Consider the following 121,896-nt stretch of genomic DNA (forward strand, 5'->3'; position numbering starts at 1 on the left):
GGATCATTAGTTGTCATCATAGTTGATTACAGTAACTAGCTATGCACTTAAATGTATGTGACTGGAAGCATGATCAGTAAATTTAACTTACTGATTCCCTAATGGGTTTATTTATGTCTTCAGCTTGGTGAAATCAGTAGTAACAGGCAGGATTCAGTTTAAAGCCCATGCAAGTCAGCTCAGAATTGTTTCCTTGGTCTCCAGGAAATCTGAGTTGTATCCACCCAGCAGGTCCATATACAGATGTAAAAACGTTTTAGTAAAAAATGAAAACTCATTTCTCAGAGATGTCTTAGTGGATACATATGTGTACACATGCCATGGTGTATATACAAGAATCATATTTTGTATGTATCAGCCATTAATTTTACTTTCTTAAAGAGGTATGAACATAAAAAATAGTTTCAATGGCTGAGTTCATGTGTATGCATAAAACAAATTGCTGGCAGTGTAATAGAAATTATGATAAGGTGTGTTTCCAAATGTAATGGGATATAGTATAAATTTTATGATTATGGTCTCTGGCACATAAATAACACAAATTCTCCAAAGGGCCCTTGTGGATATCAGCTGGTACTTCCCTGTTTTGTACCTTGCAGACTGCTATTGGTTTTGTGCTACTGTTGTAAAACCAGAAAACACTACATGAGCTGCTTTACCCTTTTTGCTATTTTGTCTTTTGTACTAAACAGATATTAGTAACACAGAATGTGCACAGAAACATTCTGTGTCCTACTCTAGAGAATGAACAAAATGCATCATATTTTGTCACCTTTTTTTCAGCAGTGAGGTTCTTAGAACTGCTCTCTGTCCACAAATATAACATTAAAAAATGTAGCAGTTCTTTAAATAAAAAGTTTTCTGCAGATTATCACTACTGAAGATATGTAATCCTGCTTGATATTCAGTATATATTTTCTCTTGACAGTTTTATGGTACAATTAAATTTCATACTTTCTTTTCTACCACTCTGAATATGCATTAGAAAACCAAGCATCATAATTCTAAGCCAATTGGCTTGATTTGCTTGTTTAAAATCAGATATTTATTCTTTCTGTGCATTTCAAAGAAAGGCCATGGGCTGTAAGAGTGTATTTAGAATCAACACAGCACATGGTCACCAAAGGTCTAGCTTGCATCAAAATTGTGTGTCTAAACTCAAGTTATGCACTTTACATGAAAAATGAAATAATGTAATTCTAAAATGGTTTATTGAAGTAACAAACTGTAGAGAAACAATAGAGCTAATGGAGGGTTAGGGAGAGAAGCAGATTATGGAAGTCATTGTGTATTAGTTGAAAATTATACCGATATTTAGATGGACTTAATAACTTAATAAGACTCATTTGAATGCAACAGAATGAACATTGAGTTGATATTAAGTTTTAATGCTTGTCATTTTATGTTAATTTATATTTTTAAATTATAGTAGATTTTTTTGTAATCAGACTGGCTAATTATACCTCAAAAATGTAAATTTGACATGATGCCAACACCAAATTAAAAAAAAAAAATTCAACAAAGTACTTGGTTATAAAGACCTATAATTCACTGAAACTGGATTCTGGCTGAGTTCCTCCAACCACACAAAGCATTATGCTTTGCACTAGCAAAATAATTCAATTTCTCTGAGATTATTTCTTTAGTTTGTTTTACCAAGGAGACAGTGCTAAAGCACTTCATTTGTGTAGCCTTTTTCTGATCATTGATTTGGACATTCCTGGAGAAATCCTTCATCTGGCCTTTATATCTGCAGATGCAGTTTTCAAAGATTCCCTCATGCTTAAAGCATCATTAATAAAAAACTGTTTTTCTAGCACTGAAATGATCTTGAATTGGGATCATGAGCTCTGTTCCTAAACAGTACGTAGTAAGTTATTCTTGTAAATCCTAAAAGCCTACTAACCTTCTAAAATAAAAATGTAAAACTAGTGCCTTACATTTTATACATCTGGTTCCCTTCAGGGCAATTATTTCCCAACATATATTAAAAAAGTTAATGTGTGTAAGCATGCCAAATATATGCTACTAGAAGATGAGTGCTTTCTTTTCTTAATTTACACTTTGGAGTTAGACTTTATTTCATTTCTTTTATCCTGTTTCCAGAATTGAAATAATAAATTCCTTCTGTCAACTCTGTACAGATAGTTTTTTAAGTGCTCATAATTCAGATGTCTTTAAAAAACAAAGTCTTTTAGCTTGAATGGCCTTGACCTTCACCAAATTGGGAGATACTGCGTGCAAAGCGTTATATACAGTAGAGATGTGTTGAGCTGATAACCTTGTTACACCAGCTCTCTACCCGTTTGAAGGGATTTGTTTGTTTAGAAAGCATTTGTGTAATGGAACCCAACTATTTCATGAAATATTTTTTCATTTGCATACGGGTGAGCAGATGACATGACATATATAAGAAATTGAAAATCCTCGTTCAGTAGGACATTCTTTCTCCTCCTCCCACCTTCCCTTAGGGTCAGCACTTTATTCACATTGTCTTTCAGGACACAGATTGTGAGGAAATCAGTAAGCTAAATTTTAGCGTGGCAAAACTTCACTCAAGCAAAACTCCAGTTGATTCAAGAGGGAAGTTTCTCCTAAATAGAAACTGAAAGTTGAACTGTGGCTTTTGGGGTCAAAAAATGTAGTTACTGCAAATAGCTATGTTAGGTGAAGTTTCTACCTCTGCTTTACTTCTGTGGAAATGTCGAAGCCAGGGTCTGCCCCTGGGTTTATGAAGTATTTTACACCACCATCATAATTTCTCCTCACTCAGCTGTACCTATAGCCATGCAAAGTCCCTAATGCACAAAACTGTAGGTAGTGTCTCCTGCAACACTGAGAAAGACGAGCAGAAATTCTCCATTCTGCCTTACTATCAGGGTTTTTGAGGACAGCTTTCCAGCAGCAGGATGTTATATTGCTGTCCTCACAGAGCTTAGGCAGACGTGCTACGAGGTTAGCAGTCCTATGAGTTCACTGACAGCAGCCACAGATCTCCAGGGGCAGCGGGTCAGGGGTGGGTTTCCACCAGTGCCCACCAGGACAGCAGCAAAGCCGTGGGCAGCCTATAAGTGATTCTCTTTCCCACCAGTAGAAAAATTGTCACTCTGTGGTAGGACCTCCGTCTGCCTTATTTTCTCTAACCTTTTTATGTGTGTAGGTCACCAAGTTCAAAATTACACCCACAGTTAATTAATAATTACTGAACATCTTTGTAGTTACCAGCTGAATGTTGTTCCCCACTCCTGTCTGTCCAAGCCCACATTATCAAACTACTTCTTATTTACATTGAGGCTTTCCACTTCCAGCATCATTCTTATTGTTAGTTTATATCCAATATTATCAGGTCAGTTTTCTATAATAGATTATCTGTTTTAATTCTAAAGTCACAACAATCTTTTTTTTTGGGGGGGGGGGGAAGGGGAAGGAGATTGGAGGGAGGTTGGTTTTACTGACTGGTAAGGATCTCATTCAACAGAAATTATTCAACTATCTGTATAAATGGCTGTGCTCTAGCATCTTTTATCTGCTCTCCAGTTGTACCCAGCAAATGCACACATTAACAGTTATAGAGCACCAAGAGGGTTTACTTGCCCCTGATGCGGAGCAATGAAAATAGAAGAATTCTGAAATTCACAGACCATCCTTATGATAACTAAGAACACGTCTTTTCAGTGGCTCAGAACTGATTTTCTTTTATTAAAGCATCTTCCATAATAGCTAGTGCATACTTACAGTGCTAGTTACTTTCTTGCAATTATGTTATTCAGAAATAATTGGATTTCTGGGTTTAATTGGGCTCTAAATTAGCCAGAGCTTTCATAAAAGCTATTACAGAGATTTCTAATAGCAGCTTTTCCTGCTATTTAAGCACAGAGTATTTCAATGAGAGTGATTCACCAGTGTAAAAAGTCTTGGCTGCTGTGAACTCTAGCACACGTTCAGATTAATTATGACAATTTCGGCACCATCCTTTTGTAATTAAACATTTGCTCAAAACATTACCCAGAGTGCACAACTCTGTCAGACAATTGGTTGCCCTTTATTTAGAAAGATATGATTTTGTTTTCCAGCTCTTTGGAAGATCAAGAAGCTTTATGGTAGGTGGGCTCCTGATGACCAAGTTCAGAAGCAGGGTCAACATCTGCTTGCTCCCACCAGTCATTTCACCAGCCCAAGGAGGAGGAGGCTGCATGAGGTGTCCTCCTGATGCTTCCTCCCACCAAAGGAATCCTATGCTACATTTGCTGACCACGGCTGCGCATGTGTGTTTGTGTGCAAACATCCCACTACAGGGAAAAACAGAGAAGTAAAAATGCAGTCAGGTATTTTGGAGAATATCCTGGGGCAGTTCCTTTGACTTTGCTGTAGATGATTGAGGGGTGATGATGAGATGATTCAGGATCAAGAGTAACAGACCTGGTCTTTGTGCTTTTCCCTGTTTTCTGTTGGTGGCATCACTACTCCAATGCAGCAGTATCTGTGATCCTCACAATCTTCACCACATTCTGTAGGCTAGGCTGTATTTTAGGTATCACTTTGATTAAGGAAAGGTGTGTTGCCTTATCCTACCAGACAACATAACTCCTGGACTATAATGATGCCTTCCCTACTTATCTCCTGGCCCTGTGGGGGATAAGGGATAAGAAGAGCAATTTAATCAGTTGACCACTAAATCCTGCCTGCTGACTGGCCCCTGCATGCCATGTTTGCTGCACTAACTGGTTGAGAGACGCTGAAGTTTTGCTCAGTCCTTCCTCACCTAGTTTCAGGTAAAAAAATGAAGATTCTCCCGGACACAAGACTCAAGACTGTGTTAATTGTATAATATAGGACTTGAAGATGGAGTGTCATCTAGCATGTGAAAACTCAGGAATGATTTGAGAAGGCAGATGTCTTGGGCTTTGCTTTTTAGAGAACAAGTTAGCAAGTCTCTACTTCGTATTTTTTGCTTTGGAAAATGGATAATCTAAGAAAATATAAAATGTATTGTGGTAGATTTGCCATATTCTCTGAATCATCCACCTTTCTGAAGAAGCCCACCTCCCTCCAAAGGCTAATGCCAAGGGAGACAAGCCCCAGTGATGAAAGTTGGTCTTGTTATTTCCTGCTTTGCTGGGAAAGTGGGAGATGCACAGATGTGGTTGCTTGAAATGACAATATTTTTCCAGGACTAAATTAAGGCAAAATCATGAGAGCTTCTGATCTCACCATTTGCACTGTCCTGTAATTGGAACTGTTATTGTTCTGCTCTGTTATTGGAAGCTCTTTCCATGGATATGGATACATGTCACACATGAAGGTTTTGCCTTCCACTCTAATTCATCACCTGAGCGAGCAGGTGGATCTGATTGTCAGTGCTTTTTGTGCGGTTTTTTCAATCCATTTATGCCCTCCACAGCATTCTTCTGGGGTATTTCTCTCTTCAGGAAAGGCATCCTATGCATAGCTTTTCAAAAAGACTTGTGCTAAAATTTCAAACATATTTTTTAAAAAGATAAAACAGAATACTCTTCTACTGATTCATACAACTCTGAAAAATGTTCGCTTCTGTAACAAAGGGTGGGATTCAGCCCCAGATTAAAATTTGAGAATTTGGATGCCTACATATACATATCGACACATGAACTAGGTGGTCAAGCTTCCATCATATCTCTGCAGTTTTAGTTAATACACTCACAGAATCACAGAATCACAGAATCGTCTAGGTTGGAAAAGACCCAGAAGATCATCCAGTCCAACCATTGACCTAACACTTACAGTTCCCAACTACAGCATATCTCTAAGCGCTAAGTCAACTTTACTCTTAAACACCTTCAGGGATGGGGACTCCACCACCTCCCTGGGCAGCCCATTCCAATGCCTAACCACCCATTCTGTAAAGAAATGCTTCCTAATATCTAGTCTAAACCTTCCCTGGTGCAATTTGAGGCCATTACCTCTTGTCCTATCACTTGTTACTTGGTTAAAGAGACTCATCCCCAGCTCTCTGCAACCTCCTTTCAGGTAGCTGTAGAGGGCGATAAGGTCTCCCCTCAGGCTCCTCTTCTCCAGACTAAACAACCCCAGTTCCCTCAGCCGCTCCTCCTACGACATGTGCTCCAGACCCTTCACTAGCTTCGTTACCCTTCTCTGGACATGCTCGAGTAATTCAATGTCCTTTTTGTAGTGAAGGGCCCAAAACTGAACACAGTAACCGAGGTGCAGCCTTACCAGTGCCGAGTACAGGGGCAAGATCACTTCCCTGTCCCTGCTGGCCACACTATTTCTGATGCAGGCCAGGATGCCATTGGCCTTCTTGGCCACCTGGGCACACTGCTGGCTCCTGTTCAGCTGGCTGTCAATCAACACCCCCAGGTCCCTCTCTGGCTGGCAGCTCTCCAGCCACTCCTCCCCAAGCCTGTAGCACTGCTGGGGGTTGTTGTGGCCCAAGTGCAGAACCCGGCATTTGGCCTTATTAAAACTCATCCAGTTGGCCTTAGCCCATCGCTCCAGCCTGTCCAGGTCTCTCTGCAGAGCCTCCCTACCCTCGAGCAGATCAACATTCCCACCCAACTTGGTGTCATCTGCAAACTTACTGACGGTGCATTCGATCCCCTCATCTAGATCATCAATAGATATTAAAGAGCAGTGACCCCAAAACCGACCCCTGGGGGACACCACTCGTGACCGGCCGCCAACCGGATTTAACTCCGTTCACCACAACTCTTTGGGCCCGGCCATCCAGCCAGTTTTTTACCCAGCAAAGCGTGTGTCTATCCAAGCCGCGAGTAGTCAGTTTTGCCAGGAGAATGCTGTGGGAAGTGGTGTCAAAGGCCTGACTAAAGTCAAGGTAGACAACATCCACAGCCTTTCCCTCATCCAATAAGCGGGTCGCCCTGTCGTAGAAGGAGATCAGGTTTGTCAGGCAGGACCTGCCTTTCATAAACCCATGCTGACTAGGCCTGATTCCCTGGTTGTCCATTATATGACTTGTAATGGCACCCAAGATGACCTGCTCCGTGACCTTCCCGGGCACCGAGGTCAGACTGACAGGTCTATAGTTGCCTGGATCCTCCTTCCTGCCTTTCTTGTAGATGGGTGTCACATTTGCCACCCTCCAGTCCAATGGGACTTCCCCAATTAGCCATGACTTCAGGTAAATCATGGAGAGTGGCTTGGCGAGCACATCTGCCAAATCCCTCAGCACCCTTGGGTGTAACCCATCCGGTCCCACAGACTTGTGTGCATCCAAGTGGTGTAGCAGGTCTCTGACCACCTCCTCTTCAACTGTGCTGACCTCAATCTGCTTCCCCTCCCCATCTCCCAGCTCATGAGGCTGGGTGTTCAGGGAACAGCCAGTTCCACTGCTAAAGACTGAGTAGGCATTGAGCACCTCAGCCTTTTCCTCACCCTTAGTTACCATGTTTCCCTCTGCATCCAGTAGGGGAGTGAGATTTTCTCGAATCCTCCTTTTGCTGTTGACGAATTTATAGAAACATTTTTTGTTATCCTTAACAGCCATAGACAAGTTGAGCTCTACCTGAGCTTTGGCTCTCCTAATGTTCTCCCTGCATAACTTCACTACGACTTTATAGTCTTCATGAGAGGCTTGGCCCCTCTTCCAAAAGTGATAGATTCTCCTTTTGTTCTTGAGATCCAGCCAAAGGTCCCTGTTTAGCCAGGCCGGTCTCCTTCCCCACCTGCTTGTTTTTCGGCACACGGGAACAGCCTGCTCCTGTGCCTTTATGACTTCGCTCTTGAAGTATGTCCAGCCTTCCTGGACTCCCATATCCTTCAAGGCAGCCTCCCAGGGGATTTGGTTAACCAGTCTCTTGAACAGGTCGAAGTTAGCCCTCCGGAAGTCTAAGGCGGCAGTTTTACTAACCCCTCTCTTTGTTTCTCCAAGGATCGAAAATTCAATCATCTCATGATCACTGCACCCTAGACGGCCTCCAACCTTCACTTCCCCCACAAGCTCTGTTCACAAGAAGCAGGTCCAGGAGGGCACCTTCCCTGGTCAGCTCACTCACCAGCTGTGTGAGGAAGTTATCCTCCATACATTCCAGGAACCTCCTGGTTTGTTCCTTCTCCGCTGTGTTGTGATCCCAGCAGATACCCGGGAGGTTAAAGTCCCCCACAAGAACAACGGCAAGTGACCGCGAGATTTCTCCCAACTGTTTGTAGAAAGCTTCATCCACCTCACTGCTTTGGTTGGGAGGTCTATAGCAGACTCCCACAGCAAGATCTGCTTTATTGGCCCTTAACCTGATCCACACACTCTCAACCCCGTTATCACTATACTTGATTTCCGAGCTATCATAGCATTCTCTTACATATAGGGCCACTCCACCACCTCTCCTTCCTTGCCTATCCCTCCTGAAGAGCTTGTAGCCATCAATTGCTGCACTCCAGTCGTGTGAGGCATCCCACCATGTTTCTGTTATAGCTACTATGTCATAGTTCTCAAATGAGCATAAGGAGGATTCAGCCCACTCTGTTGTAGACACTTTAGGACACTTTAGGACTCAGCCCTGTACTTGAATGTAGGTGCTCAGTGTGCTCTGAAAAGCCCTAGGGGATCCCATCTGACTTTTGGGTGTTAATCCTGGAGGGCGCATACCTCTCAGGGTTCAAGTATCACAACTTTAGCCTCATGTCCAAGTCTGAGGCACTTCAAGTAGCAAAAGAATCCTACATTTATGCAGCTGAATTGATATCAAGAAGTCAAAACACTGAAAAAACTTCAAACACTCAGGGGCTTTGTAAGACAGCATAAGATATCACCATCAGCGTAATTCATTATATTACTATGAGGTCCAAACAATATCTGATCTGAAAGACATGACACAAATTCAAAATCTGCCCAAATTAAATATGAAGGTTGAAACAATTCAGTTAAACTTATTACTATGGAAAAATTTGTTTTTTTCTACAAAATGCTACAGACTTAGATGAGACTGCATTTTCTGGTGGAAAAATCTCCTACTGACAGGCAGCCCCCTCCGCAGGTATACTTCAGACAAATGGTGAATGATAACATTTCAGTATCTTGCAGCAGATGTTTTTTGGCTTTGTTTTATCCATAATAGCTTGGAGGATTCTTTGAGACTTAGTTCAAGGCTGAGAAAGTTTTCTGGAAATTCATTTGCTAATGCAAACTTTTTCAGCTGCCTGAGAAAATTCATTCTTTTGTGTGAATAGTGGAAAATGGTAGCAAGGCATTGCATGGGTCAATTCTCAATCCTTTCCTAGTTAACAGGAGTTTTATGATTGCCTTCAACAGAAGCAAACTTAAACCTTCTAAATCAATATCGCAGTTTGCCATGGACTAACTACAAATAAAACCTTACTAAATTGTAAAAGGAATTTAGTGAATGTAGTCAATTTGCTAAGTTAAATGATGAAAAATGCAATCAGAAGAAATATCTTATTTAAAAGCATTATTTAAGTACAAGAACTTGTTTTGGGGCCTATTTCATATAAGCAAGGATTTATCAATATTCATCAATAATATATTCACCTACGATGACTGTGAATAATGTGATGCTTAATATTCCCTAAATTTTTCAGATAACCTTAGTGAAAAGTCATTAATTATAATATTTATCTGTTACTTGAAAAAGAACATGATATAAAATGACAACTCAATTTTCCTCTTTGACATTTCAAATACAACTAGGTCACACTAATCAATCAATAATGTGCTTATCATATACTGTGGTCAATTATACCCCAACTATCAGTGACAGTTTTCTGGCTTGCAATCTGGACACATATACTGTCATGACAACTACATTCTTTTTAGCCCTTTTGTATTTTACAACCAGTACTATTGCTTAAGGCACATCATAAATGTGTGAAAAGGGCATCAGATACTTCATAATCCCAATTCCATTTCCGTGCTATGAGTGTATTTCCAAAGAATAAACTTTCAGTGCACTGAAATCCAAGAAAAATAGGATAAACTCCCCTTCTCTGAAGAGCAAGTTGCACGTAAAATAAAACTGGTGGTACTAAAATAGAGCATTTGCATTTGCTGATTGCAAGGTTGCAATTATAGCTCACCATGTTAATGAAGTCATAAACTAGTCGAGCTTACTTCTTTGGTTTATTGCACCATGAGAACCTTTTTTTGGAGTTGTAGCCATATAAACTATAATTATTAATGATATCTCTGTGAAAGACATTATTAATACTGTTTTCCAGGACATTATTTATATTCTGGGCTATCTGTAAAGATGAGTCAGTATCTCCCAAATGAACTTTGACACAGTTTTAAATAGAACTTCTCACCTTCAGACAAATAATATAAATCTTAACCTTCCTGATTTTATTAAAATTATTCTGAATGAATGATACAGTCATAAATCTTATGATAAAATATTTCTCCATTGGAAAATGCTGGTTGGCCAGTGGTGAAATTGCTTATTTCAACAATACCTCACTCTAATTTCCCTTGAATATTTTCTGATAAGGAAAAGCAGAACATTTTACATTTTTTGAAGGGGAATATGTAATTTTTCTTTTTAAAAAAACTTCTTTCAAAATATCAAAAGTGAATTATTAAGACACCAGGAAGGAAAACTATGGGAGAAACAATTCCAAAATACATTATCCAGAATTTTCATTTTAATTTCATTTCACATTAATGAAATCTGAAAACACTTTTTGATATATTTGATCAGAATAGAAATTTTTTTTAAATTGCAGTTTCCCATGAAATAGAACAGGCAGTTTTTATGAGGCCACAGGCTCAGTCAGGCTAAGGACACAAGCACTGACTGATGAACCTTCTCCCTCCTGCAGTGGTGATGGCTTCTGCAGTACCGTCCTCCATGATTTCCCAAAAACACAAGAGAATATGACCCTCCCTATACGTTTTTTTCATCTTTCTTGGACAAAGTTCTGTTTGCTCCAAGTGGCTCATAGCTGGAGCACTGAGAAGGAAGGAGATGTGTGTGTTCTCAGCCATTCCACGTGCATGATGAGACACATTTCACATCTTCCTTCCTTAGTGCCAGCAGCACACTATGGAAACAAAGTGAGAGTAAATTTGAACATCAAAAGTCGTTCTCCAGTTTACCCACTCTTAAAACCTGTCACATCACATTCCCAGCAGTAATTAGCTACCCTGTTCCAATTCAGAAGCAATGGTATCTCAGAGGTGGTTGAATGACCCTATCAGTTGCAAACTATTTATTCAGGATAAAAATAAGGAAAAAGGAAGACTGAAATATTGGACACATCTAACAGTTCAGTAATTGCTGTTTGCATGGGTTTATTGCTTTACATCGTATTTTGATGCTGTTATACTCATTGGGACATTTAGAGGGTAATATAGTAATAATTTATGAAATAAGAGAGTCTGATATGCAACAGTATTCCTAGTGGTGCATTTCGTATCTTATTAGTGAAACAAAAGCCATAAAAAGCTGATGGTGGCAGTGGGTTCCCACTGAGACATACCCTATTACAGTGGTATCCATGTCAGCTTTTTGCTTTTTAATCGCAGCTTTGACAGTCAGTGACTACAGTGCTTTTCTTTTAAAAATCATATAGGTCTTCACTCAGGAGCCCAAATCATTTAGATGACATTCTTTCTTCTACATTAAAACCAATTAATGAAAGGAGTCTTCTTAGTGCAGCTAACTTCCATTGATGAAGACTGATATACCAGCATTATTTGTGTGTGCAGTCTGTAAAGAAAAAGTCCTTTCTTAACCCATAGTTTGAGCTTTTGTTGGTGCTGCAATGGAACACGAGAGAGATGGGCAAGCATTCCTATGGCAATTTGAAGGTACATTTCTTTCACTCTTACAAACATGTTATGCTACCAGTGCACAAACATTGCTAACAAACACTCGCCTTTCAATATTTACTTGATTTAGTATATCCAAGGGGAAGGTGAAGGAAGGTGTCTCCCCCACAGATTGGCTCTCCAAGGAGAAAAGGTAAAGAGTGTAATTATTAATGGTTTCCAAGAGATGGCTCCCAAAGTACAGATATGACACCAATGCTGAGTACAAATACCAGACTAGTTCCACGACTGATAATTTTATTATACCATAAACCAGTGTTACATAGTACAGCAAAGCGATAACCTTAATCCAACTAACAGGGATGATAAGCAGCAGCACAGGGAATATATACAACAAGTAAGGTGATACATAACACAACTCTAAGAATGAGCGCAACTCTGAGAGCCAATAAATCAACATTGAGACCAGCAACTATTAAAATAATATAATGAATGCTTATAACAGATTTGTTTAACATGCTCTGGTCAGATCTGTTGTTATCTCACCTGTTTGTGCCTCACGCTGGACACCAAAAAGAGCTCTTGTGGTTTAACACCAACTGGTAATTAAGCACCGTACAGCCACTCACTCACTGCCCTCCCTGGCAGTGGGGTGGGGGAGAGAATTAAAAAAACAAAGTAAAATTTGTGGGTTGATAAAGACAGTTTAACAGAACAGAAAAGGAACATACAATAATAATAATAATAGAATATACAAACCAAGTGATGCACAATACAATTGCTCACCACTCGCTGACCGATGCCCAGTCAATCTCTGAACTGCGGTGTCCCCAGGCCAACTCCCTCCAGTTTATATACTAGGCACGGTGTCATATGGTATGGAATATTCCTTTGGCTTGTTTGGGTCAGCTGTCCTTACTGTGTCCCCTCCCAGCTCCTCGTGCACTCCCAGCCTTCACTGGCAGGGCAGTATGAGAAGCTGAAAAGTCCTTGACTTAGTATAAACACTGCTTAGTAACAACTAAAACATCAGTGTGTTATGAACATTATTCTCATCCTAAAGCAAAAACACAGCACTACACCAGCTACTAGGAAGAAAATTAACTTTATTCCAGCTGAAACCAGGACACAAAGATAGGCAAGACCCAGAAATTTTGAGCTATTCTTACAAAGCTAACGTGAAAAATGTTGATGAGAGAGGTATGCTGATGTATTGGTCAGCTCAAATAATTGGACTTGGTGAAAAAAGGTGATCAAGTCCCTGGAAAAAAGTCTTAAGTTCAATATTTTTCTCATCAATTGTAAAACTCCTTCCAGTTAAGTCTCTGAGAACTTTGTTGTTGCCTGATGGTTGGTTGGACAACCAGCCACACTCTTGCTCTGGAGGGCAGAAAGCTTCCCATAAAAGCTCTATTTTGATTTTAGACATGTTTTGAAAGAGAGACATTGTATGCCCATAGGAGCAAAGCATAGGAGTGGGGTTTTGACAGATAAGCAATGCATAGTGTCATTGGCTCTGTCTTAGAATTGCCTTATTTTCCCCAACAGTGTCTTTAAAATTTAATCATCCTGGATCTATAAAATCATTGACTGTAATGTTGAATCTTCAGTTTCATTTTTTTACACCATTCCCAGATTTTTATTGTATTACCATCTCTCATCAGAGAGATCATCTTTGTTTGAGTAAACTGAAAATCACTGGTTATGACAAAAAAGAATTCCCATTAACAAGTCATCATCTAATCATATTAGGATCTTTGTATCCTATTATCAGCTTTCTTATGAAATACCATTTCTTAATGACAGGGATTTGACTAATACTGTGTGAACTCTGTTAACATAATTTGAAAGTTACTACCAAGTGTATATTTATAGAATAAGGTGTCATCTTTTTCATGCTTGCACATAATTCCAGCCTGTGATTTGATCGGATGTGATGTTGAAAGTTAATTTTCATCAAATCAACTGAGGAAGGAGGAATAGAGTTATCAGCACTTTGCACTGGATTAAAATGTATTGGCACGGAATTCAGTGGGGCCTCAAAGGAAGTCAGATTTCTCTTCTCTGTGTCCACAAAGTTTCTTTTGTGGTGACAGAGGCAATCCATCCATTTAACATTTTCTTTGAGGGCAATGGTACAGCCTGTATATGCAACATGTAACATTTACTGTATTTCAGCTGGTTTCACTGAAGGCCAACCAGCAGGGAGAGCCCAGGCCCGTTCAGTTCCAGTTTCAAGCCCTGTGCAGTTAACCCAATGCCCAATTCATTTCTGCCACCTCCCTCACTCTGAAATGCCACATTTCTTTCCCCATGTTCCCTCTTTTGCCAATCCAGATTGATTTTACCTTAACCTGAGTTGCCGAAATCAGCTGTCCAGGCTCCCCAGAGCATGGAAATTACACAATGGTGTAACACACCACCTCAGGATTATAAATCTACACGTGAAATGATGTGGAAATAGGGAAGAAATTTATCTCCCCCTTTTTTTTTGTTCCATATGGTTTTCTCCTTGTAGCTACATAGTTCACTTTCCATCAATCTGAAGAGAGATTTCTTAGGTAATAGCTTGAGAAAAATGATTTCCAAGACAGAAAAACAAATTTATTATTTTTTTCATAGTCTTGAAAAGACAAAAATAGATTTTGATCCCTTTTTCATTTATTATCTTCATATCACGCTTCTCCCACCTTAAAAAAAAAAAAAAAAAAAAAAGCAACCATTTATTTTTAGAAAAGAAAATTTTCTATGGGAAATAGTCACTTTGGATATATGTATTCTGTTAAAGAGTAGATATCAACTTGCAGAAATAGAATTTTGCTTTATCTTTTCAGAGGTAGACTCACTCCATGATTCTGAATAAAGAAAACCAATAATTAATTTAGTAGGGGTTTTTTCAGTTTGAATTACAAATGTGGAGATACCTATCTGAAATACTATACACAGTATTCAGAGAATACTATGTATACACTTCAGAGAAAAAAATTGGTATTGACAGACTGTTCATAAGACAGCCTCACACTGGCAAAATGCTGAGCACTAAGGTTAGGGACTGTCTTTTCAGTTAGTACAGCATCTGATATGGGCTCAGATCAATGGCTGATGTTCTTAGATCTACTATCACATAAATAGTGATACATTTTTATGAAGTACAATGCCACAGAGTGAAATAGGTAGTATCATAAATGACAGCAAATAGAGCAAAATTGTCAAAATAAGTAAACTACCTATTGTGCTTCAGCATCTGTACTCTATAACAGATATCTTTGTTATGGAAATCCATGTGAGGGGATAATGCCAGCACGGTAAAGTCAATGGAAGTCTTTACTTTGATTTCCATGAGCTTTGCATCATGCTTTTACTTCCTAATTTGCCACATCTGATAATCCACAATACAGCCCACAGAGTTATTAGTTTGAATTAGTGAAGTTCTCCTAGCTATTGGTTTTAAGCCAATTTATATAGGCTTGTCTGTTTAAGCTGTTAATACTGTTGAAGATTACTATGGTATTACTGCAGCCTGCAATATTTCAAAGCTTACAGCACTGTTTCTCACCAAATCCTTGAAACAGATTTGACTTTTTCAACAGCACTTCTAGTTGTCTAAGAGCTATCACTTGTGAAACAAGCCTCTGAAAGCCTGGGCTAACTGTGCTAACTGTCAGAAAAACAGCATTTAGTCTGCCGAAAGAGCTAAAGCAGGAATTAAGCTGTTCAGCATAAAAACAGAGAATACTTTTTTATTTTATCTAACTTCAGGTATCTGGATAAACATTTCAGTTAATTAAGCTGTGAAAGAGTTTCCTTGATTTAGAGGTTCTGATAGTTTCACTGAGTTCATTTCTTAAACTTAACCTGTATTTTCTTTCATGATTCATTCATTTTAGTAAAGAATTACCCATTTGAAACAAATACTGGTTCTGCCACATGAAAAGAATCCCTCGATAAATGTAAGTCAGTGTTCTGCTCTAACTGCACAGGGGAGATGGATTAGTGTTGTAAATTAACTCACAAACAGACTTCATGCTTTCTTGCTCCTTAAAACAAAATCAGTGCATGGCTAAGTAAACCATCTCTGAAAATATGTAGCTACAGTTGCTCAGCCAGTGCAGAAAAGATTATTAATAATCCCTAGTCTTGGTTTGAAAAGTTTAGCTAATGACAGTAGTCTGTGTGAGAAGAAAGGGAAGCAGAGCACCATCTGCTGTGCAGCCATGCAAATGTTTCAGAACAAAAACCAAAAAAAACAACCCTACCTTAAGCTTTCCAAATAGTTAAGACATATGGAAGGCTATCAACATCCAACATTGCATGATCATGAGCTTGAGATGGACACAGTCTAAAATTAGAGAGGGACATAAAGAGCCAGGGTTCAGAGTTAGCCATCAAAAGCTACAGGGAGGAAACAAAGTCAAGGAGTGTTGTTTCTTTGGAGAGATAAGCATGGCTGTGATTCTTAAGAGTACAGAATTTGACTGCCTATATATATATATATATATGCTACTGTACTGACATCCCATTTGGCAGACTTGCTAGCTCGGGCTAAAGCACTGCTGTGAAAAAATGTCCAGAAGTTCTGTAAGTATGCTTACATCTCAGGAAAAAGGAAAATTGTTATGCTCAGAGGTCACTGTCAGCATCTTTGTGCAATTCCTCATTATTTATAAGGGTCTGGTAGTCATCTGAAAATGAGCCTTTTAGGGAAAGTTTAAATTCTTTGCAGGGATCTCAAACAGTAGATCAGGCTTGGGCATGCGTGTCACACTCTGCAGAGGATGCCAGAGTTAGGAAAAGAGATGCCAGGGACTCCAGAAATGCCCAGCAAGCCTGAGGGTAACCTGCCATCCAAGACATCCAACATGAGCCATTGATGAGCACAAGAGTGATGGAAAGTGATTTCTGTCCTATGAAAAGAAAATTCACTTTTCAGACTACCAGCTGCCGAAATCAAAATCAAGGCCATCACTCTAGTAGATGCAGAAAAGCTACTTCTTCTAAGGATGATAGAGTTCAAAGCCACCAATCCAAAGAGCAAATAAGGAGTGGAGTGGCCCCTTCTCCGTCCTGAAGAGGACGAGGGACTGTCCATAAGCCTGACATCCCAAGACATGCACCATCTGCCTTCTTCTGTCACTCTGAAGAGCCACTGAGGCTCACCCACTAAATATTTGGCAATCCAAATGAGCACTAATGATGCCACCCACAACAGCTCTAAGACCAAGAACTCGTAGTGCAACTGAGTCAGAAGCTTAGCAGGTGTTGCAGCGCTCGCATTTGCAAGAAAAGGCCTTAATGGGAATGGGAGCATCCTGGGGATTAGCACATGACTGTGCACACTGCGGGAACAGGTGGAAGTGCTCACCAAGCCACTTTCCATCATTTATCAGCAGTCCTGACTAACCGGGGACGTCCCAGTTGACTCGAAGTTAGCAGATGTGATGTCCATCTACAAGAAGGGCTGGAAGGAGGATTGGGGGAACTACAGGCCTGTCAGTCTGACCTCAGTGATGGGGAAGGTCATGGAGCAGATCATCTTGAGTGCCATCATGCAGCACGTACAGGACAACCAGGCAATCGGGCACAGTCTGCATCAGTTTATGAAAGACAGGTCCTGCTTGACTAACCTCATCTCCTATGACAAGGTAACCCACTTAGTGGATGAGGGAAAGGCTGTGGATGTTGTCTATCTAGACTTCAGTAAGGCCTTTGACACCATTTCTCACAGCATTCTCCTGGAGAAGCTGGCTGCTCATGGCTTGGAGTACTCCTTGCTGGGTAAAAAGGTGGCTGGATGGTTGGGCCCAAAGGGTTGTGGTGAATGGCATTAAATCCAGTTGGTGGACAGTCACAAGTAGTGTTCCCCAGGGCTCAGTTTTGGGGCCAGTTGTGTTTAATAACTTTATCAATAATCTGGACAAAGGGATCAATTGCATCCTCAGTAAGTTTGCAGACGACACCAAGTCGGCTGGGAGTGTTGATCTGCTCGAGGATAGGAAGACTCTACAGAGGGATCTGGACAGGATGGAACGATGGGCTGAGGCCAACTGTGTGAGATTTAACAAGGCTGTGTGCTGGGTCCTGCACTTGGGACACAACAGCCCCATGCAATGCTACAGGCTTGGGGAAAAGTGGCTGGCAAGCTGCCTGGCGGAGAAGGACCTGGAGGTGTTGGTGGAGAGCCAGCTGAATATGAGCCAGCAGTGTGCCCAGGTGGCCAAGAAGGCCAACAGCATGCTGGCTGGTATCAAGAAATAGTGTGGCCAGCAGGACTAGGGAAGTGATTGTCCCCCTGTACGTGGCACTGGTGAGGTCATACCTCTCATACTGTGTTTAGTTTTGGGCCCCTCACTGCAAGAAAGACATTGAGGTGCTGGAGTGTGTCCAAAGAAGGGCAATGAAGCTGGTGAAGGGTCTAGAGCACAAGTCTTATGAGGAGCAGCTGAGGGAACTGGGGTTGTTTAGCCTGGAGAAAAGGAGGCTCAGGGGAGACCTTGTTGCTCTCTACAACTACCTGAAAGGAGGTTGTAGCGAGGTGAGTGTTGGCCTTTTCTCTCAAGTAACAAGTGATAGGAAAAGAGGAAATGGCCTCAGATTGTTCCAGGGGAGGTTTAGATTGGATATTAGGAAAAATTTCTTCACTGAAAGGGTTGTCAGGCATTGGAACACGCTGCCCAGGGAAGTGGTTGAGTCACCATCCCTGGAGGTATTTAAAAAGACTTGTAGGTGTGGTGCTTAGGGAGATGATTTAGTGGTGGACTTGGTAGTGTTAGGTTAACAGTTGGATTCAATTATCTTAAGAGTCTTTTCCAACCTAAATGATTCTATGATTCTATGAACAAAGGCTTGCTTAGGAAACAGGATTGGGATTATAAGGGGCTGTTGCAAAGACCTGCACAAAAAAACCCCAACCTGACAGTGTGATACAAATAAAGAGGGGCTAATTATTCATTATAGCATGACAAGAGGAGCAAGAATGAAGAAAAGAGGACAATCTGAGGAGCCTCTCAGATAGACGGATACCAATGAATTAAATAACTATCATAAGCAGAAGCTGGAAGCAGAGTGACCACATGTACTGATTTCCCCATGCACGCTCTCCCTTCTGCCTTGGACGCAAAAGGGGAAATGGGCTTTTTTCTCCACAGTTTTGTCAGGCAGCCCAGAAGAAAATGAGTGAATCTTGAGAAGGCACAGAAAAAACTCAGTAAGCGATCAGGAAGCTCCCTTGGTAAATAAATTGCAGAAGACCAGGATATTACACACAAGTACAAAATATCCTGATGTAAAGTAAAGACACGAAGCATAATAAGAGTCAGTTTGGTACAATTATGCCTTCCTCAATGACCTCAAACACAAATAAGTGTACAAACAGTGGAAACCAGGTCAAATTATTAGGGATAACAATATAAAAAGAAAACAACAGAAGTGCAACAACTAAATCAGAAAAGGTTAAAGTCACAAACCAAGAAGGATTATAAACAACAAGAAAGCTGTCTATGGAAATACCTCAGCCAGAAGGGAAGAAGAAAGGCTAATGAGTGGTGCTGAGAAAGATTAAATATCTAACACTTCTTTTTGTTTCAGTCTTCACTTAAAAGGTCACCCAGGGGGCACAACTAACACTAGTGTCAAAGAGCTTGCAGGTCTGGTTCAGCTGCCAAACTCACAGACAATTTATCCACACACAATTAAGGCTCAAAACTGTACCAGGGCAGCTGAACATGATCTTTCTGGTTTTAAACAAAAGAAAGAAAACCCTTTTCTCTCTCGCCATGTCAAGGGTTATTGGGAATGTGCTGGGGGTGTGATAATGGGTGTGTGCACAGCTCAGCCCGGGTTAGTGAACTGACTTTCCTGGTGCTCTAACAGATACAAGAGATCAGACTCTTTAGTTTTATCCTAGCATAAGCCAAGAACAACTCTACTTGTAAAGCAGAATGTAAAACTGCAAATAACCAGTACTAAGAACATGGTACAAAATGTTCTGTCTTCTCAATGACTCATCATTTTGCCATTTTGCCTTTGACTGAATCTTTGAGATCCTGGCCTTAACGGAAATCTTCATGCCAGCAAAACAGTAGTAACTCCGTCAGAGGTTGCAGCTATTCTAAAAAATAAAAGGGACCAGACCCTTCCTCTGTTCCTGGGAATAACTGAAATGGCACAGGCAAAGCCAGCTCCACTGTGTGCCACCCAGGGAAGCGCTGTGGGAACAGGCTCAAACCAAGCAGGAGGATGCTCTGTGGGTGTTCACAGGCTTGCTAATCAAATCCTCTTTAATTTTGTGTAAACATACAGTCAGTACAGCTGCAGCCAGATGGGCATGGACTTCAGTCCAAGACTTTTACAGCTTGAGATTGGATTTTAAATTCCAATTTCCTGGGAAATTAATACAGTGAATTCAGTTTCTCACGTGTGCTTGTCTAACTGCTCGCTAATTCAGCACTGGTCCACCAAAAAAAGCATACACAACAGTACCAGTGGTACTGGTTAGGGCTGACATTAATACAGATGCATGCAAAACTATCAGAGCACATTGTCAGAGCTCCTAAAACAGTGAGCTGAAATTCCCTTGGGTATCATGGGAGGGAGCTTATGAAGTGTTGGAAAGAGGAGAGTAGTCAACAGTGGTTCAGTTTTTCTGCCTGAAGCACGGGAAGGACTCCTTATTAGTGCACAGACAGGAACTTCTTAGCCTCACCAGGGAACTTCAGATGGCTCTTACTTGCTGGCAGCAGCTCAGGACCTTGAGGCTAGAAGAGCAACATCACAGTAGTGGTACTTACAGCTCATGGCTGGCCCAGGCAGGTCACGCTTTCAAAAAATGAGCCAGAAGAGTGTTACAATTTTAGAGAGATTAAGAAACAGTAAGACCAAAAGTTACAGGTCCTTTATTAGCAGATGAATCCAGAGATAAAACATAAATGCATAGTCTACTCAGACATGTATCTAGATATTAGCTTTGAGCAATCAGTACTCCATCAATTTCCATGAGGAAAGCTCCAGAATCAGAGCTGCAGACCTTGTCATGCAATGCCATTTGTCCAACCACCCTGCACAAGAAGCTGATGTACAGTACATCTGGACTGATGTCCAGCACCCCTGGCATCATCCAGCTCTACGCTCTCTTCATCGTTTGGCAGAGCAGAAAGTGTGACTCCAAGGGCAGTTGCAGAACCTCCCTGAAAAGACAGCCTAAACCAAGCCAGTTTGCTTAACTGTTACTGTTTTGCTGTTAGGAATAAAAAAATTAAATTGCCTGTGAGAAGCTGAAGACACCCATTGCAATCATGCTGCCTTGTACTTAATTTTGTGGCTGGGGGAATTTCACTTCAGCCCTGCAGCTCACTTAGCATGGTTTCAGTGATCCTATGAGAAAGGCTGATTGGTTTCCTTACTCTTAAGAGCAGTAGAAATGTTTTAATTGTTTTCACTGAGCACTAAATCACGTCCTTGACGGTAAGGGTAGTTTATTGCATTGACCACCCAGAAGAAACATAAGGCATTTCTGACTCCTACTTCCAGAGGAAAAAGCTGTACTTTGTCACTGTCTGTGTCATTCTATGGGCCTCTATAAATAAGAAATTAAGAGTTCCTCACATAACTTATTTTATATCAATCATTACCAAGTCAGGTAGCTCTAATAATAGCCAGAAGAGATCTACAGCCTACAGTTTGGTCCAGTTTACAAAGCATCTGCATAAAACCGCAGAATGAAAAGGTAGTCACAGTCTGGTCTGGAGGGAATCCTTCACAGGATGGAGCTGCGATCAGCATCCTAATTTGGATGGAGCTGGTTTTGTGTCATTACCGTTTCATTTAGACTTTGTGGGCTGCTGCTGTGTCAAGATACTATTTACATGATGGTTGGTTTTACCCAGAATTGGTGTCCAGCAGCTAAAATTCTATAAAGCAGTAAAAAGCTGTCTTTTGCCATGAAGAACAGGCAAGCTAGGTTGACAGCAGCACATGAGGAGAGGCTGAAACAAATGAGGAGCAGAGGGGATGGAGGCAGCCAGGCAGGCTTGCAGTCTCCATCACAGCCTCCCACCCTCTGAGCGAGCAGGTTGAGTCGCAGCAGAAATGTTCCCATCAGGGTGACCCAAGGGCTGGGACAGCGGGTCTGGGGGTCGTGCTGGAGCTGGGGAAGCCACAGGTGTACAGTGAAGGGGTCAGGCAGGTAGAGACCACGGAGGATGCTGGCAGGGCAGGGACCACCTCTGAAAGTCCCAAGAGAAGCAGTCCACTGTGGAAGCAGCTTGGTCAGCAGTACCCTAAGTTGGTCAGAGGGGACAAGAGAATATGCAGTTAAATGCAGAGAGGAGATTAAAAAGAACAGCAGCCTAAAACACACAGTCAAGAGAAGCCTAACAGATTGATTTTATTTTAACAATTAAGCTGTCAGTGGTTGTAGCGAAGATAACTAGAAAAAAAAGAAAACCACCAAGCAGGCAGATTTCACCCTTAAACTGAGACCCCCAACATGTGAAGGAAGCAGAACATTTCAGCACCCTTCTGTCTCTCCCTCTTCATAGGGCACCTTCATGGGGTTTATTAAGTCCAAGAGGGAATACAGGAAAAGCGAGTCTCCTTCCCCAGGAAAATGCAGCATTATGACCTTTCACACCAGTCTGGGATGAAAATATCTGGATGAAAACATTTCTTTCTTTTGTTCAGGTAACCAAATAAAAATATTATCATTCAGTTCACTCTGCAGCTATAAAGGGCTAGAAAATTCTTCTTTCCCATAACTGTTGAATTACCACTGGTTTAATTTTTTTAGTTTGTATCACTTCACTGGAGTGACCAGTTGAAACTGTACACCATTTTACCAAATGTTTTCAGAAAAAAATTGCTGTGAAAACCTTCTTCAGAAAACACTGCAATAGGTTGCCCAGAGAGGTTGTGGCTGCCCCCTCCCTGGCAGTGTTCAAGGCCAGTTTGGACGGGGCTTTGAGCAACCTGGTCTAGTGGAAGGTGTCCCTGCCCATGGTAGGAGGGTTGGAACTACATGATCTTTAAGGTCCCTTCCAACACAAATCATTCTATCATTCTATGATTCTTTAGCAAAATGAAGGCTTTAGGCATCAAAAACATGTGTACACTCCTTTTGTTTTACTCCAGACCACAGGAATTTGTTAATTTCATGAAATAACAGAAACAAATGTTATGTAAAATTAATGTGTTTTCTTAGAAAACTCAGTTTCAGACCAAATAACCTCTCTTAAAAAATATAGATGAAAAAGAAGTTCAAAGAACACATCTCATAGTAGTACTCTTAATATAACACATTTAGAAACCAAAACAAAAAGCCTGAGATAGACACACATCTGATGCTATTCAAGTTGTACTGTCGCACTCTCATTCCCCTGAGATTCTGCTGAGTCTAGATGACTGTAAGCAGTAATGGTCTCTTAAAATTAAGACCAAATGTGAAAGAAATGCAAAGCAGTTCATGAACTCTTCCTGTCCGTGGAACCAATTATATTATTGAAGACTGCCAAAACAGTCTGTATTTTAATTGCTCTTCAAGATTTCACTGTGTCCTGAAAAATAAAATTCTGTTGCCTTTACAATTCATGCCCAAGAGATATTTAAGAAGAAAACTGCATGAAAACATTAATAGTTACTCAAGGTTTTATTGAGAAGAGTGCCACTTCATTTCCTTAATTTTGTGCAATTCCCAAAAGGCCATAACATCCAATTTTTTGTCTATTCCATGTTCAGTACAATTTACAAACATACCCCATTGATTTTTAGTCTGCAGAGTGCAGGGTGAAGATAAACAATAACTTTATATAGAAAATATTGATTTAAAAACATTGATTCAAAGCTCTAGGGTATCAAAAGATTAGTTACTTTTAAGGAAAGTACTAAAGGTGACTTTCGGCTACTTCGTTACTGAAAAACGCAGAGCAAATAAACCCTGCTATTCAAAGCAGCAAGATACCAGTGCAGCTGTACAAAGCAAGTCAGTTTGACACAGAACAGACCAATAGAAAGAGAACCAAAGAGACATTGCCAGCAACTGTTTTAGTGATAAAATAGAAAATGCTGCATCTTCCAGAGGAAGGAAAAAAAAAAGTGTTTTGTTATAATCTTGAGCTGAATAAGGAACAGCACAGAATAAAACTTTGTGGTGATGTGAGATCCCACAAGGATGTTTTCAAGTGTATGATGGACCAAATAAATAGGGTGATGGGGCTGCAATCAGGTGGGCATCACTGCCTCCTCCTGAAGTTGCTAGGAGCCAGGGACCCTCAGTACCGACAGCTGTGGTTTGCTGGGGTTTCACACGAACCCCCTAAACCCAGGGCTGGTGCTGGTACCCTGCCTCACACCAGCATGGCCACGTGGCCCACACCAGGCACTGCCAACAGAGCTGGACTGGCTGGGTGATGCCATGGGATTGTCCCACATGTCATGGGGAGAGGAGCAGGTGCACAAGGTGTGTTGGGTGTGCAGAGCTGCGCAGGGACGCATGGCCACATGGCAGGGGACTGCCAGCAGGCACCAATTCTGCTGGGGCAGGCACTGGGTGCCGGCACACAGCTCCACGCTCACTGGAGCCAGCCCTGAGGAAAACAAAACAACAGTGCTGAAGGAAAGACAATGTTTAATCCACCCCTAAACTACTTCCACAATCTCCTTATAAAACACAGGACTGGAATCAGTGAGGGAGGGCTACCGTAACTAGACCTGTGTTATCCTTTAACATAGGAATCTGCCTGCTCAGTTTTAATGAGTCTTGCTTTTGTCAACATTTTCCTTCTTTAGGCACATTCTGATGTATAGTTCCCGATTTCAGCTGCAAAAGGAATCTGTGACAAGAAGAAAAATGACCAGAAGAAAAGCAGCCTGTGGTAGGGTGGTAATCTCTTGTCAAAAAGTGCCCTTCTTTCAAGTTCAGCAATCTCACAAGCATTTCTGTCTCTTTCTGTAGAGTCCTTTAAATGATGGAAAAGGAAGATAGTTTATCCCTAAATGGATGTTCTTCATTCACATTCACACTGTGCCAAGAGTACAGCCATACTTAAACTCAGAGGCCTTTAAACATCTCATTCTCCATGCACATGGCATAATTGTCTCCCACATGGTATAAACTGGTTGGAGAACCTGCCAACATTGGCGCAAACATAGACATAAACAACGCTGAAAACAAGATCAGAATGGGGAGTGGGCAGATGTTGAAGGTAATCATGCAAAGTGCACTATGCAGATTATACAGTTACTTTTAAGAAATCTTCCTCTCGCCCATGCAGGTTCATGTTAAGAACAGTGGTCCTGTTGTCATCAGAGCCCTCACCCATAAAACTGGCAAAGCAATATTGGCCCAACCTCCTGTCTAAAAAATTTCAGCTGAAAGACAGGGCCCAAACAGCACTCTCTCTAGCAGCGTTACAAATCTGGAAGTAATTTTATGTACAGAGCCTGTGCCAGGTTATAAACATGAACTACACAAGCAGGTTCCACCTTTACTGTATCATTGCAAGTCTTCATGGTGTGAATGATGCAGGATGGCCTTTGAGACAACCTGGTAAAATCAAAGCCCTTTCTGTGGCAGAAGCAATGACGACTCACTTTACAGGAGGGAGGAGTTCTAACCAAGGAACTTCTAATATTCAGTGCATGTAATGTCCTCTGCTGGGGAGGAATAGGGTTGGGGAAGAAACACAGAAGGACCATCTTTCAGGACAAATAGTACTCATACAACCATAGGCTGAAACCTTATCCCAGAAAAATCCAGCATATGAGAGATTACCCACAAGAGCCCCTTTAAGCTTTTTAACTCAAACCCTGAATTCGGATTTCACAAGTGGTACAGGATTTCTAGATGCAAGAGCAGACACCTTTAAGCAAATGTACTACAGAAACACAGAAGAAAACCAAAACTCTTTCTAGAAGCAGGCATAAAGACAAAAATTACTGCCAAAATACCTTTTACTAAGTTAGTGGAAAAGTTCTAATTTTTTAGATTTTCCATATATCCTAAACCGACATGGTGAAGATTTTCCTGGGGACAACAGATCCCTGCCCACACACTAAGCCCAAAATTTAGATTGTGTTTCATCTACAGGTGCCAGTGTCTGTCTTGCTATTGACACAGATATTTCTCACTCTGAGTGAACAAATGCACTCTAATTACCTGGACCATCCTGTTATCTTTCCACAATATGAAGATGCTTGAGTTTCAGGGACAAGACCTTAGAGATTGCTATGAAAAGGTGTAAATTGTAGTCATTGCATACAAGAAAGGAGGTGGTAGAAGAAAGAGAATGTCATGGGCACACAGGGTAACTAAGATACTTAATTCCTCACCTTCTGTAAGGCCCTCAGGCTGAGGGACTGAGTGGAGGCTTGTGTCAGATAGCCTCATCCTGGAATCAGGAAAGTGTCTAAGCGGTCTCAAAGACAAGCACAGGCAAAAAGACCTTAACCTCACAGCTTACAGAGAAACTGGTATGGGGCTATCCCCATGTGGAAAATCATCTTTAGAATATTGTGTCATTACCCACTGATGACCCGATGGTGTAAAACATAAGGTTGCCCAGAAGGTAATGACTGACAGGAGGGCTTGGATCCAGCCACGTGGCATCCAGAGATTCACCGTCTCAAAGAAAATACCTTAGTCACTGTTGAGTTGGATTTGCCATAAGGGAGAGCCTTCCACTCTGCTTGTATTTTGAGGACATTTATATGCAAACATTGATGTATGAGCAATCAATCATTCTGGGCTTTTAGGTGACTAAAGGGGGTAATTTTAAACAACTTGGTGGACCAGAAGAACACAACTAATAAGACAAACAGCACTGTTTTTCCTAATTTTTGGACAATCAAGAATTTTTCAGGATAAGGATGACTTCAAGTTATTAACTCCATTGTTGTCTTCTTGTTTTTCATTTAAAGTTCTTTCAAATACTTCCTCAATAAATCCCTTCTATGACCTTGACATCTCTTTCAACAAGCTGAAAAAGATGTTTATTTCCACAACTTCTGTGATACAAGCTTCTATTGAGCCCCGGATCACAAGACAGTAGGTGGGAAGTAGGGAATACTGTTTCCACAATGCTGAAAATGAATGCAGATCTTGGATATTTGGCAGAGTTGTTCAAGCTGCTGTCTGCCAGTACTTACAAGCACTCACGGAACACAAGTGAAAAGAAAGCAACTTTTGGAAACTTCCTAGTCGATTTTGTTGGGCTAGATGGATTCCTTCCCAGAAATGAAAGACAGAAGGGCCTTATACCAGTCTCTGAAGTTCAAACTTTTTTATTTTAATCATGCAATACCTACATAAAGGCATTCTTTTCTGATTAAAATTATATTGGCAAACAAACTGGCAGCCAGAATTAGAAATGCTGACTGAGGAACAGAAGTATTGGTAACCATAATTCACATATCAGCCAAAACTTTCAAATTGACAATACCCTACACATGCAATGTGCAGATGCTGTAACAGTCAGTTGGCTGAAGTTAATTTCCTTCAGAATCACAGAATATCTCAAGTGGGAAGGGACCCATAAGGATCACTGAGTCCAACTCCCTGCTCCTTGGACTATCTAAAACTAAATCATATGACTAAGAGCATCACCCAGATGCTCCTTGAACTCTGACAGGGTTGGTGCCATGACCACTTCCCTGGGGAGCCTGTTCCAGTGAGCAACCACCCTCTCAGTGAAGAACCTTTTCCTAATGTCCAACTGGAACTTCTCTGATCATTGTTAGATCACCTTAGAGGTTACTAACAAGAATAACACAGAGTGGATTTTTAAGATATATTAGCTAGGGGAAAAAAAAAAAATTAGAATTACATTTGTATTTGCATCAGAAACCCTATTACAGGATGTTTTCTTGCTCAGTCAGGAAACAGAACATGTATCACTTACTATCTAGTGATTTCTCTTAGACTAACTACAGACCAACACTTGGTGATTAAATTATTCAAGCAATAATTTCAAAGAAATATATTTCAGAAAAACCAACATTCTCTCCTGGACATATTTGCAAGTAGTGGGAATAGCAAGGAATAAATCTTAAATGGATCCAGCTTTGGCTGGGATTCACCTTAGCTCACATTAGGAGTCCGCATTGTAGCGCTTGTTTCTGAGCTAAACTTCCTAGTCTCTATCAGTAGGGAAAAAACAACTACTTTTAGAGTACAATTTATTTGATTTATGTTATATGTCTACCTCAGGATGAGACGAATCATGTTGGAGAATTCTGGAAATCCCTATTTTCTACCTTCATCGAAATGGTGGTCTACCATCATTAGTTCAGAGAAGTTTGATGCTACGAATCCAGCATATGTCTTCAGTAAAGGAACTATAACATTTTCTCATGCATGGACTCCTTCGTTATGTAGCACCAAAGAATATCTGAAAAGCAGTACCTGGCATATTGTAGAAATAACAGCCAAAAAAAACTTCCTTCCATTAAAAAGTTATGAGTGTCAATATTACTGAAGTAAGAAAAAAGAATTGAGTGGTAGCTAAATTTTACATGGAAAGAACAGAAATAACTACGGGCTACTTCAGAACAGGTTATCCAATATAATTATACATAAGACCATTACAAATAATTATGTATTTCTGTATCAATACAAAGTTGCAACTTAAAAGATTGCTGCATAAAAAGTGATCTTCTACAGGCCGGTTCAAGGACACTGCAGACAAAAGCTAGGGCACTCTGATGGAAATAACTCTGTACCATTATTAGGGTGGGTTTTGTTTTTCACTGCAGCAGAAACATTTGCATGGGAAGAACAACTCCATTTCTTCAAAGTTCATCATCTGTTTATTTCCTAGTAATTTGCTGAGGTATCATAATTAGACTGTTAACTTTAAGGAGAAAATAAACTGCAAAACAGAAACTGTTCTGAAGCAGGTACTAGCCTGGTCAGCAAGGTTGTTGCAGTCTGAAGGGAATGGGCATCATGTACGCTCTCTGAAGGGTTTGGTTTTCAACAATTTTAACAAGAGACAACAGGCAGAAACTGAAACACAGGAGGTTCACTCTGAACATCAGAAAACACTTTTTTTACTACGAGTGTGACCAGGCACTGGCACAGGTTGCCCAGGGAGGTTGTGGAGTCTCCACCCTTGGAGATATCCAAACCAACTGGACACAGTCCTGAGCAACCAGCTCTAAGTGGCCCTGCCTGAGCAAGGGCTTTGGACCAGATGACCTCCAGAGGTCCCTTCCAACCTCAACCCTTCTGTGATTCTGTGATTTTTTTTTTATAAGTTCTAGGAGCTACTTTACCTGCTGCTATTCCTAACCTGCATTTGGTCTCTGCTGCTTAGGCTCTAAGATATATTTCTTATTCAGTTTACCATCTATTTTACATCCATGAAAAGTGGGTACAGCATTTGCCGACATCAGTCATTGAAGTCTCAGAAGTTAGTTTTTCTCTGTCATGCCTATGTTCAATCAGGATATTAAAACATTAGAAGGTGGACAAGGGAGTGTTCTTCCTTGTGTCTTTGTAATGATCATCCTACACGTGTACAGGCAACTTTTTGCACAAAACGAAGATTATAGGGGTAGGGGGCATTCATTTTTTGTTTGATTTAATACCATATCACATGTAGCATGACCCCAAAGGGAATAAAGGACTGGGGTATCTCATCTTTTTGACAAGATGTCAGACTCCAACACATCTCCAAGACACTAGCTCTAAGATTATATTATGGCATTTATGCTTACCAATACAAGCTGACTTGAAAAGCAACAATTCTTCTTCCTCCCTCCCCAGTCCCTTTCACATCTCCCTTCCTCCTGTGCACTGACTATAACAGACTTGAAATCTGTTGATTCTCCTGTATTGAGCTGGGTAGCCCTGCTTCATACTCTGTGTGTGAACACATGAGGTCAAAGGCTGGAAGCAAAGGCATTATCTTCTGGAACAGTTCATGAAAGGTTCACCAAACCTGGAGGTGAAAAGACACAGAAAGTAACTGCAGATAAGTCAGCTTTGTCCAGTACTCCATCTGGCAGACAAGCATCTTACAGAGTGACATAAAGATGATGTTAAATGAAGTTTCAGCAAGATAAAAATAACAAAAGATAAAAATTAGAAATTACTAAATCTTGTAGGAATTACCATAATCTTCACATTGCAAAATTGAGAAGTATCACATCTGGGAAAAAAAAAAAAAAAATCTCTGCAGCTGACAGAATGAAGGACTAAGAATACAATGCTGTAATTTTGGGAATAAATTAAGAATGAAAGAAATAAAAATGGTTTCATTACTAATGGTAATATTGTTCATAATGCAAAAGTATTCAATTAAGTCTTCTGCATTCAGAAATAAAATGCAATTGTGTCACATGAGGATGTTGAAATACTTTCTTGTCCATTACCAAACCAGAAGAATGTTAAACATTGACCAGATATAAATATTTCAGAAATCAGCAAATCTAGACAATTTACAGTAGGAAACCATGAAATAATTTCCTGAAAATTAGCATTCCCAGAAAATTCCGAAAGATAATCTAAACAATTTTAGTTTTATTCAAAATATGAAGTTACTTGTAGTCAGACTAGTATGAGACTATTCTCACATAAAAATTATTATAGAAGTTGTAACACAATTAACTGGAAGAGAATTAAAAGAAAATACTACAATCAGAAGTAATCAATGTGGTTTCCAGGAAAATAAAGCTTGTCAAACAGATCTGGTATTTATTCCTGAATGGTTTTTTGTTCCATGAAGTTGAAATTATGCTATGCAGAGAAAAAACAGAAACATCAAAATCTTGCACGATTAACTGGCCACTCTCAACAAATAAGCTTTGATAGAAAAGTGTTATCAAAGAGCTGTTTCCAGTGATGTTATAAAGGACGTAACATCATTAAAAGCTTTCATCAGTAATCTGGAAGTAATATAAAATCGTGGCTGATGAAGTTTGCAGACAACAATACCTGGCAAGAAGATAAACAGTGATAATGACATCAGTTTTCCAGAGGAATCTGCATTACTGCAGTGAAATGGCACCAGGCTGAGCTCCTTTAAAAAAGACAAATGCCCCCACATCGAAGAATGAGGATCTTATCCCAGGAATGGAAAGTAAGCTAACACGAGCATTCAATGTATTAATTCAGGAATTACTATGAAAATTTTACCTATGTATTAAAATTACCAAGTCCTTAACTATACTGAAATCCTGTATACCATCCTGGTGCCCAGATTTTATGGAAGACTCTGGAAAATCGATGAAGGTAGAAAAATAGAGCCACAAAACTTAAATGACATATTTGTTCTAGTGAGAGAGAGTTCATGAGCTCAATTTGTTTGACTTATCCAAAAGGAAACTGAGAAGTGATTTGATTACAACATTTAAGTACCTCCGTGAGGAGAAACTGCAGGATATTAAGGAGCTCTGCCCTAGTGGAGAGAGGCATAAAAAGAAGCAGTGGCTGGAAACTAATGCCAGAAAAATTCAAATGAGACATGAGGCACACACTCATCACTGTGATAACGATGAGCCATTGCAACAAACTGGCAAAGGGAAGTATTTTCCCTCTTCATGCTTTCAAAGCAGGACTGGACAATTCTCTGAGGGGTATGATTAAGCTGGTCACAAGTTATGCTTTAGTCAAATTATTGGGTTCAGTACAGAGGTAACAGGGAGAAATATAATGGCTTGTGATATATGACAGATGAGACTAGATGAACTAACACACACCCCAAGGCTAAACTCTATTAATCAATTTATCAATGTTTTATGCTGCCATCCACTGCTACAGTATCTGAGCACTTTCATATTAAATCAATAGCAATAGCGAAATCCCTTATGGACTTCAAGGAGCTTCTGGAACTTTTGCTTTTAGGAGTAAAACTAATTAGGGGAGGATTTTGGAGGTTTTCTAGAGGCGGTCAGAAGATCTGTATTTATTCTTCTTGGTATAGACTGTATATTACTATATTTCCTTTGTGCTTATTTTGAAGCAGTGAGCTAGTGATTTCAGTCAGGCACAGTACTACTAAATGGTTCTGCTTAAGAAACAGTTACCTTTCTCTCCCCTAATGCTTGCAAACATGCCAGTGAGTATCACGACACAACTGTCTCAGAGCTCCGCTTTCCAATGTTATTTAGGGTAAAGGACACTTGCTTTGCTGATACCAAGAAAAAATGTTTGCATCCCCAGAGAGTCGTAATTTAGATAAAAATGAAGAGTGGCAGTAGGCCCAACGCACCATATAATCTCTTCCTTAAAAATTACATCTTTTCAGAGACAAGATACCACTCTAAGAGGATAACGTGTCTGTTCTACAACAATTCTCACTCCAAAGCAATTGAATTTTTATATCTAACAGTTATTATAGACTTACAGTATAGGATGCAGTGTCCTCAAAATACATGTATTTTGCAAAAAAGCATTAATTCAACCTTAGACTCTATAAATGATAAAAATACAAAAGTACTTTTTGTACAGAAGTTCCTCCCAATGTAATATTTGACAAATGTACATTAACAAAGCAACTTCCAATTAATTTAGAGATTGCTTGAGATCTAACACACCAAAAATAGAGCAAATTTTCTAGATGTTTCATTTTTCTTACAATAGCAAACTGTTAACACTTTATTCTTCAAGCTAAATCAATTTTCATTAATTACACTCTATCCTTCTGGCCAAAGAAAGATCAAGGTAGGCAAACAGGATTACTGCAAAAATAAGATATTGATCTAGTTTTTAAGCAATATTCTATCATTACATATTTTTGCTCAGGTTTTTATTCATTGTTTTCATGGATCAGTGAAGAAGGTACTTCTCAAAACCCTGTGTGTTTCAATGGGCTATTTGCAGCTGTTAATTTTTCAGCTAGAAAAATTTTACATACTGTGCACTCTCTATTGCATTCTGTAATCCCTCTAAAACTTTGGGCTTTTTGAAGTTGAAAATCTTCTCTTATCGTACATGCACAAAAACAGCCAACTGAAGACTGCTTTTTCCTCAGAGACTGTCCAGCACCTACAGAAGCAGGGCAGAGACCAAGCCCCTCACTGAACACCAGATGCCCTGGCACTTGTCATATACTCATGCTGTTCTCTGAAGCCCTGCTGAGCCTGTCTGCCTCAGGTAAGCAGAATGGCTCAGATCACCTCTGTTTAATTGTAACTGCTTCATCAGCCAAGCTTTTTTCCTGAAAGCACACCTCCAGCAAAAAGCCTTTATCTCTACAGAAAAAATAAAGATTAAAATTTTGTAATAGTCCACACAGAGCTGAAAGGAAAACTAAGTTTATTCCCTGAGCTACAGCCAAGAAACACATGGCACTGCTTAGGACTTACTTTGGGTCGAGAACATGCTTATGGGCCCAGACTTATGCTCATCCATTAGCACTGTGGAGAAAGCAGCATGCGCACTTGTGAGAGACTGAAATGCCAAATGATTGTCTTAAAGCTTGCTTGTGTGTGTGCTTGAGTCACAGGGTGGTGTAAGTAATGCCTCGAACATTCATCAAGGACCAGCTGTGGCCTTTGGATTAGTCTAAGGAATGTCACCCAAGGAAGCAGGAGTGTATTGAAGGATGCAGCCCCCACTCCCTCGCAGTTGTATTGATAAAGTCCTTAGATAAGCCTCAAAGAGGGGGAAACATGGACTGAGTGAAGCCAAATGTTTCCCCTCAAACACAAGTACCACTAATCACTGGCTCCATTGTCTAAGCCCAATACTTTGTGGCTCTACTGTGTACGCCAGATGCCATGCTTGCCTTGCTACTGACTTCACCATTGAAGAGGTGACAAGAACTGATAAGAATCTGCCCTAGAAGCAGGATGATTGCTCAAGAAGCATGAAGTCAGCAAAAACCTGTGGGAACAGAGGAATAACAAAGGTGGGCAGGGTGGGTATGACCACTGACTCAGCTGGACAAGGGGTGGTGCACCCCATTTTCCCCTCAATGCATGTGCAGAACCCATGATCCACCTTTTTCCTCGTCTCTCATGGAAATGAGTTTGTGGAACACCTGCCCCTCCTCATCTAGTATGCTAATCAGCTGATAAGATGAACTTAAAAGATGACAGAAAACTTTGCTGTGTGTGCACCTACTGCCGAAGACTGAGGACCAATGGGACGCTGATACAAGGAAATGATCACCTACTTTGCAACTTACTTATAGCAACTTATAATGATTTCTGAATATTGCTTAATAATCCTGCTTGCCCTGACTGTTCTGTGGAAGCTTACCAAGGACTACTGTGTTCATCAAAACCAAGCAGTTTTCTGTGGAAACTTAGCAAGAATTACTATGTTCAACAAAATTATGTTTCTTGTCCTTGGAAAGCAGATGTGCTCTAACTAGTTTAGTCTTTGTAGTGAATAGATAGCCATATATGGACAGTAGAAATTGATACACTGATACTTTTAGATAAGATAGAATGAATAAACCGGCTGAAACCACTCTTGTTGTTCAAGAAATTGGCTAAGAGAATCTGCACATGCTCCGAGGAAAAGTACAAGGTGAGGAAGACTGTGAGCCTTCCTCCAAAAGACCCCCCGAGGATGCCCACCAGGAGGCAATGCGCAGGTGCAAAGATAACATAAACTGCTGACAGCAGCCTTTTGAACCAACCCAGCCTTACTTATGCATATGTATGTTTGTATTATGTAATCTAATGAATATGTATATCCACACTCTATAAGTTTTTGGTAAAATGTGCTGGGGGAGTGCAAGCTTTGTGGAGAAATCCCCTTGCACCCTGGCACCAGAGTAGACATACCTGCTTTATAACTCTCTCCGAGTTGTAGAGTCTGTTTCCGCAAATCAACGCCACTGGATCCATGGTGGTGACTATTCTTGCAACTCTATTCTGGATGCTTGCTTGATTTCTGCCTTTTCCTTCCATTCTGTCCTATCGCTACCACTCTTCACTTTTAATAATAAAAACTGTTTTGGGTATACGGCATTTGACCTCTTTTGTGTCTTAATCTCGCTCTTGGGATCATACAGAAACCTCCCCCGACATTGGATCGAGAAGCCACTCCAGGGTACCCTTTTGGCTTGAAATGGTACAGTTAGCTTATCACAGCAAACAGCCCAGTTCTGAAAGCACGTACTCGGTGGCAGAAGCAATACTGGCTAATGGGTGTACCAGCCACCAAGATCCAGAAAGAGCATCATGAGAAGAACAGATAGAGTGATACCAACTCCTGGAAAAGACAGGCATCAAGGAGACTGGAGGGGTAGTAGGAAAAGGAGGCAAGCAAGGAACAGCAAGCAGGAAAGACGAGCGCCCATGACAGGTAGTAAAGCCCCAATACATCAAGTTTACTGACTAGACAAGTGAAAAATATCAACTCAAAAGACAAATATAGTATATAACACACCCTGGGTAGCAAAAGTGGATTTTATTTCTTGAGTTTAGAGCTACAATCCTGGTTCACTTTGGATAACACGATGGTATAAAAATGTAAAACAAAACAATAAAACATTGTAAAATATTTTTAAATGAAAAATAAAAAAGAGTACCAGTGACTAGTCAGAAACTGCATGATATCATACTTCTCAAATTTCACAATATTCAACAGGCAAGCGGAGTGTCTCCTAGGCACCAGCTGCTCAGTGAGACACAGTAGGTTAGCATTATAAGGCTAAAACATCAGCTTTAATTAGATTTAATTTCCTAGTCTTAAATCAGGACTTAAAACTGATTATATTGCTTTACTTTTCTAGGAAGCCTAAAAAAAACCCATGCCCCCATGCCCTAAATACTCATTAATTCAACCACAAAGATTTGCAGTTTAGGATAACTTCTAGAACTACTTTTGTATTTCAAAGTAATTCATATGAATATTACAGACTGATTTAATGTGAATTGTTCTAGTAAAATGTGTACACAAATGACTGGCAGCACATTAAGATTCATAAGACATAGACATAAAAGAAAAAATGAACCTGTTGTACCCAGATTATAACTCTGAGAATGAGAATATGATATTAAATGACCCAAAGGAAGAATAGGCAATTGACCTCCCAGAATATGAAGGTAGTAGAAAATAAATTAGGCTATTCTAATAAATTGTTGGTTTAATAATTTAATACAAACTAGATAAAATAGAAAGGCCTTTTAGGAATACACAAAAAAGCATTTTTAGAAATCAGTGTTCGATGCTAGAAGTGAGGAAATTAAAGACAGTGCAATCTAGCAGCAGTACTCCAAGCAGTGAGGAAGTCACAGGTAAGTTCCACATTTGCACTCCATGACCTTACAGAAGTCTGAAGCACAGAAACAATTCACTAGCAAACAAACTTCACACTCCCTTTCCTTCCCTAGCAAAATTCTGTTTGGTTTCAAGGGGACATTTATTAAAGCAAACTCCCAAATTTTTGCTTTGCTCTAAAACAACAAACAAATCAATAAACTATCTGTAGAAAACAGCACCGAGGGAAGAAGGGGAATATGAGAATATCAGTTCAACAGGTACCTTAAAAGCAGTCACAAGTCTTAAAAGTCTAGACTTAAGGTTGATTATATTTTTACAGGTTTCTAACAGACTTACTTTGGGAACATAATATACCTGTATCTTACAAGTTTGGCACTCGTAAAACAGCAATAAACTATATCAAACCTGATGAGTCCTGCTCTTGCAGATCTGTTTTGATAAACAGAGCAAGGAAACTGTCTTGATTTTTAATTTATGAGTAAGGCCCATGACCAGCGAAAGAGTGTTCCTAAATGAAGGCATTAATGTGGGAGGAGAAGCTATCAAGTTTATTCTCCTCTGACTTTGACCCACATGCAGAAAGTTGGGTGTTGGTTGGTTGTTTTTTAAGTGTCATGCAGAATTCTAAAGAAACAGGGCAGGAACTAACAAAGAGATATGAATAACTGTATCTTTTCCCCTCCCCTTACAGCATGACCATTAGAAAAACCACTAAAAACACTATCACTAAATAGCAGCAAGGGGACAGTTACTACTGGTTTCAAAGAGTTTAGATAGGGGAATACAGAGGACCTCAGCAATGACTTACAGCTAAAGAGCTGCTGTTCCTTTCCTTGGAGTTGAAAGGAAATAAGGAATCAGTCCTTTAAGAGATACCTGGCTGTCCCTCCACATAAGGGGCTGATATAAGAAAAGTCAAATGATTTGACTGAACCAAGGATGCTAATCCTTACATCTACCAAATCAGAAATTAGGCTCAAGGATAGAACACTATTTCAAAATTGTTAATGATTTTTCAGAGATCTGTAGTTCTCTAAGCTGTTTTTAAAAATTCTGCCTTCCTTGTTATCTCATAATTTTATCCCTACGGGTCCAGCTGGAAACTAAAACAGAAATGAAATCAAAGATGGACATCTAAAAATGGAAACAGACTAGATCCCTGGTTTGTGCAACTAAGCTGGCACCCAGATATGGGATGAGTGTTTAAAATCCAAATTTAAAAGAAGTGACATTCACTGCTTTGATTAAAGGAACATGCAATCATATAGATCAAGTAGGCAGACAGCAACCAAGCATCTATCATAAGAGAGGCCAGGGACAATATTAATTGCTTCAGGGAAGAAACTACCACTTGATCACTCAAGAAACACGACGACTTTACTGAATGCTCAAAAATTCCTCCTACCTGAACATCCTCAAATAGTAATCTGAAGAAAAAAAAAAAAATCCAACTACAGCAGGACTACTCTTTGCAGAGACCTGTAATAGTATCTCTTGTAATTTTTATAAGCATTCAAATGAAGGAAGAGCTTAGTGATTATCTTTTAAAAGCAGTGCAGGGAAAAGATGGAGGGGAGAAGAAAGAAGACTTGTAGAAACTTGCTAGCAAATACACAGGAAGATGCACATTCATAAGTTTAAATGAGGACTCCCTAAAAAACTGAATGCGGCTGTGCATAAAGCAACAGCAAAACTGAAGAGACACAACTGAACTTCTTCAGTGCAAGAATTTCTGATTACTTAATATTTCTTCAAGAAACTTAAAATTTTAATAGGCCCACAGAAGCTTAAAAATTTTTTTAAATTTTATGACAACTTTGGAGGACAAGCTGTTCTTATATAGATCCAGTAAGTGGTTACAAGAGAGAAATTTTGAGAAGTACTATAAAATGAGATTTTGTCCTCACTTCCTGAAGTGGAAAACTCACTATTACCTCTGCAAACATATTCTGTTTTTAAACCTCAGTAATAGTTTCTAGTAGTCTACTAGGACTACAATGCAACTGTAAGGCAACCTGCATTTCTATAGGAAATTATCCTGCAATATTTAAGATTTGGCAGTTAAATACAGAAAGCAAGTTGTAAGTGTTTCTCTGTAGAGCTAAACTTGGATCCAACAAGTTTTTTTGTAAGGGAACCTGAAGTGCATACACTTGCATTTCATTTTTTTAAACTTGGAGTCATGCTTTAACTGCTTGGGCAACTTGAGTAGGTAACAAAGTGCAAAACTTTGTAGGAATTTACATTATTCTTCTCAAATATACAGAGGAATTCAGCTGGACAGAACTGAAGTGCCAAAAAAGAAACAGAAAAATACTTAAGGTCCCTTTTCAACAATACAAGTTATGACATCACTGCTGAGTGTTTCTGTGCACAGAGGTGCTCAGACTGACAGTAACAGCCACCTAAGACACATCTAAGACTTGTTCCAAGATCCACGGTGATGAGAAGTACCTTCCCGTTACTTCATACTTCTACTGTCTATGCTACAAAAGAATTCACTTCCTGCTAATAAAGTAAAAGCCATACCCTCACATTATGGTTCTCTGCAACTTATTTTAATACACAAAATTATGGAGCTATTCCAAATGCCATCCATTCACAAAGCAGTGAAATGGGCAAGGAAGCTATGATAACTGGTAATCACATTAGATACCACAAGAGAGAATGTAAAAATAGCAACTATTCAAAATGGCAAATTTGTTAAAAAAATAATGAAGATGCAAATAGCCTACACACTCATTTAAATTATGCAGGAATATTCCACTTAACCAGGTCAAAATAAAAAATTATATAGTCAGCAAATGGGTATTGTTAAACCTGCTTGATAGTTGAAGATCTTTTAATTTGAAACAAACTAGACAATGAAAAAGAACTCAAAACTTCTAAGAAATGGAAATTCTAGATATGTCCATGTGTTTGGAGACAGCTTTATAAATCAGGTAGGAGAAACCAGAAGTCTAATGTTTTTCTACAGATAAGCTAAAAGGGTAGAAGACTGATTTTACCCCTCAGTTTCACCCCATTTAATCCACTACAAATACCATCACACCCATAAATGTGAGTAAATAAGCAGCGGTGCTTCGTTTCTGTTTTCACACAAGAGTGCCCAATAATGCAACATATAGACAATTCATGACACCTTCAGCTTTGCCTCTTACATGCTTTGCTTTTAAACACTCCAAGCAGACCCACACCCTTCACTCTTCCCACCACTATTTTGCAGTTATTTCCTTTTCCATGCTGTCTAGATGGGAAGTATAATTTGGGGGAAGGAAAAGAAAGACGACTGTCCTCTCAGTCATTCTGTTGTGGAAAGTGCAGACAGAAGGTGGAAAGCCTGTATGGTTGAAGTATGTCTAATAAGGACAGAAACCTAGTACAAAGTAACAAAAATGTTGACAGTTCAGTTTTCCAAACAACATTTTGCCAGACCAAATTTAGGTCAAAACCAGCAAAAGGCAACTTCATATTGCTTTAAAATCTGTTTAAGATCAGAATAAGGAAAACTATTTTTGTCTTCTAAACCTCTTAACCTTTCTAAGTTTAAATGAAAAGCTTACCAAAACCAATTCAACTGCCATTACAGGTCACCTTCAGTCTAAATTTTGGCAAAATTACAAATCACTGGAAAGACATTTTCATAAGTGTATCGGGTCTGGCTGAGCCAGAATTGGTTTTCCCCTGTAGCAGCCCTCAGGGTGCTGTGTTTTATGCTGGGAGCTGGCAGGGTGTTGATAGCACACTGGTGTTGTGGCTACTGCTGAGTAGTGCTTACACAGCACCAAGGCTCTTTCTGACATTTCCCCCGCCACAGTGGGACGGGGTGGGCAAGATCTTGGGAGGGGACACAACCAGGACAGCTGACCCGAACTGACCAAAGGGATATTCCATACCATATGACGTCTGCTCAGTATAAAGCTGGGAGAAAGGAGGAAGGGGGTGGGGTCACCCTTGGTCCTCCGAGGCAACCACTACGCGTATTGGAGCCCTGCTTCCTGAGAAGGCCCGACATCGCCTGTTAATGGGAAGTAGAGAATAAATCTGTTTTCTTTTTTTTGCTTCCGCGCGCGGACCTTTGCTTCGCTTTGCTTATATTAAAACTGCTGTTGTTTTACCCACAAGGGTTGTTTTGTTTTCCTATCTTATTTTCTTTCCCTTCTTTGCCCTATTGAGAAAAAAAGGGGAAAGGGGGGGAAAGTGATAGAGCGACTTGGTGGGTACGTGGCATTTAGCCAAGGTCAAACCACCACAATAAGGCTTATACAGCCTTATTAACAGGCAAAGGTACAAGTAACATAAATAAGGATGTTTCAGTCTCATTAAAGTTGGCCTTTCATTCTACCTACAAAGACAGATAGAATTTCATATCAACGAGACAACACATCTTCATCTCACCATGAGACTGATGCCTTTAAAAAGAGACAGAATAATAGTACCATGATATAGAGACAAACCAAGCATGAAGACAGATTTATCTTAATTTAACCTGAATGAACATTTCCCAATGTTTATATTTTTCTACAAAACTTTATACTTCCATTATCATTACATAATTTTAAATAAATAAATCAGTAAAAATAAATCAGTAATAATTTGTCAGGTCCTGCTTTGTTGGTTACTTACTATGTCTGCAGAAAAAGCAATGTTTCTAAAACTGGACAGCAATAAAGATTCACAGGTTAAATGTAGGTTTCTATATTTATGTGCCTATAACCTTACAAATCAGGTATTAAAATGTTTGGGAGTATACTGGGTTTCTATCCCACTACTTGATTTTCCAGACTTCTTACTTTCTACAGATGTTTTCTTTGCAAGTCAGATTTGGTTTTGAAGGTAGGTCATCTTTCTAAATCTAAGACATAGGGATTACAGAACTAAAAATTTATTTGAAACAGACAAATACTCTGGAGAGTTACTTAACAGAAGCTACTAAGCACTTGCTGTTTTTTAAGATCTCTAGAGTGTTTATGAGTGTTACTTGGAAATGGATAATTGAGGTGAGCAGTTTAAGTAAATATTAATAAAAATTAAACAAAAACTATGGCATAAGTCAATATATTCTGCTACTTGTAATATGCTAAGTAAAGAACTCTTGAAATAAGCACAAAGTAACAATTTTTATCCTACCATAAGCTTCAATATTAACCCCTTTTGTTCTAATTCCCCACAAAAAATGAAATTTAAGTGGAAAGGTTGATGCTAATGTTAACACTCCACTTTTTTTCTAAAATGTTTCACTGGGTTTTCACACTTCACGTGCATACAACACAAAATAAATTCAAAACTGAAAGTTTCTGCAAATACAAAACACAAGAAACAGGCCGAAAGAATACAAACACACAGTACAGGTAAAAAAAAAGCTGAAGACAAATTGATATAAAAATCAGTATTTATGTAAAAAAATAATGCATTGTATATTGTAAAATTAGTCAATAACAGTATTCACCTTCACACACAGATGTCTAGATTTTCAGACTTCAAAAGGTTACATAGCAAAGAAAGGAGACTGTAACTACATGTGAGGCAGACCGCTTCCTAGTTTCCATCCCAGAAATTTACACCCTGAGCCAGCAGGGAGATTAGAAGCAGAATATAAACTCTGATTACAGTGGAGTGTGTTTTTGTACTGCTAAAGCATTCATCCAGCTCACACAGATCTGGGAGTCAGAGCCAGCCTGCCTTTAACAAAGAAACAGCCACAAAAATTAAGCTTCTAAAACGGGGTTGGGATGAAGGTGCAAGTCAGTGAGTGGATCCTCCATGTTCAATACAGGAACTTTTATGGAATCCAAAAACTCACTTTATGAAGACTTCATCTCAGTTAGACATGTTATCCAAGATCAAATATACTTTACAAATACATTTCATACCATGCAAGTTTAAATAATATTTTACTGTAACACTAGAACTCAGTCTTTTTCTTCATGTTTTTCTCTGAAAAAAAGTTTGTATTATATAAACAGAACTTTTTTTCACTAAGGTAACTAAAGAAAGCCTAATCCTTACCTGTTATAAATCATTATCACCCTACAGACAGTAATGCATTCATGTAGTTGAGGGTCTGCCCCAAAACTATTTTAAAGCCATGTTATTAAAAAAATATGGTAACAGGATATATTCTCTAAGAAACCCATCTAATATACAGTCTGATGAAGAATCAGTACTCTTATTACAGGTCGTCACTTTTAGGTACTAAACACTCTATAATAATCATCAGGTAATAACTCTTATTAAGGAAATACAACAGCAACAGCTTTCCACCGTGTTTGGTTTTTTTTCCTCTACTTCCAAAATGCCATATAAAGCTGCAAAACCATGCAATTTTATAAAGTATCATAAGATGGACATCTTCAAGCTGAATTTTTGCTAAAAAAAACCCTCTGTGTTTTGGCCATGATGGCTCAATGATGTTGAAACAAATGCTGTATGTATATTAAAAAGTCTCCGTATCTACTGACAGAGAAAACTAGTATCACATACTAGTTATTCATTTCTCAGAAAATTGCATTTATAATGTGCAGTGCCAAATAAGATTGTCAAAACAGTACTTCAACATGTAAGAGATGAACATATAAAGGCACATACAGATTGTCAATAATTATATCACATTTCTTTGAAAACAGAATATTTTCTGCACGTGTAAACAACTTTGTTTACATAAAGGTTCACACCTTTAAAGTGAGGTTAGTGCTGCTGACTCAGTTATTGCTACATTCACAGTTTAAGAGAATTTTAGACAATATATGAGGTACACTCCCAAATAGAGCCATCTTCATTTCTTACTTGTTCATTTGATCATGAAATAACTATGAGATAATTATGCAGACTAAAACTACTGGCCATAGAAGCCAGTAACACCCAAATCATTGGATCCAAGATAAACATCATCAGTGATTAAACTTCAAAAGAGCAAAAAGTCACCTTTGCAGAAAAAAGTTCCTGTTCTTCATTACACGAATATTTTCTTCATTTCTATGTATGCTAGTAAACTTTGAGCACATTAAGAGCCGATCCAAGCCATATTAGAATTTTTGCACCTTTTGACCAGCATGTTAATTAAGTCTCTTGATTCAACAGCTTGGAGTAAAAATCACCTTCCCTTTGATCTTCTGGCATACAAGTGTCTTATACTTTTTGTTAGCTGCTTTATGAACATTTTGTATACTCTTCCACAGTACGTATGCATGGTTTTCTGTAATTCCAGTTCTAGGGGCTGCAACAGGGAATGAACCAGATCATCTCCAAATGAATACTGTCAAGAGGTTAAGAAAAGAAGACTTAAGGTCAATACGGAAGAGTGCCATTATTCAGAGTTATTAAAGAGTTATAAAAATGCCTTTGAACATCGTATTTGCTATCTAAAGATTTATTAAATGTTTTCAAGAAGTCCTGAATGCAGTATCTGAAAAACATCTCTAATATTTTCAATAAGCCTAACAAACAAGACTTTTTTTTTTTTTCTTAAAACGTAGGCAAATTAATATATCCAGACAGGCAAGGAGAAAATTTAAAGTTACCTTATTAAATTAAAAATTTAAGGATCTAAAATGATTTCTGGTTATTTGTTTGTTGAACACTAATTTTCCTGGATGACATATAACTTTTAAGGAATACAATTCTTATCAAATTATAATGAAACAACAGTATGAGAAGTGGTACTGTGAACTTTCATTAAACTGAATGATGGTCAAAACACATACTAGGTTTAACATGGACATGAAATAAAGAAGTCATTAATTCAACAGTGCAATATTTTTTATAAACAAATGATAAGCTAAAACAGCATTTCAAAGTAACATAATTTTGTTCATCTTATTACCACTGAATCATCAGTGTTTTACATAGTTTCTCTGACATATTCATAAACCAAATGGGTTCATAAATAAAAAGAAATAATTTTTTTCTTCTGTTTTTGACAATGCACAAAGGAAACAAAGAAATCGTATTTTTATGGAAACACATTCACTTTCCCTGCAATGTATTCTCAGACCCCCAAAAGTACTTTTCTTCATTTTTATATCCATATGACAACATGTAATAAAGCACCATTAAAATATACTATTGATTTTTGAAGGTTATACACACACAATAGCCTGCTACATTAAAATGTGCATCAGTGCTAAATTTTACAGCTCTTCAGCGAGTATACTGATGTAGTGATAAATAGTTTATTAGATGACTTATTTGCAGAATGAAAAGAAGTAATTTTGCTTAGTATTTAAAGAAACAGCAACATATTAATACGCTGAATCTCCAGAAAAGGTCAAAACACAGTATTAAAAAAAAATATTTTCTACAATCCAAATCTATCTACAATTAAATATTAAAATGTTGCAGTAAATACATACAAACTTTGGGAAGAAGTAGGGGTTTTTTTCCTGCATTTTAAAATCTCCAGAAAAACGAGGGTTCTGGTGATTCCAAATGCTCATACAGTTTACTAGATGTATTTATTAAAGGAACGGGAATAAAGCCTTTTAAACAGACATTTACAACTACAGGCGATGTTTTAGAATCCTAACCTAGACATAGTCTATACTATGTTTCGAAAGATGCTCATCACAAAATAAATACACTGGAATTCTATCCAAGCAGTGAAGGAAAAATTGGTGAAAAACTCAACATCACTTAAAAGAGTAAAAAGTTACTTTGTTGCAATCAAAGTAAGTATTAACAAAACCTGGAAACTACATGCAACACTGTAGATAACATTAAAAAAATGACTTTGTGCAAGTACAATGCTGAAAACACTTACATTTTTTATTGCTTCATAGACAGCCCTAAAAGTCGGTTGTTTATCATCATGGTAAACACCTCTGTTTCCATGAAGAATAAATATACCTTCTTCTTCAGCTTCCTTACAATTGCTTCCATAGATGCAGTGGTCAGGCCGATAATTCCATTGGCAAGGAAAGACATAAAGACTTTCTGTGCAGAAAAATTAAAACCCTGGATTAAGTACCAAAATCATTTCAGGAAATACACTAATCTTCTCTTTTTTTCTTAAGGCTGCGTCATAAGTTTCTGTACACTTGTTTTGAAATCTAACAGCTGATTACAGTCTAGCAAGCTCCAATGCTGTCTCTCAAAGTAAACACTTTCAGAAAACAGAATTAGTGAAAAGTCCCTTAAATACTTTCACTGAAGATGTCAGCTAAGAGTGTTTTCCTGGATTTTTCAACATCTTAGAGAAGATCAGCTTTGTCACATCAGACTCAGAATGAATGTGTATTTACCTGGATTGTGAAAAAACATAATGTTCAATAGATCCTGATCGCCCCATGTTATGTTCAGCTTGTACTTCTTCAACAATGGCATAAGAATTTCTCCCCACTGTAATCGGACTGGTGTCATATCATTCTATTAAACAAACCAAAGCAAAACACACATTCAGGACAATTATGCCTATAAAGAAGGAACTACCCTACACAATCAGAGTAATTTGCTTTTCAAAGTTACAATCTCAAATGTATAGATGATTTCCTCCTTTTAAACAAATGAGCACATCTAAGGAAAATAGTTATGGACATTTCCAATATGCTTTATTTCTCAATTATTGTAAAGAAAATTATATGCCTCTCCTAATTCTATTGAACTGCCACATTAAATTTTGGTCTTCAAGATTTCCCTCAAACATCTTAAACCAAAAGTTCTAAGAAACAGCAAGGTTTTTTAATACAGCAGTAGGATCCAACATAAAAACTGCATTTAAGAGATACATGCATGTAGATGGGCACTATTTAAATATCCACACTTCACGCAATTTCTCTGTTTTTACCACAGTGATAATATACACAGGTTTTAAAGTTAATGTCAAAAATTCAAAACAGATCAATATAAAATTATTAAATGGTTCCAAACACATACAGCTAAAAAATATTGGCGACAAAGCAGCGTACAAAAATATGGAAATCCTTCAAAGGTTTTCAAAAGAATTTTCATTGAGTTGAACTAAGTTTTTAGTTACTGAACTTGAACTTCCACAGCAAAGACACAACTTTTCACTAGCAAAAGGCAGGAAGACTCTAAACCAACAGCTGTTACTTAATTCCCAAATTCTTGATTTAGCAAAATCACTTCAAAGGAGGAGTTCCTCTAAGTTTCTGGCTGAGGAGGTGCTACTTGGAGTAAGCTGGTCTACTCTGAACTCCACATTACCAAAGGGGTCACCATCTGCAGTGTAACAGGTTACATATTCTAAAGCTTATTTCTTATATTTACACCACATTTAAGTTCAACTAGATCAGAAAAGGAACAAGGCTGCTCACTCTGTACCTCTCCACTTCAGTTGGAAAAGTAAGGATGGAATAACAAAGTCCCAGAGAGAAAATACCTGAACAAGTACAGGATTGTACCCTTGATTCTTTTTTGCCAAGTGGACCAAAAAAAAAAAATTAAATTAGAACTCCAGCACGGTTTGGGATCTGTATACAGAAACACCATGTTAAGAAACAGAAAGTATTACCAGGAGCAAAATATTCAGTTTTTAAATTATTGTGTGGAGCAGTTTGCTAACAACTGGCTACGTGAGAAAGGGCACAGCACCGAGGAACTGCTGACAACGGCGACGTGATGGGAGAATACCGAAAAGTATCAAAGAAGAACAAAGAACAGAAGCAGGACTATGTAGAAGGCCTTGCAGAAATCATAAGGGGAGAGATTGGTATTTAACCTTAGCAACCAATGTATCTAACCTTAGCAACCTATAAGGAGCTTGCTTTTTGCAATATGTATGAACTAATTATTGTGGATATAAAAGAAGTGTGAGTACTAATAAAGTTGAGCCTTTGTGCATTAAATGATGGCTGGGCTCCCTCTGCGTTCTTTCAACAAATGGTGACCGCGACGTGATACGTGCCAAAGGACGTATAAGGCACCACGAAGGATAAAGACCAGAGAAGGTTGTTCAGGTCCTTAAGCAGCGAGGACGGCGAAAGGCGACTAAAAAGGCCCGCGCCCAGGGTGTCATAAGAGGTGAGCCCTGCTGATACGTGCTGCCGAGACCTGGAAAGGCTGCAACGGAAAAATTCAGGTATGGACAGGCAAGCAGCATATGATTTATTTGCATCCTGGCTGGCACAACGCCGGGTTGAGGGAATAGATGTAAAAAAGGATCTTCAGGGGCTTTTAGCTTATGGGGTAGAGCAAGGTTGTTTTATTAATCCACATACAGTTCATGAGTTATCGGAATGGAGAAAATTTGGAGATAAGTTATGGGAATTAACATTGAATGATGATAAGACAGCAAAAAAGTTGGGAAAGTTATGGAGGGTGGTTCATAATGAATTGCTAAGGTATCAGGCTGAAAAAAGAGCTGCACAGGGCGCAATTGCGGCAAAAGAGAAAAACACCAGATATGGGGAGGAGGAAACTAAGTGGCCATTACCGCCTGCGTTTCGTGAGCTTGTTTTACCACCTTTACGTTCCGAAGAGACGGGACAGGAAAGCTCAGAACGAGTTCTCCCTACCGCTCCCCCCGCTTCTGCCCTGAGTAGCCCTGACGCGTCCAGCCAGACTGTGACGCCGGAAAGCGAGAATTCTACTCCTGGCTCAGAAGATGGGCTGGGGATAGAGATCGCTAAAGAAAGGTGTCGGGCTTGGAATGCATTGGCACGAGAGGGGCTAGAAAAAGGGGATGAGGAGATGACTCAGATGGCGACAGCAATGGCTTTTCCAGTTCAGTTTCAGCCGAACCCAGCTGGTGGACTAAATGCTACTGTTACGGCATTAGATTGGAAGCTTTTATCACAATTGCGCTCTACAGTGAGTTCTTATGGTGTTACTGGTGAACCGACTCGTCAAATGTTAGATTATCTCTGGAGCACTCAACTTCTTTTGCCTGCAGATTGTCGGGGTATAGCAAAGTTAATTTTCTCTCCTAGTCAGTGGTTGTTGTTTAATGCGCATTGGCAAGCGAAAGTGTTAGAATCGATAGCGGTACAGCGGCAAGCAGGAGATCCATTACAAGGGGTTACAATGGATGAATTAATGGGGTTAGGACCTTATGCTAGAGTAGAAGCTCAAGCATTGCTCGGTCCGGATAAAGTGAGAGAGGCAATGAGGTTAGTGAGAGAAGCTATAGAACAAGTGAAAGAGCCAGGCGGAGTTCCAATGTATATGGGGATTAAGCAAGGGAGAGAAGAGACTTTGGGCAGTTTTGTAGATAAGTTGGTAAATGCAATTGAAAGAGCAAGAGTACCTCTCTACATGCAGGGTGCTCTCTTAAAACAGTGTATTTCACAAAATGGCAATCCTGCTACAAAGAGTTTATTGAATACATTAAGGGCACATTGGACTATAGAGGAGGCACTTGAAAAAGCGTCCTCGATACCTACTGGACCTCAGGCTTTTCTTGTAGAGGCAATAAAGAAATTAGGGGAAGGAATGAAAGAACAGGCTCAGGCTACTCAAAGTCAGGTTATGGCAGCCCTTGCGCCTCTCCAGACTTCAGCAGCAACAGCAGTTAAAGTGCAAACACCTAAAAAGGGGCAGCTACGGTGTTACCGATGCGGAGCTCCAGGGCATGTACGAAAGAGTTGTACAACCAGAAATGTATGGTGTCAAACTTGCCGATCTAACTCCCATAATGAGGTGGCTTGCTGCAGACGGTCGGGAAACTCCACACGGAGCGCGTTCGCCGGCCGCCGCGCAACGACCAAAATTGCAGCCGCAGCGCAGTCCTTCAACCCGCCACCCGGGGAAGTCTCGGGTTGGACCTGGCAGCAGCAGTAGATGTTATTCTGTTAACAAATAATCCTCAAACAATATCTACGAATGTACGAGGACCTATCATTATTAATGGGAGAGCCATGGGAGCTTTATTATTAGGAAGATCATCGGCATCACAATGTGGACTATTTGTTTTACCGGGAGTCATTGATGCAGATTATGAAGGTGAAATTTATATTATGGCATATACACTGAATCCACCAGTAAAGATTGCACAGGGACAACGGATTGCACAGCTGGTGCCTCTGCCACAAGTGACTCAAACAATACGACCAGTAACTGAGGAGAGTCGCGGAAATAAAGGCTTCGGATCCACAGGAAGCCTGACCCTGCTAACACTGGATCTGAGTACGAGACCCAGGAAGACTGTTCACCTGTCATTTCAAGGCACCACATGGGTTCCAGCGAGATGGGCGAAACCTGCCGCACCTCCCAATGACACCAGAGGAGAGACAAGCTCATCGACAGCGGCTGAAGATCCAGCCTGTTTTGACCCAACTTGAGAGTCTACTCGGACATTCACTTTACTAGGCAACGCTGTCAGACGTTTGGGGAATTATTGAATGATTAAATGTTAGTGTGACAAGTGTTAGTCATGTTTGCTTAGGACAGAATTTACACAGGTGTTAGTTGCAACTATTTTGCCAGGAGGAGCGGCTAATAAAGCCATGAACTTAGCAAAACAGATAGGATGTTGGGCAAAAGATGAGCTTAATCGCACTTCTGAAATTTTAGATCGGCTTACAGCAGATGTAGAAAGTGTTAACCATGCAGTATTACAAGACAGAGCTGCAATTGATTTTTTGCTTTTAGCGCAAGGACATGGATGTGAGGAATTTGAAGGAATGTGTTGCATGAATTTGTCTGACCACTCAGAATCTATTTTCAAAAGCATACAGCAGCTAAAGGATGGTGTCAAACATTTAACAGAAGATGATGGATTAGATTGGTTAACAAGGATGTTTAAAGGATGGGGACTTTCAGGATGGTTAATATCTCTGATCAAGTCTGTGGGGGTCATGATCTTGGTAATTGTGGTTGTGCTTTTGATGTTGCCATGTATTGTCAATCTTCTGCAAAGGGCCCTGCAGAAGACTGCCTCTGCAATATTTTTAGCACAAGTGCAAAAAGAAAACGGGGGAGATGTGGAGCAGTTTGCTAACAACTGGCTACGTGAGAAAGGGCACAGCACCGAGGAACTGCTGACAACGGCGACGTGATGGGAGAATACCGAAAAGTATCAAAGAAGAACAAAGAACAGAAGCAGGACTATGTAGAAGGCCTTGCAGAAATCATAAGGGGAGAGATTGGTATTTAACCTTAGCAACCAATGTATCTAACCTTAGCAACCTATAAGGAGCTTGCTTTTTGCAATATGTATGAACTAATTATTGTGGATATAAAAGAAGTGTGAGTACTAATAAAGTTGAGCCTTTGTGCATTAAATGATGGCTGGGCTCCCTCTGCGTTCTTTCAACATTATTGTATCAAAGACTTTCTTCTCCAAGCTTTCAACTGACAAACTAAAAAGTACAAAAATGAGCAGTTCAGTTTTTAGTCTTTCCTCAAATCATTTCAGCCATCAAATATGAAGGGCTTTCAGAATTGAAGACTAAAAAAGAAATACTATCAGATTTCAGATAAGAATTAATACAAAAAAGATCTATAGCTTATATTATGTAAGAAGGCTAACGGAATATTACAGTCCCTTCTGTCCTAAAAAATTTATGACTATGATTGCTTGCAAGTATTTGATGAGAGCAGGCATAAGAAATGCACAAGAGAATTCTTCTCTAGCAAGAATTATCATTAGGCTCAGTGCAATGTGATTAAACAAAAGAAAACTCAGGCTTAACACCAAGCTCAAAACTTCCAAAAAGCAAATCAATCAGACTGAATTATGGTGGGTAAAGATTACTCCCTCACCTGTACTTTGCCATCCATAGAATATTGACCTATTGTTTAAATTTAGACTTAATGCTAAGAATTAAAAACAGAATTAAACTGGCTCACTGATACCAGGGATAATCATGGTAAGAGAATACACAGTAGTAAATAACGTTTTAGAGCAACCCATAGAAATATTACTTGAAATCGTTAAAGTCATTATTTCATATAATTTTCATAGTTTTAATAGCATTGAAATCTAAAGTATATCCCAAGGACCTGCAAAGCAGGTAACAGCATACATCACATTGCCAGATGACTAGAAGCAATGCTACTTGACAAATAGTGCTATCAGATTTAAGAATGGGAAGCTGTAATAGCTCAATAAATATTTCAATATTTGCATAAATAGAAAAGTTATAATAATATAAATACAATTTAGATATATTAATTTATTAACACTAATGTATAATTAAACCAGTGTAGGAATCACAGGGCAAGAGAAATTATTTGAATAGTTATACAACCTCCTTCTTCAAAATTCTACTGTAACTTGTAGTGAGGTCAAACAGCATGAGAAGTAGAATGCTCAAGTTCAGTCAAAATTGGCGACAGAATTGCTTTTCAAAAGTTACTCAAGTAAATATGAGAAAAATAACTATGATACCTTAAAGATTTCCAGAATGATAAACCTTGTGTCCAATATTCAGTAAGTTGCAAAGAAGGTTAAAGAGTTTTAAGAAAAAAAACCCCACTGGTAGTGGGCATTTCTGTCATGACATCAAGCTGATGTAGACAGGCTCTTACAAACTCTCAAAATTCTAGTTTGAGTGGAAGAAAATGTGTAAGAACAAAATATACATGAAGACATTAAGATATTCTCCTACATGTTTTTTCTTTTTTTAGATGCTGTGCTTTAATTAGTTGGTCATTACTGATTTTTGTCCTAGAAGACTTCTGCCTGGCCAAGCCTGAAGTCAGACTTACAAGAGCTGTCACATTCCGCCTGCAGCAACCTAGTATTACCTTTCTCTTAATTCTAATAAGAGAATATGAAGTTGAGGAAAAATACTGAAATCATAGAGCAATAACTAAACATACTGGAGCTCTGTCCCACAAACAGTTGACCAATTTAAATTTTATTCATGCCAAATGAGAGCAAGGCCTCTTCCTTCTGGTTACACAACTCTATCCTGTTCTTGCATTAACAGTGTAGTGCTAACACTTACTAGATGTTTGTGTGAGCTGATTTACTTCACTAACCCAGCAAAAGGATTTATTTTTTCTACTGTTACCAAATTTAATTGAATCATAGAAGGGACCAACAAGCACCAGAGGCTAGGACAACGTAAATAAGAAAAGCAGGGAAAAGCAGCTGGTAAGAGATGGGAGCCTTCCTTTTAGAAGCAATTAGCTTTTGCATAGGCTCACCATATTTTTTAGAACTACAGACTTAAGCAATACTGAAAGGTTAAAAAAAAAGTGTATAATGGCTTAGGTCATAGAAACTCTCTGAACTTTGATCTTTTTTTGTCTAAAGCATACCCATGAACCTCTCCTTTGCACACGCTATCCAGAGTTATTTTGTTTGGGGCTTGTTTGGTTTTCTAAGGGTTCATTTCCTTCTATGATTGCCTATGTCTCAGGCAACAACTAAGTTTTGATAAAAGTCATTGTTCTCTATTCACAAAGCTTCACTGATCTAGGACTTTTTGTCACAACACTGTATCTGTGGTATCTGCTACATCTTTTCCAGTTTAAAAGTATCTACATCTATATGTATACAAATATTAAAAAAAATCACCCACTATTACCTCTTCTACCTCCTAAATGCTCTTGCATGTTTTACATTCCCATTCATTGCTGTTTAGCAACGACAACAGGCAAGCACTAACCATCATAAGCTTCATTACCAATTCTAGTCTTATGTCCAGTTATGCACTGTTTAATGACCACACTACATTCAATAACACATACGTGCATGCATACGTATCTGTATATACGTATACACATGTGCATATATATGTATATATACAATGCATATATTTGGACTCTATATATATACACAGAGTCTCAAAACACACAAGACAAATATGATAGATAGGACCAGGAGCGACAACTTCCATTAGGCGCCATAGATAGCAAAGTAGCTAGGATGCTTGCCTGAAATGAAGAGACCTGAGAATCCTGAAAAGATTGAGGCTTGAATAACTAAGTGGATAAAAGACGACTTAATCCTGGAGCAATACATAGAACTACAGGTTTTCTGCTACACAGGTGAGCACTATAACCTATAAGTCCCCAGTTCTCCTTACTTATTCATCTTCTGGTTCCTCCTGACTCTCACAAATCAATGTGACAACAGAAGATAGATGCTTAAAGGCCTCAAGCAGCTCACCCTGTAATTTCAGACTGAAGAAACTACAATAGACAAAGAACCCACACTTTTAAATCCATCGTATTGGAGAAATATCCTGATCCAAAACTTCCACTGTTTAGACAAGTGCTCTAGTCACTAGACAGTCATACAAAAAGGTCTACAGGCAGCTTTTTAAAGATACAAAAATTATCAGAACCTATATACATACTCCTTGAGGAATTTGTTGAGCCTCCTGAATGTATATAAACAAATTTAGATACTCCTGTAAGACAATGAAGCATTTTTTAACTCTACTGTACTTGACTGGAATAGTTAGTGGGACACAACATGGGACAGTATCTGTAAGGTCCAAAATTATCTGCAGTGTTGGTGGCAAGGGTTATTAGGACTACTGCTGAATTTGATTTACCTCTCTTCTAAAGGCTTGAGACCAGTAGCTCCGTTGCTATCAGTCACAAGAGAAGCCATACGCTCTCAGGCCTAATGTGTATAGTCTCAACTACACTAAACCCTTTACAAAGTTTTGCTGTGAGGCTTGCAATTTTTCATATTGACCAATCCTTCTTTTAAGACATTAAAGGAACCTGAAGATGAAAACAAAGTCTCTGCAAGTCTCCACGAACAGCAGAGGTTTTGTAATAACGCTTGTGCATCTTAGGGCCCTGTGATACTCTGCAAGCTTGTGAGATCACACTTTAGGTACTAGGGGAGCATAAACTGAAATAGTCCCCCTGCTGAGTTCTCTCTAAACCAAGATCTCAATAATCAATACTGTGCAACAGAAACTCTTTTCCTGCTTAGTCATTACCCAGGCTACACTATCTAGCTATGATACGAGAAAAGAACGATCAAGCATTCCTAAATTTAAGGTAACCTAGTAGCTCTCTAGACATCCTCAAACAGTTCTTCCTGTAGCCTGATACTACAGGACACTTCCCCAGTGTGTCCAATAGGTGGAAGGACTGAATCAGCAGCATGGGTTAGAAATCATGAGGTAGTCTCCCATCAGAAACAATTCTGAGCCTTCCAATACCAAAAAGTCTCCACTGATAAGTAGGTTGATCACTGGCAGTAAGGTCTAACGCAGAGTCTTAGCAAGCCAGTCACACTGGAGAAAGTATCTATCTCTACAAATTCAAAGCCTGAACAAATAACAAACATTACACTTGCCAGAAACACCCAAAAACAGAGGCAAAACAGCTGGATGCTCACCTAGATGCTCAGCATTTGTTACACGAGGGAAAGGTTTTAAATCAAGAAGGGTATCTAAAGAGAGCATTTCAAAATGCTGCAGCTGAACCGGAAAATCCATATATGTCAAAACACTATGCATCCAAACATTCTATCTGTGTTTCCTGCTCAAGACAATTGAACTAAGACTCCAGGAAAGATGCACAGGATGACAAAAGCAGGGAAAAAAGGTATAGGAATGGAGAGAAAAAGATGAAATTCATGCAAGAAATAAGTTCTTAGCAACCTTGTTAAAAGCTGCACACACAGACTAAAAACCAAAGACCAAACAACCCCCCAAAACCCCAGGTATACAGAACACACCACCTTTTTTATTTCTTTTCTTACTTCTTATTATCAAGCAGAGTGAAAGAATATTTCTTTATGTACACCACTAGTCTCAAATGTTTGAGGAATGTTCACAGTGCACACACAAGCAATCCTGGACAAGTACGAAGTTCAGAAGACATGCGAAAGCAACGGCCAGACATATACATGCATCAGATACAGAAGGGGAAGCCTAAGCTTCAAGTGACAGTAAAGCTCTGGAAAGGATGCCAAAGAATGATGACTAATGGTTAAGGGCAGAAAATGCTGTATTTCTAACATTTAAAGCAACTGAAGCAGAGCAGGGGAATGGGTTAATTGCTTTTTTATGTTTGTCAACTAAAGCCATCAAAAAGGGCTTTGAATAATGTGCTTTGCTACAGGAAGCTTTGCTCTGTTTCTGCCTCTTTCTCAAGTGCCCTTTCATAATTCTGAATATTTAGTACACTTGCATAGCACTGGGTAGATCACTCCAATCGCAGTTCCTTTTCCTTTATTGTATAAATGCTAAGCCTGGAACTCATCAAGCAGACCTGCTTAGTACAGTACATACTGAGCAATTTGCAAAAGAGCATTAATATGAATGTTTTCAGGACAATTCAAGACTTTTTTTGGTTACGATTCCCCTAACCAGTGATGACACACAATCTTCCTCGCTACAGTAAGTTCACTGGCCCATTTAGCCAGAAACTGTACATCACATTAGGTACACTGCAGTTTGCCAGCAGGATCATGAGAAAATCATATGGATTTGTGCCTTCGCTTACAGCTGAGGTTTTACGTATCACAGATATTCATCCCCATAACAAAGAGCTATTTTTAAAAAAATCACTTCCTTCAAGGCTGGTTTTGGTTTAGCAATCTGACATGTTTCATTGCATAATAAATATACAACATGGCAGCAACAGGAATATGTAGCAGATATTTTCAGGACCTGAAAAATACTCCAGTCCCCTAGTACCAAGGGACAGCGAAATACTCCATGTTGAATTTCAAAATACTAATGACTGATTACACCTACTTAAATCTGTATACAGAGACTTACATTTTAAGAAACCACCAGTTTTAGGTGTTAGGGAGAAAGAACTTAATATTGTACTCTAGAAAAGTACAGTTAAAAGACACTTTTAGAACTCTACATAATCTGTATACTTTTGAAAATTTTAATTCCAATTTTAGTAAAAATGCATAAAGTTTCCAATAGATTGATAACCTAAGTTCTACTGAGATGCCCAACCACAATTCTGGCACAGTATGAATAAAATACCAACCTTACCTCAGAGTTTATCGTACTAAAAATAATTCACTACACAAGTGTACTGTCAGAGGTTAAGAAACATGCAGTTTTCAGTCCCATATTTTTCTTGTTATATTTTTCAATATTTTAATTTCTCCAGACATTATAATCGGGAACACAAAGTAGACAATGCAAGATTCCAATGATGATATATACAGAAAAGTTTTCTTCTTGGGGAAACTACAGCTATATACACTATAGTTACTATAACTTTCTACTTTAAATACAACCGAAAATCCATGCTCCATTTTTCTTAAATTCTCTGTATTTCCACAACCAAAATACATAGCAAGAATGTTAAGATGAAAGCTAAATCTTTTTTAAGTTGGAAATGGTTGAGAAGTAGTAATGTCTACTGCAAGTTCATATTGCCCCTCTTATAGGTGCATCTTCCAATATTTTTTGACTGCATGATTGTTTTTCCCTAATCAAGCTTCTCTTAAACAGAGTACTTTCCCCCCAGCATAATCACATGCCTACTTTAGTAAGTACTTCCATGATTAACTTCTCTACAAAAACTATGACTTCAAAGTCTATCAAAAGATACTTAAGGTGATAATCACCTGGTTACAATGTGAAAAGAGGAAAATTTGGAAACTGTACAGTTAGAAGAACTTACCAAATGTTTTAGCACCACCTCCTGGTCATATTACTACACACATTTTTAAAGTTAGCTTTACAGTATACATTAACTGTTTTCTGGGATCTCTACAGTGAAGAAAAAATAGCAGAATATCTACTGACAAATGTAATTTACAGCAGACTGTATGAAATCACAGGATCTCTCAGAACTAAGAAAAATTAAAACAATCAAGCACACCTGAAATGCAGGAATTCCAAGCCTTACAGTGAATGACATTTAAAATGATATCTAACTTGTGTTTTTTAAACACAGCATATTTTTAGAGCATTATTCCAAGAAAAATATTTTGAAAAATATGTCCCACATGAATTCGTAACAGGATTAGAATTAAAAGATGTAAAACCACAGAAAATGCAATAAAGGAAATGCACATACCTTGAAATACTTTCTTCTGATACGTGTCATATTCATTAACATGACTCCAGAATTTATTCCAGTTACACCATAATAGGGATGTCTAGCAAAGCGATTATACCACCCGATACGAGGCTCTTCATGTTCTGGTGCCATTGCAGCAATTTGTGTGGAGTTGAACTTTCCCAGAAAAGACCAAATATCATCAACGGGTCTCAAAAACAGGATGTCAGTATCAACATACAGTAGCGAATCCACATTTTTGAGGATTAACTGTGAGGGAAAGAAATTTAAAACCAAACACTTAAGTTTTATTGAGCTTCTCTTCATAAAACAGAAGTTGCTGCCATTACACAATAAAGTTTAATACATTTTTGTCATATGCAAATAAATTCACTTTAGACAGGAAGTTTGCCTCAATAAATTTGTCATCATTCCCCATTCTCTCATTTTAGAGAATTTCTGTAGAGTGAAACGGAGATTTTATATAGAATAGTAACGCAAAGGCACTCAGTCCACATTTTATATCCCGGAGCTCCTCAGAAGTAGCTTGCAGGTCAGGTGAAACATTACCATAATAGGAGCTCCTATCTTACTCCTGTTCCCTTGCTTTCCTGTGCATCTAATCAAACAAGGGAGAGCTGCAAGGGAGCCCCAGAAAAGACAGTATTGGGAGATAGCTGCCACTGCTGTAATTCACGTAGCCTCAAGTACGATTTCTGAAGCATGTTAGATAAGCAAAGAAAAGGCTGCACAAAACACTCTGGAAACAATAGCCCATTTCTTGTTTCATTTTCTCCAACACTTCTCAGACCCACGCATGCAGGAAAATTTCCAACTAAATGTGGAGTCGAGGTGTGATAAATCCTTCCTACCTCCAAGAGGATGACATGATTCATACTTCTCACTGAGGACATTGTGTCATAATGCAGCAAGTGAGAAAAGGACTTTTATTCCATAGTGTATTAGTGCCACAGAAGAAGGTTAAATTCAGAGGGCATTTTAGGATGTCATAAAAGTAACTTTTAGGAGTAGCAGTTGTTCTTAATTGAAAACTAAGCAGAAATTAGATTAACAAGGACAACTTGATATTTCATAAACAGACTTCTGTACTGTCCTATTACAAAATAACTTACTGGCAAGAATAGCCTTTGCGAAGCACATGGTTTAAACAATTTCTTCCATTCTGCTGCACTCTCTGTTGGAAATGTTATTGGATATAACGTGTAATTAACTCTTCCTTCATAGGGGAAGTCATCAAGCTATGTGAAAAGAAGAGATCACAAAAATTACTTTAGTTAATTTTATTACAAAAAACAAATCAATATCCCATTCAAACTGATAATTGAACACAATTGCAACACCTCTCTTCCATAACAGAAATGCTTCCTGAACTACAATAATCTGTCAGCTATTCAAAATATTTGAACAAAAAGTGGCACCTGCAGGCCACTAAGAAGAAAACACATCATATCAGATCATATACAAAAGTAAGAGCAAGTAAAATAAGTTAGCATTTACAAAAAGCAAATACATCAAATAAAACTTTTTCCCCTCCTAAGTAGTTTCCACAGGAGAAATACCAATGAAGTCTTTCTCAATTTAAAATAACCTTACCTGGTTTTTTCTACAGTTACTGTTCACGTGACATTAGTGTATATATATTAGTATGTATAACATAGTAATGTCATAGCTAGTATGACATTTTAAGCACAAAAATAGTAAAACCCTCCTCAGCTATACACTAGTCAGCTTCTAATACTGCTACTCCAGTCATAGAATCATAGAATAGAATAGTTCCGGTTGGAAGGGACCTTAAAGATCATCTAGTTCCAACCCCCCTGCCATGGGCAGGGACACCTTCCACTACATCAAGTTGCTCAAAGCCCTGTCCAACCTGGCCTTGAACACTGCCAGGGAGGGGGCATCCACGACTTCTCTGGGCAACCTGTTCCAGTGTCTCACCACCCTCACATGGAAGAATTTCTTCCTTACATCTAATATAAATCTACCCTCTTTCAGTTTAAAGCCATCACCCCTTACCCTATCACTACACTCCCTGATAAAGAGTCCCTCCCCATCTTTCATGTAGGCCCCCTTTAAGTACTGGAAGGCTACTATAAGGTCTCCCTGGAGCCTTCTCTTCTCCAGTCTGAACCACCCCAACTCTCTCAGCCTGTCCTCATAAGGGAGGTGCTCCAGCCCCCTGATCATCTTTGCAGCCCCCTTCTGGACTTGCGCCAACAGGTCCATGTCCTTCTTTTACCAGGGGGACCCAGATCTGAACACAATAATAGTGTTATATGACTGTAACACAGTCATAATGTTATATTCATTAACTGGAATTTACTAAAATTAGACATAACCATATCTACCATTTTCAAACACTGACATTTCACTTTGTTTAGGCAATGTCAGGCTGACTCATACTGTAAGCCTGGGGACAAAAAAGGACAGATCTCTTGTTTCTCTTGTAAAACCAACTTTAAATAAGCTCACACAAAATAAATGGTTTGCATTCAGACCATCAGGTTTGTGTTTAACAGATTCAAGGTGACAAATCAGGAAGTGTTGGTCTGTCTCTGAAAAGTTTTGATTCAACAACTGGCATTTTTCCACAAGAAAATTTCAAAAATCTCCATCCAACATTATGAAAGACTTACATATTACCTTATTTTTAGACATTGCTGCCACTATATCCAACAAGCAGAGAAATTGCTATACATTACTCAAATTGTACTACAAATTGATTAAATAAATTATTTGGGTACTTACTATGTCTTTGAAACTCTTATGCAATTGGTCCTCAGCAAAAATATGAAACTGGAGAGGTTTGATGCTGAAAATAATGGCTGATCTCAACATAGTAACAGTCTCCTCCAGTCTTTCACCACAGGCAACCACTGCTAGATGCATTTTCTCAGAAGGATGTGTTTTCATATAATTGTATCTGGTACAAAAATATTTTACTGTTTGACATTATTTCTTGCAGAGGCTTAAAGAAAAGCTCTACTATTTACTGCAATACGTAATTTAACAAAATATCCTTTATCATATTTAAAAACAGAAGATGCAAACTATAGCATTATATCTCATAGGTAGGCTTACATTTAACCCGAACTATTCTCATATTCATTCCCACCATCCCAGTCTGTGAGGGAAAAACAAGGTATGGAAGAGCTATACAGAAACTAGTAATCTTACTATCCATCATTAGCAAGAAATTCCATTAAAATAGCTATGTTAAAAGAAAGATCCCATGAAGTTACATCGAAATGTGGAAGTCTGACAGCACATTAAGTCTATGCATGAGTTCATTTTCTCCTCTTTCCCTGGCCTTAGTAGAGATAGGTAAACACAATAAGTATAGCAGAGTTAAATTCAACAACAAAAGTGAGATAACCCCTACTTTTAAGAAGTTCTGTTAAGAACATTTTTGAGTGATTCATGTGTTTTGTCAATTTTTTGCTCCAGTAAGCCCTTTTCTCAAACCCCTGCTTTACGGCTTCTCCTAAGCACTGGCACAATGCAAAAAGCTTTCTCCTCTCCTTCCATCCTGCAGGAGTACAACTTGGGTTGGAAGGGGGGGAAACTAACAGCTCAAATGGCCTTGTGGGATGTCCTGGTACTCCCAGTTGTTCTGGAAAATTCCTCAGGTACACTAACCACATGCCCTGTCCGTGTCCTTAGGGCTAAATGACTGCAAGGTGTGGGGATTGGGAAGTCCTTTCTTCCTGAAAACAGCTCTCCAGCAGTTATGGTGAGCAGTGCCTGGTAGGTATTATACAGGGTACATTTAAAAGTTATTTCATTAATTTAATAATTTTAGCGTATTGTATCATCGGGTAAAAACCAGTAGCTTGGTAGCAAATGCAGTGGGCATACTAAACCTAAAACCACATTCTCCTGGATTTCATATATTTAATCACTCAAAAAAGCTTTCAAAGGCTTTAAGCATATGACAACTCAAAGCCAATCTTCACAACAATATTTTGCACTTGAGCTATTCACACAGACCATGGGAGGAGGGCTGGCTAATAGAACTAACAGTATCTGAAGGTTTAAATTACAAGTTTAATTCCAAGTTATGCAGACAAAAAAAAAAAAAATCTGAAGTTAGAAAACTTTCCCAAACTAGTAACACTACAGAAACGCTTAGCAAACATACCACCCATTCTTAGAAACTTGCCAAAGAGAGACACTTCAAAACAGAAATTAACAGATGTGATTCTTAGCACATAATCTCCACTCAATTTATGTAACTAAAACATTTAGATGCATACAAGCTTTCCTTTAAATTGACAAAAGATACTGTGCAAATATGCATTTTTTTCTTTAAGGCATGGAAAAGCAACACATACAATTTTGAGTCCCATGGGGCAAAATATAAGCCAAGCTATCACTAAAACTGATGAAGTTTAATGCCATAAATAATGGCTGCATTTAAAAAAAAACATTCTGAGTTTTGGAAAAGTTTAATGCCCTGTAACTAAAAAACTCCAGCATCCCAGGGATTTAAGATTTTAAAAATTTCAATTGGAACATGCAGTCAGTCTTAAGTCAGGGTTTGAGGCATTATTAAAAATCACACAGATGAAAGACATCATATGTAGGATTCAGATCCAAAATAGGACACCTAAATGAAGATGCTGATATACGAGATCGTGTCCAAAGTCTCACTAAAGCCAGTGGAGATCTAGCTAGCAGGATATGGAGCATAGACAGCAATTAATGTTATTTCAATGTAAATACCTAGGGCTTGATTCAATTTTTTAACATAGGTATAGTGTTATTTAATAAACTCTAGAATATCCCACCTGACCTCCAGGTGCCAGTCCAAAAGGACTGGGTGCCTCAAAGATCAAGTTGTATCTACTAGTCCTAAGGAGACATCTAGGATACATAAGTGCTTCTCAATGAACACCAGTCATTTACTTCTCAGCAACTTAATGGCTTGTCACCTGGATCATTCCCCCCTACTCTTTCAATTTTAATGACCGCTTAAGACCTACTTGACATAGACACCTATATGCAGGCATCTATACTCAGATGATTTAATCCGCAGACTGAAACCTTTTAGAAATCTTGCAGCAAAACCTGAAAAAATAGTTCAGGTTAACAAGAAAAAAAATATAAAATTAATTTTTAATTGTAACTGAGGAATGCCGATTCAGACCTTTATACAGAAAGCTAATTTAAACATTACACCATGTAGTAAGTAGCTAGTGCAAAAAATACAAAGCAAGCTGAATGTGATGAGGGTAGCTGAAAGCCACAAATAAGTACACTGCTGCAGTCTGAAAAAGCTGCAAACAGCAGATTAGCCTCATCACTAATCCACTGAAAAGGGAATTACAATAATTAAGGCCTGAAGTCATGAAAGCCTACAGTGACATTGCAAGGTCATGTGATAAACAAGGACACAACCTACACAAACTGCATAGGTGAAAGCCAAGTTCCTGAACTACATGTAACACATGGCTTTCCATGAATAAGTTATGACAAAAATTATGCCAAAGCAACTCTAAAATGCATTAAGATTCAAAGACTGTATTTTATTATTTCTAGTGACATCGGTGAATAAAAGAACATTTCAAGCCATACAGCAAAACACAGACTGATCATATTAAAATGCTTTTACAGTCACTTTGTTCACACCATCCACTCTATGGGTTTCTGACTTCATGAGTTCAGTATTTTAAATCTGTGCTTAATAATTTTTTGAAAAGACAACAAAATATTTAGACAAAGCTACTAACAACTGAATTTCAGCTTGCACAATATGTGGAACAGCTGGACTAAGATCCATAAATCCACAACACAAAGCTTTATCCCTGAAGCAGATGGAGCAAGAAGTCATTGAAAAGAACAAGCCACTGTTCCCTCTGGGGACTACCCACTAAGAAGGGGATGAGACATATTAGGTCTCGGAGACATATTACGGCAGGAGAAGTTATGAGACTCCAGAATTGTGGTTCTTACTCCAGATTCCATGAAGAGACATCCTTTAGTGATTATAACCTGTATTTGACTTCCCTGCATACAGACCACTGGCAACCACAGCCTCCTTTTTAATAATCAGCCCTCAGTGCTGCTCCTCTCCCTACCTACACATTTCTCCTCACTGCCAGAGGGAAGTTGTTGCCCCATCTTCATCCAGGGACATTAACTACTTACCTCTTGTGCTAATCCTCTACTGTCAGCATCTTTCATTGCTTTTTCCTCCTCTTCCCACTAGAAGCAGCATAAAGTTTAAACCGTCCAGCAGAGTTTATCACCTTGAGCTCTGCAGTCTCATCTTCAATATTAACATACCCCACCCACAGATCCACTTATTTATGCCATAACTTGTCTCACTCCCTTCCTTCAGCATGTTTACATGACTTTGGTTCTTCCGCTAATTCCTTTCAAAATTATCTGCCCTCAACTGCTTCCTTCTCTACTTCCTGAATTTTCCAACCTCCGCAACCTTTTCTCCATCCTCCCTCCACTGCTCTTAACTGCAGTTAGTCATGCAACTACTCACCAGAAGACAGGGAAAGGAAAACCTTGTTCATTTAGACAGCCCTGGGTCTGGTATGACCTAATGACACAAGATTTTTCAGCAATACAGATATTTTTTTTAGCAGTTCAGTAGCTGAGTTGACCATGAGAAAAAATAAAACATATTTTACAAGAACCGTAATTTTTCTGAAACTGGGCAAGTTTGGTATCAGAGTATCACAGCTCTGGTATCAGAGCAATACCCTTACTGACACTTTCAAAAGCAAGGAGATACTTTCAGAAAAATTTTCAGAGGCAACATGGAAAACACAAAAATACAAATGCAGACTTGTGTATGCACATTTCTAATTCCTAGTAGCCTGATGCATTGGTGTGGGAGAACTTCATGGAGAAGCTGGAAAAAGCAACAATAGAGTAAAATACAAACTGTATTTTAGTAAGGCTGTTGGACAGACTACCAAGGAAAACTTGGCAGCCCTAATTTCTAAAGAAAAAAAAAAAAAAATCTCCAATAATGTGGGAGCCCTAGCTCCCACAAAGAAAAAAAAAAAATCTGGTAATTAAAATGAAAGAGCAAAGAATGCACCTGTAATCCAGTAGAAGACACTGAGCAGGAAGCCGTAACAGGATTGAGTGTTTAGGGACAAATAAGAGAACTTCATTTATCTGAGCACACTAATTACACAAGTGTAAGATGAGAGTAATAAAACACTTGAGAGTACCATACGTACTCCCTGTGAGTTTAGAAAACGCATTTTAAAAATGCACTTGAACACTGTGAGAGCAAAACCATTCACTTAAAACATGCTACTCAGCAGCAGCATAAGGCCAGTTATAAGCCTTGCCCTGAAGTATCAGTGTTGAAGCGTAGACCTTCATTCTATACTGATTAATTCTGCTGCGTGGTTAATAACCTCTGACAGAGGAACATAGCTGGATATGCTCAATGAATCTGCTACAACAAGATTTTCCAGAGCCTGACTGTCAAGACACTGCCTTATGTTTAAAGATGTATACCATGACACACTCTATTAAATTAGCATTTCTAGGTCAATTAAAATTATGAAGTAATGATTTGATAGTAAGCTACAGAGGTATGTTTTGAGAAGTTGCACTCTTCTAGAACTTTCACTGCATTCCAGCTAACTTCTTGGAAAAAACCCAACCCCCAAATGATAATTGTCGCTAAAATACTCATCAGCTCCACGAAAATCTTAGCTCTGCCAGCTAGACTTGGCTCAAGGTACAGCAGCAGGGGGGATTCAAGGTAGGGTTCTCCTATTCTTATTCTTACATAAGATGTCAAGAGGACAAGTGAATGGGTACCGAACCCTTGGGAACACCCAGACAGACATAAGGAATCCTGTATACAACTCCGTCTGATTTGTGATTATTAAACCTGTCCCAATCCTAGTCTGCTTTACTGAGGTCACAATATAGCAGCTGCTTCTGCTGCATGCACACACTGCTGCCTTCCAAGCTCCAAACCTTCCAGAGCAGCTGCAGTGTTACAGTATTTAGTGTGACCTGGGTACCATTCAAAGAATTGTCAGTGTGAGAGAGGGTAATTTTCTTTTTCTTTTTTTTAACCACATTCAATATAGTGGCACTGTTACTATGGAAAGCCATGAAGGAACCACAGTCAGCCTTAATTCTGTGTTACAAAATTTGTGCACTAGAGTTCCTTCTTCCCATCTGTTAATGTACTACACTAAGAGCATGCCTAGAGATCCACAGGAAGCTCCCTGCCCAATTTCACTGGCAATCAAGCTGTCCTCTCCTATTCCCTTAACAAGGCTGGGGAAGCCAAAGAAGGAAAGAGTAGCATCCAGGTACTGAGAGCACAGAGTGGTATGAATAACCTCAGTTGTCCTTTCAAATTTTACTCTGGCCCACTGAGGAGTTACCATTTTTAATATAATTGCATGACTTATGAACAATGTGAAAATAACTGTCATTTTCTGAGAAAACTGTTGCCATCCTAACTCACACCACCCGTTTTTGTGTACAACCACCACTGTATTACATAATGGTAATACAAGGATGTAAGAATTATTTTGTAGATTACAAAAAACATTTTTAAAATTATTCTACATCAAAACAAGTTTTCCTACACTGGTTCTGACAAAGCTACAGCCTTGTTTTTCCTTTGATCTTTCCTCCATACGGTCTGTAATGCATATGAGGCATGCAATATTCAGCTTCCTGAACAAGGTTGTTTAATAAAGTGTCTCAGTTCTTCCACATCATCAGTAAACTAACTTTCCTTGGTATTATAACTCACTGGACTAGGTTGCCAGGCTCAGCTGTGTTGAAGTTGTTTACACCTACAAAAAGAACAAACAGAAGCCTACTGCAAATGTGTTTTCTTCTTCAGTATAAGAAGCTAACTACGTTATCAGTGCGAATATTTCACCCATCCAAGTTTTCTGACAATTAGCACAGAAAATGCAAATTATATTTGTTAGAATATGCAAGGAAAATATTTTCATATAATCAACCTGTATTATTTCAAACCTGGCACCACAGTGTGGCTCAGAAAAACAAATGGTAGATATGTAAATACAATACAGCTGGCTTACTTATCACATCCTTTTTTCTTTTAATGCTTTATGTTTGATCTAAATCAGTCGATCATTAAGGAGGCTAAGCCAGTAGCCTTTAGTCACCAGAAGAAAAGCAAATAGGAGAGTGAGAAGGCAACAAAGCCTCCACTGATTAAAATGCAACTGTTAAATCATTCCCACACTTATTAGAAGTAGGATCAAGGTAACTAGAGAAATTATCTGAATATGAAAGTGATGAAAACGCTAGTTTTTACTCAACTTTCTACTACTGCACTGAATTAAAAATAGGTCATAATCAGAGCTTATTTTGAAAAGTATGCTAACGATACCAGTGGATATGATGTCCAAATGTTATCTATTCAACTATGAACTCAATTAGTAGATTAGGTTTGAAGTTACCATATATTAGCCATTTAAAGGTTGACTATGAAAGTCCTAAGCCCCATCCTCCAATGAGCTAGCTAGTTTAGAGGATAAGTCCTCTTTTTCAGGACTGTCACAATTCATCTCAATATATCCACAGCACCTGGACCTCAATATACTCAAAAAATAGTGAAACTTGTTTTTTTAAGAGGCAATATAAGTTAAAACGCACTTTGAAGCAACATCCAACAACTGAAATCAGGCAGGTCAGACAGCCATAGTAATGATAATGACCCTTAAGAACTTCTTAATCAGGAAATAAGCAGCCATACCAGCTAGATAACACCGAGCACCTTAAAAGGTGTACTAGAAAAGATACACATCATCTAGATCATGTGAAACCTGAGCCTCATGTTATCTTTATCAGCATTTTTTAAATCTTTGATAAAATCTATACCACTGTATGTAAAAGTGATCTCATGCTTCCTCTATCAATGCAAAAGCTAACAAATATTCTGTACCAAAAGCACAAGACATTCTGTCTTAATAATGTTGATAATCAGAATGGTGATAGAAAATGTGGAGGCAGAAGAAGCCCCAAAATCCTTCCCACATACAGCATAGGCAATAGATCTTACACTGATTAACTTGGAGACAAGATTCTTATCCTTTATTAGAATCAGCAACTGCTCAGAGCTCATCAATTTCAAATGACGTTGAATTAGCTATAGCATGAGTCATACTGAAGTCTATATATACATCTCTCCTAAAGAGCTTCCAGATTCCTCTACAGGTCGCCAACACTTCTACTGTACTAACTTGAGTCTTACAAATCCACAGAATATTAGTCATCATTTCACGCTTTATACACTTACAGGTACTCAGATGAAATTACGTAGCAAGCTGCATTTTAAAAATGTCTATGTCAAGTTCTTTCTCTCATGGATAAACAAATCCCTGTGGTTCTGATATCCAGTAGAAAAAAAAAACCAACTGGAATTTCAAGTTAGAAACAGAGAGAAAACAAGCAAAGTTTTTTCAAAGAAAAGACTTAAAAATCCAAAAGCTGAAGGAGTAGCTTCCAATGTTTGAAAAACTGCGCTGGTAAGGGAAAGGAGACATTCTAACACTGAGATAAATTTTATGAATCTACTACTGGCAAAGAAATTCTGGCTATATGATCTGCTCCTCTGAACAAACCCATTTGGTTAGTTTATTGAAACAGCAAGAACAGAACACCAGAATCTCCATTCACAAACTGATTTATGATCTGGATAAATAGTGTTGTTCTCTTTTTATGGATTAAACCAGGCCAAACAGAAGATTCAAGATAAGTGTTAGCACAGGTTCAATGACCAGACTCTGCCATTTCTGTTAAAAGTAAACTCATTGGAATTACTGTTATTTCGTTGGCACGTCTATAGGCAGTGGGAGTTAGCCATCCTAAGATTTTGATCAGATGTGTAATTCAGGTTTTTCTCATATCCCTCTCACTATCCCAGTCTGCTCAGAGTCCAGCTTTATTGTGCACCTCACTACAACAACTGCACTCAACAAGAACACAAAGGCTTAGTCAATCCAGGATCAAATGAATTGTAATAAGACGGTATGGTAGAACTCTCACTCCTTTCTATTTCAAAAGATACACAATTTAGAACTACAATGTTGTCTCTTTACAGAAAAAGCCTTCAAGAGGCTTTAACTTCACAAAGAATCTTGAAGTGGTGCTACACACACAATCTCAGAAAACAAGAATACTAGACTTCATTTGCTGTGGTTAATAAGCTTGCATGGAATTAAGTGCATTCCTTTTCCTACAAAAATCTGACTGCGAAATTGGGAACAACTACTATCACATTTGAAGCATAACATGATATCAAAGGTCTGAACCCTTCAGCTTCTCAGTGCACCTAGTACAATGCACGAATTTGTTTGGGACTTGAACAAAATTACAGAATCACAGAATCATCTAGGTTTGAAAGGACCTTGAAGATCATCTAGTCCAACCGTTACCCTAGCACTGACAGTTCCCAACTACACCCTATCCTTAAGCACTATGTCGACCCTAAAAACTCATACACATATACAACTCATATACAAAGCTGAAATGAACTGCAACTATCTTCTGTGTTACTCCAGCACATACAAGGAAACGAGGCTTAGGCAGCAGGTTCAGAAACTGAGCCATTGTAATTGCTTGCTGCTACCCAAAGAGGGAGCACTTTCCCTTCCTCTCTATCATCTTCCCCACCTCTTACACAAACTCACTGCACCTCTCTGAAACCAACTGCACTTACTAAACAGAGCAAGAAATAGTTTGAGGGAGGCAGGGGTGCCCCCCCTGAAGTCAGAACATCTCACCAAGGAAGTCAACAAGCACCAGAGTCAGCACAACATATGGAAATTAATTTAATAGTCACATATTGGTAAAATAATCAAACTCACTCTGAAATTACTAATCTGAACACCATATCCCCTTTACACATTTAAGCAGCTCTTTTGTTTCAGTTTCAAAACATATAGACATGAAATTTTGTAAATATTAGAGGTTCACCATGAAAGAAACTGCATTCACCCAGTAATAATGCATACTTCAACAGACTTGTCTTCACAACCACATATGGCATTCTTAATAGAATAATACAAGTTACATATAAAGGATGCATGGGGTTTCTCTGCTTCTGTCTGGTTCCAAGGTCCCACTTGCCTTAAGCCTAGCAGAATATCCAGAAAGGAAGTTTTCTGCTCTTTTAGTGCATTGTATTGTGAAGAGTAAATAGACATCATCACAGTCAATGGGGTCAGCAGACAGAGAGACCCTCTCCTCTCTCAGCACTACACAGCTGTTAGACTGGCTCAGACACCCATGGATGAATGAAGGTTAGTCACATTCTGTTCCTCCACTAAGTATAGGCTAAGCCCCTACACCCTCCACCACAACAGCACTGACATTTGGTTTTCCCCCTGTGTTAAACTTATAAAACTAAACTCCCAAAAGCTAACCTTTAAGGAAAGAAAAAGAAGTGAATTGAGTCCATTCAGATAGCTAAATCTGCCAAGGCGTAAGTCAGATGAATCCCCATGGATTGGCACACTGGCTACCAAGGGCAGCAAGAAACACTGAGCAGTCCCAAATTACAGGTTCGGTTCACTAACAGGCTAAAAATCAATTTAAGCCATCTCTTTAAGTAACTTCTTGGCAACTGATGAGCTTAAAAAGCACTGACAGCACACAAGCAGAGAGGAATAGGAGACAGATCTAAAGTCTTCCCCACAATCTTAATTTTCAAAAATACATTGTCTTGTGAAGCTCAGCCTTTTTTTCCTTTGCTTTCCTAGAAATACTGACGCTTCAGACTAAGAGGAAGAGATAACCATATCAAAGGATGATCAGTAAAATTTTATATAAAAGAAAAATTGACTTACAACTTTAGTTATATACTGAAGAGAACTGTGCAGATTAGAAAACATATCTGTCTAGTAGTTTAAGGCTTCTTCCATTTCTTTTCAAGCTATTTCCACAATGTGACAGCCTAAGCATCTGAACTACATCAAAACATTTAAACTTATTTTTAAAGATGCAACTTTAAGGACACAGTCTATGCTCTAACATACTGTATATTCAAGCACACTCTACAATGGTTGTTACAGTGATTTTGGATGAAGTACCCTCCATAAACTGTATAAAACATGTAACCTGAATAAAAAAAACCCTCCAAACATAACTAATAAGCATATCTGCCAGTTTTTATAGCAAGTTACATCATGGGTATTACTGTTCAGCAAGTCTTATTTATCAAAAATAATTAATTCATCAATAACTTTTCAGACTATATTCAGGTAAACTTTTTACCGATGTTAGCAATTCTCTGTTTAATGAAGAAACATAACTGAAAAAAAATATCTACTCTTCATAATAACACTTGAGTCTACAATTTTAAAAACATAATAGAACAGGAGAAAGCCCAGCTAAAGGCAACCATGATATAAGTAGATGAAATGCATGTGAAGCAATCAAAATATTTTGCTTTGTCACCTTGTTAAATAGCCAGAAACACTTATGAGCTACACCTGACTGCAATCAAACAATAAAGTACTATTTAATAATAGATCCTACCTAAAAGCAGCTTCCCAAAAGCAGTTCATTCCACAAACATCAGAGGGCAGCATCCAATAGGAATTCCAGAAAGATACAGACAAATTCTTATACCTAACAGAATAAGACAAAAATAACCTATATAAATGTTACTGATTTTATGGCAAAGTTAAATGGATTATTTTCTAGCTCAAACATAACTTGAATAGTTAATTACCTGGCAAAAGACTGGCTAGGTAATGGAACTTGGATAATACAATATTAGGTGCCAAACAACGGTCCCCATCCCTTAGCCTTTCCTCTCCATATATTTTCAGAGTGAGAAAAACAGAGGGGCTGGATTTTTCACGGTCATTCTATGTTCTTGCCTTAGTATAAGTCCATAGGTAACAGACTGAATGGCAACACATACTGCTGGAAAGAACTCCTTCACCTTTACAATACCTTTGTCTACCTCAAGCAGAGGAGCAAGTAGAACATTTCATTTTCAAAGTTACATTGTCCATTTAAATACAATCCCTATTCATCCCTGATTCTATTCAGTGCAAACCTGCAAAGCTGATTTTTAACAAAAACCTGGGCTTTGCAGCACCAATGAATTTCATTGTTTCATAACAAAAGGTTAATGCAATACAGAAATAATCACCACATCTGGCAAGTTTCCTTCTCCTTACTAATGGCAAGACTTGTTTTACTGACTTGTGCTACACTAACAACTAAAAAAGCAGGTTTTACTAGTTCACCACTAAACTTTATGCAACAGTAATACAGGATATAATTAAAAAGAGCAACAGAAGTGTATTTTCAAAGGTTCTGGTGAGGAAATCAATATTAAGATTTAAAATCTTAAAATGAGCAAGTTGAATATTGCAAAGCAAGGGGTATACTCGAGTGATCTCCTCTGCTCCCTCTTCCTGCCCTGGTGAAACAATGCCAATAGTGTTTATCCTCCTTTGAAAGCTGGTATCCGAATGAAAGACATATGCAAGAAGAAAACCCACACAAAAGCTTGATGATGAAAAGGTATTTAAAGACTACAGCTCAGAACTGTACTGAAAGTTGGCTTTGCAAGTTTGAAATCAATCAGCATCATCTTGATAGGGTTATCTGGTATCTGTAAAGGCCAATGTTTTGCAAATACCAGATTTAATAGATTAATGTAGCATCAAAAATGGCAAGCTGTAAAATTTCTTCTTTTTTCAACACTTGAGAAAAATGACCTGATAAACACACAGTGTTTCATAAAACCTCATGAAGTGCTGAGGGGTTGAGCAGTTCTTTGATAGAGATTGCAGGAAATCCTCATATCCTGTAGATACATGTGTTTGCAAGAATTAGACAAGTAATTCTATCTTATGATTTAAGAATGGTCTCCACAAATAAACAGCCAGGTACAAAAAAGGATAATGTAGATTGTGACTGGGATATCTGAGCTCCTCTGGGCAAAGTAGATGGTATAAAACCACAAGTTCTCTCTGCCAGATTTTTTCTTACATTAATCTTTGTGGGTTTGATGTTTCTTAAAAACTTCAAGGTACATTAAGACCTTGTGCTTATCTGAAAAACAATCTTTATGATCTCCACTGTGTACCTTTTTGAAGTAACTGTCTCTCATTACTTTTAGGATAAAGTAATAGACTATCTCCCAAAAACAGTTTTCTCATTTGAAAGATTATTATCATCTTATTATTACAGCGGACTCCTCTTCCAGCTGTCAAAACCTGTGTTTTCTTAGCTGTCTTGAACTACTATCCTATCCAGACTACCAAGGGAAGAGGTAAGCTTGAATTAATGCCTAAGTCATTTCTCTGACACATTAGGCCTTTCCAATATCCCATTTAGCACAATGACAAGGTTGTCAGCCTTGGATTTATTTAAAAGAAAAATGTTACTAGGATACATAGGTATGTAATTTACCTGATGTTAGACTAAGACTTTTTTCCTGCCAAGAGAAGTCTCTCTCAACTGACCATATGCTACCATACTCCATAAAGCTTTCACATACAAAGGATTCAGAGACTGGAACCACTGAACAGCATTTTCTTCTTATTATTGACAACAAGATCATTCAAAATGCCACTCATGAAGATTATTTCTTTTTACTTGAAATAAAACTTAAAGAAAGCTTAGACTATAAGTAAGTGCCACCAATGCTTTACACAGCTAGGGAGATGCATTGTATCTGTTCATCAAACAGGCACAGTCATTCTTACCTGAGCGAGGTTACTAGTCAGACAGGAATAGTCACCTTCAGCATCAGGGAGGGATATTTTGCTCACATTATTATAGGCTATGTGATTAAAGGCCAGTCTCCACCAATAGAAAGCAGAAAATAATGTCAAGTGAAGGAGACAGAGCCATCTAACCCAGGCACATGAAGCACTTTGACTCAGCCCCAGCCCCAATGCAGAAGAGCAGTCAGCCCATGGGCCAGACAGAAGATTCACCAGATGAGACGAGAGGAGAGAGTATCCAGACCACCTTACCAACTGCCTACAAGGGTTACTTCCTGCAAGGATCACTGTGGGATCAAGGTGGACCAGGGAGGAATGAGAATGCAAAAACAAAGAGAAAAGGGTCCAGTCACATGTAAACAGGTTGCCAGTCAGTACAATTGGCCATGTTGTTTGTCTGATCATGCAGCCTCCTTATTAAACTCAATTTCTGTTTTTCTGGGTGACAGGGGGTTCCATTTCATGTGCATGTGCGTGCACAGGGTCAAAGTGCCAGCAAATGAAAAGATGGCTGCAGATCATAGAGGCCCATGAGCCTGCAGTGCCAGAAACTGGAGAGACATGTGTGCACACAGCATGTGGGTGTGCAGGCTGGTGCACATAATCACTAGCAAGTATCAAGCCAGACTAGCCCACAAGTAGAGCAAGAGGCTTGGGAGTCTGATATCAGACAGGTCAATAAGGCTGGGCCAGACTCTGCAGAGATCAGAGTCTGAGGTACTGAAAGAACCTCTCTTAACCTAGCCACAAGAGACTAGGGTCTGAGGGGTGGCTACTGGAAGGACCAGAAGGTCTAAGCCAGCTATTAGAGAGGCCCTGGGGTGTGAGGGTTGGCTAATGTTAAGGCCATAGGTCTGGACTAGCTATCTGAAAGACCCATTTGCATGAGGCAATCCCACGGCCAGCTGCCGCAAGGCTAAGGCCAGTAACTGCAAGGATCCATAGTGTATTCATCTGTGTACATGTGTGCATGTCCAAGAGGGTCCAAGCACCAACAACTGAATTGGGGCTGCAAGCCTCATGGGTTTGCACACGCAGACCAGCAACTGAGGAGACCAGAGGATCAGAAGCCAGTTTCTGGATAGACTTGAGCGTCTAAGGCCAGTTACTGGAGGGATCCACACTGTATACATTAATGTACTTTTCACTAAAAGCCTTTCACCCTGATCAGACAGAGAAGGGAACAGGATCAGGCTGCTTGTGTTGTCTGTGATTGTGCAAGTGCAGTTTTCTCTGCACTGATCTCTGTGGCCAGCCATGTATGTGTGCACTGTGGGCATATGTGCCCATTGGGAAGAAATGCTCAGCTTTGCTACTGACTGGACCCAGGGACATGGAGCTGCAGCAGCCTCGCCTCCCATCACACTACTGGGTTGGACAACTCCTAACACCCACCACTGTCAAAAATATAAAAACAAAGAAATATAAAGTTTTTAAAATCACTGGTATCACTGACAAGCATTCTTCAAGATTTGTTTGCCAGTTCAAGGTATCTCTCCCTTAGGCAACCAGCCATTTCATAATTACCTTTTATCAGGTAATTTAGCTTCAACACCACTGGATAGTAAAAATTTTAGTCTTGCAGACATAGCAAAAGTGTCTACATTGTGACCTGAAAAGAAGAATACTTTTCAAAACTAAAGGGCAATTTAAAATTTGTGTGCAAAATACACAGCAACGCAGAAGTCACATTCATGAAGATGGAGGCCCTGTGCTCAGGCAAGTCAAGTTTTAACCATAAGGAATCCCCTAACAATCAGCAGTAAAAAAAAAAAAAAGTCCTTTTGTTAAGTGCACTGGTGGGCTTATTATTAACAGAGATCAGTTTTCAAGTATGCTCTTCAGTCCATGTGGCATCTTTTGTACTGCTGTAACTTCACAGCAAATTTAGCAATATGTCCAAATGGTGAGGGTTGCAGTCATGACTACTGCCTTCCTGTCGGTATTGCATTAGCAACCTAAGTCTAATCAACTGCAAAAATCAACAGAGACAGACTGGTGTCTCTCCTACAGCATAATCCACAGTGTGCAGCAAAACAGGAAGGACACATTTTTTAGTTCTTTCCTGCTCATAATCACAGGAGTAAAAATCTGGGGAGATGCTCAATTCAACTCCCAAATGCACTGAGAATTTCTGATTCTTCTGAATAGCTTTTCCTGAACATTTGCAGAAATACCACAAATTTGTTGCGATTTATTTTGTCAAAAAAGCAAAGAAGCTTTATTAGATAGGAGACAGCAGATGTGATGTTAAATGACAAAGGACAAACTTTTTAACTGGAAAAATCTTGATAACGTTTAATTAATTTACAACATATCTATGTAAAATAACATTTGCTAGTCAGCTGCCTGATAAATTCAGCAGATTTTTTTAAATGAAGTTTCAACGTCAAATTGTTCAATGTTTCACCCTTTTAAAAGTTTTACTCATATTTTTAAATACTTAGATGGTTTCTAGACCAATTTCTTAAGGCACAAGAGTAGCTGAGAAGCATACTGGTGAAACTGCTGGTTAAGTTCTGACACAGATGAAAACAGCTGTGTACAGTGCAAGGAAAGAACAAACTACCTATTACAACTACCCTCCTCTGATGTCTAAGCTTGTAAGAATACTTCCTACACTTTCCCACACACTATAATCCACTTCACTTTCCCTTTGCCAGGATAGTCAGAGAGCAAGAGTCAGATACAGTCAGATATCAGTGTCACACATAACAAAACAGTAAGTCTGGCTGCACAAAAATGCTAAACTACAGCATAATGGAAAAATGTTTCATTTTAATAGGGTCAAATTCATTGACCTCACTGAATTCACAGAACTGATGACAGACTGATTCCTGCTCTACTTCTCAAACTTGCCATTACGATTGTACTTCTTTTGGACCTGAATAGAAAGATGAACATTATCTGCCTAATTGAAGTGGCAATATTGATAAAATTAACTGAAGATTCACTTCTCATAAGCCGAGTCTGCTAATTAACTCATCTGAAAGCATGTGGAGAAAGACTAACTTGAAAGGATACTCCACAGACAGCAGATTATAGCACTACTAAATGACATACATGTAGCAAATATGCATTTATTCACTCTGTGTTTTTTTCATTTTTTCACAGCCACCTCCCTCATCCATAAATCATACTAGTAAAGGAAAAAAGACTGACTACATATACTGGCTTTTGACTGTGTATCTTCTGGAAGTAGACACTTCAATATTTTCTTTTTTTCAAGTTCAGATCTACTGTTCATTTGGCTATTATATATGATAGTATTGACTATTCGTTAGTACTTTTCTCACTGGAATGAACAATCATGAGGACAATTTACCTTCAGCATTAATCTTTCTTCACAGCTAAAACCTAACCTTAGGATTTAGCTAATAAATTCTTGAAATGTTTTTCAGCTATTTATACCAAGTTTCAAGATACAAGCCTTTAGTTTCTAGTCATGTTGTTCCTCAGGCTACTGTAGCCTTTGAAACAAACAACTCCTTACCGAACTGATTACCCAACAAGCTGCCCTGAATTATTATGTTTATTGGAGGATCTTGCCTCAACCTGTAATACTAGTTTCAGTATGGTACTTCCTTTTTAATTAAAGATTTCTACTTAAAAGCATCACCACTATTGCAAAATCCTTCCAGGTGTGGTATCCTTAAGCTTTACTCAAAGCTTGCAGTTTTCATGTTTGCATGCTTCTGAAAACTACTAGAAATCTTGACTTCCCTCCCTCTCATCACAGAGTATGACTGAGCTCTTTCTGCCCTTATGTCATAGACTAAACTAGATTATTCAGGCAAAGAAAACCCTTCTTGGGTAAAGAGAAGGGGAAATTACTGCTGAGTGCATAAATGCCTTCAGATGGCAGTTGCACTTGCTTTGCCAAACTGTATTTTAAAGCTATCAGTGAAAACAGCTGAAGCAACCCATTAGTGAAAGGTACTATTAATACATACGAAATGTTAAACTTCAAGAAGGTTAGGTTACCTGAACACAATTTACTCCATAAGGGGATGTAATATCCCTTTAGGGTATTAACATGATCACAAGATAGTCAGAAGTGGGCATAAAACAACCATGTGGCTGTCATGCTCAGTCTCCATTAAAGAAACAGCTGAAGTATAAAAACTGAAAAACACCAATACATTCACCAAGATATGTGCATCAGTTGTTACACAAGTGAATGTAACATGATTTAATACCTGAGAATATTGAAACATGCATCTAAAGGAACATTCAGTGGGGCATTTCTTAACTGCCACAGGACAGATTTTTTTTCCTTAGAACAGTCCCTAAAAGGCTTTTAAGGGACTGACTTTCACCTGAGTTTTGCACACACTGTTTGTACAAACAGCATTTAAAACTTCAATAATTTACAACAGGATGATATTCATCCTAAGCCTTCAGTTTGACAGCAGTCTATAGGTAAAGAATTCCTACACAAGTGTCAGACACTGATTTTGCAGGGACACATGCCCCCATGAAACTGTATGCACGAGGAATTATTTACAGCATTTAAGACCTTTGGAAAGTAACTTTCTTAGTTTGTAAAGCTTTTCCACATTGCAACACATGGCAGATTTATATCTCAATCCACCTCACTCCAGCACCCAAGAAGCTTCTTGCACCTTGTTGGGGTTCCCCCCCCCCCCAGTATCTTCAACTTAAAAACTACACTTTGGTACAAATACTAAAAAAATTTAAAAGCACAGCTTTTAAGATAAATGTGGTTCTTTTGCTAACTAGGAGCATGATATACCTGAAAGTAATTTCAATGTTTACTAATACAAATTATTCAATTATCATCTTCTACTCCACAGAAGTTTTCTTCATAGAAATTGCACATTTTCGTTAGTAAAATATCATACATGGGATTTTTTCCTCACATTTCTATTTGAAACTGATTTATTAAACCAATTAAATCTTACATAAAAGTGTTAAAGTTAACTCTCTTATTCCAGTTATGTTCTTTAGAACTAGATTTCAACTTCTCACAGTAAGTTTTTAATCATGAACTAGAAGTGAGGAACAAGCATCCCCACATTTTTCCAAGTCATAATCTGTATTGATCTGAACTAAAGCAAAAGCATAGAGGAAAAAAATTCTCTGAAATAGTCAAAACCGGGTCAAAAGTTGGGTTTCACATTTCAACTGACTCCACCCCTAGCAACTCAGAATGCTGTTTCATGATATTTTAAGATGATTAAGTCAGAGCTTCTGTCATCCTCTGTAACTTCTCTGCACTAGCACCAACACTTTCATAATTACACGATGAGCCAATTCAGAGCGCTGAGCTGACCAAAAACTAGGTACTTTTCATGCAGGTCAGCATGCGAGATCAAATCACTCGTGTGATCAGAGGAGCACAAGCAGCGTAAGGAGGGGGGTGCCAGACTGTGTGCAGCACTGGGAAGGAGGGACTGTGACGATACCATCAAACTTACATTGCTTTAAACTGCTGTGGAATCTAAGCAGAGTTAGAGGTAGGCTGGCCCAAAAAGGCCTGGTCCTAATTTCTTCTCCAGCTTTAATAACAGATTTGTCGTTTCTCTTTTCCTGGCATTAGCATTCTGGTAGCCACAGGTGAATAGGATCATGAAACAAATCTAAAGGAAAACTAGTATTTCTTTTTCATTCCGTAATCTGATTGCTTGACCACATAAAATCTCTGCTGACAGGAGTCAGGCAACAGAAATACGCAGCTATGCGGAGCTGCTCAGGTTTACAGCACTTCAACTGTGGAACCGAACTCACAGTTCCCTGTGAGATGACTGGCTTTAGTAAAGTATCCCACAGTAAGAATTTTTGCTTAAAGTTGTATTTGATGATCATAAAGTTATCAAGTTTCAGAAGTGAGGAACACCCTGAAAGTTCTTCAGCCTGGAAGAAGAAAACGCACCCTCCTCGCTCCATCGACCCTGCTGCGACCAGGGAGCAGTCGGACTTGAACACAGGCGGGCCGTGAGGCCGCAGCCAGCTCCCGAAGCAGCACCCCGCTTCCCTCCAGTTCCGATGCTGCCCGGCCTCGCAGCGTACCTGGGGGCAGCGCAGCCCCCGCGGCGGGGACGCGCACGGGCTGCCTGCGGCACCACTTTCTAAAGTTATCTGTCTTTGGACTTAAGGGTTTTTCACCGTCTGTTCGCCAGTAACCGGCCCGCGGGATGCCGGAGCTGCTCGGGAGAGAGTACGCAGGGAAGTACACGCCGCCCCCCCTCCCCGCCAAGCGCTTTGCCTCGCCTCCGCCCCGCCGCCGCCGGCCAGCACCGAGCAGCCGGGGGCGCCCGCGGCCCCCGCGGGGGGCGAGGGCGGGCGCCGAGCCCCGCTCCGCCCGCTGGAGGGCGGCCAGCGCGCTCCCGCGCCTCCCGGCCCTCCCCGCAGGAATGCGGGGGAACCACCGCCCGCCCGCGCCCCCCGCCTCCCCCGCACAGCCCCGGCCCCCGCGCCCCGTACCTGCCGGCCCCCGCCTCGCCTCGGCCCGTGCTCCCCGCCGCCGCCCAGCCGCCGCCTCCCTGCCGCCGGGCGCCGGGCGCGGCGGGGTCTCGGGCCTGCCGCTCCCGGCCGCCGCCGGGCTCCTGCTCCAGGGACAGGGCCAACTGGCCGAGGCCGTAGAGCAGCCAGCAGACGCCGCAGCCCAGGCACAGCAGCGCCGCCCGCGCGAACCGCCGCATCCTCCCGCGCCGGCCCCGGCAGCGGCGCCAGGCGGCGGCCGGGGCCCAACCGGCAGCGCGAGCCCCAACCGACGCGGCGGCGGCGCGAGCCCCGGCATGCGAGGGGCGGGGCGGCGCGGGGCGGAGCCGGGCGCGGGGCGGGGCCAGTCCGGAGGCTCCCGAGGGGAGCCAGGTGCCGCCGGCGGGGCGGAGGGTATCGTAGTGGCGGTTACAGATCAGCGTCTAATTGTCCCAAACGTGAAAAAAGCTGAAAATCCCCTTTCACCGCTGCAAATAGCCCGGGGCGCGCCGCTGCCCTGCTCCCCTCAGGGGTGCCGCCTGGGCCCGGTCCCCTGGCGAGCGCCCGGGAGAAGCTGCTCGCCCCCACCGGGGCCTCGCCGCCCGCTCAGACCGCCGGAAAGCGCGTCCCTGGGGAGAAGTCGAGAGGAGAATCGTCCCAGGCGGAGGCAGTGACCCGTGTTGACCAAGTAGAAGGCTGCAGGCTCAGCGCACAGGCTCGTGTCCTGCTTTGTCTTTGTGAAGAGCAAACGTGAGGCTAAACTCCTCTGAAAACGACACTTTTATTTCCCCACACTCAAGGTTTCTGTGTGGTACCTTCGACTTTCCAGTGTAAAAGCTTCACAACTGCCTTTTCATAAGGATATTCCCTCACGTCGGTTAGGCAGATGGGTTGGGTCCTTTCTCCTTGCAGAGACACCATTCCGGGGAGCCCAGCCCCTTCCCTCCTCCGGCCGCCGCACGGCGGCGGCTGCACCGCGGCCTGGCCCGGGGAGCGGGTCCCCGCCGGGCGTGGGGCCGGGCGGGTGCTGGGCTGGAGAAGGTTGGTGGACTGGGCCTGAAGGGTTCGTTTGTGGTCACCAGCAGAAAGGGCTGTCGTGGCTCACCAAGTCACGCTTCTGGAGAACAAGAAATAGGTCTGGGAAGCGGCACACTGGGGAAGGAGAGATAACAGGTGTGCGTCCTGCCAGACAGGGGGAGTGTTGGCGGGGTTTCAGCTGAACCCCATGCAGGATCACATGCCGGCTCTGGCCCAGTCTGCTGAGCAACAGCCTAACAGCCTAACCCGCTATTGCCAAGGTGTTTTAAAGTCATAAGTCAGTGCTTCCCTCTCAGTGCCTGACATTGGTTTTTATTTAAAAATTTGGAAAAAAAAAAAAGAGACCATTTGGAAATAATTCTGCTTTCTTTTTTTGTTCTTAAAATGCATTTGGCTCACATTTTCTCTATGGACTGGAAATACCCGTTTTTAAAATAAGCAAGGTTATCCCCACTTGATTGCATGAATTCAGGACCCTGCATTTTAAGAAAAATGCCAATATGATTTATAATAAAGCTCAAAAAAATAGTTCTGTTGTAGATTCTGGGATCAGAGGGTGTATGTAGTATGGGAATGGCCATAAGACCTGAGCCATAGGTTACTGCTGCTCTTGGCTGTGTTTAAAAGAAGGGGGAAAGCAGAATGCCAGCTGACAACTGTAGTAGCTGGAAGAGAAGTCATGCCAAAATTGTCCTGCCAAAATTGTTCATCACCTCTTCCTCAAAACAAAAGTAGAAATGAGGAAAAAAGGTGATCCTCAGAAAACACTGGTTACTCAGCTATGTTTGCAGTGCGGATACCAGGATGATTACTAGGAGACACAAGCAGGGAAATTGAGACTGAGAAAAAAAGTAGAATCCAAGAGAAGTAAGGAATTAGGGGGGATGAGGAGCAATGATGAAAATTCAGGGCCAAAGATGGCAAGGTGATGATGGAAGAGTCATAGATTAAAGGGGGGAGGATTTGTAGAAAGAAATTACTTAATGAGGTAAGGGAAATTTATGTTAGTGAGATCCACATACTGGCATGCACCACAGAAAGAACCAGCTCCGAAAGTGCCACTCAAAGCCTTAGCCAGGCTTCCTGCCCCTCTGTTTTCTGTTCCTCCCATGCTTTCTGCCACAATGGATGAACCCACCATTCAGCTTTCCTGAACTTGTGTTTGCACTCAAAACCTGGCTCACTGCTCTCATTGCACATCTGCCTGCAGACCTGTGTCATGAATTTGTTCACGGTCCCATTTCATAGCACATTACATATACTATCAAGTCCATATGGCAAGGAATAAGTAACAGCAGTATGAGTAGAGTGATACAATGGAGTATTTACTGACAGTGAGCATAAAAGCAAAGACCACCTAGTCCCTACTGAGGTGTGACACTTGCCTTTTGTACTGAAGAGTGTTCCAGTCATGGAAAATGAGGTCTGAAGGATGTTATACAGGGACCAAGAATGAATGTGGCAGCTGGGCAGTAATAACGCTTTCATGCTTCAGAAGAAGAAAGTATAATCTTAGATGAGGAAAGAAGAAATAAGGAGTGCTGAAGAGATATGACATAGGGAGAAAAAAAAAATTTTTGGATTATCAATCATACCATTTCCCAAACAGGAATTTACAGGATTCTCTTCATTCAGTGCTGTCCAGTAATACCTGAATAATTAATGAGTGAGAATGTGTCTGCAGTGCTCTAAAAATATAATTGAGGCAAGGTCAGAGAGAAAGTTAGTATGCTTTGTTAAGGTGTCTGATGCTATTGGGGAGAAAAAAAACAGAGAAACTTACACACACACAAGCCTTTTTTCACACTGCAAAATCTGTTCATATAACCTATCAGCTGATCTGATAAAAGATAAAATGCTTCTTACTACAAACTCTGCCTTATGAATAACAAAGATAAGCTAAAGTGACTGAAATGTCATACCTAGGTTGTATCACTGAGAAAAAACACTATCAGATGGTATCCAATTAGCTAATTCAGCTTTTAAAATTCTTTAAAGAAAAATAATTATGTATCTTTATTACTCACCATAAACAGCTAATGAACAATATGTAACATTTTACGCTATAACGTTTGCTAGTCTTTAATAAACTTAAAATATGAAGAGGTACAATCAGATGTAAGGTCCTCTCCATTTATTACCAGTTTTAAATTTTGAAATCCTTTCCTTGACTGGAATTTAGTTACTTAGCCATTGTAACCTTTGTATCTTCAGGATTCAGTTCTATTTACTATGTCCAGAAAATAGCTGAAATCCAGAAAACATTAATCTCAGTAACTAGATGTTAAATAAGTAGTTAGGACAACTTATTTTAGATGACTTTTTTAGAAGAATTAGCATCTTACCCTTCTGCAAGTGTGTTCAATGGTCACAAAAGCAAGGTTACTCTGTGCCAGAAAATGGAACCAAAGTTCTAACAACTCATTAGATCAAGACATAAATCAGATCAACTGGAAAAAAAAAAAAAAAGAAGAATTATTCACAATTATGGAAGGGGATTATCTGATGCAACAGAGAGAACAAAGAGATAAATCAACTTCCACTCCAACTTTTTGCTGATTAAAAAACCCAGTCCTAATCAGATGCATTTGTATCATTCCTTCTCATTTTGTTCTTTGAGGAAGTTAAACCATTAGTTACACTGGCAAAGCAATAAGATTTTGTGCTGACAGATTTGTGTCAATTCTGCCTTGTGTGTAGACCAGTTAAGGGTTTTTCAAAGGCAAAGACACTTTCTTTGATGTTCATGTGCCCTTTCATACAACCTGCAGTGTCAACACTTTGTTATGATGCATTTGCAAGGTTGGGTAAGCAAGGGCAAACTGCTTTACTACCATGTGTTATGCATATGGCATCATCAGACTTCTTGGTGCAATGTCCCTTTTCTGTTGCTGCCAGACATAATTTTTCTTTCCTTCTAATTAATTTCTAAGACAAGGATTTAGTTAGTTACAACTGCCTTCCACTCTCACTGTATCTACTCTTCAAATTTCCCTACATCTGCTCTGATGTATAAAAATGTTAATAAAAATTCTCAAAATCAATTTTTATTGATGGACAAAATATTATTGCCTTCCCCCATTCCTTCCCTTTTTAGTTCTCATTGTTTTGCATTGTTGTGTGTTTAACCTATTTAGACTATAAACAGGAGCTTACACTATTTTGCAATTACTCTTGGCATCAGCAATATACACACCTAAGGACAATAGTACACAAAATTAAGTAAGCTGCATTGTAAGCAGTTTGGGAAGTGGTGTGATACTTTGCAAAATTCCTAGTTTCTTCTAGTTTGAATCAATTATTTCTTCATCAATAGTACAATTTACTTCAAAATTTATTTAATGGTTCCTCTGGGAAAAATTATAAGTTATTAAACAGTAGAGAGCCCAAATATTTGTATTGTTCCTCTTAAGCAAGTTCAACTTCCATGTCCTAAGTAAATATGCATCTATATATGCAGACCTGCGCAATTTTTAGTACTCTGCTACATTTAAAAAGTAGAAAGAATAATTTCTAGGAGCATAGAGAGAATTTTCTTTTTATCTCTTTTTCTTTATTTGTATATCTTTTTTTTTTTCTGTAAGGATTTCTAAATATGGAGCTTCAAAACATCAGTCCAAAAGGGATTCTTAGTGTTGGGCTTTTGTTTCTTTGCCTCATCTAAAATTCTCCAAGGACCATACCTGGCACGGGTATTTGTGTTTAAAGTACTCCTGGAAGGAGTCAAAGCAAACTTATCTACTTATGCAAATATGTACCGTGTACAAAAACATAGAAATAAGGCAAGCAGGCCTGCCTTTTGTTTGTTTGTTTATATATAACTATACTCAAGTCTAAAAGTCCTTATCTTGTCCTGCTGTTGTTTGCTACAGCATCAAATGCTTTGAGTCCCCTGACAACCAGATCAGGGTCTTTAAATGTCTACAATACAACATTATTTTTTTCTTGTAATGGAATAAATATTTACTAACAGTAATCATCCACAAGAGCAATTTTGCATTATGGCTTGAAAGTTTGATTTTTAAGATGAAGGACATCAACTCAGCTGAAAGTAATACTGTAAAGTATTTTCTCCCTTTCCTACTTCACAGTAACAGTGCAGACTCTACACAGCAAATTTAATGCTACTTGTAGTAAGTATGCTCATCCTAGTCACTTTTTTGAAGACCTGTAGAAGGAATGCTCATGAGATCCTCAGACCACAGACTGAAAACCACTGCTTTTTTTTGTTTATTTTTTCATATTTGATGTAAAAACTTTATGCATTTTATGTATTCATTATTTCCAAGTGCAAAAAGTGTGCATGGCTAGGACAGTGACACTGCTTCTAGCAAACAGCTAAAAGGAAAAAAAGAAGTTAGATGACAGCTGCCCTTATGAGAGGAAACAGAGGTTTAGGAGAGTTGTCAGGGACTCTGAGAGCCATTCAGCTGTGTAAGCTAGATGATACGCTGGAGGCAGTGAGCCAGGTAGCCAGTTGCCCCTATTTTGAAGCAGCAGCATAGTCTGGAATGGAAAAGATGACAGTAAGGAGAGCTTTTGGAAAGCAGTCAGTCAAACCAGGTGAAGAGTTGATTTACTTTGTCAATTTCTAGCAAGACCGCTTGCTATTTTACCTTTTTGTTTTGTTTATCTGTACCCTGCTTTTGCTCCCTGGTCCTTTTCAAGTAGGGTTTAATGTTGTAAACTGATGTAGAAACATGTTAAGGATAGAGAAATAAAGTCCTAATGTCCGTCTCTCCACATCCTTTTCTCTAAGGGTTGCTTTATTTCCATAATTACTAATTCAGAAACCAGATTAGAGCAGTCAAATATGCTAGCTGTTTAAAGCATTTAGTGCGTTATTTATCAGGAAGAAGAGATAAGACATTCATATTTTCTTTTGTACTGACTGCTTCTTTTAAAACTGAATAGAACGGCCACATAACAGACAAACACCTGAGGTACATAACAGGCTTAGGTACCTATTATCCTTACACTTGGTCAACAGTCTTAGCCATGTCTGAAGTTCACGGAAGTAATTAGGTGAGCAGTCAGCTTACGTCGCACAGTCCCATGCCACTCCCTGGAGTGTGCAGACATTGTACTGATTTATCCAAGATGTCATTAGAATTGTGTTCTCAAACTATTCCACTGCATGAGTGGCAGCTGAGTTGCTCAGTAGTTGGGATATTGTGTTGCACCAAACTTCAAGCCTGAAACATCTAAGAGAACTTCAAACCCTGCTTGAAATTTTTTTTTTTTTTTACTCTTTTTTTTCATGTCAAGAAAGGGTAGAATAAAATTGGACCCTGCCCTTAAGCTATCTCCAGGCACCAGGTCCCTAGTGGAATGTTGTGATCCCCCATGGCTGCCAAAACATTTGTGTGGAATTTAAGACATTTGTTTTGATCTTCAGACCCATAGTTGTGTAGCAGACTTACTGAACAGTCACCAGAGGAAAGAAATTAATAGAAGGGTGATAGAAGGGCTTTTCAGCTTGCTCTCCTCTTTTCAATTCCTTCTGTTCTTCTAAAATAGACAAGTAAGTAGACTCCCTTAATTAGTGACAATAGCCCCGTTCTGGTATCTGATGCCAATTTAGTCTCGTACAAGTCAGTATTTCTGCTGTTACCAAACTTGGTAGTTACATCAGCAGTTCGCCACCACTTACTGCCTGCACTTCGGGATCTATGACCAACACTTACAGGGTGGCATTAAAAGCATTCTGCACCTAAGGATCTATCAGCCTCACACACTGCCTCCTCGGAATGAGAATGAGTTTACATACTCATGGCCAACACTTCAGTCACCTGCAACAGAAATGGGAAACTCTGACTGTCTTTACAAGGGAATCAGCTTCTTTCAAGAATGCCTTGTGGGATCTTAGCCTCACGCTGCAAAGCAACACAAATGACAAACAATTCAGAGACCTGGACACTGGACCGTGTGTATCTTGAAGATAACTTGAGAAAATCCACACAGACCATTTTTTAGAACCTGTTTTAGTAATAAAGACTAGTTGTATATACAGTGAGATGAAGCCTTAGACACAGCCGCCTTCTCCAGCTTCTTACCTCAGTTGTTACTTTAATTTGCAAGCATGGATGCTTTCAGTTTCTTGCCTCAGAAGCAGTATTCCCAGGAGTATCTCAACTTCCATCATAGCCAAAAAGGGTAATGAATCACCTGTGCCAATAAATTAGCAGAGGCTTCTTGGCATTTTGAGATCAAATTCCCTAAGTCTGCTGTTTACCCCCAAATCACCCACTTGCATTTCTTCCACTTTTTCCTAGGCAGTACAAATAACACATTCAGAGAAGGCTTCTGAACAACTGAATCATTTTATTTACTATTTCATTTATCATAACACACCCTAAGCATCCCCGCTGCCAGTCACGACTGAATATAGTGCACCCACAATAGTCTTCACCAAAAACGCTTTCTTGTCGGATTGTTCACAGGCAAGTAGTATTAATTTATTCCTGGGGAAGGCATTTCAATACGTGTCACTGTTCTGGGCTTCAAACACATCTATTTACTCTCATCTGAAACCAACTGTATGTCATCAAACAACATGAAATAACTACAGAGTTGTTCATTTTTAAACAATTCTATTACCATTGTGTAGCATTTATTCTAGAAAAAAAAAAATCTTTGCACTGTTCCTACTGTTTCTTTCCAGACACTTCCCCTCAGCTTTTCTGCCAAGGTTTCAGAATTCTAAATTGTTTGATAATGTCTTTGAATTGAGGTCAGTTTAAGGCAGTGTCCTAATGGGTTACCATACACTTGGCTAAATGCAACATATTGTCATCTTTATTTAAAGGAGTGCTTAACTGGAATTGAACATAGTTTATCAGACAGAAAATGTGCAGCATCTCATGATGCAAACTGTATTTTCTGACTACTACAGAGGACTTTTAAGTGTAGACCAATAGTGCCTTTAGAATTTTTGTATACACATTTGCATATATTAAAAAATTACAGCCACACACAATCTTTTGTTCACGGAGATGTTTATTTTTGTCTTCAATGTTTGTAGGGAATACGATTTCACTACAAAAGTGTCTCAGAGAAACTCCATTCAAAGTCTAGGCTTAAGAATGAAGGGAAAATATACTTTCAGCTGTACCAGTCCTGAGCAAAGTTTAAAAAAAAAATTTAAAAAAAATCCTCTAGATATAGGAAGCAGCACCAATAAAACCAGAGGGCCTCTTACTGATATCTGCTCATGCTTTCTTTTCTGCTTGAGAATTGGTAAAAACTTAGGTAGGAAGAATTACTTAAATTAGAATGTGGACCCAAGATTCACAGTCCCAATCTCTCACCAAAAACCACACATTCGTTTACAGTCAGAGTTCAGGGCCTCAGTTTTACTTTCCATTAAGTAGTCAGGACTGCTAACAGCAAGACTGTTGCCCCCATGGTGTAACATTTTCTCTTACTTAAATTGATAAATAAATATTTATTTAATATACTTATTTTAATAAATATTTATTTCCTATCAATATCAAGTTCCCGAAAAGTTACATTGTTCTTAGAAGCATACTACTCAGTGCAGTTATAAAACTTCTGATAACATCAGGTCTCAATTCAAGTGGCTTACATTCTGTCTTGTTCTTTCAATGAAAGGATTTCAAGCCATTGGTAACACTCAATACTTAATAACTATTGATATATTTATCCAGGACATTCAGATTCAATCTGACAAAGTAAATACTTCTAAGAGTCTGAACAGAAAAGGCACTTACTCATTTTGGGGAAGACACCTTGCAGGTAAGACTTTTATTTTCAAAGTAACAAGCCCTTTTTCTGACAATAAAATCCTCAAAAACTACTGTTGGATAAACATAAACTGTATGAATAAAACCAACTCATGTACCCCTTCCCAAGGAAGGTAATACTGTCCTTGATCAAGAAACCAAGAAGTGTGAAAGCATCCAGAAATACTCAGAAGCTTTATTCACTTCTGTGTTATTCCAGCAGGCTACCACAGCTGACTAGAAGAAAAAATCTCCTCCAAAGAATGTATGTTTTGCAAACTGAAAGCCTCAGAAATATCTAGACTATTTGTTATTAGATACTTGTATCAGCAGTAAAATATAAGATTCTAGTATGTTATAACCAGGAACATCACCTTGGTTACAACTGATAACCTGTGACTCCATCCAGAGGAGTAAATCTTTTATCAAACTTCCTTTCAATCAAACCATTGCCTCAGTGATGCTCTGTATAAGGCACTTAGTAAATTTTAAGAGCATCTGACAGTGCTGTTGGTAGTTCTGATTTGTTTGTGAGGATGCTCTACCAACGCTTCAAGATTAACGGGCTAAGGTGTGGAATAATCACTGAAAACAGCCATATGAACTACTGGCCACAAAACTCTTCAGAAGCCACATCCATTCTAGTCTGGGTTCTACAACTTTCAACATAAAGTTATCCTTTTTCTAGTAGTCCATAAAAAATTGGGTAGTGTCTAAAATGTACAAGAGGAATTAATTTTGTTCCTGACCAGCTCTTTAATCAAAACTTCTGCCCTTTCAATAAATGACCTGTATCCAAGAGTGGAAAAGTTCATGGTATTTACTATTAAATTCACAAAAACCTACATCTATCTTTAGGCCAAAAATCACTGAACCAACAGGTATCAAGAATTATAAAACAACACATGCCTGTAAGAAGTGTGGGATGCTGCCTACTTCCAATACAGTACACAGAGAAAGGAATACTTTTCTAGGTATTATTCTGAAATACATTTTCTTTGTTCTTCTCCCCACCTTAATTCTCTGTCTTTTTGCTGGACTGAGGGTTTTTGGAGGTGTTTGACATTTGAGAAACAGAAGCTGCCTACTCAGAATTTCTGTAGCAAAACTGAGAAAGAGCTCAGTAACTGTGCATGCTCCTCAGATCTCCTTCTTCAGCTGGCACCAAGAGTGTTTTCTTTCACCTTTCAAAAAAAAAAGCCTCCAGGTTCTGCAAATTACTTGGCAACATTATGCCCCAGCAGTTGGAAAGCATTTTGCTTATTTTTCCATGTTTGGAAGCCTCTCAGCAATAGAATCAGACCATTTGCAGAAATGCAGATATGAAGACCAGTAATTAGCATCCCAGAATGCCAGCTACCTCAGCCAGAATCCTTGAACGGTACAGGATCGGTGTAGGCTTCCTCAGCAAGAATTTGTTTCTATATAATTGACTTACTGAACAAGGACAACAGTGACAAAATTGATAATGACCTCTAACCTCCACATACCATTGTTGGTCTTACAGAAACCAAGATATAGCTGAAGAACTGGAAATAGCAGCCAAGTTCCCCACTTAAAAAAGCAGGCATAATAAATTATTTCAAACTCACTGCATCCACTTATACTATAGATATACTTTAAAAAAAAAAAGGGAGAAGGAATGTGTTTCTTTCAGAGGTCAGAGTAACGATACTCAATACATGTAACCTCAAGATATTTCCCTTGCAGAGATTAATTCACAGCTGAAGGCTGTTACAGTAAGAGATGATCAGTCAGACGGCAGATTTTCTTGCTCAGAGATCTGTGCCATCAGGAACTGGGCTTGGCATTGAAGCATTTTGATTTATTCTGTGCAAAGAAGGATCAGCTTGAAATAGATTATTCATGGATGGTGGTTATATATTAGATGCATATAAATAGCAAATTAGATCTCTGTATTCCCGATGTGGGTATTCAGAAAGTAGAATTGGCCTGACCCCTTGTCTTAACTAACAGATGCTAAGTGACTGAACAACTCCATCCTTTTCTAGCGACAAAGTACCTGCAACTGCCCTTGAACCAAACAGAATTTGTAGTTTGTAGAATCTAGTGAGCTTGGGAAGGGGGTAAAGAGCCAAACTTCATTAGACCTGGTTACATGTATTTCCTTCTTCTGTATACTTCTTCATACAGAAGAAGAAAATTATGAGCACATGCTTAGCAAGTTATCAAAAAATAGATTAATGCTCTCTTTTCCTCAGTTGTCTTCTCAATAACTTCATTGTAAATTAGAGCTCCATTGGTCTAAAGCCACATTTCTTAAAATCTTAAAGTTTAAGGGAGGTTGTTCACTTTGCAAGCACTTTGACTAAGATCACTCAGAGAAGAGTGTAATTAAAAATTACACATTTCCAGGTGGCCCAGATCCAGAAAATGTAGTCCTGAAGGGCTTCCTGCTCTTGACCACTGTCAAGATATGCCATACTTTCCACAAAATAATTAAAATTTTCAAACGATTATTTAAATTATTGTTACTGGAACAAAATTTTGTCTGGAGGTAATTTTCTTTTTAAACATATGGGACAAGGAGTGATTAGATAATGTTACCATTTTGTAATGTAACAAACCCCAAAATGGTACAGCAATCTCTTGTGATCATTCTTAGTAATACTCATTTAAACTATGGAGTATGCTTTTGCCCTTCATCTTCCATGGTTAACTTCTTGAAAGTGCAGCTAAAACTTCCTGTGTCCATTAAACAACGAAAGCAAACAATACTTCTAAAACCACCTCTTAAGTCCACAACTCTTAAAATCTCCTCTGTCAGTGGATAGAGCAAATTCCTTCAGATGACTTATCCGTTTCCCATAATAAACGGGGCAAGATTATTATCAAAAACATCTCCCAAGGGATACAATGGTGGCTCATTTGAATTAATTTTCACTAATACAGTTAAACAACAGCTGTAAACAGCTCCTGCATTACTCAGACTCTAGGATGTGAAACTAATTTATGTTTGCTGCAATTTCTTTGACTGAATCCAATGGTATAGTTTAGGCAGGGAGGGAGATGACACCTGAACCCCATGGCCCTGTTCACAGACATATCACAATCTTCTTGTGTAATGTCTTAGGAAAGTCACTTAAACATCACTTGCTGTTGGATAATACCATTTACTAGCAAGCATGCAGTACCCATTGCTGTTGCACCACTGAGTTCATTCTAGACATTTGTTTGAAGCACTGATTTGTAAATAACTTGTGAAGTACTCTCCTAATTTTAATTTAGTAGTTAAATCTTGTTAATTCTTATTAAAACATGGGTTCTTCTTTAGGTATCAAACTAAACTCAGTATCTGATTGTTGTCTTAGACAAATCTCTTAAGTCTCTTTTAACAGCATCTCCTCTTGTTAAAACTTGGACAGTACAAAAGAAAACCAACTGAACTTCCTCAGTTTGACTGATTTTACTGTACAGCTTTTGCTAGTTTGTGAAGTTGAGCCCTTTCAAATTGAAACTGCTTTGACATAAGTCAGGGCATAATTTCAGGTAAGAAAAACCTTCAAAAGCTCAAACTGTATTTCTAGCACACCCAAATCCTAACATTAAGATAGAAGTATGCATTTGCAAAATACCATATGTGACTGGTCCACTAGCCAAAACCAGCATTAACTTTTTATCTTGCCTATCTTATTCCTGAGTAAGCACAGGCCAAATTTACTACAAACACAGTACTTGCTGCTGCCTTCGGAGAAATTAAATTGAATTTCTAGTTCCATATAGTTTCTGATATTTGAAAGGAAGTATACCCAGACTCCCTAGTAGAGAGCAGAGTCAAATAAAGGCATGTCACAGAAAAACCCAAGCAGATACAGTTAAAGAACCCTGGATGTACATAAAAAGTAGACAATAGACAGTTCCATGCCAAATCCATCCTATATAACAAAAGTATAATAAATCAGCATAATGTGGGAAATTGTCAGGCTTTTGAGACAGGAAAGAAAAATCAAAGAATCCAGGATGCAGAGCCATACACTTGTGTCAAGTTTAGAAGACCTGCCTGAACACTATAGTGAACTGGTGGAAACAAATTATAAAAAGCATTCTATCTTACACAGCTACCTAAGAATGTGCTATCCATAATATTAAAAAAAAGTGTACAAATGATAAAATCAAACCATTTTTGAGATTTTACAATCTACGCCTCAAAACATCAGATATCTAGAGCAACATATAACAGGTTAAAACTTCGGTCGTTGTCTTAATCTTAAGACTTTTAATATCAAGAATTTTAAAATTTTTAATGTAATTTATTTTTTTTACTACTGCTTCTGTTAGAATCAAGATTTTATATGACATAATTTAACCTGCTACTAAGTAGAAAAGCTTTTATCTCCAATATATAGACTGACATTTAGGAAAAAAGTATCATAGTCTACAACTGTGTATTTTTTCTTTTTCTTATACCACCTATAATTAGTTAGGAAGGTAAGAGACTGAATTATTGTACACTTTATCAATGAACTATTTATACTTTGTTTTCCCCCCATTTCTCCCCCCTTTTCCTTTCTGAAACTGGACAATCAATCAGCACATAAAGGAACTCATTTACATGGAACACTATCACACTTGTCTTTGTTGGGTCACCATTTCATGAACAACCCAGGATGTATGGCTGTTGAAGACTGGTGCATATATAGTTTTAACAAATAACAGTTCTTATTCAGAGAACAGTCACAGAGAAAAATAGCTAATCAAAACACATTACAACATTAAATTTTCACTTTTTATAAATGGAGTAAGGATGCTTTTAAATATATTTACAGTTAGAAAAAGGACTTAGGATTACTACAAGTCAAAATTATTTAGAAATTATGAAAGTTCATTTAAATTATAACATTAAGAACATAGTCAAATGCCATATTCTACTTAGAATTTGTCTACTCTGCTGTCAGTATTGTCACAACCCTTTAATCACAAACAGGCAAAAATGATCTTAACTTTGTTTAATGCCAAAACAGGCATCATTGCAATGTAAACACTGGCAATGTAATTGTTCAGTTAAAACTACCACAGCTCAGTTTTTAGATCCTAGCTGATTTGTGTTGTATCTGTGGTTAGAAATTGCTTTTCTATGTCATATTCCATAAAGAACAGTGAGACCTTTCTGCATTCATTTTGGTTATAACCATACTTGTACCACATGTTCAAGATAATTCTCTAGAGACAGTTGAATCATAGTAAAATCCACTCCATCCTTCCTTCCTTCCAAACCAAATGGCTACTTATTTCCGAAGATACAAAGAGACCTCTTGTTGGCAGCGCTGGGTGGTTTATTCACATAAAGTTAAATGAAAATACGTTTCCCATTTAGTGAACTACTGGTAATAGATTATTATTTGTTTGCAAAGAATTCTGAAATGTGTTAGCATTCATTACATTTTAAATTAGAAACACATTTCATAAAACATCTTGCGATGAGATTTGCTATCATTAAACTGCTTACTTTTAAACAGTTTCAGCTCTCTTGTAATCCATTACATCAGTACATTCTGCAAATAGTCCCACCTAAAAATAAAATATAAAAAATAAAGTTGAGAAGCATGTATTTTTCTTTTAAAAACTAGTGTATGTTATTCTGAATACCAGCCCAGCCCCCAAAACATTTAAGAACCTTAAAATGTATTGTTTTACAGATACTAAGATTTGGCCAGGTAACGGCAATGAACAGACATCCTATTTAGTAAGATAAAGCAGAATACATAATAAGCAGGTCAGTAGTTATCCATCTGAAATAGCCTATAATTAACATTTGATGTCTAAAAAGTTTAAACAGCAACACCAAGGAATGAGGTATGTATGTTCTCAGATATCACATCAGACTTTCATTTTATGCAACTAACTGTATTTCACAACTAGCATCTTACAAAATAGAACAGTACCATTGTGCCTGTAGAAGTACTGCATTAAAAACAGAAAAATACATTATTACAAGAAACCACCAAACATCACAATTGTCAGGGGCTACAAAAATCCATTGTTTTAGCTGTTTAAGAAGACATATCATATGTTGGTAATAATCTGGGGCTGGATTCACTACCAAGAAGGTCCATCCAACTTTTACATGGGCTTAAAAATATATTTACTTTGAATGAAAAAGAAAAGAATCACAGGAGTGTAAGTGGACTACCTCACTAAAAGGAGCTAAATGGACTTTTGTACTGAACCTGAATCTATAATTTGAAATCTATACACAGAATGTACGTGTGTATCAAAACACTTATTGGTTGTAAACAAAAATGCAAAATCTGTATTCACAAAAATATTTTATTGGTACTTTTAAATAATACCAGATGGGATTGTAAATAGTTCTGCTCTGTATCAGTATATTGCTAAGTGCATGAATGGTGACAGTTTATGCCATAAAGTAGGGTACTGAGTTTTTCATATGATTTATGACATAATATATTCTAGTAGGCCAAATCACGATTAAAGAAATTGATTCAGGAACAAAAAATTAATAGGATTGTTATTTCCTTATTCTTGTGCAACATCTGATATTCCTGTAATGAAACAATGAAGTGACTATATGACACTAGATAAATTTGGGGCAAAGAAACAGCACTAAGCAGAAATGAGAACTGCACTTCTGTTATTTTTAAAGCTTTTTCAAACTTTCATAATCCCAAATGTTAGTTTTTGCCAAATGCATCATCATCTGAGATTCAATATTTGTTACTCAACATAGAATACCAGTGTACAGTGACCATGTAGTACTTTACCTGAACTGTAAGGTTAACCAATCAATGCTTAGAATGTGTTTTCTATTTTGCTTGTAAACATTACAATAAGTGTTTTAAGTGTGAAAAAATATTGGTAAAACCATCAACATAATTCAGTAACAGTAATCTAGTAAAATGTGTCAAACATTGGCAAAAATTCATACAAATGTTTTATTTAATAACATTTTTCCTATTTTCCACACCAAGTACCAGCAGGTGTTTTTAAGAAGATAATTATTATGAAAATTCTGTTGCAGCAATAGTTGATTAAGTTGATCTTTGACTTGCATACATATAACTATGTTTCACAATTCTCAAGTAATACATATTTAGGCAGCTTGAACTATGTTATAAAAATTTATATTCAGTACATGCCAATAGTAGAGACTCCAAGAGTTGTGTTAGAACTCACTAAACTAAAAGTGAAAATGGACTTACCAATAACACTGCATAATGAACATTCAAACCACATTTTCATGGCACCTTTACACATGAAGATTAAAAAGTTGGTCTGAAAATGCTTTGTAAGCATTTGTAAATTGCATTTAAATTATTGTTTCTACCACTGAATTTTTTTCTTTTCTTAAAACTGCATAAATTATGTTCCAGTCAACATACCAATTGTGCATGAATAGTCTGTCATGAAAATGTGGTAATAGGTGACAGAAGTTCTGTATTTGCATGTTTTGAAGAGACTAAAGAAACTGGAGGAAATAAACTTTAATGAGATTCCCCATTCAGTGATGACGCTTCTCCTCTGGGTGAAGATGATCTGGACATTCCCCTCTCTGTGTTGTCAGAGCTAGAACCACTCTGACTGTGTTGATCTGCAGAAGCAGCACTGGAAGCAGGTGGTGACTTAGTTTTCTCCTTAAAGTCCGTAATTATGACTGTCAGATCTCCAACGGTAACTTCCAAATGCTGAGCACTACTTCGATCCACATTTTTCAATCTTGGCCTAAATAAAGCAAGTAATTGTATTAAACACACATCATCTTATTACCTTGTCTTCCTCCTACTTTTCAGGAGCTCTGGAGAACATACATGTGTATCTAAGACTGCTATGTGCAACAGGTAAATACACTGGAAAACAATGTACCACAAGTATTTATGGTGGAGTGTTTCCTAGTATGTTTTACATTAAAATAGCTGAACATAACACCTTACCTTCTCCTAAGATTAGTTAAAAGCTGACCTTATAAATAATGTAACTGTGCAGCAATATGGATGTGTTGCACATGTTAAGGTTTTTACTTTTAAAAATTCTTTATTGTGGCTATAGGAAGTTATAAATTTGATCCAGAAAAGCATCCATCTCTGCAGCAGCCTTAAGCAACAACAATTCTAAGTAGAGAATGATGTTCAATAATTAAGATGTCTTTTGAATTCAACACCACAGATAGCATTAACTTGCAGCAGGTATTACTTCATTCCAAAACCTCCCTAGGACTGCTAATACATTATTTGAGCTGGAGTTTGTGTTCACAGTGTAAGTCTGGTATTCCTGGCATATGCTGTGATTTAAACTATGCACAGAGGTGAGTATTACTCAGTGTTGATAGGGTAAGTCTCTTCCATCTAATCTTTCAATTGTTTGATTTTACAACAAAAAGAACATCATATTTTTGCTAGTGACAAGCATAAAGTACTTTCAATTAATGACATCACATGTTAGCAGGTGTGCTAACAGCAAAGCCCTAACCTTTACCCTATCATCTGACTTTGTTTGAAGTACAATTGGTTCCCAGTCACTTCAGCTGAAACTCTTTAATGCCTTTCCTCCACTAGAATAGAGACAGGCTTTGACATCTTTTTCCCCTGAGGCTGAAGTAGCATGACTGAAGAATTTAAGAGAAGACTGAAAATCTGCTGCTCTCTAACACAGGAATAGAGAGGAAAATTCAGCATTATCAACCTGCCTAAGTGCCATGCCTGAAGCTTATTAATCACATTGAGCATTCATGCAGATTTTTATGGTTGTTTCCAACAATAATGTACAAGTTTTAAAGCAGAGAAAAGGATATCCTTTTCCCAAAGGATACTGAAGAAATCTGCTTAATCTAATCAAGCATTCTTAACTTGTTATCCTACCTAACGAATCAATTCTGTGAAAAATTTGTCTGTTTGAAGCATTAAAAAGTAGCCTAGTTATTTCAAATAGCAATTCTTGATGCAAATCTCAATACTGGTATTGCTTTAAATTTGAGTTTTTTCAGATGTTCTCCCTCATTCCCTACCTCACTTTTGCAGTTTTAATGTATTCTTGCAATTCAACCATCAGTATTTCAATTTATAACATTTAATTAGCTTAATTAAAACTCACTGTTAACTTCAAGTCCTTCATAACTGAAGTACTGCAGCTGCATGAGGTAAGCTAGTAAATTTGAGTATTACCAAAAAAAAAAAGGAAAGAAAAAAGGACACCTCAGTGTCCTTAATCCTTAAACCATGACTTTCTTAATGACCGTTCTCTCTTGACTCTCGATCTCTCTCCAGTTCTGATCCTGATGATCCTATTTCAGGCACAAGAGAAGCATCTGCTATTTCTCTGCATAACTAATCCCAAAGGATCTTCCTTGGCTGGACTACTCTGGAATGCTTAAAAAAAAAAAAAAAAATCAATAGTTCCTCCCACATTTGATTAGACTACATGCCTTGTAAATGTCTCAGCTTTTTTGGCACAGCATTCTTGCTACAATAACTTTATGCTTAGACTGTGATGATTTAGGGGTTAAACTTGCTGCTTTTGTTTTGCAGTTTGCATCTTCTTTCCACCTGGTCTTACAGTAAGATCAAGGCTTTTACAACTGCTTGTCTGTACTGTAATATTTCATGTTCTCAGTTTCAAGAGTCCAAGGTTTCCTTCAGCATCCCAGATGTAGCACAGAGATTTTTATCACTAGGTAATGTACATGCCTTATCCTGTCACATTAATTTATACCCTAGTTCAGCCCTTCAAAGTTTATTCCAGTTCTGCAAGGATAGCAATGACCATGTTACTTTCCCACTCTTCTGCAGTCTGGTACTGGTTCTCTCTCTCTCCTAATAATTTTGCATGAAGACTAGTCACTCCTGTCCCCTCTCTTTTCCAGAGATTAGTATCATCTGTTTGCCTATCTACAGTTTTGTATGGTGTGAGAAATACATCTGTAACCCTTATCAAAAATACCCAAGTTTTTCTCTCTGTATTCAGGTGGTCTCCATCTTCTGGTCAAAATTACAAACTGCAGGTTTTCTTCACATTTTATAGGCATCCTAAACCGATGAAATTTCACACACAAATATTTAGCCTTATTGTCAAAAGAGTTTGCCACAGCACTTACAGAGTAGTAAAATTGCGGAACATTTTCTTATTTTCTTTTCTAAATTTCTTTACCAATACTGCAAAAGTTTCTAAAAGTTTTACCTGGTTTTCTTATGACTGTTCTTTTTGCTTGTTGTTTCCTTTTCACTTTTTTCCTTTTCTACTTTGTCTTTTTTCTCTTTCTTTGATTGTGTAGGGGGCACGAATTGCTGAGGAACCTGTTGTGCAACCAGCTGAGAGACAGGTCGAGGCTTCCTGTGTGCACAGATATATAGACACACATAATGCTTAGACTTTACAAGTCTCAAACTCTCTATACTTCACTTATTAACAATCACTGTAAAAAGAAATACTGCTAAAACTTATCTTGCTGCTAATACTTCATTAAATAGCATATCAAATTTAAACCCATTACAGCCTTTTGTTTCACTTTAATTTTCAACAAATGAGATTTATTTTTTTTTTCTTTAAGGATTTAGAGACAAGACTGTTCAATGTGCCTTATTCTCCCAGTTGTCATATCCAGACAGAGACCTACATGGAATGAACTCCAAAAGATGAAGCTTCCAGAGGGAATACTTTAGCACCCACTCCCAGCCCTCTCAAATGATGAATGGGTCTGTTTTCAGTGTACTCCAATACAGATGTATACAATCCATATCACAAAAAGGAAAAAGCTGACTTTTCAGGTATTAGAGCTAAAGCCACTGTTAGCCTTACAGAGTAAAACTTAAGTGTTTTCAGCTCAAATTCATTGAAAACAATGACAAATCCTGTTGTATATAATTTTTATCAAGTTTTATCATTTAATCAAGTCTTTATTTTGAGATTTTGGAATTAAGACATTTCAAGTTATGACATATAAAAAAGGTTCTGTGATTCTATTAAGACTTTGAAGATGCAAATTTCTTCTCCAAAAGAATGTTTACCCTGCTAAGTTTTTGTTAGTTCTGTTGTGGGGTGGTTTTTTTTTTTTTAAATAGAAAAAGCACAAGTTATATGCACTGTGATACTCTGAAAATACAAAGCAGTTATTAGAGCAACAGAAGCTATCAGCTCTTACGTATATTTATTTATCCCAACCCAAAGGATCATGCTACTGGCACTTCTTGCTTAGGTGAAGTGACAAGTAAAATAGCAAAAGCAGAAAATCAAGGCAGCTCCCATTAACGAGTTATATCTTCAGTAATGATTGCATGTTACAGAGTGAAAGCCGAGTTACAAGAATCCATAAAGTGTGGGAAACGCAGTTAATATAAACCAGCTGAGATTTCATGAAACTTCACAGCAAGTTCTTAATGAATAAAAGTAAAAATAAAGACTATTAAAAATGTCAACACAATAGAACTTCGGGGTAAAAACTAGACTACTGCATAGCCACTCATGAACTAAGCCCATGCTAACTCATGAAGAGATGAAGATCAGCAATGGATCACTTTGGGAAAACTACCCAGCTTATATCGACAGGTAAATACACGACTACATGCTTTTCAGGAGACCATTGCAACTAGGACCTTAGAAAACACACAGTAGAGTCCAAAAATCACTGAAATTACTCGACATACTACAATTGTTTATATTAACAGAGTACATAGTCCTTTCTTAAGAAAACTTGTCTCAAAACTGTTTTGACCTTTTGTCACAGTAGTTCATAACAAAGCAAGAACCACCAAGGCCTAATTGATGCACAAGCTTATCAATTCAGGTGGAAAACACCTGTGACACAAACAAAGCTGATAATCTGTCTTGAATTGAAGAGTGCTTCAGCAAATAGGGATACAGGGAGTTAATACTTCTAGTGACAGCCAAGTGACAATCACATCATTACTACATAGTGACCTGAGAGAATAATCTGCCATGCTACTTATGAAGTAAGACAGTACTGAACTTCTTGACACAGAATTAATTATTGCCCAGGGCTGTGGACAACACCATGATCATGGAAACTTGTTAAAAAGGGGTAGAGGGAAAAAAATTCTTAGCCACCTATTTTAGGAGTTCTCAATTCACAACAATTTCAGTTCCTGAGGGCAAACTAGATAGTTTCTATTAGAGTACAGCTGGGAAATTAAGCTTAGAACTAAGTCCTAGGTTTAGAACTTCTGTTTCTAGTACCATAAAACAAATGAGGCTGACAAAAAATATCTTTGCCAGAAGGAACAGAAGTCAGTTAAGACAAAAAAAAACCCCACAGAGAAATCATGTTTGAGAAGATGCACTAAAAATTAATCAAGAGGTTCTATGTGATTTTGCTGTGACAAGGAATTCTACTCAGTTATTTTATTCGTCCTTATTAAACATCCATCTTTTTGTTGTCAATTATTTCTATAACTGTCTATTAGTTATAGCTATGTTCTAGAAGTTATTATCTGGTTTGTCACTTCCAGATTTCTTAAATGAGGTGTTCAATGTTTCTGTATTAAAAAAAATTGAGAAAAAAATAAATTCACATCTCTCAAAACTAAGAGTGTCTTTCAAACATTCAATTTTTTTTTTCCCCCAGGTACTCAAAAGAGGCTACTGAACTGCAACCACACACTTTGCAAGCCATGCAGGCTTCAGGAAATAACTTTACCACTTATGAAGCTTTAACCTGATAGAATTGTTCATGATTTAGCAGTAGCTAAATCAAGTGTTGTCATTTAAGTATGAAGGAATTAATACTGCAAGAAAGCCTTCTCTGAGAAGCTAAATGTAAGAAAAACTATTCCTGTAACAGGAAATTGATTTTGATGATTTGCCAAAATACAACATTTTAAATTACTGGTTTTCAAAACTAGTTCGTTAAAGACTCCCTGTAATAGGCTGCAACAGATTAAGTAGATACAGAAAATGTTAACACTGCCTTTTATTTCGTTAATATATTATGGTAATTTGCTTTTTGAGCATATTCAAAAGCACCTGAGCTAACTGGTGTTTAGAAAGAAGCTCTACAAACTTCTGCATTATGATTACAAGTATTTTTGCCTCTAACACTGGGAGTGACTTTACAACTGAGCAATCCAGAACTACAGGCAGAAACATTCATAAATACAATACGTATTGCTTAGTCAGCCCCTCAAAACTTTGTATTTTTATCTAATAATCTCACTTCAGTCATTTTAAGTGGAACACTAATCAAGAGGCATACACTATTACAAAAGATAAGAGCTATCAATTCTTTCCAACAGAGGTGAACTTTATGGTTTAGGCCCTAAGCACTGCAGCCGTACTAACAAACTGGTTTACTGAGCTTCCAAGAGATCACTACACATCACAGCTCCAAATATTATGCCTCTCCTTCTCTATCACTTAGTTTTGCTTTGCAGTCAGTGTTACCTTTCTTCTAAGTTAAGATCAGCCATACTCCTAACCTACATTTCTATTCCAACCTCATCCATTATGGTTTTATTAATTATCTAATTCTAATGTTGCTTTCAAGGTCCTGCATACAGACATACACTTCGTACTCTCCTTTAAAAAACAAGGAAAACTAAAATTTTTGTTTTTTAAAACACCAACAGACAGTAATACAAACATTCAAGGATATAGCTTGTCTTCCCTACAATTCCCATTAATGCTAAACGACAAGGATGTCATCATTTTAACTCTATTCTCCTTGTTGCAGGATGTGACTACATTTTATCTTACAGGATTTGATCTAGCTGCTGGTTTAGAGGGTATATTTACAAAGGCTGCAGAGACTTGTCCATTTAGTTTTTCTGTGCAGAAACTCATTCAACACTGATGCTCTCAAAGGGAGCAAATATTTAATACTGAGAAGGCTGGACTAGTTTTCGTTGTTGGCATTCTTTAAAAAAAAAAAGCTTTCTAGCATAGCAATTTGCATGTCTAGAGATGAAAAATACTCATTCAAGTATACACGCAGTGCACTAGACCAAATGATATCTGGAACTTTTGCCCCAAGTCATTTCCCTCCCCCAGAGCTCAACACAATACCTTCCTGCTCATAAGTCATTCCGGACATCTTGCAGCAGTACATGCTTCCTTAATTTCCCTCACCTGCTATTCACCAATAATCTGTGTAAAAAGATTTTTTATCAATTTGATATGGTGAATAACTTGGTCTCATTACAACAAAGCAGGACTGTTTTGAAAATAGAAATAAACAAAAAAGTGTCTATGTACAATACTAATAATCAACATATGCAGCAGAAGTACAGTAAACTCTGTTGCCTGAGTTGTGCACCAAACATGCAGACAACCAAACTGGCTTAATGCTGAGGCATCTTGGGGTCTGGCTGAATTTATTTAATTTATACAGAACACAACTACATTTGCACAGTGCTGCTGCTGCTACAGCCATTACAAGCCCATAAAGCAGTCTAATGTCTCCTGCACTACTCAGAGTATGAGCTCAAATTCTGACAGACCTGAGCTAGTTATCTGTCAAACAAGCTCTAGGGTCCATCCACTACAGTCTGTAAACAAAGAGCGTGATGTGGACAACTGTGACAGTTTTTCCATGAACCAACCCCAAATCTACCTACATCTCAAGTGACTCCTGCATCAGCATGATGCATCCCTGTGTGCAGGGTTCAGAGAAGATCCATTCATTTTGGTGCTGCATATCCTGAACATGCAAAGCCAACCAAGTAAGACTGCCGAGCAGCACACAGTGCAGCGAAGCAAATACGACTGCTCAGAAGTACGGTGCAGAGACATCGAGAGTCCAATGGAGCAGCCAACACCTTAGCTTTGATTCAGTGTGAACCATACTGGACTTGGACTGGTCCACATAAAACCAGTACCTTCCAGTATCCACACATCTTGGAACATAACCTATGCTTTTCTATATGGAAAGCTAGATGACATAATTAAATCTGTGCTGAATACATACACCTTTTCAACCTGTTGTGGGAAAAGTGTATTGTCATCTATAACGTGCAGTTTATAGAGTTCAGATATTCTGCAGAATAGAAGACATACTCAAAGGCACACTCCTCCTTGAAGCCAAATCTCCTCTGCTTTTTATATTTTACTACTGCAGGAGTATTAAAATTACAATTTCCCAATCTTAACAGAACAGGTCTAAATTAAGGAAATGCTGTCACCTCAGCTTTCAATCAAGCTGAAAGATGTTCTTCAACAGATAACCTGGATCCAGAATAATATCTGCCAAGCAGAGCTTCCATTCAAATATGATCCTTTCCTTCCCTTTCCTCTTCTCAGTCCATCCACCTCCTGGCTTCAATTCAGACAAAAAGCTCTCACTGGAGGCTTATCCTGTCTGGAATGGTAGATTATATCTAAAGATATAATGCGTATCTAAACACTTTCAGAATACCACATTAAGCCAGACATTTAAGTCTGCTATTGGGCTCTGGTCACTTTACTTGCCATACTTTTCCTCCAATAACTAAAGCAATACTCTAGACCAGTTTTACTTACCTATCAATAAGCTGATACAAATCTGTTTTCGAATTCCTCTTACTCCCTGGTTTCCTATGAAATTAGACACATCTTGCCCCACCCTAGATATCAGGAAGAAATTGCCCATGAAGCACTATTCCTACAGAAGAATGTTATGTTGTAGCTGCCCAATATGGTATTGATCTATTTTTGGTTCGTGGACTCAAGTTTCTCTTCCAGATATGAAGAAGCTACCTTTTGAATGACAGAAGGATTCAATGAAACAGATATGATGTTCATACTGTCAAACAGAACAGGTAATGATTATATCCAGAAATCATTTCTTTATCAGAACAGTTCAAGCTTTCAGGCAGATCAGCAGTATCTTATCTCCTATCACATTTTCATTCCTAGAAAAGACCAGCTCCTGAGCAAAACAAAGCCTGTGGTATTTCTTCAAAAATCTTTGCCTGCTTTTACGTAGAATCTCTACACGGTATCCCATACATTCCATAATTTCAACTTTGCACACAAATTTTCTCCTTTCCTCCACTGTAAAAGATCATCAGCTCTTTAAAAAAAGAAAACAGGTTTCAGAGACTTAAAGAGGTTTTTATTCAAAGGCACCCCTAATCCTTAAACAGTACCATTTATCTAAACTTCTCTTCCCTGCAGGGAGACGTTGACCTTCTGTTCAAGACAGCAGATTCATCCCTCAAGAAAGAGAGGTTGTAAATATCTGGAACAGAAACCTTACTGATTTTGTTTTGCCCTTGGTCACCAAACCCTTTCCTCAAAAATGAAAAAAAAACCCATTACCCTTTAAATTTGAAGAATAAATAGAAAGAATAAAAAGAAGAAGAATACAAAGTATTCTTCCCTTTCAGGTGATTCAGGAGGGCAGAATAAATGCTTCCAGGTTTGTGTAAATTGCCAGATCTTCTACTCTACTTCTTGTTGCTTTAAGGTCCTCTCTGTACAGGACTCATTTTGAGTCCAGCATGGGTTTGAACATCAGTTCCTTTCACACTTCTTCAATCTGTTCTGTCCCCCCCATGCAAGGCATGGCAGAACTTATTCTTTGGAAACCAGTAATCTAGTCAATCAGTGCCCTGAATTTTACTCTCCAGTGTTTTTCAAGAATTATCAAAATTGCTATTGCCAAAAGGCCTTATAAGCAGTAACTAATCCATTTATATAAGTCATCTTTGGTCAAACTTGTGAAGCTGATTGCTGAAGAATAGGATCAGTAGAAAAAAAAGAAATGCTTTGGCCTTTAAAAACTCCACACATCATTTTTTTAATGAAGTCTCCTTGGGGAAGTCTTGGAAGTTGTTTATTTCAAAAGCTGCATTATAAACACAGAGTATGCTGATGCACTATGGATTAAACCCAGAATGCTTGTCACAGTTCTGACTAAGGTAGTAGAAACTCTAAAATCAAAGTCAGACGTTCCCAATTAAGTATCTTCAGGCAAAACATAAGCTCAGTCAGCTTCTAGGAAAAAATACCTAGAACTAATCACTAGGCATCAGAGAAAGTCAGTCAGCTCCTCAAACCACTGCAAGTTTTCCTGTACTCCACCTCCTTCTTTGTTTATTACTTACGAAGGACAACTGCTTACAAGGCAACCTTTCCAAAATTATGCATTTCTGACAGTCACAAAGAAATATGACTGGTAGAGTATCATCATGACAATGCCTCTACTTTCTGTCTGATTAATACCCCTTGGATTTTTCCTTCTATCTTATCCTATATATACAAGCTTATGCAACTTCCACTTTAAGACGTGCTGAAATTCGGCCGGTTTCTATTTGGATAGCTAGAAATTTTTGTTCAAGCACTCATCCTTACTTTAATTACAGAAGCTTTTCTTTCATCTACCTATAATTACACTGCTTGCTTCTTTTGACAGCTCTGTTGTCCCCTGACTTCCATATAAGATGTGTCCCATGGATCTATAGAAATATAAATAAAGCATCACAGATGAGCTGATATGCAGTAGCCAGCTATGGGCACTCTTAAGCCACTGCAAATGCTCAGTAACTTTTGACAGAAAACAACTTTACTGTGGAGCCTTCCTGCAGGCAGTTCTGACAAGGTGATGCACAGGAATGTATTATTACTGTAACAATTCAAACAACATTAAAAGTTTAAAACACTTTTCAAAATTACTGCCAAATGCAAGGAAAGCATTTAACGCATTCTTCTCAAATTCAAAACTTGTACCTTCCCCACAGGCTGACCATCTAGTCAAGTAATTATATGATACTTCAAAGATTGATCTGTTTTTCACAAACTGACCATGTCCACTAGTATTCATATTTAACATCATCTTGGTTTTGCCAAAACTATACGCTCTTCTATACTATCCCCAGTATGATAACATCTGATTTCTAAGGTATTCAACCTGCTAGAAGGTTCAGACACATCAAATACAGGTTTACACTGCCTACAAGACTGATAAAACAGTTGGATACCTGAAAACAGCATATAACCTACAGTAATATATACCATGTTATAAAACCACTGTTACCATGACGCAACTAATTTCTACTTTAGTTGTACCTTGCTGTCCTCCCACCAATCCACCTCTTTTTGGGGGAGGTCTGTCTTCTTTCTGAAATGCAAGCTTTTAAAAGCCACTAACAAACTCTTCTAAGCTTACTCTGCACCAAATTTAAGATTTCTCACTTCATAACAAACCTACAAAAGTTGTGTGTATTTTGTTCACCAGAAGTTACCATAGATTTATATAATTATGAAAAAAATAGTACTCCTCTTTACTGCCCTGCAGACTTGCCTATCTCCTCTCCATCTGCTACCGTGGGGCTTCTGTGTTTTTGTGACTGAGCTAAGATACTCTATTTTTTTTCAATGGATTTCTAGTTTTAATCACGTACGAGTACTCCTCCTCCACCAGGTTTTACTATTCCCTCATCTAGCAAGGATTTCAGAAATGCCTTGTCAACATGCTTGAGTTTTTCCAACCTTCAATTCTTTTAGATTTTGGTAGCAAATTTAATTCTTGTTAACAGGAGGTGGACTGAAAGTCTTTAGGTGTCTGTATTTTGTAGTGCATTGCCACTGGAAATAAGAGTAATCCCTGATAAAGGAAGACAGACCTTGGAATTAATTAAATTTAGTCATCTCCTTCTTATAGCTTCATCCTTTTATGCAGTAAATAACATGACGGGGGCCATTTCCAATGACCATTTTTTAAAGTCTGCTACCCTTTTGCTACCAGCAAACATGTATTTTACTTCAGACAAGTCAATACATTCTTGGAAAATTCATAGCCTGAATAGAAGGCTATATTTCAGATATCTATACTTATAAATGCACGCTGTTGTAATACGCAATATTCTGTATTGCTCCTTTGCTTCTTTATTTTTATATCATCATATATTCCTCACCTCCAGACAACACAAAGCCAACCTCACGATGATTATGACTGTCTCTTCATCTAAATCATATTGAACCTTACCTAATCAAATAGTTTTGCAAATATCCCTTCATAAATATCACTTGGCTTGATAATTTCACAAAGCTGTTAAAAGACTCTCATATATTAGCTAGCCTAAAATTCTGCAAAACTACATTAAAAAACAAATGAAACCGTTTAAAACACTTCCACGGGTGTTTTCAGAATGCATTTGCAAGACAGTATGAGACCTGATGTATCAGCTCAGCAAGAAAAAACACACATGCTCATTCCACAAAGCCGTGCATCTAATAAGCCTACAGACCATCCTGCTCTTTTCAGAACTGTTACCAAAACCAGAAAGACAAACTCCTGTAAAGCTGATGTTAAAGTTAAGTACTTGTTTGGTTTGTTCTTAAATAATTCCACTTTAAGTAACTCAATTAACAATATGCCATTGTGAACTAAACAAAACTATTGGAAGAAATAAAGTTAGGTTTAACCAAACCCTAATAAAAATCTTGGTTTGCTGTTGTTTGCATCATACATGTCCTTTTAGAAGTCTAAACAGAATATAGTTAAGTGCATTAAAATCTTGTTGAGAACAAAAGTCGAATCATTCAAATCCTACTCTGTTCTTTCATTACTAGACTGGATAATTTCCCAATACAAATGTACAGGCTTTAAATATCTTATAATTTATTTGAAGATCATTTTCCACTCACGTCTATCCTAAATATTAATGTCTCAAGAAGCTAATAGAAATCTGATATCCACAGTAATACTCTAATCTCCATTTTTCTAGTTCACAGCCATTATGGAAATCTCAATAAAAGCTTATCTTTGCATACTTTCTACTTCATCATCATATTCTTGCTAGTCCCTACTCAAATCTCCTTCACTGCATGTCCCCATTTCTCTAATTACTAAAGTCCACATTCTCAAACATATCTTAACACAGTAATTAGAGCAATTAATTTAAAAATAAAAAGTTGTTCTTAATCTCCAAAACAAGCAGATGCATAGAGGGAGTCTTTTGGAAAGACGATTATTTTACAGTGAAGAGCTGTTTAAACAGACAGACAAAAAGAAGGATATGAAAACGTGGTTTTAGGTAGAAGATTTTATAAAGTGAAAGACTACTCCTGTAACACATATTATGAGAATATCTTCGCTTAGGTATGAATGTTTTGAGCAATTCTTATGGCATTTATTTCATTAACTTTTACAGCATACAGCTATAGTTAAATATTGTAGCAATATTATAGTATGAAACACTTCCTGAGTGTTTTCAAAAAGACATTAATTATGCCAAGTTTGAACTGTAACTTTATAATAGAGCTTAGACAGCTTTTTACTCTGAAGATCACAGGACAGGTTACAACCAGCAGCTCCGGAATGTGACTTTTCCATGATGGACTGACAGTGTGGCTTTAGACACCAGAAGGTCTAAATGGCTCCAGACTTAAATATATATATTTCAAATTCAGCTTCTGTAACAAGTAACACAGTACCTTGAAACAGAAGTTGCTAAGAAGTAAATAAACTTTCCTCCCACCCATTAGTCAATTATTTTTAATACAGTTATATCCTTCCCACCCACCCTTACATACTGATGAGTTACTTTACAAATATCAATTAATTAACATTCCCACTTCCTCAGGCATGTTTTCTCTCTTTTTCAGCAGTCTTTATGCAAAACAGGTTACAATGATGCTAGTAATTTTTGCATCTATGCCCCTTCCAGAGCCTCTTTTCCCTCCCACTGTAACTGGCTTTAATAACAACCAATGTAAGCAACTTCACCTGAACAGAGGGAAAAATCAAACATATACAAGCTACCCCAGGCTTCCTTGTTTTGAGCTGACCTCTGCCTGCAAAGAGTTTAACTTCAAAGGGATTGCTTTTTTTTTTTTAAAGACTAGGAATCCATGAAAAATGTTGGAAGGCCGAGGCCTATATTTATATGGATATTGCAATGGTGTTGACAGCTTTAAATAAAATAAATGGAACCAAATTTAATATAGCATCATAACCTTGTTATCATGGCTTACAAATGCACAGGTGAAGAATTTCCCAAGAGTCAAGAAACTGTTACTTAAGTTCTTCATAATATAGAAAGAAATCAATATAACTGAGACACACATACATGCATTAAGTCATTGCAGTAACTGTCCTCATGAAATAATGCAGTCAACAGTCAGTTTGACACATACTGAATGGCACAATCTTATTAAGCTTCAAGTAAGAAGGCAAAAGTTTAAGTCTTACATTTTAGGCCATTCATTCCAGTTCATGCACAAATCCATGTCGTTAAGGTGTAAATATGTGCAATCTGGCTGCACAGAAGCCAAGAAAAATTCCGTATCTTTTTTATTGATCTTTCTTCATGCCTCAAAAAGACAATGATTTTTTCAAGTGCTAGTTTGACAGTAAACATTCAAAGCATGAAATATTTTTCAAACCTCAACAGTGGAGGACTATTTTTGTCACACACAAAACACTCATTCCCAAATAACTAGAAAGAAATGTCATGCATTCCTATACACAAAACGCACAACAGCTTTTCATATATCCTTCCACATATTTGCAGATTAGTAGCTACAATGTTTTGACTTGATTTTCTTCCACTGGGCAATTTTTCAACTAACTTTTTCTAAATTTGATACATATGCAAAATTTACTTTTTTTAACCACATTTATCTTTTAACAGACTATCACATCTACTCCACAAGCTCTTTGTGCAGCACCTTGTACAAAAAAAGCTTCTAGGTTGTGCCAAAATACCAAGGAAACAATATTTCAGAACAAAGGAAACTGCTTTTTCAACCTCACTAAAAACCCAGCACAAACATTTGTTTCATTACCATTGCTGATCTTTAATGATCAAGCCCAACCAGGCCACAACTTACATCCTAATACCAAAGAAAGAAGATAAAAAAAATTAATTTCTACATACGCTCATCAGGGATATTTAAATCAAACAGGAAATCATCAGGAACACTGTGTATACTAAGTAGTATTGCAAACACTGTGGGCAATTAGATCTTGCAAACTGTGGTCTACACAGAAGCTGCAGTTCATGTAATGATGCCACTCCTGATTTTTAGCAGTTGAAGCCACATTATGAAAAGCAAAAAAAATTTCCTATTACCAGTTCTTGTAATGTAAGTACAATAGTTGCTAGCAATTAAATTAAATCACTAGCAGGAAAAGCAGTTTTCAGATTCTGACACAGATCAGCTCATCCTCCCTCAGTCATCAGTACTCTATTAAGCTATTCATAGAATAAAAACTATCAGATTAAACTACGTTTAGCTTGCCGTGTCACATGAATATGCTCATGCTAATCACCACACAAAGCCATCTTGTGAGAAACTAGTCTTTATTTCTACATTGAAGCAGTTCATGATTAAATGCATCTTCAACATCGATAATTTACGTTATCCAAAATTATTTTTTCTCATTACCATCACTTCAGTCATATCCTAGAGCGTTAACAGTACATTACACTGCCTCCGCAAATAATACAACTGAACAATTATGACAGTGCAAACAATGGAGCTAGTGGTCTGTATGGGAAAACATAATATAGATCCACATGCATACTGCAGAGTAACAACGTAATTTCTACACATCCTCTGTATATCTGAATTCTAACTTTCAGCCAGCTCTGATTTCCAGTGCTTTCATATTCCTAGCTATTTTACAGCGTGAATCATTTACTTGGAATTCATCCATTCAGTGCATTTCTAGCAATTCTGTCTTTCAATAAAAGCTGATTCAATTAGAACAGACTTACAAGACCCATATGGTTTTATCAGTCACTGTATAAATGTGCAGAAAACTACCCCTTGAGGCAGTGTCCCTATTTAATCATTCCCTTAAAGGGAATGCCCTATTTTCCAGATGACATTTAACAGATGAGGCCAGCAAGTCTCCTGAAGACAACTGGTACACTGCACAAGTCTGCCCTAAGAAGAAATGTCTGTATCAGGACCTTTAGAAAGCCCAAACTCATCTTCACAGATAGTTTTTAAAGCAGTTACTTTTCCAACAACCAGTTTTAAGTCTTCAACCTCTCATACACTGTTGTTAGAAATTCTTCCCAGTGTGCCACAAACTGTGGTTCACTGATGCTCAGCAAAAGTGACAGATATATTGAAAATATGCTGTTTGAGAGACATATAGGTGTCAACCAATTTATGTTTCCTACAGGACAATGTACTACATATGAGCAGGGGTCAGGAAGCTCAATTTCCTTAACAGCATCCCCTGAGGAGGCAGTATTTGGGAGTCTGCAGAGAAGGCAGTAGTTACAGTCTTTTAGACCCCTAGATCCTTGGGATTCATGGGGAAGTGACCTCTCCCAACTTCCAATCCCACAAAGGGTTGGATCCTCCAGGCTGCTCCTCTGTCCCCTTCCTGTAGAAACTGTGATGCTTCTTGCACCTATGCAAAAAAACACACGCAGAACATGAGGTTCATACTGATGCAGCAGCACAGTTATTGTTGCACAAAACAGGGTGAATACTTGGCACAGCTAGTTTTGTGACCAAACAAGAAGGACCATGCTTCTAACCTATCTTATTTGTTCTGCACTGCAGGTGTGGTCTTCCCAGAAGGTTGCAGCATTCTAGAAACTTCTTCCATTCAGAACCAGCCCCACAAAGATGTCTACCTTAGGTAGGGAAAAAGACTACACACTTTCCCTAAAAAGTCAAGTCTCCATAATGCTCTTCAGAAAAGATGTATATCAATAGAAAAACATGCCACAATCATCAGCCCTCACCTTTTCTTTTTCCCTTCTTATTCAATTACAGAACTCACAGCTCATGAGCCTAATCACAGAATTCAATGGTATCTGTAAGAAACAACTTTCCTTTCTCTGAATGTGTCAAACCAACTTTTTTTTCAGCTTTTAGAGTTAGGAACTCTATTTTTAAAGTAAATTTTAAAACCCCCAATCATTCACACATTTTTTTCTACCAAGCACTGTCATTTGAACTGTGCAGTTCAGATAAAGTATATTCAAGCATTATGGAAAAGTTTAAATATAAGTCCCAAACTTCCAGTAAGTTAGAATAGGAAAATTTTCAGTTGTTCATTTCCTCCCCACCCCCCATCTCCTAAGAAAACAAGAAAAAACTTGTAGCAGACGTCAAGGTCATATCTCATAGTCTTCAATCTGACTTCTGATGGAAGGTTTGCCAGACAAAAGCCTACCAACAACATTCTGCAGCTGAACTCTCCAAGTTCAAGCCTGCTCTACATCAACGTACCACATGCCAGTGGAATGCACTTCAGAGAATAGACAATCCTCAGGATCTCTGTCCTACTTAAACCAGGATAAGCTACTGCATGAAAGCATAAAAAATGAACACTTAGTATTTTGTTCCACTAGCCTACTTTGAAAATATTTTGTAGCTGACTGTATCAGCCTACAAGACAAGAAATGATTTGACACTGAGAAAGTTTTTTGCAAAGCATACTGTCCTAACCTGACTTTCAAGATGAAAAGTACAGACACTTCTATAAAGTTTTAAACACGAACATGCATAGTGGGCTGTCACAACAGTAAAGGAAAAATTTATAAAAAGTCATAGGGCAGAAAATTCAACTTCTTATCACTCTACAGGTGATACAAGAGCTTTCTTCTTACCAACTAGACTTCTTTTAACATAACTTAATCTTATTGTCAGTATTTAAATCCCAGTAGCTTTAGTCCAGGACAGCCAATAACTTTCCCTAGAAAAGACACAGTGAGCAAGAGTACCACTGGTGGCACTAAAAACAAATATTCCACCAACAAAAGATGGCATTTCCACCAACAAAAAAAAAAGCTAAACACATCAAAACATGCACTACTTATGCCCCGAAGGAAAGTACTTAATCATGGAAATAGAAAGAAAGAAGTATATCCATTGTCAAACACGGAAAGAAAGCAAATACCAGATGGTATAAAGGCTTCTTGGCTTCAGTCTCCACACAAAAGTTTAATTCCATACAACCAAACTAAACAAGGAGATAAGAGTACAAGTTAGAATAAGAAACAGACAGGGCTACTGGATGTTATATATGGCAGTCAACAGCATCTAATGAAATTCACCCTTGGAAACAAGTTGTTTAAGGAACTACAGGAAGATGGTAGAAGTCATTAAGTACTGCAGAAGAAAAAAAGAAAAAAGAGAAATCACAAGATGCATAAATAAAAGTGCAGGAAGTAATAGATGACTCAGCCTAACTCAAATTTCAGAAAGATACTAGAACAAAATTATTTAACAATTAGGAGCATTAAAGGATAAAGCCAATTGACTTGTCACAGTCTAGTTTCTCTCTTTAATAGACTAACTGTCCTATTGACTAGAAGAAAAGCAATACACGTCCCACGTCTTCACTTGCAGCACAATAAAGAAATACATTCTCCCACTCAAGCTAGACTATGATTGGGACAAAGTTGCACAGTTCAAAATTAGGGTTTGTTTGTTTTTAATAGTTCTCAACCACCAGCTGTAGATGCAGGATAGCATCTGTAGTGAGCTTCTACAGGTATACTATTTAATAATCTTAATCACGCTTTGGACAAAGGAATAAGGAATAGAACAGGCAAACAGCACCAAAAGGTGGTGAGAACTATTTGTCAAGACCATCCTGAGTTAAGATGACTCAAAAATCAAAAAGATGAAAGCCAAGAAAGACAGAATAAAGCACCACAGGCCCCCACAACTGCATAAAAGAAGCCCTACTTAACTAACAACAGGACACAAAAGGACACCAGACTGTACAGATCAAGTAGACTGAAAGGCATGGAGAAGCCAACATCATGATACTATTGCACAAAAGGAAAATCTTCATTCAGGGAAGTACCAACATCAGACGTCATAATTTAGCAAGATTCTGAAAAGGCACAGTCCCACTAAACCTTACACTAGAAATGACTCAGCTGAAGGTATGTCCTCATTCTGGGCTACTACTGTAAGAAACAGGTGTGGCAGTGGAAGAGTCAAGAATAAAGAATCACGATACAAACTGAAGAAAACTGTCATCTAGAAGAAAGGGCCACTGAAATTTTGTTTCTGTAAGAAAGAGAGAAAATGGGTGAACGTGGAAACCATAACCCAATAACCAAAGAACTACAAATACAGTGGGTAATTCACTGGGGATAGGGGGAGTATAACTGATCTTACTGAACAGAAAGGTTAGATATCTAGAAAAACGTCAAGGGTAAAAAGCACTATAAATAAACTGTCTAAAGGGGTTACAATCTCCTTCACTTGAGAGTTGTTAGAACAAAGATTATGTTAGCACCTGCCCAGGTTTACTGAGTTCCTAGGACAATATGGATAAGCCAAATGAGACACGTGAGCCTTCTTACAACCATCCCTATAATGAACCCAGATGTATTCAAAGCTTTTACTGCTTTAGTAACTGTGGAAAGCAAATGCTAATCTATTTTGCTTGGCTTTGGTACAATTCAGCTGAACAAGCCATTCTTAACTGGCAGAACCTACCTCTGACACTGCAGTGCCCATTAACAAAGTTGGCCTTCTAGAGACCATATCTCCCAAATCCATGATCAGATCCAAGATTTTGAAAACACAGGGGTAAGAACTTTTTTTTTTTCTGTTCAGCAGCTCTGACATCATTAGTTATCATAGGCAGGGAAGATAGAAAGTTTACAGAAAGTGATAGGTTTCCTTCTGCTCATCTTTGTTTCTTTAATTACATGAGTTATATACACATAGACTGCCAAGTCACAATGACAGCTACCTAAATTTCTGGCCAAAGATGACCATTGATATAACTACTATTTTCAATATGACACAAAAAGAAACAACTAAAGTAGTTTAAATCAACTATCAAAGTTAGATCAAACAGGCCCTACTGGGTCTTAGCCCAATAATCAAATGAAATACTGTTTGTTTTGTTCTGGGGAGATTGCATGAAAAAAGAAAAGGAAAAGAGAAAAAAAATAAAGCTCAGGCTATAACAGACATCAGGAAAGTTACAGAAAAAAAAAAAAAAAATCACAAAACAAACATCAAACCAAAAATACCAAGGTCATGCTTAAAAACAAAACCAAAAAAGCACATTTTTCCATGAGCTGTTTAGAATAACGAATAAAATATCTGTCACGTTCAAAACCACAAAGATTCATCAACAGAATTAACTTTAAAAAAAACCCAAAACACAACAAAAGAAACCCAAAACCAACTACTGATGTAGTCTTTCTAAAATATAAACTGTATCTTCTTTTGATTGGCTGCCCGTTGCATTCTCTATTGCCCATACATCAACAGCATCTAACAGAGCCAACGCAATCAGTAAAAATTACTTCATTGTTTCATATGGAAAAACAAAACCTCATATTCCAAACGTTACTTTTAAAATCTCTTTTGAAAAGTAAGACTGGAAGTCCAGAATGACTGGATGACCTGATGGCTATCTACAGAGCAAAAGAGAACAATTTATTCATGCTGCTCTTCATAATTTAATATTTAAGATAAAACATAAAACTTGTAATACAGAGCTTGGTAAAATATGGATTATATACGACTTTTCCACTCACTTCATTACTGCAAATATTTCCTTCTCCAAACTACCACAAGTAACGAACAGCTCTTCAGTCTGTTAAGCTTGATTCAGTCATGTATTTGTAAAATCAGCATGACAGGCGGTTCTTCCTCTTTTTCTCCTTCACAACCTTCCCCCTGACACACGCATGCGCATGTGCGCACACAGAGGCTGCATACTGGAAGGCAGAAGAGAGAGTCCTTAACAAGCTGTTGTAAAACAGACATGTTAAACCAGATATACAAGATAAGTACCAACCCTCTGTCCTGAGCAGTACTGCATTTCAACAGAAATACAAATACCAGATTTAGTTAAATGTAACTGATTTGTGCTTATAAACATCCAGATGGTACATGACTAAACAAATTGCACATATTTTCTGAAGAAAAATGACCTTGATATCCAAGCTAAAAAATTAAACGTTTTATTTATGCTTCTCAAAGCATAAAACAAACTCATGACAGCTTCAAGTAGAGACCTGTATCTCATATTTAGGAGATTGTCAGACACACTTAAAAAACACATGCACATATTGAATGGCTACACTCTCAGGCACGATCAAGGAGCACAGACCAAATATCAAGAAAACATACAAAGATGGCATCCCAGTTCCTTATACCTCACACTCTTCTGTCTGGTATGATTTAAAGTTGGCTTTCATACCTTAGGCTGGGAGAAAAGGAGCAATTCAGTAACGGAGATCAATAGAGCATAGGACACAGAAGCCGTGCCCCCATTCAGCTGGTTATATATGTCCCTACTTCAGCAGTACAGGATGTTAAGAGGTATAGATCCCAAATCCACAGAAATTCATCCTGACATGGGATGACTTTCATTCTGGCTATAAATTTCAGGGGCTATTTTATGTAAATGATATTGCATATAGCAGTTCACTCAACATGTGTATCAGAGAGAAATACCTAAACACCCTACCCCCCCCCAAAAAAAAAAACCCCCACCACTTCACAGAAGTCACTTTTACCTGTTTTATTTCCTTATTCTCCCTCCTTCTTTCCCCTTGCCAAAAGAAAAATACTTTGGGCTTGAATAGTGTGCACTAAGTCTCATAGATTCATAAGTATGATTAGGTTTTTACTGAATTCAAAGCAAGCAATGAAAGTAGTTCTAAAAAATAAAATGAAATAAAACCCTAACACGCATAAAGTAGTTACCTCTTTGTACAACAAACCTTCTATTATTGGCTAAGAGAATACTATTAGTGAAAATACTCTTTCAAATTCTGCCCTTTTTCCTAATTTTAAAAATCACTCTGCTCTGGAAAGGGGAAACTGATCACATATCCCTGCCCCCCTTTTTTCCTTTATTTACACAGCAGACCATCATGTCAAGTGTTTCAAAGTTTAAAAAGCCAGATTTGCAGCTCCTCCTGTAGCTCTCACTATGCTCCCCTGGATGCTCATCCTTCACACTGAACGGAGAAGCAGTCTGTCATAGCACGTAAAAAAGAATGGGATTCTGCAACTAGAGACCAGACCACAGTAAGTATGCATAAAAACCGCATCAAGAAAAGCAAAGTGACAGGTAACTTTAAATCTGGATGCTGTCACTAATTGAGTAACAAGAGTGTTAATATGATCTGAGGAAGATGGAGCAGAGAGGTGATGAAGTAGTAATGCAGCCTCCTAGAAGGCAGAGAGTAGCAAACACACACCCCTTTAGAGAGAATGCTAGTCGTCTTGCGTACTTCTTCCCAGCAACACTGGAACTCTTGATCTTCAGCTTTACAACACGTCTAAATTAGAATGACTGTGTTAGCTGGCAAGAAAAAAAAAACCCAAACACCTATTGAAGGACAGACAAACTGGGAGCAAAGACCTGCTGCAGTAAGGTCAGCCCAAGGATCCAGGCCAGTTTTTGAAAGTCAGCCAGTATTGGTGTACTCCTGATTCAGACAGTGCCATGAAGAGCAGAAGGAAAGGAAGAAAGAAAAGGTAGTGTGCCCATGGAGGCAACTTTCTTTTGGCAAAGCAGTAATTGTGAGAGTCAGATCAGATTCAGCAATCCCACTATAACCTCCCTAGGAGCCAAATAATTCCCTTCTGGATTTTCAGCATAACATCATTACCACTGTTGTTTTTACAGTGATGCCGGTCTGGGCTTTTTCAGTGTTCTAGCAATTACTTTACTTCTTTGTACAACATGAGTGACAGAGGGGGAATAACGATTTTCAAGTGTTTATGTATCAGCAAAACTTGAACAATTTCATGGGGCAAGGAAATCAAACCACTTACTTAGCCTAAAGACTCTTCCTCTTGCCAAACTTCAATGGCTTTTGCAAACAATAGAGCTTCTCAAAGAGATCATACAATTTCTTTATAATGGAAACTATTAGGCAACCTAAATATAATGTTTGTTACCAGTTCCCTCTATAACACAGTATGATAGGGTTCTATTCAGCATTCCTTGCTCATGCTTCTAATGAACTTCATCAGGAGATTTGTCCAAGTAAGGATGATTATTACAGCCCTAGGTTCCTTATATTTATACAATATCTTTAATCTAGAAAGATTTCAAAATGTTTTAAAGGTTGTATATAGAAAATTACTATATTCAGTACAGTCTCCTATCAAGAGGAACATAGTAATTTCTCAGTACCCAAGCAACAATACAGAACAATTTGGGTTATAAAGTAAGTAAGAAAGCCATGTCTACAGGGAGAATTTAGATCCTCAGTGACATTACCAAACTGAAGTCTGGCAACGGTTCTACAGTAAAAGGTACAGGGATTTCCAATTGGCAGATAGGTTTTACATCTGACTCATGGCACATCTAACTGGCACCACACTGGGGCACTCCTTTAGTACTAACTCAAAGAAAAGAGTGCCACCTTGGGAATCAGTCACACCACTTCCTGCAGCATCCAGGATTTCTCTCGGACATCTCCCATCCAAGCACAGCCCAGTTTAACCATCCAAGGTGATACTGCCATGGACAGAGTTAATTTAACTCCATGGGCCAACCTGCTTTGCAAATTCAGTCTAGAAGTATATTAAAATATAATCAAGAAGTCATAAGAACTATTTCCACTAATCTTAACAATTCCACCAGTTGTTAAAGATCATAATCCATGTCTAGCCTCTGGCATAAAAGATAATTATTTCAGAGAGAAGAAATTATTCAACAGTGAAAACACTCACAAAGCCGACCCCACACCTGAAAATATTTCTGTAAAATTAATTGTACATGATTAGTATAAAAAAATACAACTGTTCTAATCAACTTTGCATCTAATTTCCAGTGGTCTTCAAAACCACTAAACTTGACTATGATTGCCTATTTTAACATCTGCAAATCTGGTCGCATTTAGTGAATTTTAACATGCAGAAGCAGACATTAAACCATCCACCACAAAGAAACAGATTTCTCTGAACTAAAAAAATGGTGCTTTACAGTGTGACTTATAGACAAAGCTCTCATCAATAAAAAAATGCAGTAGGAAATTCTGAAGCAAGAACCACTGCACACTAAGAACACTGCTGAGGGATCAACTTAATCTAACATTAAGCTTCAAGATGGAAGAGGAAAAAAAATATCAAAACATCATAGCATTATTATTTTAACCAACATCGATAAAAACATTTTGTTGTATAGGCAGTAGCAGCAAGTGTTTTAACAAGGCCCCAATTTGGTCTCTTGGACTCCAGCTCCTTAAAAAAAAAAATCCACCCAAATGGCCTTTTGTGTCTCTTTGGCATCCTAATGATTCTTTCCATAGACACAAAGATCTACTTACTAGCTCAAATCTAATTTCAGAACTGGGGCCTAAAACTGCCTGGCCTAAAACCTCAACCTGTATTTATCTCACACCACGTGTAAATGCTGGACTTTGCAAACACGTGAAAATGCAACCCATTTAAACTTGTGGGAAAAAGAAACCCATAAACCTACTCAGATACACATTGTTTCAGAGTTAAGTAGAGAAACAGAAATCAATGTGTCAACTAAAGCGCTGCATACCAGATCACTGTGGGGGAGAAAGTCGAAACAAAAAAAACAATAAGACATTTTGTTGCTGAAATATTAAAAAATTATGAAATATTCAAGTGGAGAAAAAAAGGCGGCAACGATAATATTGGTTTCTCAGGACTGTTTATTTTTTCCACACTTTTTTTTGTTTGGGTTTTGGGGTTTTTTTTTAAGTTTTAGTGCTTTTATCCAACTGAGTTTCCAATGCAACAAAACATAATTTTAAACTGACTTTGCCTATCAAACTGTCTGGAGGTTAAAGAGGCTTTGTTCATGCTGTTTTAAAGACTGTGTTCATTATTTCAGCAATATTATTTTGCTGAATATTAGCGATATGTTCCCATCTATAGGTGACACAAACACAATGCCATTGTTATAACTGGATGCCACGCTATATGTGACAGACGCAATTCCTCTCAGTGCATTTACCTCACTGATTTCCTTCGTTGAAAAAAAAGATTTAAAAAAACCAACTAGTATTCAAAACTGAAGTTATGAGAAGTCCTTTCAACATTCATTCGGGTTTTCAAAAGCCTAGGAAATCAGCTCTAGGAATAAAGATGAATCTTTTTTGTAGAGTAATTGGACCCAACCTTGCACTTACAATTTCAAACATGTAACATTTGTGGCAAGTCATATTGAGCACTGCTTTGACTGATACCTAGAATGTAATTGCTGCTGTTGATAGGATAGCAACTTTTATTGCCACTTAAACTTCTTTTGCTGATGGGATTAACCCATAGGTATGGTAACTGTAACAAAGGATTCTTCAGCAGTATTCTCTTTGGTTAGCATGCAACCGCTACAAGTGCACTCCTGTTGGTTTTATAAAAAGCCTCCGCTCCTCAACACACACATTTTAGGCCACAATACTGAAAAACACCGACAGACGCAGGAACCAGGTAATCCACCGCAAGCTTTCCGACGGGTGCACAGAAACAAGGTCCTCCTGGGAAGTCACAGATACGCAGGGTGGCACTTCCATACGGCGCAATTCAGCTAATCAACAATTCCTCCCTAAACAGCGAAGGATTATTATCCACCCCTACAGCCCCCAGAAACCTGCACGCTGATGCTCTGTGATGAAAAGCGAATTAAACAAGTAACAGTAATTTAGAAAAGGGGGCTATTTATGAAGTAAAATTAAACTCTCAAAAAAAATGAGTTTAAAAAGACAAAAAAATTAAAGGGTGAGTGTCTCAGTAGGCACGCCCCAGGGGACGGCTCTTCTTCGTGCGAGGAGCACGGCCTCTCCGGGGTTAGGCTGTGCAGGCAATTATGCCCTTCCTGGTGTTTATTATTTCTGTTTCAACACACGCCGGCGCGCCGCTCCCCGGCTTGGGTCACGTTTAGCGGGGAGCCCCGGCTCGGGGCTCCCCGGCAAACGTGATCCGATTCCTGTCACTGCCGCCCTCCCTCACGCCCCGGGGCTGCAGGAGGCCGCCCACCGGCTCCCCCCCCGCCCCCGCTTCCCCCTCAGCCGCCGCCGGCGACCCACCGTGTGGAGGTGCCCTTCCTCACGTCGCACATCATGCACTTGAAGGCCTCGGCGCTGTTGCGGAAGGTGCAGACGCTGCAGTCCCAGTAGCCCTCGTCCGAGGAGGGTTTCGGCTGCCGCTTCGGCCTGCGGAGACACACGCGCGCCAGGGGCAGCACCGGTCGCGACGCCCTCACGCCGCCGCCTCCCCCCCGGGGGCGCCCCACCGGCCGCCATCGCCGCCGGCTCCGCGCACCCGGCCGCCGCGGAGAGGGCCCGGGGAGAGGAGGAGGCGCCGCCGCCGCTGCCCCTACCTGGTCGGGCTCTTCTTGTCTCCCATGCCGGCTCCAGACGCGTCCCCCGGCCCGGCCCCGGCGCGGCCCTTTGTGTGTTTGTCAATAAGGAGGAGCGCGGGGGGTCTCTCGGCTCTAACGGGGACCCGGGGAGGAGGAGCCGCCGCCGCAACCTCCAGCTGTCGGGGAAACTCCTGCTGCTGCTGCCGCCGCCGCCGCCGCTGCCCCCTCCCCCCTCACGTGTCCCCCCGCCGCCAACCAGCGGCCGCCCGCAGGCCGCGGCGCCCGGCGGGCCGCGCACGGCGGCAGGTTCGCAACCGCCGGCGGCTCGGGCGCTGCGAGCCGGGCGGCGGCGGGGCCGGGGCGCCGCGGGGGCTGCTGGGGGCGGCGGGCGGGGCGGGGCGGGGGAAGCCGCGCCGTGGCGGCGGGCCCGGCGCTGAGGGGAGCGGCGCGGCGGGGGCGGGAGGGGACCGGCGCCGAGGGGTGGCCCCGGCTGCCGTTGGTGTGCCGGCGGCCCGCGGCCATTGTCCCGCCGGGGACACGGACGGGCCGTCCCGTCCTGTCGCGTCCCGTCCCGTCCCGTCGGCTTGGCGGTCTTCCGCCCGCCACGGCGGCGCCGGGGTGGGCCGGGCCGGGCCGGGCCGAGCGGTAGGGGAACGGGGGCTGCGGGGGACCCAGTGGGGAGGAGCTGCCCCGCGGCTCCGCGCCCGAGCAGAGCCGGCAGCCGGGGCTCGTCTCGGAGGCCGCGGCCCGGCAAGGCCGCGGAGAGCCGGCAGCCCCGCCGCGCAGCCCTGAGCCGGCGGCTCGGGGAGGGGCTGTCCCCGGCGGGAAGCGTGAGGCGGTGCCGGACAAAACGGGCTGACCGGGCGTACGAGTGGTTTAAACTGGCCTGCACGGCTGTCTCCTGGAAAACTGCTTTTGTGTTACCACCCGGGATTGCTTGCAATAGCGTCTAGATTGCCTTGTTCTTACCAAAGAAATTGCTCCAG

General features: G+C 38.9%; 2 protein-coding genes across 9 annotated transcripts; both read right to left on the reverse strand.

The window, feature by feature from the left end:
- Positions 1 to 20,399: 20,399 nt before the first annotated feature.
- On the reverse strand, positions 20,400 to 79,272 carry GXYLT1 (glucoside xylosyltransferase 1). Of its 7 annotated transcripts, none has more exons than XM_074870369.1 (8): positions 78,974 to 79,272; positions 70,314 to 70,406; positions 59,538 to 59,712; positions 57,899 to 58,024; positions 56,784 to 57,035; positions 45,152 to 45,275; positions 44,671 to 44,843; positions 20,400 to 22,014 (listed from the first exon to the last, which is right to left on the reverse strand). In XM_074870369.1, exons 1-8 carry the CDS (start codon positions 79,189 to 79,191, stop codon positions 21,913 to 21,915), a joined length of 1,263 nt encoding a protein of 420 aa, XP_074726470.1. In that variant the 5' UTR covers positions 79,192 to 79,272; the 3' UTR covers positions 20,400 to 21,912. The 7 variants fall into 7 exon arrangements, with proteins under 7 accessions (XP_074726470.1, XP_074726469.1, XP_074726472.1 ...); XM_074870368.1 differs by lacking the exon at positions 20,400 to 22,014 and adding an exon at positions 41,287 to 43,167; XM_074870371.1 differs by lacking the exons at positions 20,400 to 22,014; positions 78,974 to 79,272 and adding exons at positions 41,287 to 43,167; positions 77,968 to 77,988.
- A 7,040-nt stretch (positions 79,273 to 86,312) lies between these two features.
- Positions 86,313 to 121,221, reverse strand: YAF2 (YY1 associated factor 2). Of its 2 annotated transcripts, XR_012629184.1 has the most exons (5): positions 120,929 to 121,221; positions 120,636 to 120,761; positions 97,903 to 98,055; positions 95,115 to 95,454; positions 86,313 to 93,282 (listed from the first exon to the last, which is right to left on the reverse strand). XR_012629184.1 is itself a non-coding variant. In XM_074870375.1 (4 exons), the coding sequence occupies exons 1-4, from the start codon at positions 120,952 to 120,954 to the stop codon at positions 95,217 to 95,219; spliced, it is 543 nt and encodes a 180-aa protein (XP_074726476.1). In that variant the 5' UTR covers positions 120,955 to 121,221; the 3' UTR covers positions 86,313 to 95,216. The 2 variants fall into 2 exon arrangements, 1 of the variants encoding a protein (XP_074726476.1); XM_074870375.1 differs by having other exon boundaries at positions 86,313 to 95,454.
- Positions 121,222 to 121,896: the final 675 nt, after the last annotated feature.

Source organism: Strix uralensis, chromosome 5 (assembly GCF_047716275.1).
Source record: "Strix uralensis isolate ZFMK-TIS-50842 chromosome 5, bStrUra1, whole genome shotgun sequence".
NCBI lineage: Eukaryota > Metazoa > Chordata > Aves > Strigiformes > Strigidae > Strix > Strix uralensis.

What these genes read in the sequence shown, in the direction of transcription:
- GXYLT1 (XM_074870368.1), bottom strand. Translation starts at nt 79,191, where the DNA reads ATGCGGCGGTTCGCGCGGGCGGCGCTGCTGTGCCTGGGCTGCGGCGTC. An exon ending in TCAGAAGAAAGTATTTCAAG is followed by an intron (nt 45,276 to 56,783) that starts GTATGTGCATTT and finishes TTTGTTTAATAG; the next exon opens with AATGATATGACACCAGTCCG. An exon ending in TATGTTTTTTCACAATCCAG is followed by an intron (nt 44,844 to 45,151) that starts GTAAATACACAT and finishes TTTTCTGCACAG; the next exon opens with AAAGTCTTTATGTCTTTCCT.
- YAF2 (XM_074870375.1), bottom strand. Translation starts at nt 120,954, where the DNA reads ATGGGAGACAAGAAGAGCCCGACCAG. An exon ending in GACAAGAAGAGCCCGACCAG is followed by an intron (nt 120,762 to 120,928) that starts GTAGGGGCAGCG and finishes GTGTCTCCGCAG; the next exon opens with GCCGAAGCGGCAGCCGAAAC. An exon ending in AACAGTCATAAGAAAACCAG is followed by an intron (nt 95,455 to 97,902) that starts GTAAAACTTTTA and finishes TGCTTTATTTAG; the next exon opens with GCCAAGATTGAAAAATGTGG.